General features: G+C 39.2%; 4 protein-coding genes across 11 annotated transcripts in view; 3 read left to right on the forward strand and 1 right to left on the reverse strand.

The window, feature by feature from the left end:
- Positions 1-12,748: 12,748 nt before the first annotated feature.
- On the reverse strand, positions 12,749-22,714 carry CCNA1 (cyclin A1). Its single transcript, XM_031465900.2, has 9 exons — positions 22,661-22,714; positions 21,986-22,171; positions 17,684-17,930; positions 17,367-17,491; positions 16,739-16,962; positions 15,432-15,636; positions 14,381-14,494; positions 13,335-13,468; positions 12,749-13,022 (listed from the first exon to the last, which is right to left on the reverse strand). Exons 2-9 carry the CDS (start codon positions 22,148-22,150, stop codon positions 12,971-12,973), a joined length of 1,266 nt encoding a protein of 421 aa, XP_031321760.1. The 5' UTR covers positions 22,151-22,171; positions 22,661-22,714; the 3' UTR covers positions 12,749-12,970.
- Positions 22,715-47,175: 24,461 nt separating this feature from the next.
- Positions 47,176-93,037, forward strand: SPART (spartin). Of its 3 annotated transcripts, XM_031465899.2 has the most exons (10): positions 61,417-61,566; positions 62,281-62,363; positions 70,080-70,891; positions 73,760-73,957; positions 76,051-76,206; positions 78,857-78,980; positions 83,155-83,349; positions 84,344-84,502; positions 84,579-84,669; positions 91,385-93,037. In XM_031465899.2, the coding sequence occupies exons 3-10, from the start codon at positions 70,082-70,084 to the stop codon at positions 91,653-91,655; spliced, it is 2,004 nt and encodes a 667-aa protein (XP_031321759.1). In that variant the 5' UTR covers positions 61,417-61,566; positions 62,281-62,363; positions 70,080-70,081; the 3' UTR covers positions 91,656-93,037. The 3 variants fall into 3 exon arrangements, with proteins under 3 accessions (XP_010992254.3, XP_031321758.1, XP_031321759.1); XM_010993952.3 differs by lacking the exons at positions 61,417-61,566; positions 62,281-62,363 and adding an exon at positions 47,176-47,269; XM_031465898.2 differs by lacking the exon at positions 62,281-62,363 and having other exon boundaries at positions 61,412-61,566.
- Positions 93,038-100,875: 7,838 nt separating this feature from the next.
- CCDC169 (coiled-coil domain containing 169) lies at positions 100,876-133,539 on the forward strand. Of its 5 annotated transcripts, XM_031465893.2 has the most exons (12): positions 100,876-101,093; positions 102,257-102,483; positions 102,597-102,676; positions 104,014-104,342; positions 109,760-109,861; positions 109,945-109,985; positions 118,309-118,407; positions 118,612-118,665; positions 124,905-124,981; positions 130,282-131,308; positions 132,151-132,319; positions 132,415-133,539. In XM_031465893.2, the coding sequence occupies exons 5-10, from the start codon at positions 109,834-109,836 to the stop codon at positions 130,379-130,381; spliced, it is 399 nt and encodes a 132-aa protein (XP_031321753.2). In that variant the 5' UTR covers positions 100,876-101,093; positions 102,257-102,483; positions 102,597-102,676; positions 104,014-104,342; positions 109,760-109,833; the 3' UTR covers positions 130,382-131,308; positions 132,151-132,319; positions 132,415-133,539. The 5 variants fall into 5 exon arrangements, with proteins under 5 accessions (XP_031321753.2, XP_031321752.2, XP_031321749.2 ...); XM_031465892.2 differs by lacking the exon at positions 104,014-104,342; XM_031465889.2 differs by lacking the exons at positions 102,257-102,483; positions 104,014-104,342.
- A 7,461-nt stretch (positions 133,540-141,000) lies between these two features.
- The window catches only part of SOHLH2 (spermatogenesis and oogenesis specific basic helix-loop-helix 2), a 34,699-nt gene continuing 31,520 nt past the window's right edge, over positions 141,001-144,179 (forward strand). Inside the window, exon 1 of one of the 2 annotated variants that reach the window (XM_031465887.2) lies at positions 141,001-141,204. In XM_031465887.2, coding sequence (XP_031321747.1) covers positions 141,157-141,204 — 48 coding nt within the window. In that variant the 5' untranslated portion in view covers positions 141,001-141,156. The remainder of the gene's footprint in view (positions 141,205-144,179) is intronic. The other variant, XM_031465888.2, reaches the window with a different exon arrangement.

Below are 144,179 nucleotides of genomic sequence, written 5' to 3' on the forward strand. Positions count from 1 at the left end.
ATCACCAGCCTCGATCCTTGCCTCTCCACCCCAGCCAAACAGACCAACTTTGGGTTCTCAAACCTAGCCAGGGAGGCTTGCTAACCACTTGTTCATGCCACCTGGATGTGCTTTCTCCAATCTCATGTCCCTTACCTGACTAACCCCTATTCATCCTCCACATCTCAACTCTTCCTGACTTCACAAGCCTGAGTTTGGGGATTCTGCTCTGTGTTCCTCTCAATCTCTGCATTTATCCCTGCTGATAGATGGATCATGTTGGCTTGTAATTAAACCTGCTCACTCTGCCGCATCCTTGATGTGTGTTCATCTCATCCTGCCTGCGTCTCCTAGCACCCAGCACAATATCAGCACGTAACAGGCCCTTGGTCAGTGTTTACTGAAGGAACAGCAGACTGTTTCACAAACACAAGAGCATGCCCATCAGTGGAACCTACAGTTTTAGGCAAGATGCCCTGCTCCTCATTTCCCGTTCTAAAGAGTCCAATCCTGCCATCAGATTGCTGATGTTGAATAAATGTTTTGCAGACCAACATTCCAAAGTTTACCAAAACTGAGATGATTTTCACCTGAAGCCATGAACCCTCCCTTCTCCCCTTCACTTCTCCAAACTCTCCCTGCTTTCAAGGACACATGAATCACCCACTCTGCTCTAGCAGCCACACCTGACTAATGATGCGCATTGCTTGCTCAGTTTCTCTTTCCAGTCTTCACAGGTCCTCATTCTTCATCTTACAACTTAGCTCTTTATAGTATAATACCCTCTCATTCTTTTCTTGTTTTATGTTTAGCCTATTCCCCAGTTAAACTGTGAGCTCCCTGGGCACAGTGATCAGTTCTTACACTTCTTGTTAAATGGATCATGGAATCTAGAATAATGCTCACTAACGTGGCTATCCCTATATCTCTTGCCATATACTTTCCATTGCAATTTACATCTTAGTATCTTTGTATCATACCTAGTTTCCGTCCTAGAGTTCAGATGTTTGATCATCTGTGGCCTAATCTATGTCTTATGGTTCTTTCGCCCCTAGTGTGGGTCATGTGTGTGTTACACATGCAAAATCAATGTTCTTTGTAGTTGATGACAATGAAGATGATGGTTTGTCTTCTATAAATTTATTGATTATTGGGTTAATATTCCATGGCAAATGCATTTCCAATATGAGAAGAGAAAGCCTGTCTTTGTGCCCAGTCATCTGATTAGTGGAACCCCAGGAGCCAGGAAATTTCAGGTCCTGTTTATCTTTTGCATTTGAGTTTGAGCATCTCCATTTGGATGCCCAGGGACCCCAGGCATGGTACCCTCCCTGATAAGTTGCTCCTTTTGGCAGAAGGAGCAACATTTTTAAAGTAGAACATTACCTGTAAAGAATTATTTTGTAATGAAGAGCACACATTGTCCTTAATTTCCGTCTGCCTGGCAGAAGGCAAGTAGCGTTTAATTACCCTAGCTGCTGATGCTTCCTTGTAATGATTGTATTTATTTTGAGATTTACAGCTGTAATGGAGACAGTAAGAAATGAAGTCCTAGAACTCTGCCAGAGTCCCAAGATACCAGGATTAAATTTATGATGAATAGTATTCATACAGCAACAGCCTAAGATAACAAACATCATCATCACTCTATTGTTGGGTTATCCTGGGATCTAAAATTACTTGTCCTATATTGAGTAATGAAGATTTACAGTCTTCCTTTTCCCATTCAGAAGACCTCACTTTCTCTAGATACATAAGCCCTTTTGGTGGAGGGTCAGGTAGACCTGGGATGTGCTTACCCCAAAGAACATGACAGCAGTGACAACGCTATGCTTTATTGATAAGAAGAGAACCTGGTTAGTAGTAATATCAGTATAGTGGCAATACCTGTTCTGAAAATAATGCTGGAATGTATGTATAGCACGATAATTCTTTTACTTCTTTGATAATAACCCTGCGATCTTTAAGGACCTGAAAACCCAGGTTCCTGGTCTTGCCTAAAATGGAAAACAAGGGGTAACATGATTCCTCCTGCTCCCTGCCCTCATACCAGTGAGAAGAGTAGCAAGCTGTTCAGTACTGCAGTGTGGCACAGCTCCAGGCAGGACCATTCATATTGTATCCTTGGTGTACAGTGTAGGATATTATACGGTGTGAATTGATCCCCTGAGGTTGTACAACATGGCAGATGTGAGCATCTCTTTTCTCCAGGGAGGTGAGCCTCAAGCTGCTTACATGTGATTTGGAACCAGACCCTGAAAATGTATGCGGGATAAGAATGCTGAATTCTCCCTTTTTTTCAGATTAGCAGTTGCATTGCTAATGTATTCTAGCTAATGTATTTAATGTTCATCAGACTTAAAGCAACAGTCATAGATAATAGAAATATAGAGCTGACCTCAGAAAATGACGAGTAGTGGTCAGTGCAGTGATGCACAGAGAAGCAGGGCTGCTTGCCTACGGTTCCAGATGCAGAGGGTAGAGTATCAACTTCCCTAAACACTAATTCATTTTCTCTCTGAGCGTGTGCTTAAGGAGATCAAGAATCTTTACTTTACGATTTACTTATTTATTTCTCCAATAAAAAGTTATTGGTAGAATTCAGTATGTCCCAAACTAAGCCATCATCTTCCCTCCCAAATGTCCTTTGTTTGCTGTTGTTAATGCACGAGTACCACATGGCCGCCTCGGCATCTCAGATTCTTTTCTCTCGATTCCATGTAATTGCCAATCATGTCAATTCAATTTCTAATAGTATCTATTGTGCCTTCCTCTCCTTTTTATTTTCATTCTCCTTCTTCTAGTTCATGACTTCAGTACCTCTCACCCAGTGATTACAGAAGTCCCTCACCATCTCTCAGTATTTCTTCCAAACTATGTACAGTATTGCTAGATTAAACTTCTGAAGATGGCATCTGTCCCTTGCTCATGAGCTGTATTGACTGCCCACTGTCCACCCTTCAGACCTTTCACCTTCCTCCTGTTCACTCATTTTAAGCCCCAAAGGTTCCTCTGCCTCAAGTGCCCTTCTCCATAACTCTGCAAGTCGAGTCTCTACCCATCTCTCTCTCTTTTCTTTTTTTTTCAGTTTAAATGACCCCAAATTTCTTGATCTTCCAGCTAGAAAGAGCCTCTCCCTCTGCTCAAGTCCCACGGTGTTTTCTCTACCTGTGCTTCTCTTGTGGCACTCTTAACTTTCCCCATCCTCATTATTTTTATCTGTTGATTGTCTGATTTCTCCTTCTTGACTCTGAATTCCCTGAAGGCATGGACTATGGATTAGTTTTCCTTCTATCTCCTGCAGTTGCTTGTGACCTAGGTGCTCAGCTGGTATCAGACAGATGAATGAATGAATGAAACAAGGCAAAGGCAACCTTTCATTGGGTTTCACCACTTATTATGTTGTTGTTTAATATTTCTTGAGTGCAACTGTCTGCATGTATTTTAGAGCCTCATTGGCCAATATGGCAACCACGAGCCACGTGTGGCTATTGAGCACTCAAAATGTGATGTAAGTCCATGCGAGGACTTGTACTTGACTAGCCATAGTTGCAGACCCCAGACTGCAGTTAACTGCTGATTCCAAATAAGCTCATGTTTGCCAGAGAAATATCTGGGAGTCTGTTTGTTTCAGGTCAATATGTCTGTGGCTGCCTTCATACTGCAATGGTGGAATTGTATAGATGGAGATAGTTAAGAGAGAGACCAGATGGCCTGCAAAGCTTAACATAGTTACTATCTGGCCCTTAGCAGAAAAAGTTGGCCAATCTCTGGTTTGCACTTAAGAAAATAATAGAGAAAATGTAAGTAATGCAGATTTTAAACTTATAAAATGTGTCATACGTTTGGTCATTACATTGTGAATAGTGTAAAAAAATTGAGGAAATATTCTTCCAGTATTCTTCCAACAAAGTCACTAACAAACAAGTGAGTTCCAACATCTTTCTTGCTTTGCTTAATCTTGTTCATTGACTTAAATGAAAGTATCTACTAACATTCGTGTACAAACTATATCCATTCCTCAGTTGCAACTATAGATTGGCCATAAAAAGTTGGGCAAAAATCAACGAAAGTATTCTGTAAGAATCATGTAGTTATATTGTATATACAATGAAGAGTATTATATATCTTATTATTATTCATAAATTGTGTGCTACACATTCTTAACACCTGTAGAATTTACAATAAATGTATGTATGTATATATAGGCATATTCCCCGGGAACCACTTGTTAAATATTTAGCACATCACTGGCTGAATTCCTTTCCTCACCTCATCGTATTGTTACCCCTCTGAGGAAATGAGAAAATCCTACTTGATTCTGCAAGATGTTGCCCATTTCTTCTGTGACAATATCAGCCTGGTTTTCTGCAATGACAGCAGCTCAGGGGTCTAGGGACAGGGTGAGTCTAAAATGTGGATTGGATCAGGGCTTCCCTGAGAGGTTTTTTTTTTTTTTTTTTTTTTTTTTTTGTAAGACTAGCATTCAAAACAACCTATTATTCATACGTTAAACAGAATTTCTGAACTGTGCCCTTGGCTTCCCATCGGAGTTTTTGGCTTAGATTATTTTCATTGGGAATTCTTTTTTTTTTTTTTTTCCTTTCCATGTTCTCCTGTCTCCAAATTAGCCAAGAATCCTGCCTTTCAGGACTCCTAAAACATACAACTCTTGGATAGTCCCTGTTAAAAAGAACCAACAAGCCCCAAATTGAGTCATTCCCGCCTCGCACCTCCCTGCCCAAGCCTGCCGCCCCAGCCAGCCCCAGACAGCACACCAAGACTTACCTGCAGTTTCAACCTTCTCCAAGAATTTGACCTTTGTAAACAATCAATCTGAAATTTCCAGTCAGCACGAGCAAAGTTGTCTGCAAGGTAAGACTCCTGCCATCCTCTTCCCTCCAAAGAAGATGTCCCTGCTTAAAACAATTCTCTTTTCTTTTGCAAACTTCCTTGCCTCCCCATTCTTCTGCCTATAAAAACCTTCCACTTTGTACAGCTCCAGGCAGGATCTCTCTGCTTGCTAGATGGGCAAAATCACGAATCATTGAATAAACCCAATTAGATCTTCAGATTTACTCTGTTAAATTTGTATTTTTTAACATCTCCCGGATGGCTTAAAGCTTAGACATCTCCTATACCTGCCTGGTGGAATGCGCCTTTCTTCTTTCCCTTGCCTCCATCAAAGTTACATAAACTGGGACCGGGCAAACGGTAGGTAAAAGACAACTAAAAGGATTACAAGCACTTCTCGCTCTCCGCCCAGTTTCTCTAACCAGGCAGGGGAAGAAGGGACTGTCCAAGGCCTGAGTGCGGAACTTCAGTGTTAATGTTTTCAGTGTTTCTTCTTTTGAGGCTGAGGTTGTTGGGGTCACTCACAGAAAATAAACTCCTTATCTTTTCCTCATGATGTGGCTGTCCCAGCATCAGAAATTAAGTGATAACTGTATGAAATGTAAAGACAACTGCATCGATGCTTTGGGTTGGTAGAGTTCATAAAAGAAAACTGTATTATCTCGTTATTTTCTAAAGTGAGAGAAGTGTATGCTGCTCATTTAAAAACTGCTGATTTCACCTGAGCCAATGTGTTTTAGACACCAATTCCATGCTCATCTGTAATCATTGTAAAATTGGAGAGCCAGTGTAAATCACAGACGTAATCAAAATTAAGTGTGACCTTTCTTGTAACATTAGGTGTCTGAGGAAATCATCTCTCGACTTTGCCATGGGACTGTGTTACCAACTGATTTTGAAACTACCCTGGCGATCTGCTGGTTTGCTCGAGCTGTCGTTGGCTAACATGTCACATCCCACCTTCATCAGCTACCTACGCTCGTGCCAAAACAACATGAAGTCAAATCTGCTTATATTTTCTCAAACCAAGAAATACAGAGGGTGTAATGTGTAAAATTGAGCAAGGCTTTTATTCTCATAGGGTTAGACGAGCTTGAAAATAGATGCACCCATCCAGAGAACCCTTGTTCGTATTTCATATATTAAAGTATCTCAATATATTGCATTACATCCTCTTGGAAGTTTAAAAATCAAGCAGTCACTGTGTTTTCCTTCTCCTGGATGACTTGCAAAAATAGCAAAAGCCATTTTTCCAACATAGGGTCCAAAGCAAAAAGATTTCTAATGTGGAAGGAAAGGATAGATTGCTTATATTTAATGAGTTGTTGCCTTGAAATGCTCCCCTAAGCTTATGAAATTCCTCCTTAAAACTGTTTAATTTGTTAGAATGGAGTTCCATTTACTGAATACCTAGCGGTCACGTCATTCAATGTGTTGTATACAGGAGCAGTAGCTAATGCTTGACAATGGGTTATGATTATGACTTTCATTATATCGTGATAAGAATTTTGAATGGTTTTATTTATATTAATAACACTGATTAAATAAGAAGATGGGCTTGTATATCAAGGCTTTGCTACATAGGATGGAGATTTCTAATTCCAGAAAACACAGACATAGGTACCTGTACATCCACATAGGCATGTGTAGCTCCGCATATCTGTAGACATGCATTCAGATATGTATAACCTGCAATGAATTTGTTTTGCTCAAGTATAATTCGCTTTCCTCGAATTAGGCAGAAACAGCAGCAACGGTAACAAAAGGCCATCATCTTGGCATCATCCAGTCGTTTAGGGTCTGAGTTTCATGCTTTCTTTCAAGCTCTTGACATTTCCGTCTCGTTCTGGCAACCCCATTTTTGGGTTCCTCCCCCTTCTTTGGTCAGAAATGAAGCCTTGACAACCTGCAACATTCTCCTGAAGTCTGATTCTAAATCACATCTGTGTGTTCTCTCAGCAGCAGGCAGGGGCTTCATATTAGGTTGCAGAAACCTGCACAGCTGGAGCTAAACTGTGATTTTATTCAAATGCTGCATGAGAATTGGAGAATTATAGGCACAGCTAATAAACAGATCTCTAGGAGATAAGATAAGAGACAAAAGGGGGTCAAACTGAACAAAGAGGCACAGGCAGAGGGTGACAGCGTGGTCAGATTGGACAGGAGACTGCTTCCTGTCAAAATTCCTATCAGGGAGCCATACTTGAGTTGAAGTTGACAAACATTTATTGTGCTTACCATGTGCTGGCAATGATCTAGCTCTGGAGACAACCAAAACCAATGAGGCACGGGTCCTGGTCCTAGTGGATTTATACACAGAGTGGTGAGCTAGTGATGGATGGAATACAACTAGGAAAGAAAGGTGGGCCACTTGCTAGGAATGGGATGGGATCAGAAAGTACTTCTTGAAGGAGATGAGGCCAAAATGGGTCTAAAGGCTCTCACATTAATGCATAATGGGGAGACCATTGGACTTAGAAGCAGAAGATGGTTTGAGTTCCAGGTTTAACGTGATCACACATTAGCTGTGTGATCTCTGGCTATAAGCGTCGTAGCTAACAGTTACCACCTCTGACTGTGTGCAAGCAGGCACTGTGCTATAGACTTCACGTCTATCACTGCCTTGTGGGTGAGAACCAATTATTTTCATTCCTATTTATATTTAAGAAAACTGCAATCCAGAGACATTCAGTTACTTGTGGTCAAGGGATGAGTGAAGTGAGTGGATTTGAGTCACTGCCATCAACTACCACTGCAGACTCGAAGGTTGCCAAGACTTGCGTTAGTTTTCTGTAAAATGGGCTAATAATAGCCCTGTCCTATTTAAGCTCACAAAGTCTTGTGAGGATTAAATGAGATGATGTAGTTGAAAGTGCTTTGAAAAGTGTATATCCAAGAAAAATGCAAGCTACTAATTTATTTTCCAGCAAGTATAGCGTGGAATTACCATGCACTGTCACCTCGTTAGCACATGCAGTGACTCTTCTCTCCAGCCTGGAGCTACGAAAGCTCTGCCTGGTGAGTTAGCATGTTCATCATTCAGAGAGCATCCCTCTTGTTCACTTCTCCAACCACAGGACACACATCTGCGGACAAGCCACTGTTGGCTAGATCCTCCGCTCTCAGTACTGCCCGTGTTGTGACACCGGGAGCTCATATTGGTCACAGGGAGCACTACGAGGTGTTGCTCAAGGAGAACGCCGGCTGGAGGATTCCGTCTGAGGCCCATCCACCCACCAACAACCTCAGACCGAAGCCCAGGGCTTCCCTGGGAGGAGGGGGTCTGAGAGCTCCCGGATCCTGAACTTGCACTTCCCGTGGTTTCTGGGGTTCTCTCTCATTAAGCATCCTAGGCTGAGGTAGGGAGGCAGTTGGGTATATAGGACGGTGATACGGCCAGATCTGGGATGCTCAGCTTCTTGAGATAATGAGAAAGAGGAAGGGGAGCAAGAGAGAAAAGCTGTGAGGGCATGCTGCCTGTAAGCAAAGGCCTTACGCATGGTCTTTTCCCCACTACATGGTTGTGGGAGGGGCATTTCAGAGCACAGGAATGGTATCTACAGACTAAATGCTGACCTTTCTGTACATTTCTCAGAGTTATACTGCCACACAGAGGTCATTAAGTGGTCAACATAAAGCAGGAGGGTGGCAAAGATGGCTCCATCTTCAAGTTCAGTGTTTCTTCCAAATGCAGGTTGGAGAATCAAAGAGAATGTTACTTTTTAAAAATCCCACTTTAAATGTGTGTAAATCTTGGCTCACTACTGGTTTCTAGCCTCTGTGTAATGGTGACGTCTTGTGTTGACAGCAACCCTTAGGGCAAAGAGTTTTAATGCATTTATCAAACCTTGAAGAGTCTAGTCTGCAAACAACAGCCAAACGTGATTAAACTCTTATATTTCTGAGTTAGGTGCTGTCGGGCAGTGCCTCTCAAACTTTAATGTGCGTGTGAATCAGCTGGGTGTCTTATTAAGATTCAGGTTCAGATTCAGTAAATCCGCTGTGGAGCCCGAGGTTGTATATTTCTAACAAGCTCCCAGGTGACGCTGGGGGTGCTGACCCATGGGCCACACTTTGAGCAGCAAAGCAAAAATCAGTAAAATAGTCTTTCTGCTCTTAAGGAGCTTGTATTTTGCCACTGGTTGGACTATTCGTATAGGAATGCTTAAAAATTGCAGTGTGAAACTTCTCAGATTGTTATTTGTTAAATTGTGGGAAGATATACATAATGTAAAATTTACCACCTTAACCATTTTTAAGTGTACAGTTCAGTAGTGTTAAGTAGATTCACAGTGTTGTGCAACCCATCTCTAGAACCTCTTCATCCTGCAAAACTGAAACTCTACACGTATTTCTAAGCCCCTGGCCACTTCCATTCTACTTTCTGTTTCTGTGAATCTGACTACTCTAGATACCTCACAGAAGTGGGATCATACAGTATTTGTCTTCATGTGACAGGCTTGTTTCACTTAGCGTAATGTCCTCAAGGGTAACCCATGTTGTATCATGTGTCAGAATTTGCTTTCTTTTTAAGGCTGAATAATATTCCATTGTCTGTCTGTACCATATTTTCTTTACCTTTCATTCGTCAATGGACAGATAATTCTAAGAATCTTTGCATAATTTTCAAAACACAACACCTGAAGGATTCTCCTGAAGACAATATTTATATTTACTTTGGGGGCTCAATTCCTTTCAAAAAACCAGCACAGGGAGTTACAAATTTTTAGCATTCTGTACTGTCAGACGTTAGTAATCAGAACTTTAGTTTCTCCAGAATGTGACCATATAATAAAATCACTAAATGCCTAATAACATGTCAGACATTTTTAAGTATTCCAGAAATCTCTCTTGTGTCAATATTTAATATAGAGTCGGTCACTATCTTGGTGATTTGCATTAACAGCATTCAACAGGTTCCCCCCAGGGGACACAGGAAGAAAGCTGTTACTTGCCTGGGTTGCCCCCTCGTCCCCCTGCCTGGGTACCAGGGCAATAGCTATAATGTCAGTTGCATCTAAGCAGTGAAGAATCTTCCTTGATATTACCCCAAGGGTTCTTTAAGTTCAGAATACTGAAATAATTGGATAAGACTCTGAAAGAATGACACAAAATATACTAACAGATAATTTAAACATATCTGTACAAATCAAATAATAAATAACGTAGAAATTAAAATGTCGGTCAGTTTAGGTAGTTATTAATTAATCCTTTTTCCATAGAGCATTCTGATCTGTGTTCCTTGAAACATGAGTGCCCTTTTAAATACTGACAGGTTTGTGTAAAGAATATTTAGTCAAGTACATTTGGGAAACGCTGTTTATCCCCACCTCTTAGGGTTTAAAAGGCTTCTGTGTGAGTTTGCGCCTCCCGCAAACAGACATCCAGACAGGCCTAGATGTGCAAGAGGTTTACTGGGGGAACTGCCTGTGAGATACAGTGGTGGGGGAGATGCTGGAGGGGCGTGTACTCCAGGAGGGGAGACCAACAGGTAGCAGCCGGTAGTGAGAGACCCTTTCCCTGAGGCTGATGGGGAGCTGAAGCCGAAGATTAGATCTGCAGAATCGCCTGCGCTGTAGGAAGGTGGGAAATGTCTTTAGAAAGAAAGCAGCACGTGGGGAGGGAATGAACCGAGGGAGAACAAGACCCAGCAGGATCTAGAAGTGACTCAGCAGGAAAGGCAGAAGCTGTTGGTTCGGGGTGGACAAGGGTCTGCCCATGCAGGGGGCTGCATGCCCCCTATTTGATCCCAGTGGTGATGTGGCATTGAAGAATTAGTTGCAAGAAAGAGACATCATCCACTTTGTTTCAGGAAACCCTGGAAACAGGGAAGAGAAAACTGAAGAGCCATTGGGAGGTTGCCATAGTGATTGATACAGATGAGAAACGACGGGGGCTAAGCCAAGGCCGTGGAAGCGGGAGCGTGAGGACAGGGATGGATCCAGGCATCAGGCAAATACCCCACCCTGTTTTGAGTCTATGAGACATGCTGGTTTGACGTCTCCTCTCAACATTATGCACCTTCCCCAGCCCTTCTCTTGCTCTAAATGTCACAACTGCCACATCAAATGGTCCATTCCCAACAGATACATCAGTCTTCCCCTTCCCTGGCTCTTTGCTTTTAGGGGTGGGGGCAGAAATAAGGCTGAAATGAGATACTATTCCATTATTTTAGAGGCCTAAATCCACACCACCCCTTTCCGTGGTCCTTCTTAATCCTAAAATTGTGCCCTTCTCAGTAGAGAATGCAGTTCATGGCTAACCTTCAAACTTCCTGCTCCTGCTTGAACAGCCTCAAGTTTAAGACTGTTGCAGTTTGAGACAGGCAGGTTTCACAGGAGGGAGGTTAACCAACTGGCAGAGGATGAGCGGAAGCTTCTGTGGCCAAGTCCTTCACATTCTTAAAGCTTGAGACAAACACAGCACTTCTACCCCCAAAGTCTTAGCCAGAATTACCCTCTCCCACTGGCCTCTGGAGGGGAGGGCAATTTTATGGTGACTACACAGCACGTTTGTTACATTGCCAAGTGCAAAAGGAGAAAGTGTGTGTGTGTGTGTGTGCGTGTGTATACACACATTCAGTGAATAGAAACACACCCAGTCATAAGTGAGGATGTGAGATTACAAATTGCTAATTGCGTAACAAAAACAGAAGATTCAGCATTGATATGGGTCCTGTGTCCCCTTTCCCCTTAGTGAAACTTATGCAATAAATCACAAAACACTTAAGGAAATGCTAACTTCTTTAATGGAACCAGAAATGGAGATACCTTGAGAATGCTTACCTGCAGGGAGGAAAAAAAAGGCAATGCCAAAATTCTTTAAGAGCTTTTGGGAACTTTCAAAAAAAATTCTTCACAAAATATGTAAAATAGGGCTGTATTTTTATATTGATAATTACATTAGAGCTTGAAACCAACCTAAAATTTGGAGTTAATTTCATCTAATCCTGTTTTACCAAAACCTACCTGGGTATAATCTATTCTATGTAAAGAAAACCTGTGGTTCTTGCCCCAACCCCGGGGCAGGCCCGGAGGCAGGACAAACCTGGCCACACCTGGCCACAAGGCTTGTGTCCCTCCAGGGCTCCTGGACCAGGGCTGCTAATCTTGAGATTAACAAAATTTCTGTTCAGTCCCAAATGAGCACCACTCTCCCTCAAGGTCAAGTCGGCTCTTGATTTTCCTTCCAATCTTTGAAAGAAAGTTACAGACAAGCATGTGTTTGTTTCAGTTTTCCTCCTCTTGTATACTCTGTAAGTGCTGCTGAAAGGGGCCATGTGGGAACGTGTAGTGAGTTGAACTGTAGGATCATGAATAATTTCAGTTTGGGCTGCGTTTAGCACAGATATCTCCCAAGGGACAAACATGAGGGGTTAGCTTAATTATTCTGAAGTTCCATCCTATGGTAAAATTTTCTTTTTCTACTTCTCTGAGCATTTTCTAAGGCCAAAATATATGCTTGGTGGGTAACTAGATCAAAACTGAACACTGACGTGATGGTGTCCCTTTACCAAATGAGCATCACATCCCTGATTTAGGATTAAATGTAGATTACCCCTCAGGGGCACTTGACCACAGTTAGTCCTCAACCCCACTGTCTTTACTCCCCAGGGCCCAACAGGGCAGCTAGAATAGACAGTACTTGCTTCCATCCCTTCTCTACTCTGTCTAGGCTTGGAGTTCTGCCCTTGCCAATCTACAGAGAGCTATATGAGTAGTAAGAGACAGGAAGGAAAAAGTCTCCAGGTAGCCGTTTACCAAGCATGAGAAATCTCTGGATTCCTCTATGTAATCCTAACAGTGTGCCAGATTTACAAAAACAACTTAGACGAATTCTTGAAATAGAGATGACATTTATAATTACTCTCAACTAAAATTCCAGACAAGTATGCCAGCCGTGGTAATCAGTAAATCACACATGGTCAGAAGACAAGCTGTTTATTCTTTAGACACTGTCAGACTATATTAAAAGCTACTAACGTCTAAGGGAACCTAAATACATTTACATTAAAAAAAAATACATGTCATCTATGTCATAGCAACACTAGTTGACCCAACCTGCGGAAACCTGTGAAAATTAAGACCAGTTGTGTTGATCCAGAGGTGAAGTTCCGAAAGTGCTTCAGTTCTAGAACTTACTGCAGAGGGAGGACTGCGGGTGGCTCCATGAGGGACACGTGCAGGTGCCTGAAATGAGACCCAAGGCAAGTTCAGCACCAGCCAAAGATTTTGGTGTCTTAAAATGTCACTTAGGCCGCAGAAATCTTTCTAGCAGTTTTACGAGAAAGGAAGGACCTGGCTGACTATATGCACTGCAAGCCGACAAACTGTAACTCTAGGCCCCTCCAGACTGATCTTGTTTTGACATACAACCCTACGTTTCCAGCTTAGCATCAGGTACAAATCAGGACAACCTGTTCTAGTTTTTAATTCTGAAATTACTATACCCTATTCAAGCTTTAAATAGTGAGCGTGGACAGGACAATTTCAGGAACTTACTTTGAAGTCTTATACTTCTCCCTGATTGCTTGCTGGGGCCGGTGGGGTATAACGAGGCACGCTTTATGTAGCTCACTCAGGCAGGGCACAATTTCACTTAATGAATAGCCTGTAAATGCAGCAAGGGTTTCTGGCTAATCAAGACAAAAGACAAAAGAAGAAAACTGCATCATATATCTTTACAAGGTAGCAAAAATCTGAAAACTGTGAAATAAAGGACACGAATCACTTAGTAAGTGTCCGTATTCATCCCAAAAAAAACCATAATGCTCCTTCAGAGACTTTAGAAGTAAGATATTAGGAAGAACAGTCAGAGTTCTAAATTTGCTCATATTGTACAATTATAATGCTCAGCTTGGGGACAGTTTATCTGTTCTCTCATGAGCAAGATTTTTACTGGCCCCTAAAGAGCCTCTACTTACCTGAACATTCTATTTACATAGACTATGAAAGATTCTTTGCCAAAAGCAGTATAAGAAATAAGAATCCTAGAAAACAAAAGTAGGTGATGCTCCACTCTTTTAGCATGAAAAGTGAGCCTCCAGAACCAAATCTTGGGGGTCCATTTTCCATCTTGCTAACCGTCGCAGGCCATAAAGCAATGCTAACTGCCCTGTTCCCTTGAAAGACTGATACAACCTTCTGACCATCCTACTTGGATCCAGATTTTTTTTTTACACTGAGAGGAAAAGTCCACATCTTTGCCTCGAAGCAGTCGATGCTTATGCTAGAGGCCCTCCTTGCGTGAGGGTGGGTGTTGAGGTTTCCAGGCCTGCTTCTGTTGAGTGAGGGACCACCATCTCTACCACCATCTCCTTGACTTCCTGCAACTTCTCCTCCCCATGGGGATAAGCCACTGGGTCAAAGCTATGAAGATGGCCCCGCAACACTCAGCAGCATGGTGTAGTCTGCTGGCAAGACACCCAGTTCCCTATTGAACTAAGCCTCGCTCGTAAGAGGCCAGCCCATTCAAAGCCTTGCACATTAATGAACAGACTTGAGATAGTCTTTGCAGTTCACCTAGAAGGAAGTCATTAGACTCTTACCCAGAAGTGCCTGTTCACAGTATAGTTTGCCAGGCAGTAAGCGGCTGCGGCTATCAGTGAAGGAAGATATTTCAAAAACGGGTCAGCTTCAAGGAGACTCAGTTCTGCTACGTACTAAGCACAAGAGAGAAAAATCTCATTGGAATTAGGAACTTGACTAAGGTTACAAGTAAATCTGGAAATGTCAAGGGAACAAACTGTGTCATCTTTGTTCAACCTGCATTTAGTGATGAGCACAGAAATAGATGCCCAAAATTATTCGCTGGGTTAATGATTGCCATGCCTGTCCATAACCAGAATAACATTTATGTTGTAATAAATTTCAATACACAAGTATTTGGCTGACCCAAACAGTATATGTGATGGGTGACTTATACTAGCAGTGCAGGTTTATGCTGGTCAAGTAGCATCGCCTTGGCCACCGAAGTGGACTAGAGCCTTCAGCCAAAGGCAAAAATATGTCCGTATTAAAGGTTTCGATTTATCAGGCAAATGCATGTAGTTCAGAGACTAGAACAGTACCAGTGGGAATTTATCAGAGTAAAAGATACGTATTGGGAGATCTATACAGACATCCTTATTACTCTTTGCATAGCATAGAAACACCAGATATATTAGATCATTATAAATGGAAACCTCGGTTTTCAAACCAATACTTATGGTACCTTAACTAAAGTTCTATAACCAAATAGTGCTTTATTATTTAACATGTTAGGATGAGATTAGAACTAGATCAAACCATATTTATTTTGTTCCCATTCTACAAACCCAAGGGTAGTGTGTGCTTGCATGTGGTCTGTATACAACAAAAGAACAGTTTCTAACCTGAAATTTCTTTAAGAGTTAGGTGATTAGACAACCCATGTCTGCTAAACACAATCAATAGTAATGTGTCATAACCAGAAGTCACGTTCTTAGTATTAGCTCTCTTTCAACTGCTAAAAAGCTTTTCTGGGCCCAAGGCAAAGGACTGAAAAGAAAGGCAGAAACTGAAGGAGGCTGTTTTTTTGCCCAACTTGGCACCAGAGTTCTTGGAAGTCCCGTGCCATACCTTGGCCAGGTTCTCAGTCCTGACGCACACCCCCTGCCTCCGTAAGTACTGAAGGAGAAACTGGTTGGTGGTTGGCACCGTCAGATCAAAAGCCAGGACCTTCAGGAGCAGGTGTTCCATTCTCAGCAGTTGTCGTTTTGTGTAAGTGTCATCGGTTATGTAGACAAACTCGTCTACTTCTGGTGGGTATATTTCTTCATATTTCCTATGAAAGGGAAAGGGTTGGGGGAAGTGAAGCTTGGACCCTGTGGCTCTCCTTCTTGGGTGCTCACTACCATGCCTGTCACCTGGCCCTTGCAGACTTAAATGTCACTTAACAAATGGCTAAATAGTACAGGGCTGTGAAAATATTAGGAGCTGGTTTCCAGAATGAGAGCATGCGTATTACAAGGATATGTCGTACTTACTGCTAGGACTAGTAAAGGAGCAATTTCAGACCGAGAATTTTAGGTTTGGGCCTCTGGTGTGCTGAAAGATTCCCAATGACAGACATACAGGTAAATTCCTCTTATGTCTATAGACTTCATCTTGTGGGAAAGAATGTTATGTTGAACACAGTGGTAGAAAAAAATGCCTTAGGTCTTAGATTTTTTTAAAAAAAAAGATCAAGCTCAGCTTTCTCTATTGAATTATCAAGAGATGCTCTATATCCAAGAGAAAGATACTGGGACAACTTCACTGTTATCAATTCTTTGCTTTTGCTTTTGTTTCTCCTTTCTGTAGAGAAATCTTTGCAAATTTTTTGGCATTAATACGTATAACGTCTCAGACCAGAACAGAAAAAATACCACTACTCACCAGCAGGTCACTTATTTAAAAGAAGCTTAGCCACAACCAGCCCTTTTCTACATAATTAGGTATCTTTATGAATGACTGATAGTAACAGGAACCAGCTAGACTAGTTTATTCACTGTGACCAAATAAACTGGGTTATTATGGGTCACTCACTAGATCAGGAAGCAGGCTTTTATATAACTGAAATCTCTTTAAACAGGAATTTATACTCACAATAGAATACAAGTAAAAGACTACACAAAACAGTTACATTAGATCCTGAACTGGAGCCAATGGCTGCCTTCCTTATGATATAGGACTTGTTGTTAAGAGGATCTTAAACATCTCAATTGAAGAGTGAACACATGGTAAGATTCAGCTTCTCAGTAAATATCGTAAAAATGATATTTTCTCAAAGGAGTCATGCACAAGCTTTCATTGTCAAGCACTGCATTTCTTCAATAAGTGGGAATGGAAATCAAGTGTGTAGACAGGCTGAAAGTCCCCCATTATTCAAGCTGCAGAACACTTACGAAGCCAGCAGAATAGCTGCCGTTCCTACGAGCTGCAGTTTCCCTCTCAGAACAGACATGCACGACAGGAACCTGTCCAGGAAGTTGACGGCCAGGTAGAGGGTCTCTGCCCGGAGTTTGTACTCCTCCCCCACCTCCACCAGCCAGTCCACCAGAATCGTGCGCATGCCTTCCGTGATGTCTGGCTGCTTCTTCATGTAGTGCGCCTTGGGCCTGTGTCTTACCTGTTAGGGGAAAGAGTTTCCACGTTTAAATAGTTGCTTTGTTAGAAAGATCGCTTCATAGTACAGCTGCTGTTTTGAAAAAGCTCATTGCCAAAGAAATCTTTACTGTAGCATGGAAGAAAGCGTGAAATCCTGACTCTGTGTAATGCAATTAGTTAATAAATAACTTAAAGGAGGTGGAAAGTGGCAATGATGGCCATTCCCGAGAGTGAAATTCTTAATATACAGACCCTCTGGGTCACAGAGATAGGATCTACTTGCTACTCACCTCACGACTTTCACAGCATTCTTAGGTTTGGATGTCACAAGAATGCCATTCACTAATGGTTGTGGCAAAGAGCTTATAACTGTCTTAACAGGAAGTGCTTGGGGTGCTGGAAATCGGGGAAGTTAGGAAAACTCACTTCAGCTTCTCTAAGGTACTGATGAATTTCTTCAGCATATTCAGTCACATTTATCACATCTGTACCAAAATCTGATGCATCTTCAGGCTGCGGGTGGAGAGATGAATCCACCAGCATAGGGGAAACTGCGGGAGGGTTAACATTATTGGGTTAAGACATTTAACTTGTAAACACAGGTTCCATCCACTAACCCTCCACACAGGCAGTTGTGAAAATCATTTATTACTTCATGCTTTTCTCTTGCTAGTTATATGCTAGTGAACACTGCAGGTGATTATGAATACAGGGGACCCTCAGCCTTACGTGAGTCAGATCACCTGTGTTAAAATCCAGCAGGAAGTGAAGGTCTGAGTTGAGTGTGCTGGTGTCTACTTCGTAGGGCTCCTCAAACACCATCCGCTCTTGCCCCACGCAGCTGTCTCTGTCCCCCTGCTCAGGTTCATCCATGTAGATGTCAAATCCTTGCTTGGCGGGCACGTGAACTCCGTGGTCGGAGAGCGCTGTCTTTCCAGCTGGAGGCCAGACATTTTCTGATCCAGAAAAACACCTGAGTGTTGTGAGCCCCTAGAAAAGGGTTATTTTTTTTTGTTAGATGCCACCCCGTAGACCACATACGTGCTAAGAAATCCCCTGTGATTCAAACCAGCAGGCTGGGAAGAGGAGTGGAATCTTACACTGAAATATCTATGTCTGTAGTTTAATTTTCAGAAAATGAAGCTTCCCCAAAATGATTTCTCCCTTATCTTTGTCTACATTTGACATTTGGGAAAAGAGCTACCTAAAATTTGTCATCTTCCTCACATATTTATCAAGGAAAACTCAAGATGATAGGAAAAAAAGAAAAAAGAAAAGCTACGAGCTGACCTCCAGAGTGAGATAGGTACCACACGTGGGGGGGACTGTGGAATCGGCTTTCGCGCTTGTAGCATTACACACTTTTATACCAACCCAGCGTGATTCCTAACACATCTTACAGAGTTCCTACAGTCCTCCTTAAATAGTAAACTTTTGGTCAACAAGCCCCTGTAAAGTTCCCTTTTATACCCAGTGATTTAGAAACGTGATGATTTTAGAAATGTGTACTACTAAATTCTCTTACAAGCCAGAGAATCTTATTACATGACATAATGTAATCACCCTTAGGGAAACCTAACCCTCAGTTGCTTCTCCCTGGTTCCTGTAGCATTAACAATGGGAACAATGGGAATGAATCGAACACCATTGCCCATTAAGGTGAGTCATGTTGGATGGCCTGAAGGTCAGCTGGGCCAGGACAGGTGGGCAGGCTTTATGAATCTGCGTTCTATTTATGCAAATACTGGGTGAAGCTACTGCATTAACCTTTTCTTGTTTGTAATTAACCTTGGTGTTTACTGTTGAGGCTACTTCCAGGTTAGTATGCGGCTCCACAACTTTCCCTTCCATCTAGCAAGTTAAACATGTAGCTAATGTCTAGTAAACAAAAAGTGCTTTATGTAGTACTGGGGGGAAAAAATCAAAGGGACTATAAAGGGCCCAAATCACAAGTTATTATAGCCAGATAACCATGACTCTAAATTACTACCAAGTTTGACTTTTGCTACATAGAGATATAAATGTACGTGGATTGAGACATACATTCATTAAACAAAGATTTGCCGAACATATTCTATGTGCCAGACACTATTCTAGGTCCCCATTTAGCAGTGAATAAAACGTTCAAAAAGGACTGCCCTCATGGAGTTTGGTGGGGGGGTGGGGAGGACAAACAAGAAAAGATACTGTCAGTCAGGTGGTGATAAGTGCTTTGAATAATAACATGAAGAGGACAGAGTTGGGCAAAGATATGAACAAGGTAAGGAGTAAGTCACACAGACAGAAGAGGGAAGAGCATTCTGGGCAGAGGGAACAGCATGGATGAACACTCTGACGTTGAAGTGTGTCTCAGAGACACAGCAAGGAGCAGACAGGGCAGAGTGAGAGAGGGAGTCAAAATCAGAAAGAAAAAAGAAGCCGTAGCACGTGGGCCTTACCACAGGCCATCTAAGGACTGTTCCTATTCAGAGATGGGCGGCCACTGCAGAGTTCTAGGCAAAGGTGTGGCATGATCTGACTTATGTTTTACAAGGACCGTCTCGGCCGTGTATGGGTATAGAGAGCAAGGAGGATGAGTAAGATGACCAGTCATACAACTTGCGGATTCTGGGTAAGACACAACAGAGGTTTGGACCAGGAAGGATGAGAAATGAGATTCTAGACTTTTTCATAAGTAGAGCCAATCGTATTTTTTCAGCAAATTAGATGTGGGGTTGGGAGAAAAAGAAGAGTCAAGGTTGACAAAGGTTTTGGGGGCTGAGTAACAGGAAGGATGGACATTCCATTTCCTGAGATGAGGAAGACTTTGGGGAGAGCAGGGTGAGGCCAGGGCTGGTGTTTGGTTTTGTGGCACTATGAGATGCCTACTGTACGATATGAGTGGAGACATCCAGAAGGCAGCTGACTCTGTGAGCCTGCAACATAGCTGAGAGGTCCAGAGGTAAAAGAATGAGTCGTCAACGGGTGGATGGCACTCGATGCCAGGAGACTTGAAGCGATTGCTGAGGGAGGGAGGGAGCGCAGATTCAGATTGGATACTAAGCCCTGGCACATGCTAACTTTTAGAGGTTGGATAAGGAAGAGCCAAGATATTGGGGAGACAAGTCTAGGGAGCTCAGTGGAAAACCAGCAGAGAGCCATGTTCTCCAAGCTGAGTGAGAGGAAACTATCAGGCAATAAAGAATGATCAACAACGTCAAATGCTGCTAATCAGTCAAGAAAGGAAGGAACTGATTAAGAGTTGAGTCAAAGAGAATAAGAGAAGAATTTGAGACAAGAGTATTCATTCAACAAATATTTGTATTTCTAAGTTTAGGCACTGTTCTAAACACTGGGAACACAGCAGACAACCTGACATCCCAAATCCTCATCCTGATGGGGTTTATAGTCTAGCAGGATAGACAAACGCTCAAGAAATATTGCTATAAATGGGACAGTTGCTGCAAGGAGCTTTGTAGTTGAAAGGTTTTTAAGGTTGAAAAAATTACCACAATATATTTGCATGCTTCTGAGTTTGACCTAGTAGAGAAGAGAAATCTACAAAGAGAAAGAAAAGTTGCTAGAATGATATCCTTGAAGAGGAAGGAGAGCATAAGGTGTGTTGCACACATGGGAGGTTCACCTCGCATAAGAGCAGGGACACATCAGCTGTGTAGCAGGAGGGGATGGCAGAGTCTATGGTACATGGGGGCATGTGGGCATTCTCTTCTGGTTGCATCTACGTTTTTAGGAAAATAGGATATAAAGTCATTAGCTGAGAGTAAGGATGGAGATAGAGGCTGTGGAGGATAGAGAGAGAAGGGAAAGTATAAAACAGATTTCTATAAGAAGTTCGTAGAGGAATATACAGGAGTGTAAAGGTAGCACCAGGCAACATAAGAGTGTTAACTAATGGTTATGAATTTAAAGTGAGCCCACTCAGCATAGGCATAACTGCCAATTTTTAAGAGGTTTTAGACTTGAAGTTTAAAGAAGTAAACATTGCTAAGCACATTAAGTCTCTTAAAACCATCTTTACTCAATTTTTTCCAAAGCTTGAAACAGATTACCTTGGGTATATTTCTCTCACTAATCAGATGCCACCAAAACACAGATGACTTGAACAGTCAGTAGATAAGGAGGAGCTTCTGATCTGGCCTCCATCATGGCTTTTTTTTTGGCGCGGGGGTGGGGTGGGGGGTGGCTTTCTTAAACCTCTCAAATTATCTCACCTATGAAATGGAAAGAACATCTACCTACCTACTTCACGGTACTATTGCCAACGTCACTCCACTACAGATGTACCATACAGGCTTAAGGCATGGCTATGAGAGGGTTGTCTAATAACAGACTTGAGGAAGCTTTTTTTTAATCTCAAAATCCATTCTTTTTTTTTTTTTCTTTCATAATGGATTTTTTTTTTCAAAATCCATTCTTAAGGATCCAAACCCCTCATTTGCATTTTAAGTGTCTGAATTTGTTGCCAATCTGGTAAGGGAGGTACCTATGATCAGTTAAGCTCAAGCAACTAAGATCAGATGGCCTGTGATCTGTTTGCCCAACTGTCCTTTGTCAGTCCTGGGGAGAAGTCTACTTTCAAAGCACGCATTTTGAAGTAATCTACTCTAGCTGGAGCCAATCCTGATTCTAACACCATCACCAACTAATGTAACAAAGGTTATCCATAATGCTTTAGGCCCAGCCCAGATCAGTCTGAATACCACTCCAACCTGGGGGAGCCCCACTTCCATAGTTCATTTGGGGGCATTCACATTTCCTTTTAGCCCACAACTTAAATGACTTTACACATACTTAAACAGTTCCTAGACCTATTTCCTTGATGCTGGGAAAATGACAGAGAAAATTATTCAGTATTTCTATCTGGAAAAGGAACCAGACAAAGTGATCTTTAAAAAAAAAAAAAATCAATGTCCCTGTAGTCTAGATTCCAGGGTTAGAATACTCAAGGGGAATTGGTAGGTAAAACCGTGAGAGAAATCCACCTCCCACCATGACAGCACAGCCCTTCTTCACAAGCAGCCTTCCCAGCACTTCTCAGTCATTACCTGGCCACAGGTCCTCCTGTACTGCCCATTCTCAGTCAGCACCCCTAGTACTGTTCTTTGTGGCGGATCCTGGCCGAGCTGGCCTCTGGTTATCATTTGATAGGCATCAGGACCTTGGGAAGCTGGACCCAGCACTGCTCCGCTCTTGGAGCTGCTGAGATGCATAGCCGCAGTCTCCACAGGCTGCTGCTCTCGGGGAAGGAGAAACAGACAAGCCGGTTAGTCAGAGTCTTCCACTGAAGGCTCCAAAGATGCAGCGAATCCCTAGAAGAGAGAGCAGAGACATATAGCTTTTCCTACAGTTATTAGGGCTGAAAGGGTATGAGCCACCGTACAAGCGATCAAAGCTGCTTTGAACCAAAACAGTGATTTGAATCTCTCCAGGCTTTCTTCCAAGACCTGGGTAACGAACGGCTGGAAGGAGAGAGGGACATCAGACAAACCTCTAAGCCCGGACACTAAGCCCTAGGTTAACGGGGAGACGAGACCTACAAACCTGTGTCTTTCCCGGCTATGATGCTTATCTGACACCCTACCATCCTCCTGCCTGCAAACATATGACCCAAGATACATCACTGTGGGAAAGTACGCCCCCTTCCGAAGTGACAAGCTGAGTTCTCTTCCACGGCCCTCCTCCCACAAGACAGAGGACCCCAAAACCTGCTTGGAACCCACAGCGGGCCTCGCTCTTCTCGGCCTTTTATCTTGATATTTGTCTGGAACAATTAGCAAGCGCACACGAGGATTGGGAGTGAGGGGCCGCCTGAGGGGGCGGGGCGGGGGCGGGGCGGAAGGGGACCGAGGTGTTAATAGATTCCAGCCGGGGCGCCGGGCTCCCAGCAGTGGCTGCCCGGCGCTCAGCGCCGATTACTTTCAACCCCTGCCCCGCCCGCGTCTATTGAATCGGCCAATCAGCGGCGCTCCTGGTCCCCGCTGGGGGCCGTTTCCATGCCGACCGCTGCAGGCGCGCGCGCTACGGGGCCGCATCGCTATGGCGACCCCCTCACCTGACACGCTCCAGGCCGATGCACCGCCAACCGGCGGCCCCCGGCCCCTCCTGCGCGGCCCTGCCCGGGCGTGCCCGGGCGGGCGGTCGCTGTGGGCACACGCGCCCCTTCTGGCAGGCGTCCCCGGCCTGGGAGGGAGGAAGGCGGCCCACCCCGCGATGGCCGGGGTTTGGAAGGGACTGTTTCCTTGAACCCGTTCTCCCAACAGCCGCTAACTCCTCCCGCTAACGTCTTTTCCGCGGCCCGCTCCTGAGAACCTTGGCTCGGGAGAGCGACGCGACGCCCTCGGGGCAGCGCAGGCCGCGGCACCTTGACGGCGCCCGCCGAAGGGCGCGGCTCGCAACCCTTTCCCGGCTCACACACCTGCACCTCCTCCCAGAAGGAGGACAAGTATCAGCGGGTTGGCCCCTAGTTTGAGCTGGAGCCTCCTAATCCGTGGTGGCGCCGTGTCCTCGCTCATTTTGGGTGGCCGGCCTGGGTTCTGGTGCATGTGGCCGGGTAGGGCGGGAGAGGAGATCTGGAGTTTTAGGGTCGCACGTGGTGCTCGCAGTCTCCACGAGAGGTCTTCCCCGACGGGTTCCGGCAGCCACGGTGTGGAGCAGGTCCAGGAACGCCAAGATAGTGGCCCAGGAAGAGGAAGGAACGCGGGTGGCAGCGATGGGGACTGGGACGTTGAGTGGGACAGTGGTGAGGCTTGGAACTGGGGGCTGGGCAGGTGCGCTGGCCACGTGAGGAGGGAAATCCTTGGATCCGGGGTGCATCAGGTAGGGAGCAAGCAGGGCGGGGTGCGGGGAGAAACCAGGAGCTTTAACATGGAGGTAGAGGTGAGGGTAGAGAAGGGGTAAGGGAAGAAAGGGCCCTTGGAGGGCGCTCTGGCGCCTGCAGAGGTAACTGGCAAGCCAAGTTTTTTTTTAAAGTATTAAATGTTATGTACCCACACACACTGCATATACATTTCTGCTTTTGTCTGTTTCTATTTTTGTAAACACCCATCCCTAAATTTCTGAAGCAGACCCCCGAAACCATTCAAAGGGCCATTTTAAGAAATGGTTAGTTATTGCTTTCTTCCTTATTTTGAATGGAAATGGTTGTTAATCTTACCTGCCAAAAATCTCTTAAGTGTTCTTTATTAACGTGTTCACCCATCGATCTGGGTATGCATTACTTTAATGGGTAAATTGAAGTATTTCAACAGAAAGTGCGGATGAAAGCGTTTGTTGGAGTCAGACGTTAAGAGGAATTTGGGAAGCATCTTGGAAATCCGTGCTGGGTGCAGGAGGAGCGCAGAAACGGATTTTGTTCAATATGAAACTAATTTGTATAAATTTATCAGCAACTTTAATTCACTGGAAAGCAGCAATCCCTTTGCACCCCGGAATTCCTGTGCCTTTGAATATGAAGGCAACACAGGAGCTCCGGTAACATCTTGATTGTGGCAACACCCAGGTCGGTTGCAGGCAGGCACCAGACGCCCCATTTTGCAAGATGCCTCTATCTGGTGGAGGAAAGGAGCTTTTCTGCCCTCCTCTAGCCTCAGCCTCGCGCCGCTTTTGGAAGCCTTTCCAGGAGCCCTCCCCAACCTGGCAACGCTGTTGTGATTTCTGGGGACACTGATGGCCTCAGTAGTGAACTCCGTTAGGGACTCGAAAAGTCTTGCCGAGAGCCAGGGCAGCCTCGGCGGGGACAGGACTGCCCAGCACTCACGTGACCTCACCCTCTGTACATCCCTTCTGATCTGGTTTCCTCGACAAAGTGACCGAAAATCTCGTACTCTTTGCCTTTCTTCCAAGACAAAGAGGCCAGTGCAGTGTTTGTTCCTTGAAGCTCAGGCAGGGAAAGGGTAGCGCTGGGCTTCCGGCAGGGGCAGCCCTTTGAAGTTGGGTGACCTGGCTTAAATCTTGTCTGGACCAGAAGAGGAGGCTACTAAGATGTCTGTGGCCTCTCAACTGCCTTTAGTCTGAAAAATGCCTTTAAAAAAGAAAATAACTCTTAACCAGACGGGACCCTCAAATTATTTCATACCTGTTTCCCCTACCCTCTCTCATATGAATTGCTGCAGCCTAATATGGCCTTAATGCATGTGAACTATTATCATTCTATGTTACCATCATTCTCTCTCCATCCACTTTGTTAACCTGTGGCCTGTGATTTTATTGTGCTGCCTTAGAATTCAGTATTCAATCGCAGTAGTCAGGTCTTAAATTGGAGAGTAATTCAGATAAACTGATATTTATGTATGTTTCATATGTGTGTCCATGTAAGTTCAGATATTCATATAACTTGTGCAACACTTACAGCTTTCCTGACTTTTAAAAAAAATCACTAAATATTTGAACAAGTAATGATTTATGGCACAAAAACAAACTCAACTAATAAATAGGTGCTCAATTTTTATAAAAAATTTAAATGGAAAACTTGGCCTTTGATTAGGAAAAACAGGAGCAGAGAGAATAGAAAGGACTTTCTCACAAATGCAGTTTTAGTGAGATTCATGATTATAATTTTACTATTAGTGTAACAAAATCACGGTTAGAATTCAAAGTTGAGATTTTCAATATCTGAGTTTGTTTTACATAAACTATTTGCTAATATATTGAGAAGGAAACAATGTATTTTATTAATAATGTATCTTTAATGTCTAAAATATTTGGTATAACTTGCATGCTAATATAACACTTTCTCAGGTTAGAAAATTACTTGGTCAGCACTTCCTGCCTGATACTCAGTCCTCAGCTAGTTTTGATGCTAGGATTAATTTCCATAATAAAGATGACAGCTGAAATCTTTCCTAGGGATTTTTAAAACCCCAAAGTCTTATTAAAACTGACTCTTCCCCCCTCCAAATTTCAATTCAAAGACAGTCTTTTCTGTTTGCCAGCAATTACCTGGCACTTCAGAAGCTGTTATTACTTCTATTCCAAGTGCTCACTGTAGCTAGTAATTAACCTCTTGTTCAAACATGTCAGTTTTCATTAATTTGTATGAAATCAAGTTGATTTTCAGTATAGAGCCGAGAAAGATGAAAAACTAGAAGAACCAATATTTTTGTTTTTAAGGACAGGGGTCGTTTTAGGGATGTATTTTGCTTGTTCATGGACATGTGTCTGCCATTCTTAGGTATACATTTAGATTCAGAACACAGCTCTGTGGTAAGATGAAGGACAGATGCTAGGGATGGTGGGCAATTTGTGACGTTTTAGCCCATAGCTCCAGGGAGGATGACCGAAGGATCAAGTGAGTCCAGTTTGAAAAGCAGTCAAAAGTTTACCTCCTCAAGAAGCATATATCCTTGGGTGGTCCAAAGAGGTGCCCTTAGTACATGACAGGTGAAGTAAGTTTTCATTAAGGTTTGTGAAGTCACTTTCTCTGAATGAAAATAGTTTGAATACATACATGAGGTAGCCAACATCTACTGTTCATTCACTCCTTTTATAAGTATTTTTTGAGCATCAATCTTGTATCAGACAGTAAATGGATATGGGACAACAATTAAAAAGGATCCCTGCTCTCAAGGAGCTTTTTGTGCAGGCAAACATAGTTACATAAGGTGCAGTGTAATGAGTGTTTATTTCACCCTGGGGGACACAGATATACAAACAGGGAGTGGCTAGAACTTAGAGAAAAGGAAGAATACCTGTTGCTGCAGAAGTTTGGAATCAGTATCCAGATCTGATAATAAAGGTGATTAGAGTTTAAAAGAAAATTGTTTTTGCAGGGTAGATTTATCCTAGAAAAGGGGAACCCAAAGAACAAGAATTTTGAGCAGTGTTTATCCCAAATCTCCCAAGGGAGAGCAATAAACTGTGATGTCCCAAAGGACCCCTCAAGACTGTCTCTCCTGGTTCTGGGGCAGACTCCACAGCACCTATTTCATGAAGAAGCCAATCTCCCAGGAACATGGGTGAGAGGAAGATGTTTCTGAAGACTTTGGTTACCATGAGTCAGTCCCCAATAATGTGCTCACCTTAGAGGTGCATTGTTAAAATTAGATTCCTGTCACTGAAGACTTAAGGACTCTGGCAGTAACCTCCCCAAGATTCTGCACCAAGGGAAAAATAAGTTTCAGTTGGACAGTGGAGCTCAATGGCTTAAATAATTTGAAAAGTTTTGAGTTGCCAGATCTTTACTGAAATCAGTCTATTATTAGAGGAAATCAAGAACATGGATTTTATATGATCTTTTCCTAGGTCTAAAATTCATCTGCTGATATAGGGAAGGGTAGGTTTTTTAAATTGAAGTATAGTCAGTTTACAATGTGTCAATTTCTGGTGTACAGCACAATGTTTCAGTCATACATATACGTACATATATTTGTTTTCATATTATTTTTCACTAGAAGTTACTACAAGATACTGAATATAGTTCCCTGCACTACATAGAAGAAACTTGTTTATCTGTTTTATATACAGTAGTCAGTATCTGCTGATGACTCATGTTGCTATGAGGTTATTGCCTCATTAAAGTCAGCTGTCATTTATTGGTTATGTCTTTTTAAATTTCTAGTTCTGTTTATACCAGTTTTTCTGTGAAGATCAATTATTGTACCATCAATTCTATGACACAGTTAATTCTATAAAACAATTTCCTGTGTTTTACATTTACCTCTAATGATCTCAGTCTCTAATTGAAAACATTATGGAATCATCACATTACTTGCTTGTGACTTTAGTTGAATACCATACCTGAGAACAGGCTCATGTCCTCTTAACTCCAGCAACCATTTATTAATATTTTCTGCATGTTAATTTTTTATTAATTAAATCCTACTGCCAGTAAATCACAGAATATTTGTAAAATGTGTTTTTCATTGCCTCAATCCTTTTATTTCTCATTTATAAATGTCCACAACAAATTATATTAGTTCCCATTCTAAACTTAGATTTTTAGAAAAAAAATTTTCATGCAAAAGACAAAAAAAAAAAATCCGAATCTTGTCTCAGACTTGTTATGCCTTTTCAATTATTATCAGAACTAAGGAATTTATATAGTCATCACTCATGAAAATTCTATCTGGACAAAAAATATCTCAAATACATATAACTTTTCCTTATAACAACGAGTCATAAAGTTGCCTGCATGTATATGTGTTCTTTTTTAGCACCTAATATATTTTATTATATATTAATGAGGCAGCTTAGTGTTTTTGTCCTTACAACCAGAATAATTTTTTTTTATCATTAATGAACCTTTTGCCTAGTCAACAGTCAAAACCACTGTGTCCATATGAAGTGCATTGTGTCCTGTTTATGAACAGTGCAACATATTTTAATTGTTTAATTAATAGTGTTACTCAAATTTCGGTCTTATAGAGAAAGAAAACAACAAATGATTACCCCACAAGGTAGAGTGAGGTTGTTGTCTAAGAGGTCCAGAGAAAGTGCTGGTTAAAGTCCAAGTAAATGTTCAGTTAATTAAGGAAACCAGGAAAGGTTTCTTAAGATGGCAGTTTTGTGTTTAGCCTTGAAATTTAAATCCGGGTTTGATAAGCAGGGTTTGGGTAGATTATTTTAGGAAAAGAATACTGCATGTAAAGACACCGAGAAGGAAACTGCAAAATGTTCAGGGCAATGCCGGTGTTCTGTGCCACCTGAGGTTGTGACATAGGATTGGTTGGTGACAGTAGACAATCAGGAACATTGGGGTACGTCACCTAGTTTCCTGAATACCAGAGTGAGGAGTTTCCTGTGAAACTTTTGAACAGAGAAATGACAACACTGGAATATTTATAGAAAAACAATCTGAGAGCAGTGAACAGCCCAGGATTTGGGAGTAGGAGGTGTGCTAGGAAACAGCTGTAGAAGAAATGAAGACCTGAACCAGGACCATGCTGTTGGCACAGAAAGGAAAAGAGGCTCCGTAAAGCCGCCTTGATCGTGGAACCTACATGACTTAGCCACTCACCATGTGTTGGGTTTGAAGGAGAAGACGGAGGCAAACATAATTTTGCAACTTCTGGGTCAGGTTGATGGGGAATAGTAGGGTTAACAGAAGTAAAAATGACAGATTAACTGGAGTCAGAGGAAAAAGGAAGTGAAGAACAAGTTTAACTTTGGACATCATAACGATAGAAGTCTTTTCTAATACCTGTCCAGGACCACCAACTTTTCCCTCTGTCTCCACCCCTGGGTATATATGAATTATTCCTATACTTTTAAAATTTCTTATAATAAATAATGTTAATTGCTTAACAAGAAAAAATCATTATTAAAGAAGTAAATTATTAAGTTACAGGATGAGACCAACAGCATTATCCAATAGAACTTTCTGTAATGATAGAAATGTTCTGTATCTTCATTGTCCAATACAGTAATGAGTGGCCAAGTGTAGCTGTTGAGCATTTGAAATATAGCCAGTTCAACTGAAGAATTAAAATTTTAATTTGATTTAATTTACATAGTCACATCTAGCTAGCAGCTACCATATTGGTCAATGCCGGATTAGAATATTTGGTTGAGAACAGTCACAGAGCATTGAGGCATCATGGACAGTCTAATTCTGCTGTGTTTGCAAATGAATGTTCATCTTGACTAGCTTCCTCCTAAATTATTCTTATACCATAATTTGAGATAAAGTGCACCAATAAATATTGACACAAAACAACCCATTCAGTGTAGGTTCTATGAGAAGTGTTGACTTCACCATGGGATTCATAAAGAAGACCCATTTATGAATGATCAGGAAAATTTATCCAGAAATTACATTTTTTCTTGTTAAAATTAAAAGCTCATCCCTTCCCCTGATCAGGCAATAACCCAGAGAGAGAATCAGAACAACTGAAAGATCAAGTTGGATTCTATTTACCTAGTGAATTAATCAAACTTTTGCCATTTAATGTTATAGATATAACTCTTTACTTGGGTTTGCTGAATGCTGGACTTATAGAATAGTTCTGATAGATTGCAGCTTAAGCTTTATTTTTGTCAGTAAAGTTATATATTGAATTTTGTGACCAAAATCATTCTCTCCTTCCCTAATTTGAGAACTCACCTCTCAGATTCATACTAGTGTTTGTGGAATTTTCATCTCTCCACCAATATTTATTTCATCAGCACCCGAGAGCCGTCCTTACTGGGGAGCTGTTGTTTAGTTTCTTGCTTCCTGACTGAGGGGACACTTTATTTGTAGGAAGGAACTTCTGCTTTCCAGAAGATAAGAAGAGTCAATTTATGCATGAGTGTGCTCACAATTCTGCTTCTTGATATTATTGGAAACAAATAATTTCTCTCACTAGTTTCCTTAATTGAGTAGGATTATTTTTTAATAGATTCCATAGCCCTTTCCTTCATATATTAATTTACTTGATAAAGCACAAACACCAATAAAAATTTTAGGGCTGTGCTGGGGATAACACTGGGAACATTATTAAGACCATAAGTTTCTTCAAGTAGAAATTTTCTGAGAGAAACCTTCGCCGTTAAACAATGAATATAGAAGATATACAGCTAGAGGTGTGGGTTATTTTGGCTTTCAAATCAAAAAGAATTCATTTAGAACAAATTACAAATTTTTACTGAAGATGGGAGAAATAGGTGCTAAAAAGAAGAGACGTGGAGAGTTTGTCACTCAGGCTGGAGGGAGAGAAAGGAAATTGGGGAGCTAAAGAGATCAGTCCAAGCATGTGTCGCTCTGCCCATCCTTCGGGAGAGTCATCAGGAAACTTAGTTACCTAATGAAAACAAGTTCAAGTAAATAGTGATGAAGTCATGTGTACTTTATAAATGGGATTTGGAAATAAGGGAATACTCTGAACAATATCCGAGGTGATGAAAATAATAGATATTTTCTTTGTCTCTGTTTGTTCACTTTGAATCCACAGTCAATATTTTATCCCACTAGAACTGAATCATTTTTAAGTTGTCTTGGTTTTGTAGGAAGCTGGCTTTGGATCCTTGTACTGAAGAAATACAGGAAAAAAATTATTTTTTGTTTTGTTGGTAAGCCAAGAGGAATAAGCAATATGAAAACTTCAGAAATCCAGATTGAAGATCTGTTGATTTCAAGCAAAGACCAAAGCAGTGGTGAGGAAAAAAACACTGCAAAAGAATTGAATCCCACTGGGAGAAATAAAGGAGGGGAGCTTCTGATGCTGGGAGGAACAGAGCTGGGAGTGTCCCCCAGATACGCTGGGGTGTGACAGGCCTCTCTCCCTCGAATAAACTGCAATCTGTTAATGATCAACCATCTGTCAGCTCAACAGTAGCAGTGATTTCTATGTGACCAATAAAAGGCAACTTCTAACCCAGTTGAGTAAAGTAATAATCTGCGGCTGCGTATTCTAAGGGAGTTTCAGGGCGGAACTGATTTAAACATATCCACTTAAATTTTGATTTAAATCAAAAAAACCCTTTTTTTAAATCATTTTTTTCCTATAAGCCATATATCACCCCTCTCTTCTTTTTCCACTTTGAAAGTGCACCTTTGGGGAGAGAGAGGGATCTGAGTTATATAAAAATACCGCACAACAACTTTTTCTTTTTCTCTGAACAGCATTATGTTCCTTTGCGGGGGAAAATGTGCACTGCATGTTATCTTTGGAAAAAGCTTACAACTTTAAAATTGAAATTCATTTTATTCTACATATATAAATAGGAGTTATTTTCCTATTATTAAACATTAACTGATTTTCAGAACCGAAACAGGCAAAGCCCCACAGATTCTGATTTCCTTAGTGGGTTTCTAGATACACCTCTAAGATACCCTCAATCTGGCCCCTACTAATATCTTTGATTTGTTTAACTTATCTGTAGAACTTTTTAAAAGTTTGAATGAACATATTCTTTCATATAATACCTTACCATGTTAAGTTTTAATGCTAATTTGTAAATTATTTATATTATTATATTAATATTGTTGCAGTTGTTAGGATGTTTCACAAAATAATAAATATGACTAAACATTTTAGTTTACATTTTTACATCTTTTAAATATTAACATGATACTTATTTATGCTGGGTGTCTGTATAAGTATTTCTTAGAACATATTTAGAATGAAAGTGAAGTGATGATTGCTATTGTCTCTCTAAGAAACTCTCTGGCTTCTACAGTTAAGCTGTAAGTAAGCAGAGTTTGGAATCATGGAAAGGCTCTTGGCTGAGAATCAGAACTATACATAAAACCATAGAGCTTTATTGTCCCTTCCTTTTTGTGTATTCACTTCATCACTTTTCAGCAAATATTTACTGGGCACCTACTGTGTGCCAGGAACTTCTTTTGGTATTGAGAATGCAAGTGTACACAAGGGATGGGGGAGGGTATAGCTCAGTGATAGAGTGCACGCCTAGCATGCATGAGGTCCTGGGTTCAATCCGTAGTACCTCCATTTAAAAAACAAAAAAGTGCGCAAGAGAGACATGGGTTCCTGTCTTCAGAATTCACAATCTATTCCATACTTCTCTAATAGTGACTATGAATCAATCCTACTAATTGTTGTAAATTCTGTGTTAAACCTCAGATTTCAGATAACCTTTGCTCTTGCTCAAGAGTCCAAGCTCCTCCCTCTGGAGCACACGTCACTCACCTGCTATGAATCTGGGTCTGATAGATTCAGTGCTGACAGTGCTATTCAATTCTGTGTTATTACTCAACCAGTATCTAAGGATTACAAGACCTTTATGAAAATTATGTATTTATCTTTCAAGCTCTAAGTGGTTGAATCTTTACCTTAGGGGAACATGTACTCCTCAACAATGAAAATATTGAAAAGGTGATTAAAGTTTAATAAAACTGCCAAGTCAATGAGATTGATATCTTTAGAGATAATTTCCCTTGCCAGATTTTAGGAACGATATGAAATTCATTTTCAAACATTTACCTGCAAAGCTTTTCAAGTTTACTTGCACTAAAGAGATATCATAGAAGTTCTAGGAAAAATAGTTTAGAGTATTTTAAGTCTTCAGAGATTTTTTGTTGTTGTTACTTGTTTTCCAAGGCAAAGAAAAGCACCACAGAAAAGGGAACAAGTTGCAAATGGCAATGCATTATCTAAATTTGCTTCGGAAAGTCAATTAAAAGGGCATGGGGAGCTGTTCTGATGTTATTTCTCTTAACTTACATTATTTTCTTGAAATTCCAATGTCATCCAATGAACAAAAAGGTCAGCTGATAAAACATATATTTGAGATAAGCTACTTGCTCAGAAATGAAGCTGATAGTATCTCACTATTGCTTTTAACAATGATTTGATGAACGTGCTTATTATTGCATTTCACAAAAACATTACAGTTACCTACTTAGAATCGAAAATAAGGAGTACAAATGGCTGAGATCTTCTCCTTCTGGCAATAGGGCAAGCAGGTTATCTTAAATCCTCCCGCAGAAGAACTTCTAGATGCCAGATGAATGTCACAAAAGTTATTTAAAATATATGCCTGAGATCATACAAAAGTAAGAGAATACCTAGGGACCTTACGTACAGAAGGAACTAACATCCGAAAGCTAATCTAGCTACAGGGCTCAGCTGACCTCAAGGTGTCTGAGCAGCAGGGAATTAGAGCCTTGTTTCTCTAAGCACCATCTTCATCATCATTATTACTCCATAGAATTCATGTATTAATACGCACTGTGAAAATCTACGTGTATTTCAGCTTTTGTGTTTACAGAGAAGGAGCTTTCCCCCGATGCTGTTTTAGGATTCCCCACTACTCCCTGGTGAGTTCTACAAATACCGAAATGGAGAAGCTGGCTCCTGGGACTATCTGTTCCCAGCTTCCCTTTGGCTCAACATGAATGAGTTACTGGTTCCCCAAAGTAAATCTAAACTAGATATTCTTAGGAGATGCTCTGGTTTCATCTGCTGCTGGACTCTATCCTTGAAACTGATGGAAAACTCCTAGAATATTTACATGCAAAGTGGCTGGTTTTCCTCCATTTAATAGCAATCTGCAAAAAACTACCATCTAAAATGTTGCAAACCCTTCTCCGATCTATTGATAAGAATGGAATTTGTATGCAACACCACAAATTCGATGTTAGGTGGAGCTTGTACTAAATGACCTTTAAGGGACACTCAGCTTCTTTTTAGTGGAATTCTTTTCAAGGAAGATATGTGTTGGCTTCACATGGTTTAAACCAAGTTCCACTGTGAACTCTCTCGCCGTATACATACATACTCATGGATCAAAGCCAGTTTCCTTTAATGACATATAAAAAGATAGATTTTGGGGTTGCTAAGTGAACACTTTAATCTGAGTAATGATATTCATTAGTAAGTATCAAACTGCACTATTAGCCTTGCAGCAGTCATGTTAGAATAAACACTATATCTATGTTATCCTAAAATATAACTCTTCTCAGAGTTTCAATACATACATCAACTTGCTTTTACTTTTGTTATTTATCAAAAAATGCTAAGAAAATTATTACCAGACTTTATATGATTTTTAAGTCATAATTCCTAACTTCCTTACATATTTAATATGAAATGGTCCAGGAGCTATGTCCACTGTCAGAGACTTTAGTTCCTTTCAATGACATAATGCAAAATTAACTATTCCTCCATAAAAACATCTCAAATATTTAGGAAGAACCTTGAGTTTTAATGACTTCTGGAATAAGAAGGAAGGCCTTAGACTTGAGCGAAGCAGAGTTAAAATCCAGGGCCCAGCAGACACTAGTGCACTCCAAGGCTACACCCTCATTAAAACAGTGAACTGGAAGGAAAAAATTACCCCTGGGGAAAAGGGAGAAAACCAGGAAACTCTGTATTCTGACTCTTGCTCTGGATAGAAAAGTAAAATAAAAACTGAGAACTCTCACCTGACAATTTTTAACTCTGGCCCTTTCACTTGGATTCATGGTTCAGATCATATTACCTACAGCAACCAGGAAATGCCAAATATTTAAAGGGGTGTCGGACTGGCAGCGTCTTGGAGCACCTGGCAAAAGCAAATACAAGTCTTCTATGGAGGAACACCCTCAACTCAGAACTCAGGATTCCCCCAAATCAGCCATGTCTGAGCTCCCAGTGCAATCCACCCACCCAAGCCAGTCCCCAGCAATGGCCCTCCTGCAAGTTTCTCCTTGACAATATTTCTATTGCAGTAATAGGTATGATTATCCGATGTCCTGAGAAACATTCATCCTCCTCTGAGATCCTCCAGGCTATCTCCAAATCTGCAGCATAAAGAAAAGCATGAAGAGATAGATCTCTGAATTTCTATTCCTAAATGACTATGCTCAAATCTTGATTGGTTGAACAGCTAGTAGCCTTTTGCCCAAGGAACTCATGGTGACGTTTTATTACACACTGAGAGATTTTTACAGATGCATATTTTGGATCTATGCACTTTGGATCTGAGGTCTTTAAAATAATAGAATGCTAAAATATATTAACGTTCCATAGATTTTAATAAAATGTTTATGAAGCAGTTTTAGAATTTCCACTTATACCTTCAAAAATATTTCAATCACTTTTAAATTTCCTCCAGTTTGTCATATTATAACAAAAGCAAGATTTTGAAATAATTGGAAGCATTTCAAACACCATCAGTCAGCCTCTCAAAAGAAGATGCAACATTTATGTGTAATTACATTTCTATAGCTAAATCCACATTTCCTTTTAGTTATGTTACAAGATATATATAGTATCAATTATCAGCTTCAGATTGTACCTGAATCTTGTCACTTTTTAAAGTTATTAATGAGCATGATATTCTGTAAAAGCTAATGTTTAAAACAAATAATTATACTAGTAAATGTTTCATCCTGAAATAATCACTAACTTGCTGTCACATTTTTTATTTCTTTTCTTATTTCACAGCTATACCAGCTGCGTAGTTTATCAGTATCTCAATGTCCTTTAATTCCTTCTCCAACTCACCTACCACTTTCAATACTCGCTCCCTTACCTACATGTCCCTTTGTGCAATTCTATTACATCCACCTTCGTATTTCCAAACCGGATCACTGATGCTGATTTTAGAACTGTTGGCATATTGCAACAATTGAGAACAAAAATTTTTTCTGGGATATCTGAACATGTGGTTTAAGTAGAAGTGAAAGGATATTTTTCCTGTTCCTAACATATCTTGTAATTCTAGTTATTTCTTACTCACACCTGATACCTTGACTCCCCCATAGGACCAGGCTTGGTTGCAAGAGAAGCAGGAGATGCTACAAGAGCAAGCAGTGTGCAATTCCACTCAACTGCAAGTGTGCAGCTCCATGCAACTGCTAATGTGCAGTTCCATTCACCTGCAAGTATGCATTTCCATTCAGCTGAAAGCATTTATTGAGCCCAACTTTCTGTGCTGCTTGTCCTGACATTATGGGCAGTGAGATGCTAGCTTCTCTTTTTAAGATTAAGCGCAGACTGACCCCCATCCCACTCACTTCCTTGGTTACAACTGTTAGGAATTTCAGGAGAATCTCCAGCTGAGAAGGAATCCCTGCCCAAACAATACTTGCCATTTGCAACAACATGAATGAATCTAGAGAACATTATGCTAAGTGAAATTAACCAGACAGAAAGACAAATACCGTATGATCTCTCTTATATGCGGAATCTAAAAAAAAAAAAAAAGTTGAACTCAGAAACAGGTAGAAAGATGGTGGTTACTAGGAGCTGGGGGGATGGGGAAATGGGGAGATCCTTGTCAAAGGTGCAAGCCTTCAATTACAAAATGAAGAATCTGCAGCATAGTGACTACAGATAATAATACTGTGCTGTGTACTTGAACTTTGCTAAGAGAGTAAATCCTAAGCATTCTCACCAAAAAAGACAGTGAGAGAGAGTAAGGAAGGAAGAAAGGAAAAAATGAAAAAAAGAAAGGAAAAAGAAAATTTTAAAATGTAGCTATGTGAAATAGATGCATTAACCTGATTGTGGTCATCATTTCACAAAGTACATGTATGTTGAATAATTATGTTGTACATTTTAAATATGTACAATTTAATTGTCGATTATACTTAAAGCTGAAAAAATTAACAGTAATGCAGCTTTTCTGATTGGCATGAGATTTTCATAGATCCACAGAGCTAGAAATGCCATTAAATTTTTTTGTTTGTTTTAATTTTTCCTTTTCTTTCTTTTTTTTTTGTTGAAGTATAGTCAGTTACATTGTGTCAATTTCTGGTGTACAGCATAATGTCCCAGTCATGCATATATATACATACATTTGTTTTCATATTCTTTGTCATTAAAGGTTATTACAAGATACTGAATATAGTTCTGTGTGCTATACCGAAGATAATTGTTTTTTATCTATTTATATATATAGTGGTTAGCATTTGCAAATCTTAAACTCCCAAATCCATTCCCACCTCCTTTCCCCCAGTAACTATAAGATTGTTTACTATGTCTGCGAGTCTGTTTCTTTTGTAGATGGGTTCATTAGTGTCCTCTTTTTTCTTTCTTTCTTCCTTTCTTTCTTTTTTTTTAGATTCCACATATGAGTGATATCATATGATATTTTTCTTTCTCTTTCTGGCTTACTTCACTTAGAATGACAATCTCCAGGCCCATCTATGTTGCTGCAAATGGCATTATTTTATTGTTTTTTAAGGCTGAGTAGTATAAATATACCACAGCTTCTTTATCCAGTCATCTGTCGATGGACATTTAGGTTACTTCCATGTCTTGGCTGCTGTATATAGTGCTGCTGTGAACATTGGGGTGCCATGTGTCTATTTGAATTAGAGATCCCTCCAGATAAATGCCCAGGAGTGGGATTGTTGGATCATACGGTTAAATCTGTTTTTAGTTTTTTGAGGAATCTTTTCTGTTGTCCATATGGCTGCACAAACTACATTCCCACTAGCAGTGTAGGAGGGTTCCCTTTTCTCCACACCTTCTCCAGCATTTGTTGTTTGTGGACTTTTTAATGATGGCCATTCTGACTAGTGTGAAGTGATACCTCATTGTAGTTTTGACTTGCATTTCTCTGATAATTAGCGATATTGAGCATTTTTTCATGTGTCTATTGGCCATTTGTATGTCTTCATTGGAGAGTTACTTGTTTAAGTCTTCTGCCCATTTTTGGATTGGGTTGTTTGTTTTTTGTATTAAGTTGTATGAGCTGTTTGTATAGTCTGAAAGTTAAACCCTTGCCAGTCGCATCATTTGCAAGTATCTTCTCCCATTCCGTAGGTTGTCGTTTTGTTTTGCTTATGGTCTCCTTTTCTGTGCAAAAGCTTGTAAGTTTAATTAGGTCCCATTTGTTTATTTTTGCTTTTATTTCTATTGCCTGAGTAGACTGGCCTAGGAGAACATTGCTAAGATTTATGTTAGAGAATGTTTTGCCTATGTTTTCTTCTAGGAGGTTTATACTGTCTTGTCTTATATTTAACTCTTTAAGCCATTTTAAGTTTATTTTTGTGTATGGTGTGAGGGAGTATTCTAATTTCACTGATTTACAGGCAGCTGTCCAGTTTTCCCAGCACCACTTGCTAAAGAGACTGTCTTTTCTCCATTGTATATTCTTGCCTCCTTTGCCAAAGATTAGTTGATCGTAGGTCTGTGGGTTTACTTCTGGGCTGTCTGTTTTGATCCATATGTCTGTTTTTGTGCCAATACCACACTGTTTTGATTCCTGTGGCTCTGTAGTAATTGTCTGAAGTCTGGGAGCGTTATTCCTCCAGCTTCGTTCTTTTTCCTCAGTATTGCTTTAGCAATTCTGGGTCTTTTGTGATTCCATATAAATTTTAGGATTTTTTCTTCTAGGTCCATGAAAAATGTCTTGGGTAATTTGATAGGGGTTGCGTTAAATCTGTAGATTGCCTCGGGCAGTAGAAATGCCGTTAAATATTAACATGGGTATTATCCTTCTGAAGTTTACAAAATATCTTCTTTATTTCATTTTTTTCTCCATTTGAGAGGATTGTGGAGGTTAAATAACTGACCTGAGGTTATAGTAGGCTGAATAATGATGCCCCAAAGATATCCACACCCTAATCCCTGGATCCTGTGAATGGTAAAATGGCCCTCATGTGGTAGAAGGGACTTCATGGATGTGATTACACGTAAAGATCTTGAGATGGAGAAATTATCCTGGATTATCTGAGTTAGCCCAATGAAATCATAAGGGTCCTCACAAGAGAGCAGAAGATGATGAGTGAAGTAAAAGGTTGGAGTGATTGGCAACAAATGGTTATGAGCCAGAGAACCTGGGAGCTTTAAAAGCTGGAAGAGGCAAGGAATGGATTGTCCTTTGGAGGAACCAGAAGAAACCAGTCCTGTGGAGACCTTGATTTGAGTCCTGGAAGCCTCATTTTGGGCTTTTGAGCTCCAGAACTGTGAGAGAATAAATGGGTGGTGTTTTAAGCCACTAAATTTGTGGTAATTTGTTATAGCAGCAACAAGGTACTAATATACCTAGGAAATGTTCCTGTTTGGTTTTTTCAGTGTCAGGGTAGGATTGATATGCCTGTTCCTCAATATCTATGGTGCTCGTATTATTATTGTCTTGCTGAAAAAAAATCTCGAAGTTTTTACCTCATCAGCTAGGTCTTACATCAAGTCCCAGTCTTTTCCTGAAGAAAAAGCAAAAAGTCTTTGCAAACTAAATGGTTTAGAAATTTTCTTTCTAGATCCACTGCTACAAAGGGAAATTTCTCCCTTTTCAGTTACCAATAGGCAATCTCTTCGGGCTTGGGCAAATCTTAAATTACTCGTTGATTAATTAGCATTCCCATATTAATGATAATTAGAATTTCATTAAAAAATATTTTTTTAAAAACTTCAAGTGGGATGGACTGAATACATCCTGAAATTATCCTGCTACTCTAAAATCTTATTTCCAGCAGGCTTTATCTTGTTTTACACAGTTTCACTGAAAATATAAACAGCCAAAATACTATGTTGTAGTTTCTAATGGTCCCATTTTTGCCTCTAATAAATCCTAATGTGATGATAGATTTGCCTTTTGCTAAAATCCCTTCAGCCAATTTCCAATTTATACGGCTGAAACCGAAAGAAAATTGATTTTTTTTTTCTGCAAGGAAGATTGTAAAGCTAATTTCCCTACTGCTTTATGAATCACATAAGCCAAAGTTAAACAATTATACATATTCAAATTTCAGAATTCTAGTGCTTACTTAGGTTTCCCAATAGAGTTTCAGAAAGAGAAAAGAGCAGCAAATTCTATTTTAGGGGCCAGACCCGTTGTATTACAGTTTAAAGAATGTGACTTTTTTTCACCAGACTTTTCCTGTGGACATTGTTTGGGGAGGATGTGGGAAATTGCATCAGGAGTCAGTGAAACCTTCCAAGAAAGAGAAATAGGACTGTTTGGACTGAGGATAGGAGCAGGGTTCCCACTGTGTCTGGCCTTGTTGGCCATCCTCAAACTACTTCTAGAAAATTAAAGTTTTTGGAGTGCCGGGATCAAAAATAACTCAAAATCAAATATAAACTCCAAGAATAAAAAGGAAAGAAAGAGAACCTTGGACTCACCTTCATATATTTGCCACTGTAACTGTAGCTCCTAGAATATGCTTGACCCATAGCAGTGTTTGTGGAATGCGTGAGTGCATGAGTGAATGAACAAGAAAGGGGTTGCTGCCCTGAATAGTTTTCCAATAACTAATGGCGTGTCCAAATGGCACTAGGCTTATTTACTCCTAGTGGGATCACCATTACTCTAGACAAGTATTTGAGATGTCAGGGTGTTTAGGGTACTTCATCAAGCCACAAACACTTTTATTATCAGAGATTTTCTATGAAGGCAATGCCTTCTCCAACTGAGCATATAACAATCTGTTGTTCCTGAGTAATTGAGAATCACTTTGTGGCTTGATACGTTTCATAACAACTAGTTGTTGGTGAGGCTGCATTGCAGACTCAGTGGTCTCAGAGGGGAGAGAGCAGAGCATTTGGATCCAACGGTTCTATCCCTGCAGTGGAGATGTGTCACCAGGATGGGGATGCAGGTATCTCCAACCAATACGTGTCGCATCGTGTTCTTCATCTAAACAGGTTGAGACTTTTCAGTAGCATTTGATGTAAGTGAAGAATACGGTCAATATATAACTTCCTCCTAAACTTTAAGTATCAGTGTTTCCATAAAGGTCTCAATCTCTTGAAAAAGAGAGAGTGCTATTTCAAGCAACACCCCGGCCTGACTCCCCAGATGTAACAAAGGTGTGCCGGGATCTGGGGATTGGAATAAGGCAGAGGAAGTGTATCACGCAAGTGTCTGTCTGTCAGCCCTCAGGGCTGACAATGAACAAACAGGCAGCAAAGCTGAGCCCCTATAGGAAGGAGATCTAAGCCAAAGGGAAACAGTGAAGCGTGTGATACACAAGCCCCTGGTCACAGGCAGAGGAAAAGTTAGGGACATAAAGAGACAAGTAAAAAAAGGCAAGTATTGGCAAGGTAATGTTTTAGGGACCTAGGTGAAGCCAGATGAAGTGGGAGGGAGCCTGATGGTCAGGCAGTTACAGGCTCAAGTGTGATTGTGGCACACACATGGTCGGAGTGGGTGTGCAGAGTTCAAGACAGAGGGAATGAACCTGACAAATAACAAATGTCAGAAAGGACATTTTAGGCATGGAAATGGCAAGCTGGTCTAGAAGAAGACACACGGTCAAGGTTGATCTTGGTTTTGAGCTTTTTTGTTTGTTTGTTTTTGTTTTTACTGTGGTAAAACAGGCATAACATAAAATTTACCATTTTAACTATTTTAAAGTGTATAATTCAGTGGCATTAAGAACATTCACAACAATTTGACACCAAAAGCATAGGCAACAGAAACAAAAACAAGTTGAACTACATTAAACTAAAAAGCTTCTGCACAGCAAAGGCACCATCAACAAAATCAAAGGGCAACCTAAAAAATGGGAGAAAATATTTACAGATCATATATCTGATAAAAGGTTACTACCCAAAATATATTTTTAAAAATACTCATACAACTCAATAGTAAAAACAAGCAAACAAACAAAAACTGATTAGAAAATGGGCAGAAGATCTGAATAGACATTTTTCCAAAGAAGACTAATAAATGGGCGACAGGTACGCAAAAGATGCCCAACGTCACTAGTCTTCAGAGGAATGCAAATTGACACTAAAAATTTTTGTGTCAAAGGCAACTGGAAATTACAGACACAATTTTTTTTGTACTTACCCTCTTCACATAGAAATTGTGGAAATCAATAGAATAATCTTTATAGCAGTTAAAATGCACTTAGAAAATACAAACATAAAGGATTTATTACTCTTAAGTATTAAATTATTTTAAGAGTAACATTTAAATAAAAGGAGTAAAGAAATGTGTTTTAATGCAAAAAAAAAAGAAAGAAATGATATGAGTCTTTTATTCTAGGATGACTATCAGAGTGGTCAGGCAAGCAGGGAAAGGAGGAGTCTGAAAGTCTCACTGTCTGACAGGGAACCGGCCTGCAGTCAGGTAGAGCGGCTGACTTGCTAACTTACCGCTTTGCCTGGGGCTGGAACCACCAGTCTTCCGTTTCAACAAGCCAGCAGTGCCCCCTGGAGGACAGGAGAGCAGGCATCTGGGTTGGTTTTGTTTTAGGTTGTGCCACTGTCAAATTCTGTTTTGGTAGAAATAGGAGAAGCAGATGAAGAATGTGAATTGTCTCAATCTATCAGAATAATGGGAATTTAGCTTTGCCAGCTTGAATTTGAGTTTGCAAAGCTTGTAGTCAGCAAAATCAGTACACCTGGGAATGACAATCCTTCTTTCAAAAGACGAGCAAAAGTCATGAAAAGTATAAATAATCTTAGAGAAAAATATAACCCCTTTCCCTTCCCCTTAATAGACATATTTTGCATCTTTATGACTTTAATGAATTTTAATTCTGTGTATGAGTAGTTTTAAATGGTTATAATTATATGTATACAAAACCTCATTTAATGGTTTTATCAATTATTATTTTGTAAGTTTCAATAGCTACATAAGTCTGTTAAGTTGGTGGGTAATAATTTACTTAATCATATTTTTTGTGCCTTGATGCTTTGACCATTATGTAATCTAAATGATGCATACAAATGATTTATTTGTTTCCCTTTGAATTAATTCTTTAGGATAACAGGCATAGTGACTGGTGGCAGATGCACACATTCTGGAAGAAGAAAAATTTGAATTCAGATCTTGGCTTACCCACTTTTAGGCAATGTGCCTGTGGGAATATTAATTATCCTCTCTGAAGCTCTGATGTCTTAAGGCTAGTAAGACTTAAATGATAAACACACACAGAGAGAGAATCTAACATGTGCTTGCAATGTGGGAATAGCATAACCAAGGGCAGCTATTGTGCTGCAGCAAAATTATTAAGTATCAAATTATTAAGTAGGAGGCCTTTCCTGATCCTCCACTTCCAAAACCCAGTCCATAATCCAGCAGAAACAGTGCTTGCCCAGTTGTCCCCTTCTTTCTTCTCCTTAGGACTTTTCTTTCTTTCTCTCTTTCTCCCTCCCTCCCTTTCTCCCTCCCTCCCTTTCTCCCTCCCTCCCTTTCTCCCTCCCTCCCTTTCTTTCTTTCTTTCTTTCTTTCTTTCTTTCTTTCTTTCTTTCTTTCTTTCTTTCTTTCTTTCTTTCTTTCTTTCTTTCTTTCTTTCTTTTTTATTACTGGCATAGAAGCCAAGGTATCTCCCATAATAAGAGCAGGAAAGAAGGGGGAAAGTTCAATGTAAGGCAGGGCTGGAGGGGCAGAAGGCAGAGCTGGAGGGACAGTTTTAGAGCATTGACAGAGAAGTGATCCTGGAGCACAGGAAACCTGGAGAGTGGAGGAAGGGGCTTTTAAAAGACGTACCCCAGGGTTATGAATCATATCCCTCTAATGTTCTTCAATAAGTAAAAGTAAAGAAGATAATCACTCTTTAAAATTTCCTTGCTGCTAAATTCTGCCTCTGGAATGTGACTTTGTTCTGAAAATAAGCAATCCCTAGATGTATAGGAATTAAGTTGTCATCATCATCATTTCATGACTAATAACGTTTTCCTGTTTAGAAAGACTGCCCTGGTGTACGCTGGTTTGGCTCCCTTTCAGGAGAACTGTACCAAGTTCTTCCCCTGGTCTCACATGCCGGGGCTACTGCTGGTTGAGATTCACTGGTCATCAGCATCACTGTCTAGAAACCTGCATATATTTCTGGGCTTGCTGGTGCCGGGACTCATGTAATCTTTGGGGAAGAAGGATGTAACTGGAGAAGGCTATTTTTTTCATGAGCAGCAAGGGCAAAACAAGGACTTGACAGCCCACTTCTTGGCCCCTCTGGCAGTCATATTGTAGGGGCTAATCCTCAGCATTTATTGTCTCAGCAGCTCCGCAGTACGCGTACATATCTACATCCCAAATTGCAAAAAGTCAAATCTATAATCTAGTTTACCCAACTGATGGGAACAGCAGTTTTACCCCTGAAAGGGTACAATTCTTAGAAATTTCCCAGAGGAGTTTGTTTTTCACACAGGGTTTGAACAGGAGCTCTGTTATCTTCTTGACCTGAATACCTAATGAAAAGGTAAACACAAACAGTATTAGATAAGCTCAAGTTTGCAATTAAATGGAAAGCAAAATTTAGAACAACAGCAAAACCCTGATACAGATCAGTTCACAAGAGTCCTATAACATTATCAGCTCTGTAAATAAATAATGCCCCTGGCCAGAGTAAAGAAATAGGAAGTAGCTACCTTTGCATTATAAATGGCAGTAGAAATGAGGATATTCACACAAAAGAATGGCCACGCTAGTCACCTCAGTCTAATTAAAGAATAAAATAAAAGAAATATAAAAAAATAAATGTTTAGGTCAAAACGTCATGGAGCAAGACTGTATGTACCTTCTGACCACAGTAATAATTCACAACACACCCATGAGAGTCAAGGCGATGTGTTGAATACGTTTTGTGTGACACTGGAATCTCTTTAGTAAGACATGATAAATGTTTCTGGAAATGTGAAGTGTCAAGGATGCCATGAAATGGGCAGCTTTAAAAAAAAGAAATTGTTTGACACATTTAAGTCATTTTAAAGGGAGGCTTGACGTTCTGTTGAATGGATCAAATCTGACAGAAAGTTTTAATTTCGTAGCATTAGACAGAAAGAATTTTGGACCCTGAGAGACAGGACAACATCTAGGATGATTAGTCCCGAAGCAGAATGACCCTTACCCAGACAGACACAACCCCACCCCCACCACGTGCTGCAAACCTACGTGAACATTTTTAACTATGTCATAGACAGCCGTGAATGGGAGAAAAGTACTTTAGCACCTGGAAGGGCGGTGGGTGGGCTAACCTTGGAAAGCCTGGGGTGAGTGGCTGGCTTCAGCAAGCTTGTTTGCAAATGAAGCTTGGATCTTTTTCCAACCAGAGTGAAATCACCCCACCCCATGCAGTCACCACCAGCAGCCCTCTGCTCTCTCTGCTCCCACGGGCCTCCTCTGGAGTCACTCCTCCTCCTGGCAAATGCCAGGACCCTCTTCGTGCGCGGGGAGGGAAGTGGGAAGAAGGGACACATAACAGAGAAGGGGGCCTTGCTTCGTCATCTTGAAAGAGGGCGGCTAAATAAGCCTCTAGAGTTCGCTTGCGCTTTGTTTAAATGCTGGCACTCTAACAAGACATCAGGCTTGTTTCCTTCCATTGGCAGATGAAGGGAGAACAGGACAGTACCTAAACCTCTAGGGTCCCGTGTCAGCCTTTTAAGAAATTAAGTCTTCTAAGTACTTTTTTAAAAATTATGGGTTTTATTTCATACAAATAAACACCCTTTCTTCCTCCTTATGTGCTCTGCCACAAACTTCCCAGACTAATTCATTCTCTAGATCGCTCTTTGAAGACAGAGACCTGAGAACACATTGACTATAAAGCATATAATTGAAGAGCATTTCCAGTAGCTATAAAACTGCTTCTATGTTACTGAGGACTATCTCCCCAAATACCACAAAATATATTTTTCTAAACAGAATCCTTCCTTCTTCAACCTTGGGCTCTTATCCTGCTTAAGTTAAAGCAAAGATGGAAACTTGGTACCACGGACACTGTACCTCCACGCGCACTAGCTAAATGCACTGCAGACACCCGCCTCACTACCCTGACACGAGAGTCCTTTCATCCTTCTGTTTATTTTGTGTTCTGGGCAGCGCAGAACTTCCTGCAAAGAGTTTTGGACTAAAAAAAGGATATGTGCTAGTGGTAGTTGTTAATCTGCTGCAAAAAGAAACCAAAACCGAGGGAACGTGTGGTGCTAGATACTAAAATGCAAGCTTTCCAGTGACTTGAAATCCTTTCAAGGAAAGAGTCAGTTGACAGATGGAGGGGGGGAAATGATGGCCTGAGGCACAGCAGGACTTTAAGGGATTTGAAGAGAGCAGACACTAGGGATGTGTCTCCAAGGGAATTACACTAAAAACAAAAAAAAAAACCCAATGGTTCTCAAAGTGCGGTCCTCATTCAGCAGCTTCGGTGTCACTTGGAATGTTTTGGAAACGTTAATTCTTTGGCTCTGCTTTACCTGCCTAGGTAGATGATTCCAGTACTTGCTAAAGTTTGAGAACCACTGGAGTTATGTTTTGGTGTGGTTTTCATTTCCATGTTGTGTCACCCATGGGGTGTGTGTGTGTGTGTATGTGTGTGGTGTGTTTGTGTAACATTTTAGAAGAGGATATTAACTTTAAATTTTTGCTTGTTTTCATGCAGGGATGTTACTGGAGGGAAGAATAAACACAAAAGTGGGACAATAAATAACAACAACTAATCCTAAAATGATCAAAAAAAGCCACAGGAAAACAGGCAGATTGTTTTTTATATTCTTTTTCTTAACAGTCAAGTGTGATTCCCTTGAAATTCTGTTGATTTAAGAATCATATTTATTTTCACTTGGAAAGAAACTTAGGAACATCTGTCACCTTCTCATTTTACAGATGAGGAACCCTATGGGGTAAGAAGTCACTGACACTCGTGTTAAACAGAAATTCACACTCCTGGGTCTGAGGAAGAGGGACCGTGGGTAAAAAGTTTAAATTGAGTAGATATTCTTGATTTGGAAGAAAAATAAAGTACTTACCCTTGTTTTACAAAATTAAGTGCCTCATTTAACTGTCTTCTCCATCTCCTGGCTGCTGCCAGAGGCTGGTGGCTAAAACTCAGATCAGTAGAGGAACACATGCTCTCTCCGGAGGCCCTGGGTCCGCAGAGCAGACCGTGGCCCCAGCTGCAAGGCTGCCTCTGCCAGGGGAATGAAAGAGCCTTTTCACCCCCTGCTTCTTCCCTCCCCCTGATGCCAGGCACGGCACCAGCAGAGCTCCCACCTTCCTTCTGTGAATGCCTTTTTCAATTCTGGAAGGAAACCCTATGCGACCTGCCCAGGGAAGAGGGCCCTTGAGTGAGTAAAGGAGTAAACTTCATTATAATTACTAACCACTCTTTTTTTATTTATGCATGATATCCTTCCTTCTTTCAGAAGGTATTTAAGTGGGGGAACTTCGTTTTTAAGGGCTTAGTATCTGTTCCATGCTCTCCCAAGACTCATCATCTTCAGAAAGCCAGGATGGAGAGTCAGTCTTAGACCCAAGTCTCAGCTCTTCCCACACTGCTGAGCTCACTGCCCTGCACACAACAAGGGCGCCATGAATACTTGGTGAATTACTGAGTGAATGTACAAGAGGAATGAGGGAAATTGATGATGGAAAGCAGAGGGGAATTTCCCATTTGTCAGATGAGAGGGATCATTCCCAAGAGTTGAATCCTTTGTTTTTGACTTGACTTTTAGGAGCAAAGACAGTAAGATTGCATAGACTCAGGTTAGGATCACCGTGAAGTAAAGCATGGCAAGCCAGATCCTTATGTGTCTCCACCTCTGGGCAAAAAGAGCTTCCATATTTTCTTGAAAGAAAGTGCCTTGGAAATGCTCAAAGCCAGAGTCCAGGCAATCTTCCCAGCTGGGCTGAGTTATGGTTCTGATTGAAAATGAAAACTCAGAGCTATCAAAAAAGCAATGGTGAAATCACAACAGGATTTGGAGACAAATTATGTTATATGACATCATATAACCAAGGTCTCTGCTAATACTCACAGCTCAATATCTATTATCCTGAGGAGTATAAAACTCAACTGTCAGATAAACTCTCCATTGCAGTATTCCTAATAATTCTGTTATTTTTTTCCACCATAGCTTCTGTGATAGCTTTCAAGTGACTAAAGTAAATTAATAGAAGTGGTTTTTTTTCCCCTTCTGCCTGGGCCTCTTGCTATTTAAAGTCTGAATAAACAGTGAGGTGGACAGGATGTTGACTCTTGGGATAAAAAGGATGAAGGCAAATGACTTTGGAAGCAAATCAGTAATTAATTTAATTTAGAAAAAATAGAAGCATTTAAAGAAAAAATTCTGCAATTTATTTTTTAATTGTTACATTTGTGCTCAAAAAACTTACATTGTAATACATTAAGATTTAAAATTTTATTTTTAGTAATAACTGATTGGAAAATGTAAAACAAATATCTATAACATATTGAGAGCTTGACTTCTCTAAATATTCAATTTGACACATAGTGAGCAACTGATTAACTTGACAAGATGTTTTAAAGTTGTAACATTTTGGTTTGCAAATCTGTTAGGAAAGGCATATAAATGACATATGAGAAATGACTTCCTATGGGCAAATCTTTAAGCTATAAAAATAGCTTTAATATTTATGTCTATTGTTATGTTTGGACTAAAAATTCTTTAGGATATATTTAATTGGTCTAGACCCAGGTACCTGATGACCTGATACCTAATGACTGTATCATCCCACTGGAGAGCGAGAAGATGTCACCAGGGAAGCAGAAGCATCTTCTTTGCCTGCTTAGCTAACCAGCTGGGAAAGCACGGGTGTCTGCCTCCCCCTTTGCTCTCAGATTCTGTGATCTAAGAGGAGCTCAAATTACACTATTTTAAAACACACACAAAAAAATTGCGTGTGGGTTTTCAGCCTTTTATAACTAATGTATTTTCAGAACTCAGCTGCATTCAAAGTTTCAGCTGGAAACTGAATTGAGTACCATAAAGGGACTCAGTACTTTGCACATAACAGATATTCAGATACTTGACGGATTCTTTAAAACTGCTGATCCAGAATTGCTATGCAGGCAGGAAGTTGGAATGGGGAGAGAAATATAAAATTATCTTTGAAATAATGAGGAAGTGTAGAGTTTTCGAGGGAGGTGTGCAAGGTAAGGATGTTAGTGGTGGCGGTGGTGACAGCAGTGTGATCATTGTGGTGGAAGGACAGGATGAGCTGCCATGGTGTTTGTGGCACTTGAAATGGATCGCAAAAGCAAAGAATTGTGGAAAGCAGAGTCTGTTTCAGAACAGCTGAAAGTATGGCGTGGCTGGAGCACAGATGATGTAAAGAGAGAGGAATGTAAAGGAAGACGGATGAGGCTGAGATGGAAAGCCAGACCAGATTTTATGAAAGGTCTTGGATGCCTTTCTAAAAAGTTTAGATTTATTCTGCAGGCAATATGAAATCAATAAAGGTCTTAAGCAGGAGAGTGAAGTGAACAAATTGTGTTTTAGAAAACTCTGGTCATAGATGGAGAAGGAATTAGGTTAGAGAGAGCAGAGAGAGGAGGCTATTGCAAAAATCCTGGTAAGAAGTGACTACAGTTTGAACTAGGGCAGCAGTTGTGGGAGGTTTAAAGACATTTCGAAGGGTGAATTCACAGGATTTGGCTGTTGATTCTGTGCAAGAAGGAATAAGGAAATCAGAGAATGAGACCTTGCCCCCAACACATGGGCACTCTACAGTGAGGGGATGTGTCTTTAGTCCACTCATTCATTCCACACATATTCATCCACCACTTGTTCTGTTGCAGCAATTGTACTAGATCCTGGTGCTGCAGAGACAGAGGGTAGACATCAACAGGCAATTCTCGAGAGAAGAAACACATGAAGAGATGCTTGGCTTTCTTAGTAATCAGTGAGATTGACATTAAAACAACAACAACAACAAAACATTTGGGGGAAGAGTCTGGCAGATTGATAAAAATGGGAAAGAACAGTAACACCATAGTAACATATATAGTAACATATCCAAGTTTTATAGACTAGTGCACGTGTGCGTGCAAACACACACACACACACTAACATGTAGGGAAAATGGCAAGTGTATACACTAAATTGTTCATAGTGGTTCTTCTTGGATAATGGGGTTATGATCTGTTGGCTTTTATTTAATTCTTTGTGTTTTTTTTGTATTGTATAATTTTTTAAAAATTTAACTATGTATTACTCCTATAATCTAAAAAATAATGAATAATGCTATTTTTATTGGGAAAAATGAAAAAATGATGATCATTGATAGATAGCTGAGGGGATGGGAAGGGAGCCGTCCTGGGAGCGGGATGGGCAAGTGGAAAGGAATTAGAAGTGTGGAGTGCAGACAGAGTGAGTTACTAGCAGTTCAGCCTCACACAGCGTCGAGTGCAAGAGACACCCCGGACATTGTGCAAGAGTTTAACCCTTATCCTAAAAGTAATAGGGAACTAGGACAGCTGCTGATCAGCAGACAGACATGGTCCCACGTGCAGATCCCTTTAAGGTCAGTGCGGAGAAAGCACTGGGAGGGGTTGGCAGAGGTTGAGAGGGAGATCACATAGGAGGCCAAGAGGTGATGGGAACTCCCATGGCAGGGGGGACGCTGGTCATGTTAAGTATGCAACCTTTCTGTGCCTCAGTTTTTGTCACTGTAGACTGGAAATAAGAAGAGCAACTTCCTCAAAGGCCGATGCACTATGAAACTAATGAAGGTCCATTTGCAGGACCCCTCACTTGTACTAGTCCAAGTATATACTTTGAAGCACTAATTTTGGTATTTATAATTTTCTTTTTTTAAATTTTATTTTCTTGTGGTAAGAGCACTTAACATGAGATCTGTCCTCTTCACAGCATTTTAAGTGTTCAATACAGTACTGTTAGCTGTAGGCACAGTGTTCTACAGCAGATCTCTGGAATGGACCTGTCTTGCATAATTGAAACTTTGTACCTGTTGATTAGCAACTCCCCTCCCCTCTTCTGCCAGCCCCTTGTAACCATCACTCTGCTCTCTGACTCTATGAGTTGGACTGTTTCAAATATCTCATCTAAGTGGAGTCACGCAGTGTTTGTCCTTCTGTGACTGGCTCATTCACTTAGCATAATAATGTCTTTCTTCAGGGTTCATCCATGTTGTGGCAAATTGCAGGATTTCCAGGTACTTGTACTTTTCTTTTTCTTTAAAAGGACCCCGAAAACCATACAAGTTTCAGACCTCAGGAAACTTAAGGCCATTTCTGACAAGGCTTAGGATTGCTGTCGGGATGACATAAGCTAATAGTATGTTGGGTGCGTGACACCCAGTACCTGCCTTGGAAGGTCAGCGGCTTTTATTATGTGGAGGTGGCTTAGGGATGATGGATACGGCCAGGATGGCCCCTGGGTATTCTGGCTTGGGTGCAGGGTGCTAGTCCCTCCTATAGAGACCATTTAATTTTAAAATGAAGGAATACTGGTTCAGTTTTGGATATATTGAAGTTTAAAGTGCTGATAAAATATTCAGTGAGTGTCCAGAAGTAGGCCACGGCATGGTTAGGTAGAGAGCTCAAGAGAGAGGTTTGGGTTATCAATTTTAAAATTACCCAAATACAAAAGGTAGTTGACGTCACAGTTACAGATGAGAAGGTCCAGGAAGCGTGTGAAGAATGAAAACTGAAAAGGGCTTGGAACAGAATCGTGGGGGACACCAATCATTAACAGTCAGTCAGATTGTGATGGTGGTTACACGCGTCTATGTCATGTCAGAGTGCTGTAGACTGCCCTCCTTGCCCAAATGAGTGCATGGAAAAGCTGGTGAAATGCACATAACGCCTGAAGTTGAGTTAATGGTACTGTACCCGTGTACATTTCCTGTGTTTGATAATGTTCTGTGGTTCTGTAGGCTATTACCTTTGGAGAGAGCTGGGAGAAGAGTCCATGAAACCACTATCTTTGCATCTTCTTCTTTGCCTTTATTTCAAATTTTTAAAGTTCTTAAAAAAAATACTAAGCATCAGCAGAATCACTGCAGACAGCCTTGGATGTGCCCGTTTAGATAGGGCTGGTCCACAGTTGCTGGGTAATGTGGAGTAAGATATTGTGTGCTGGTAGTATTTTATGGCTCTCTCGAGCAGCGATCTAATTTCAGGATACTTTCAAAAGAATGCGACCAACTGCACAAGCTATAACAACTGTGACATTCCTGTTGCAGTCTGTCTCTGTCAATAACAATCCTAAATCTTTTTAGGGAAAAAAAAAGGAAAAGACTCAGGAAGAGGCAGAGAAGACTAGACAGGAAATTCTTAGAAGGGGGAGAACTGGGAGGCAGCAGCTCCACATTCCTCTGTGGCTGGGCATCTAACAGAGAGAAAACCACCTGTTCAACACAGCCCCTGGTTAATTCCCAGTCGCTAGAGAATTTCCGGGTAGAATTGTTTGAAATTTTTAACTATGAAGTGTAACCCTTGGTGTATTTTTACAAAGTTTTATAAAATAGCAGACTTCTCTTTTTTCCCCATGAATAGCATCTTTGCTTTTGAACTCTCTTTGAACTGAGGCACTCAAGTCTGTGGCTGAGTTTAGTGTCATCTGCTGTAACATCAGTTTCGGGAGACAATCAGGCTGGCATGAGCCGCCCCAGACTGGGAGTGCTGAACACAGAATTCCTGGACCTAGATCTTCCCAGCCACGTTGCCTGAATATGGCCAGAAAAGCACTGACTGTTTAGGAAGGACAATCTTCCCAAGACAGTCAAGGTTGTCCAATAATGAATTCCTGGTGAACAGTGAACTTTACCAGCAATTCATCACATTTTTCATCACATCAGCCATTCTTCAGCTTTCCTATAGGTGATATACTCAAGAAGAATGGCTAACATCTAACTGGCCAACCAGCACTAATGATATCCTCTTCTCTTTATGCTTGTGATCCCTAATTACACAAAACTTGGAAAACTTTTACAAATATACATGGAATACTTAAATATATCCACCAATTTAATAATGTAGAAAATGAAACCACTTTGCTGTTTTATCAAGGGGTTCTTTCACAATCCAATTCCAGGTTTCTTCTCCAAAAGGACGAGCAATGTTTAAACAGAAGTTCAAAATTCAGGTGTATCCTTGCTGGTCTTTGACTAAAGAGCACTATTTCCTCTAAGCCTCCATCTCTACCTCTTGTAGAAAAGCTGATGCTCTCATCCAAATGCCCAAACATTCCTAAGGGGTTTGCGGTCCCAAGGACACCTCTGTTTCTGAGCCTTTGCTTTCCCTAATTTAGTTCAGCTCAGCATCATGCACATATTTGTCTTGTTCTGGATCACAGAAACAAGATGGATGTTGAGTCTCTTCCCTAAATTTCTAGCCAAAATTAAACAAAAACAAAACACACAGCATTTTTTGCCAAACTACGCTAAAGGATTCAGGAAATTCAGGCTTCTTACGTCCCAATAGCAAAAACAGCCTCGGGTGTAAAGTGAGGCAACTTTCTTCTTCTCAGTTATTTGTCAGTCTGCCAGGCTGCTTGCCTTCTCTCTTCTCAGTGTTCAAGGCTTCTTATTCCCCAATCCACTCGCTGCCAGTCTCTGCTCATTCTTCCTGTAGTGACAGTATTACAAAGTGCTCCAAGTATTCTTCCATTTACTTGTCTTTTATTTGCCTGTGTCCCGAGGGACCCACCTTGACTCTGAGTGGCTTAGGTTTCCTGAAGCAATACAAAACAAGAACTTCGTTATAAAAAGAATTTTGGTGTCTGATGTTAAACTCCATCCTGTTATGCATATAAATATATAGAAAATAAGGTACTTTACTGAGCATGTCATTAGCCTTTTTATAACATAATATAAATAGTATCAATTTGACTAGAGCAAAGCCAAATTAGGTTAGTAAGAAATGTTAAAGGAATTGTTTTCCATACTTTAATTAACAGATTATTTTTAAAGGATATAGATACATACATATGTATATATATATTTCCTAAGAACAGACTGACTACTTTATATGGAAATCTGGAATTTACAAAGCCTATATACATATCTCCAATTCGATGGGTAAGGAATTACTTTTATCTATTTATTATTCAACTTTTAAATGCTACGTTTGTCCATCATCCAGTATGTAGTCTGCAAGAGGAAAATTATACTGTACTAAGAACATCAAAATTATTGATCTTTTATCAAATGTATGCTTTTCATATAGGAACAGTTTAGGGAAGGAAACTACAATGAGATCATAGACCTAGCCTCATGTAGAACTTTTGGAATATTATCATCACATTAGTCCTCATCATAGTGCACTTCTCAGGAGCTTTATTTTACACTGAGTCATCCTATTGATTTCAGTCTGAGCTTGGACCAGTTAGGGTACATCACCAGTGATAACCTAGATCAGTTTACGAGATGGCTGTACCAACATCTAACTCAATTCATGTCCAAAGTAATTTGGACATTTTTCATTTTAACAATATTCATAATTCTGTGACACTCTCTCTGGGTTTTCTAACCCCCTTTGACAATATCATGTAATAGATGAAGAGAAAAAAATACAACATATTTTCAGCATGTGGATAAAACAAGCTGGACAACCTAGATGACACTGAATCTAGTATAACGTACAATGGAACTTTTAGTACGTTCATCTAATTAAAATGCTGGCTTCTAGTCAAGCCTTTAACATGATCATCCAGCTATTGTAATTATAGTGGATACTACATGCCTAAATAATTAAATAGGCATATATCGTGCCTGAAATTCACTAAGAAGGAGATTTTTCTTCTGAGAACTCTTGTGTTATCAAAATAATTCTATACAGTATTAATGTTTTTATTAGTGGCACTATGACAGAGTTAACATAGTATTCACATTTGCTTTTTTTTGGTTCTGTGAAGTCAATTCTTGATGAAAAGAAAGTAACTCCACCACTCTTAATGAAGACAAAATTACACTTTAAAAATTATTCAAATGTGCTTAGCACACAACCATTCTTTGCTAATCATTAAAGGATTTTAGCAGCTGTCATTACTAATGTTTATTGAGTGTCAACTTTAAATGAGTTATTTCAGTGACTTTAGATAACTACCCTATGTAGGTCTCATTTTCACACCCCCGTATTACAGATGAGAAAACAGGCTCAGAGTGGTTAAGTAATAGCAACTGTGAGATGAAGGTTGCTTCCAACCCAGGCGCTCAGATTCCAGAACTAGTGGTCTTAGGCACTCAGCTACAAATACGTGAAGTGTATTAATATCTTCAGAGAGGGGCACACATACCACTTTTGGTACGGGATAAAAGTTTCCAAATAACCAATTTCCAGATTTTAATTTCTTATGTGATATTTCCTAGCATTTCTTTTCCTACTTTCATATTAAACTTCCATGTTAAAACTTCTCAATGTAACACAACAAACTTCTCCCACTTTGCATAAAAAACACACAGCTCTCACTTCCCCAAATCTTACTCTGGTGAATTGCCCACAGTGTAAAAATCTCAAGAGTGCCAAATTAAAGGACAATTCAAAGTACAATTTGGGAGAAACAGCTTTTAAACCACCATAAAGCAAAGTTTAGACATCCATATTTCAGGTAAAGACCATAGAAAAGGAGAGGTATTTTGGAGGGATGTTAGTAAATCAAATATATTATAGAGTGTGGGGAGGGTGTGAAAAAAATGATAATTTCATTTAAAGACTTCACCTGTCTCTTCCAATTCTTCACTATTGTTAGAGAATGCACTGCCTTTGAGAAGAATCTGGTGGGAACAAAAGAGGGGAAATAAGTTGGAAGTTAAGTATTAGCAGCTGGTCTGTAACCAATTATTGCTAGCTTTCCATGCCCAGGTGGAAATGACCAAATCAAATCTCCCTGCAAACATGTTAATTGGGCAAAGGTATACAGAGGTGGACAGATAGTGGAGAGTCCCATCTATGAAATGGTCTGTGCAGATGGTTTAAGGTAAGTGAACATGGAATTTATGGCTGTACATGGAATGGCCCAGAGGCAATGTCAGTGTCAACCATGTAATTTTCTAAGTATAAACTGGAGATAGCTCATGACGGAAGTAGTTCCGTTTGTGCAATACCTGGCATACTTACCTGGTGACCTCAAATGCTAGGTCTGGGCTGGGGCATGTTCCTAGATGGTGTGGGAAAACCTGGGAAGCTGGGTTGGTGGTTTCAGACATCTTCATTATTTTCGAGTATCTCGTAGTCCCCTGTAACCTTGGAATTATTAGTTGAGTTTAATACTAGGTAAAAGCTCTGAATCTTGTTAGTCTATTTTGACTATCTGACCTTTTCTTTTTATTATCTCAGCAAGATACAATAAATGTTTAAAATGGCTTTTTACATATTTTTAAAGATAAGCAATTATTTCTTTTACTAATCTCAAGTACCACTTCAACCTAAGGAACAGGGGCAGATCCAGTTGTGTGGTGCTTGCTGCTTTTATAATTTGGGTGGACTTCTGTAAGAAAAAAACAAAATTAGGAACAAAAGAGACTATTTATTAAGAATGAAAAATCACCAAAATTACAAATTTTAACTGACAAATAGTACGGATATCACCAGAAAAACAACATAACTCTTTTATTAGTCAGGTAGTGAACATATCCCATGTTACTTTTTTTCTTACCTTTCTTGGCTCTATATTCTGATTATTTCTTCATATGAAAATGACTTTGTAATCTATGCCATAGAAAAAATAGAGAATTCAATTCTTCCTCTAGCATGGTTTATTAAGATTCGTTTTTAAACCATAGTATAGAAAAGTTTATTTCAGCTTCACAATTCAATATTGATACTGTCATATAAGTTTTTACAATTGTCATCAAACTTTTAAGAATTAGGAATAGGTTTTTGACTAGGCATTGATGAGAACCAAATTATTTGCTTATACTTTTACAAATCTGATGACTGGAATAATTTTAAATAGATTAGCTTCTGGCTCCATGTATTTCGAACGTTGTTTCTCCTCCACCAGCTTTTTGATGCTGTGCACCGTAGGACACATTCACAAAGCAGTATGACCCTTGACTGGCATATTTATGTTAGGGTACAGGGTCAGCCAGCAGAGTAGGGATATTCCTGGAAGTCAATGCCACAACACTACGGCTAGTGATAACTTAATGATAGACAGAAGCAACTATAAACATATGTTATAAAGCAAAAATTAAATGTACAACCAACTCAAATTGTCCTTAGCCAGATCTGCAAAGTGCTACAGCCATGTCAACACCAAGGACAGGAAGGAAAGTCAAGTGCAAAGAGTCAGTGGTCTTAACTGATTGTGGCTAAAAGCTTTTTCTTTCTGTGAATTTTATTCAAACATATATGTGAGCACATTTCAAGGGCTGCCTTGGAAGGACCTTGTGCAAATAAGGGGTCCTGATGATTAACCAAGTTACACACATTATGGTGATCATTTAACATACAGTGGTAATGTTTTCCAGGGCTACTAAATTAATCAAGTTATACAGGATAAAACACAGAGATGAAAACTTCAGCTTGATTCTAGATTTGTTGTGCATTTTCAGTAGGGCAATTAAAATGCAGCTTATTGATTTGGCATGAGGAGCTCTGTAGACCACTTCCCCAAAGATCTAAAACTCCGTAAGAACAGTGAAGGTCAGTGGAGCTACTCCCTCCCTCTACCCTTCCAGCTCAGTGAGGCAGAACCTCCTCTTCAGATTGCTATAGCAGAGAGCACAGGGCTCCCTCTCCCCATCACTAGCAGTGGGAGGGCTGTCTGCCTAGGAGGGCAGGGCACCTGCATTTCTCCTCCTGCCTCCAGCTACCTACAGCTGAGGCTGAGTTCTAAGTGAGTGTGGGGAGGCCAGTATCCAAAGCACAGAGCCCTTTAAGTTTTCTTCATCCCTTCTTCTGCCCAGCCGCCACTAGTGGGATGGAGCCACTACCTTGAGTGTGGGACTGCTAAGAATCCTGGGGCCTCAATGGTTCCAGATGGCCACTCTTAGTGAAGCCTTTCTGGTGTTCTTCCCAGAAATTGAGGAAGTGAATAACTATAGCCACTTGGTGACAAATATTTTTGCAGGAAAGTGATTTCCAATTTTCTAACTTAAAAAAAAAAACAGAAGAAGCATCAATTGGATTAAAAAACAAATTTGAACAATTTATCATAAAGTGATTTGGGGCATATGATTTGGAAGTAGTCCAAAGAATTGAGTGACAATGTTGTTATAAAATTCCTTCTGTTAACTTTGTTTTGTTTCTGTGGACAGAGTTTCTCAGGCTTTACATTTTTAAATATTAAAATTAGGACAGGATTGATGCTGAATTCTGTCCCATTCCAGAAATAAGTGATAATCACCCACAAATATATGAATTAATTGAAAAAATTCCCTTTCACTTCAAGATCTATTTCCAATAAATATATGCTCTTTGTTCAATAAATGTTTATACAAACTTAACATACATATAATGTAAATAATTATGATAATCAATCCAGGAGATATTTTTAACTGTTTAAATATAATTTGTATACCATAAAATTCACTCATTTTAAATGTGTAATTCAGTGGATTTTATTATAGTGACAGAGCTGTGCAACTATCAGCACAATCTAATTTTAGAACATTTTCGTTACCCTAAAAAGAAAGCCTTGTGCCCATTTATAGCCAATTTCATTACAAACCCCCGCACTAGACAACCAACAATCTACTTTCTGTCTTTGTATGTTTACCTTTCAAAAAAATTCTGGAAACAGAAATATATGTTCATCTCTGGCTTCTTCCATTGAGAATACATGTTTCGGAGGTTCATCTATGTTGTTGTATGTATCAGTATTTCATTCATTTTGGGGGACAGAACAATATTCCATGGTATGAATATACCACATTTTCAAAGATCCATTCATTGGTGGGTTGACATTTAGGTTGTTTTCACTTTTGGGCTGTTTAAATAATGTTGCTATGAACATTTGTCAAGTATACTTGTGCACTTTGTATGTGTGTACAGGTATTTGTATTATTGTTTATATTACATGTATTCCACTTCCAGAACAAGACAATTCAGCACCAATTCTAAAACTGAGAAACTCTATCCACCTAAACAAACTAAATAAGTACGAGTGGAAGGAGTTTTATAACAGCAGCATCACTCAATTTTTTTTGAACCAAGTGAAATGAAAACATGCCTACACAATTTCCACAATTCCACCTATGAGTGGAATTTCTAGGTCATGTAGTAAGTCTACGTATTAACTTTTTAAGAAACAAACTGTTTATCAAAAAATGGCTGCATCATTTTATATTGCTACCAGTAGTGCATGAGGGTTTGAATTTCTCCACATCCTTGTACAACACTTGTTAGTATCTGTCTTTTTTTATTACAACCATTCTAGTGCATAAGTAGTGACATCTCATTGTGTTTTTGATTTGCATTTCTCTAAAGACTAATGACATTGAGAATCTTTTCATTTGTTTGCTGGACTTTGGTAAATCTCTGGAGAAATGTCTATTGAAATCTTTGGCCCACTTAAAAGTTTATTACTTATCTTGTTAATTATTAGGTTTTAGCAGTTCTTTATATATTTGAAATACAAGTAAGGTACAATGATTTGAAATATTTTCTCAAAGTCTATGGGTTATATTTTCAATTTCTTGATGATGTCTTTTGAAGAGCAAAAGGTTTTAATTTTGATGAAGTACAGTTTACCATTTTCTTATATTTTGGAGTCATATCTAACCAGAATACGTAACTATTATGTTGGGATAAAATTTCATCAATTGATATGGAAATATGAATTCAAGAGCAAAAAGGAATGATGTAAAATTTCCTCCTATTAAAAAAAAGCTTGTTAATGTAGTTTTAAAAACTGATGATGTATATAAAATTGTCTGGTACTTAGTTTTCCCACTGGCTACGTCTGAAAAAGTTATGTAACTTTTTCTGTAGAATGTCAATTTAACAGTTTGCATCCTTTGCAACTATTTAAGTGAGATGACAAATTTTGATGCTCAATCTAAAAATGAGAGAGAAGGTACACAGTCATAGTTTTTCAGAATTCTTTTAAAGTGTATAAGAGCAAAATCTTTAAAAACATTGTATTACTGTATATCTTTCAAATAGGTTTTTCTCTTTGGGATAGCTGGCTGTTATTTTTCTGAGATTTCTCAGAAAGGTAAGTACCAAATTTTAAATTTAAAAGACTCCCCCAGTAGTCACCCAACATTCCCCATCATTAATTTTGTTTGAGGGGAGTAACAATTCATCTAGAATTAAGTCACTGCCATCCTTAAACAAGTCACTTTGCTCATCTTAAAAGCTCAGGGCACTTCATATATATGCATATGTATGTGTGTTTTAGTATATTACTTTTTAAAGGCAGGTCTATTCTAAAGCATAAAATCTGTCATCTGTTGACTGAAGAAAAACACACAACCTAAAAGATGCAAGATAGGTTTTATTTGGTGATCTTACTGAGGACTGTTGCCCAGGAGATCAGCTCTTTGACAACTCTGAGGCACTGTTCTGAAGAGAGAAAGGAGCAGCCAGGATATACAGGACTTTTTTTTTTTTAAAAGTAGTTGAACATCAAAAGATTGCTGCTAATTGCAAAGAACAACCATCTAAAGTTAATTATCTTAGTGCTTTCCTATGTATGGGAAGATGCAAGAGTCTGGGCTCATTAATCCTCAGATATGCATCTTAACTATCTAGGGCCAGTATCCAAAGCATAGAGCCCTTTTAAGTTTTTCTTCATCCTGAACTCCCCTCAGGGCTCACTTGGAATTGGGGGGAGGAGGGCGGGGGCCGCTGCATTGGCTTGATCCTTGTAGAACTGGAAAGGCAGGCAACATTCCCTGTCCACACATCTATAATATTTCACCAACTTCAAAGAAAGTTGAAGAAAAATAAAGTATGTTCACTTTGATTTCCCCCTTTCAGCTTTCCATAATCTTAAATGGCATTAGCACACTTGCTATGTATCCTTAAGCGTCAGGAATTTAACATTTTTTACCAAAGTGCTACAGACCTCTAGCACACAGGACTCCCCTACCCATTAGGGCTCCCACCGCCCGCCGCTCTAGCCCAGTCCCCCCAGCCGCCCAGGGGCCGCGGACAGTGAGAGATTGCGCAAGCGCGGAGGCTGTCCACGTGGCCGGGAGACCCTGGTCGGGGGTTCACGCCGAGGAGGTTCTCTTGGGGCCTTCCGCCCTCGATCCTTTTCTACCCCCGAGTTTTATGGGGACTGAGGGGTTCGCAGTGGACGGACGTCTCCCCAGAGGCCATCTGGAAGGTCAGCGTGGACAGAACCTAGGCCGGGCAGGCGGTCACAAGCCCGCGGGCAGGCCGCCCGAGTGGGCGTCACGTGGAGGCCGGCCGGCGGGGGCTGCGCGCCGGCGCTCGGGTCACGCGGGAGCCGGGCTGGTGGGCGGGGCGGCGCGGCCGCGTGACGTGGCGCGCTGCGGAGCGCGCGGCTCGGCTCGGCTCGGCTCGGCTCGCTTTGTCAGTCGCGGCGTGCGGTCGCGCGGGTGCGGGGCGCCGAGAGCCGCGGGCGGGTCCCGGCCGAGCGCCTGGCCGCGGCGTCCGTCTGAGGGAGCCGGCCCTGAGCTGCGGCCGCCGAGCGGGGAGCTCTTCTCGAGGCGCCGAAGCGCCGGAGCCTGGAAGGCACAGGTGGGGCGGCGGCCGGCGGGACGGAGTCGCCCCTGCGTGGGCCCCCACGGCGGGCGGGTGGCGTGGGCGCCCGGGCCCGCGAGCTGCCGGGCTGGGCGGGAAGGGCCGGGAAGGCCTCGGGCCCCCACCCTAGTCTCAGAGATGAAACTTTCGATGAAGGGAGAGGTTTCGGGAGAGAATAGTTAGAGAAGTTGTTCTTAGTTAACCCCCATCTCATGTATTTACGGAATCTTCGAGCTCCGTAGGCCCCCTCCCCTATTGACTGTCGGGATGGAGAGCGCTGCCTTTCTCCCCCTACAGTCGTCATAGGGGCGTCTCTATTGACCATTGTTACGCCCCCCACCCCCTGCTGTTTACCTTGGCTTTGAAAATCGCAGCGATTCTTCACCCTAACCCAGCGCATACAGCTTCGTGAAAATTCGATGACCGTTCTTTACAGCAACATTGGGGATGGGTAACGCGTGATAGTCCTCTTTCGAGTCCAGGTATTCGTCTGTTTGTTAGGGATTAAGCGCTGCAGAGGAGCCTCCGACTTAATTTCTGTGTCTGGAAAAAGTTTCTCTGGAAATGCGCAGTTTCGTGACACGGCTTTATTGCGTTACTGTGGGGTTGGCCCAGTGTTCCACTCCGCAGTTGTAGTGAATTGCTTCACTCTGTCTCTTGGATGCTCCAGATTTGCTTTGTTGTATTGTAATTTAATGAATTCTCCTTCAGGATTGTTGTTGCCTGTGAAATAGGGCTTTGAATATCTAAGAATTCAACAATTTTCTTTGAAATTTCCAAAAGCTGAACAAAAGGTAACGTAAGAATCCCCGCCCCCCGTTGTAAATGGAGCTATTGTTTGTTTGTTTGTTTATTAACTCATTCTCTTGTTCCATTAACAGGCTTCATTTGGTGACTTATATATGAAACCTGTTTTAAACAGTTTTTCTCTTATGTGTGTTGTTTCTTACCTTTGGGGCTTTCAGGAAAGTCAATGTTTATAGTTTCCCTAGCAAGCTAGAATAGGGTGGGATGCTACAGGAGGCAGTTACAGGTTTCGGGAAAAATTACCTCTCCTTTTTTTTTCGGTTAAGGGCCACCAGATAGGCGGGCATTAAAGCAACTTATGCTCCTTGTCGGGAGATAAATGACTATTGTTAAACACTGCTTGTGATTTGATCGTTAGCGTAATTGTTACTACTTTCAGTGTTTACGAGATTGAAATAAGTGTTTGGTTCAGAGTTTTACCTTTGCTCTTCAATAGTTTTTAAAGCGCGCGCATGGTTATGTTTGAAACAAGTAACATTTTACTTCTTTTATTAGAAAGTTAAAAAAAGTTTAAAAAATAAATGCGCCATTGGTAGCTGGAGCCACGTTTTGATTTGTGATTTAAGATGGTTATAGTGGTGTAGGCACTGTTTTAATACTTTAGATTGACGTTTCAAAAACTTTTACTATTCTCAACTGTAAAAGATAAAGCGTGAAACCATGTAATAATTTTTTATCTTTCCAAGACACTTGATAAGTACTTAACGAGGTTAGGGATATGATAGGCTTTTTTTTTTTAAGTCACCATTCTCTAGTCCCTATCCCTGTGAAATGAATTTTCTCAGAGGCTACTGAGAATAAAGCAAATCCTAGAGCAATCACAAAATAAAAACATAATATTTTAATACTGACTTTTTCTACGCTGAGATTCCCAACTACATTTCACCTGATAAATATCCAGGCTCTTCTCCCTGCTAATTTTTTTTCTGTCTTCAAAGTGGAGGTGCCTAGCAAGGAAGGCTGTTCAGCTGCTGCTGACCCATGGAATCACGCTCCCCACCCCCCTCTTACGCGCGCGCGCGCGCGCGCCTGCCTTCGCTTTAAATAGCCATGGCCCCCTTTCCTCTAGTGACACAGTATTTAGGAAATCTTTCAAAACACTATGTGAAGTAAGCGCTGAAATAAAGACATATGCAAGGTAATACTGCTTCTACGTAGGATTCCTTTATCATTCCTTCTTTCTGCCTTTAAATGCTGTCTATACTTTAGGGCTTGAGTGAAAAGTCTTTCTACCATGAAACACCAAATTCCCCTCCCACAGTCTGCTAACTTGTGAGCATTGCAGGAGGTTTAGCTTTGGCATCAGACATTTCATTTAATTTTCTTGACAAATATCTACTGTGCCTGGCTCTTTGAATCTCACTTCCGTTTACTAGCTCATTTACTAGTCTTTAAGCAAGCTGCTCAATATATGAAAAATATTTTCTAAATCAGATTTTACTCTCCAAAGATAAGAGGATTAAATGGAGCATAGAACAGTGCCAAGTACATCCAAAGAGCTTAATAAAAGGTAGTAAATTATGGTGCTTCTAAATGCCACATACCATGTGAGTTTTGTTTGTGGTATAGTATACTTGTGAGTGGTTTTAGAGTAGGGCTTTTAATTTGCTTATGAACCCCCAAAATAATTTTTGTAAAGCTATCCCCCTTGCACACGTTTAGGTTAATTTATAACATTTTGCATCATACTATTATGTACTTGGAAAGGATACAGTTTCCCACTTTGTATAGATCCTGGCATTTTAATATAAAATTGGTACTTTTAACTATATCCCAAAGAGTATAATATTGCACTTTTGTATCCATCACCATCAGTTTTAAAAATATGTAATATCATACACAGTTCCTTTTTCTTGAAATTGTACTTTCATTTTTACCCACCTCCACAGAATGTGACCTTAATATAATGTACTTACGCTTGAAAGCTTTTGATTCTCTATTATACTTGTCTTTAATAAAAATACTTGTATAAATTGAAACTAAAAAATTAAAATTTTTCCTATGATTGTAACTCTAGGAGTTATTTTTCTTCTGGATTGAATATTTACAAGTAGTAATCAATGGTCAGAACAGCATAATACTGGATGGATTTTGATAAAAGAATAATTAAATATGAAAAATAGAATTTTAATGGAAATTTATATCTTAACATGATGGGTAGTTGAAGTTCTGCCTAAGTAGAAATCGACAACGCTGACTTTTTTGGGCTGTTCCATCCTACCATGCTTTTCCATTCTGGGGAATACACCATAGTAAAAATAGGAATGGGTAAGAGGTATTTTTTGTAAAGTGAGAAGATTGTGAAAGGAGTTTGGAAGAGGAAAAACAACAGTGTGATAGCTGGACTACAGGCATATTCCCAGGCAGACCAGTGTTAGTGAGGAGAACTAAGTGGAAGTAGAGGGATCTGTGGAATCCTTTTTCTTAAAATTACATATGTTTTTGGAACATGTTCCTTGACAAGTCTTCATGTACCCTAGGGGTACACATTCCCTAATTTGAAGACTATTTGAGCAGTGGTTATCAGTGAAGATGATTTTGCTGCCGGGGTGCATTTGGCAATGTCTGGAGACATTTTTGATGTCACATGGCAGGTGGAGGCGGGTGTTGGCATCTAGTAGATACAGATCAGAGTGCGGCTGAATATCCTACAGTGCTCAGGACAGCCTTCTATAACAAAGAACTATTCAGCCCAAAATGTCAATCAGACAGAGATTGAGAAACTCTGATTTAGAGGATTAGTTTTGAAATTGAACTGTAACATTGTGATCGAGGGCAGTGGGTTAGTACACTTTTTTTTATTGTAAATTACCAGGTAATAGATTGTAAAATATTTTAGGTTTGTGGGTCACATACGATCTCTGTTGCATATCCTTGTTTTTATAACCCTTTAAAAATGGGAAAATAATTCTTAGCTCCAGAGTCTTTCAAAAACATGTGATCTAAGGCAGTTACTGGCTTTCAACCTGCTTTTTCTCTGCCAAGTACCTAATGGTAGTAACAGTAGTTTGTAAGGATTAAATGAAATAAACATCTGGCATAGTCTCCTGCACACTTTAAACACTCTGTAAATGGTGCCTTGGTAATAGTGGTGTCTTGTGGCACGTATCAAAAAAGTAGGTGCCCTGCTGTGCCCCACTGTTGTTCAAGACCCTATTCAAGTCAATTGGACAAACTTAATGCTGGTTAAATTCCCAAATCAGCTCACAAAAGGCTATTTGACTTCTGCTCTCTTGCTTCCTGAACTCTCATCCTCCTTGTACCCTAAGGAAGGAAGAGTGCGGAATTCCTATCCACTGATTTCTGAAGGAAGAAAGGGAAGGATCTGTGGAAAGGGGAAGCAGTCTACTGACGTTCTAAAGTAGACTTCCAGGGAATTTGACAGTGGATTTGCAGTAGGGCAAGTAAGGGCTGATTATGGTCAGTTGTATATGATGTTTTCTGAATTGGGGACTAAATATATTCTCTCCACTACCATGAAGGTGCTACATGATAAGGTTGAAAAATCTGTTTGTTTTTCAGGTAAGAAAGCATGGTTAGGCTGCTTTCAGTGATGCCTTTATAATGTGGATTGTTGCTAAAACAGCCTTAAATCCTTTAAATTATCCTGTCATAAATTTTAACGAGATCACAGGAAAAGACTAAAGCTGCAGTGTCCAATAACAGTAGGCATTTGTGGGTATTGAACGCTCTGGATGAAGGTGGCTGGAATTGAGATATGCTTTGAGCGTAAAACACACTAGGTTCTATGACAATGTGAAAAAATAAGGTAAACTATCTCATTAATAATTTATATATTGGCTACATGATGAAACAATATTTTGGATGTATTTGGATAAATGAAATATCACTGAAGTTTCTTTTTACTTTTTAAATGTGTCTGTTAGAAAATTTTAAATTACATATGCAGTTAATTAACATAGTAATTCTATTAGACAGTTGCTAGGCTTCAGCTTGCTTTTTAAAAATTAGTAATTTTTTTATCGTGCACATATTACTAAGAATTAAATATTTGTATAAGGCTTGCATTAAAGAGTTCCCACTACCCCAGCTTCACTTGTTACTCCCAAAGATAGCTTGTATCAATCTTCTTACCAATTCTTTTGGCCTTTCTAGACAGAGTCATCTCTAAACAGGTTGCTTATATTGCCACTATTTTTCGGTGTTAGGCGTTACCCATTAACTTCCTATTGGGAAAGATGAGATTTTTAGGTCTTCCATTCTATACCACATGTACATAAACATTCTATCTATCCATCTTCCCATCTTCTGAATATGGTTGTATCATAACTTTGCTTGTATCAATGTATCAAGGTTCATTATTAAATTATTATGACATTAATCAAAACTGAAATATGTGGTACATACAGTTATTTTTCTTTCTAGCTCAGCATCTTGCTTTCCCTGGAGTTAATAATTGTCTTGATATTTATTTCCTTAGTTTACTGTGTATTTATCACTAATTAAACCTGAATCCTCCCATAGTTGTGTAGATCTCTTCTCAAATGCATTAGGGATTCTGTCAATTTTAGCTGCTTGAAGACATCTTCTCTAGAGTTTGTCCTCTGCTCTGGTATGAATTGGTTGCATATTTGTCATCTTGTGAACTCCTTTCTTCAGCCTTGGGATTCCTTTCATCAAACATGGAATCTAAGAAACAGGTATAATATCCGAGCAATTACTTCGCTGGGTTTGGAAGTTACTTTCACTCAGGAGTGTAAATTAATGATACTGTTTCTGTTTTTTCTTTTCTTTTTTGGATAAACCCTTTTAAGATGGTCCCTTTGAGCCTAGTTTTCTGAAACTTCGTTGTGGATCTTTTTTCATCCTTTGTCCACTGGTCTTTTCAATCTGGGATTTCATGCTTTCCAGTTCTGGGAAATTTTTTGAATTATTTCTTTAACTCTTCTACCCATAATTTTTTAAATCAATTCTCTATTTCTGGAAGTCTAATTATTTCAGATATTCAACCTAAACTGAGTTCTCTCTGATGTTTTTATATGTCCTTTCCAATTTTTATCTCTTTTTCTTTTTGCTCTGCTTTGTAGACATTTTCTATAATTTTATAACCTTTTCTTCTCATCCCTCTATTAAGTTTTCCTTCCAGATATTTTGTGTGTAATTTCCAAAAGCTCCTTTAGTTCTTTTTGGGGTTTTTTTTTTTTGTATGTGTATGTCCTGTTTTTATTTTATAGATGCAATATTATATTTTTCTTTATGTTGGTATAAAGGTTTTTTGAAATGTTCTTCTTCCAGCATATTGTCCATTTCAACCAAATTGCATTGTTATTTTTCTTTTCTTTCATACTAGATGTTTTCCTCATCTGTTTTCTGATTCTTAGTAGTCTTCTTATATATAAGATTGAGGCACTGAAGAGTTAATTGGAGACTCTGAGGTAGAACTTACCAACCTTCACTTCTTTCAAGAGTTAATTGCTTGGACAGTTCTCCTTGGAAAACTCTCAGTGTCACTGTCTTTAGATCTCTCCTCCTGGTCGTGGTCAGATTTCTCAGAGAACGCACATACCTTTTCTCTGGAGCAGTACCCAGCTGCTAGAACTCTAAGAACCAAGTTGCGGAGAGAAGGCTGAAGGTCCAGTATTCAGGATGTAATTTTTCACTTAATCCTCCTGCTTTTGTATTTACCCTTAATCATGCCTGGAAGTCCCATGCAGAGACATTTTATTTTATGCTTTTTTGAATTACAACATCCAATCTTCTTTCAGGGCTAGAGAGAAATAGTGTCCCGGGTGCTTGGTGTAGGAGAGGTCTGAGAGTCTTACTTTGTAAATAGCTTTTAATCAGTCCTTTCTCCCAGCTCTCCCTCTACTCCCTCTTTCAGAGGAAGGCTGGATCCCATCAGCTCCCGTGCCTTTTGGAGGTTCTAGGAGGTGCTGTAAATGGGGCTGCTTCTCTGATTTCCTGACTGACAGTGTAGGCTTCAGCTTTCTCAGGTCTGTTTTGTTAGTTACCACTTGTCTGCCTCCTTTTTCAGAACTGAAGTACTGTTGACTCTTCATCCTCTGTCAGTTACAGCTTTGGTATTTATTTTAGTAAGGGATACGTTAAAGTGCCATATGGTGCACTAATTTTAAATTTATCGCTCAATGATTTTTTACACATATATACACCCAAGTAATTACTCGGATCAGGGTAGAGAACATTTCTATGTGCTCCAAGGTACCCTTGTGTCATTTCCAAGTGTGTACCACCACCTGTAAGCACTGTGTTGTTTCTGTCATCATAGACTAATTTTGCTTGTTCTTCACTTTTACCTGTAAAATCATAGTATAGTAGTCTCAGTATGAAGGCTTTTGTGTGTGGCTTCTTTTGCTCAAAGAATTGGTGAGATTCATCAGTGTTACAGGCATCAGTTTTTTTAAATTCCTGTGTGTTACTGCACTGTGTAAAAATGCCACTATTTATCCCTTCTGTGGGTGGGCATTTGGGTGGTTTCAAGTTGTTGGCTTTTGTGAATAAAGCTGTTATGAATATTATTGTACCTGTTTTGGTGTATATATTCATTCATTTTTCTTGGTTATATACCTTTAAATGGAATTGCTGGGTCATAGAGTGGGTTAACGTAGCTTTGGTAGAAATGCCAAATTTTCACAGTGGCTGTACCATTTTTCACTTCCACCAGCAAAGTATATGAGTGTTCCAGTTGCCGTCTTCTCTAACACTTCTTAGTCTTCAGTTTTAACCACTTGATAAGTATATATAGTTGATCCTTGAACAATGAGGAATTAGGGGCACCAGCCCCGCCACAGTCAAAAATCCCTGTGCAGCTATCTCTGCCGCAGATGCAGTGGAACTGATGAAAGACTCATCCAAGGACAGGAAGCAGAAGCAGTTTGGATAGAATCAGGGCACAGACCCTAGGTCTTCTGATTCCATGTGATCTCTAATCAAACAGATTTTCCCCACACTTAAAAATCTGTAAAATGAAAATACAGGTACTGTATTTATTGAAAAAAATCCACGTGTAAGTGGTCCTTGTACTGTTCAAGGAGTTAACTGTAGTCATGTTGTGGATTTTAGTTTCATTTCCCCGAGGGAATCATATGTTGAACACCTTTTCACATGCCATTTAAATATCTTCTTTTGTGAAATATCTGTTCATGCCTTTATCTCATTAAGAAAAATGGTTATGCCATTTTAACAATCTTGTGGGTCATTTTAATGGAGCTTTGGGAGGGAACGGGGCTAACTGTATGTGAGTAACCTGCCACCTTTAAATGGAAGTCAGGTAACTTTAAAGCTTCATTCAGATTTTTTTTTCTCATTTCTATTCTCCAATGTGTGATTCAACCTCATTTTTAATTAGCTGCTATAACCTGGAATTATAATGAATTTTAGAATGAGACACTTTTGTTCCAACCTTAAAGATACAGGAAATTTATTTCTTAGAAACTGGAACAAGAAAATTACTCAATAGATGTATTCTGGCTTAATCTCTTAATGTTTTTAGTTTAAAAAGATACTTAGGACCATGAGCATTATTTATTTATTCATTTAACAAATGCATATTGAGTGCTTTCTCTATGTCAGATCTGATGGTAGACTTTGGGAATACATCAGTGAACAAAATGGACAAGCAAGGCTCCTAGCCTCTGAAATATATTCAGGTGGGAGAAATTGATAACAAATAAGTAAACAAATAATTAAATAAGTTAATTAAAAATATTTTCCCTGTTCTGCAGAAATGGAGCAAGAGCCACGAGATGGAGAACCTGCTGAAGTTAAGATCATCAAAGAAGCATACAAGAAGGCCTTTTCATTTGTTAATAAGGGACTGAATACAGATGAGTTAGGTCAGAAGGAAGAAGCAAAGAACTACTATAAGCAAGGAATAGGATACTTGCTCAGAGGAATCAGCGTTTCATCATCAGATCCTGAACAGATAGGTCCTGGGTGGGAATCTGCTAGACAGATGCAGCAGAAAATGAAAGAAACACTACAGAATGTACGTACCAGGTTGGAAATTCTAGAAAAGGGTCTTGGCACTTCTCTGCGGAATGATCTTCAGGAGGTGCCCAAGTTATATCCAGAATTTCCACCAAAAGACATGTCTGAAAAGTCACTGGAGCCTCAGTCCTTTAGTTCACCTCCTCAGCACAGTGAAGTAAATGGAAATACTTCAGTTACAAGTACAGAGTCAGTTTCCGCACCTAGTGCTTTATCCTTCCCATCTCACGGTCACCCATCAGAAGCGCCTCCTGCCTATACTCCTCAGGCTGCTGAGGGCCACTACACTGTCTCCTATGGAACAGAATCTGGAGAGTTTTCATCAGTTGGGGAAAACTTTTACAGGAATCATTCTCAGCCACCTCCTCTTGAGACCTTAGGGCTAGATGCAGATGAGTTGATTTTGATACCAAATGGAGTACAGATTTTTTTTGTAAATCCTGCAGGGGAGGTTAGTGCACCTTCATATCCTGGGTACCTTCGAATCGTGAGGTTCTTGGATAATTCTCTTGATACAGTTCTAAACCGTCCTCCTGGGTTTCTTCAGGTAAGCCAAAGAAAAATGTAAAAATGTGTAAAATACATTATTTTTATTAATATTTATAATGTGTCTAAGTTACAAAAAGATCATTATAAGTTTTAGTTCCTTTTAAAATATATTTATGAAATTTATGAGCTTTGAACATTTATGTTTGTGTTTGGTAGCCTTTTCTTTTTCTTTTTTTCTTAGATGTAAAGTCTTGTTTTAGTATTAAATTTGTAATGACAGGACCCGAGAGGGACTGGAATATTCCTCCTTAGCTTCTAATTTTTTTATCTGAGGAAAAAAACTAAGAACTTTAATTTTAAAAGAGATTTATGTAATTCACGTGTGAATTCACTGTAGATTTCCATAAATGTTGTCAGGCCCCAGCTGAGGGGCTGAACTGGGCTAGATCTGAGCAAGGTAGGTGCTTTAGTCCAGAGTCCAGATGATGTGGTTTGGTTGCAGTACTGGTTATCTAGGTTGATTTTCTCTTTTGGTATCCTCAGAATTCTTATGCAGCTTTTACATGGATTCAACTGGAAAGTTGTTTAAAGGTAGATGGAGACCTTCTAGGGATGTATGAAGGAGATATTTTGGGGCATTGTTGAAAGGAAGACTTCATCATTGGACAGGAAGAATAGTGTGATCCCATAAGTTATTTTAAAAAAGAAGGCTTGAGGTTAAAAAGAGTAGGCTTATTAATTGGGATTGTGAGGGAGCTGCTAAAAGATACAATACTTTCTGCTGTTGTGGTAATAGAGGTGCACTGTAACAATGGAATTTAAAAAAACCTTCGGGGCCTGAGCTGTTGGAGGTGTGAGGAATTAACATCAGAAACACTCAAGTGGTTACGTGAGCCATTAAAATGACTTGTTCTCTAGTGAAAATTTGTCCTGTCCTAGTGCTTTTAATGTTATTTTTCATCTTTCCAATATCTCTTTATTTTGGGTCCTAAATAAAAAGTAAAGTCGTACCCAAAATTTGAGTCTTTTTAAGGGGCTCTCATTTACATGTATTCAGATGCTTGTAGCAGTGTCTTGAAAGGGAGTTACCATGTGTTCACTGAATACTTTTGTTGTGAAAAACAAACACTGAAACAACTAAGTATTAGATGTTAGATACAACTTCTTATGCTGCAAAAAAACACTATTGTTTTATTTAGAAAATTAGAAATTAATTTGGTTTTACGTAGGCACACTTAGAATTCTATGGCTTCTAAAACTATTTTTCTCTTGGCTTTAGTTTTAATATACTTTTTAAACCTGTTAAATTTGTAGTCAGTTTATACGGAACTTGGACATGAGATTGCCCTCTGAAAGTGAAACTGGGAGAAGTCAGCTTATGGTAAATGAGTTCACCAGTCTGTAAAATCTATCCTGAGAAAGGTCTATGAAGTTTTATTTGAGAAGATTTGAGAATACTCCATTTCAATGTAGTTAGTCTTAGAGAAATCACAGCCTAGTGAAAAAAACCTTTCCCAAACTTCAGTCATTTAAGTATAACCATGGTTTTTTTTTTGTCAAATTCATCACTTCTGTCACTTAATATTTTTATTTAAATGTCTCATATGTTAATTTTATCCTAAACAATAACAACTGTGAAATGGAGGGAAAGATGTTATTTTTTCCCTAATGCATATTAAAATACATAACTACTCAAATTTAAATAGTTTACGTATTACTTGAAGTCATTCCCTATACCACAGGTTATATATCATACTTTGGAAAATATAGCAATCAGTTTTATTGTAACTTGTCTGAAGCTTGACTTTTAGAAAAGTTGGAGAGTGGCTTTTGAGATGACAAAAAAGAATCCATAAAAATTTGGGAAATGTTTTCTAGGAAAGAATCAAATATGAGTACTCTGCTCCCTGCATGTTTGTAATGCTGTTGGTCAGAGATGACGGATATATACCAGAATTTTCCATTGTTTATGTGAAATCTTTCATCTCTTTGACTCATGTTCACCACACAGTATTTTGATAATAGATTGTTCTGCCAAGTTTCTTAATGTGAGGAAGACAGTGTCCAGGGAGAGAGGCATAGTTATATTCTGGTCACTCAAAGAACATATCTCAATGGAAATGAATATATTTGGATATTCTAATTTAAACTTAGTTTCTTCTGAATTTAGATCTCCAGGAGGTGAGCTTAATTAAGCTTTAGTGTGACAGCCTGACCTCCCTAGATGACGCTGCAAGGCAGTTTTGTGTCATTTTGATTTAACTTCACAATAGATAGTGAATCCATAAATGTAACTTAATGTTCTAGCTCTATCAGATCAGGTTGGGTTTAGTTTAAAAAAATTTATTCAACATTGTAAATGCTGGGTTTCTAATTATAATAATTGTTTAGCTCTCTGGTGGCAGATAACATGTGTTTTAACCCTGGCTCAGCTTTTTGGTTGCTGACTCAGAGCAACTTAACCTCTCCGTGCCTCCGTTTTCTTGTACATAAAATGACAATATTAACCAACTTCATGGAATAGTGAGGATTAAGTCAGTAAATACATGTGGAGTGCTTGGAAACAGTTGATTTTATTTATACAAACGGATAAATAATTTGAATTTAATTTACTTTGACCATTACTTATTTAAAGCTAACCTCGTTATTGATAACAGTGGACTATTTAAGGGCACCAGTTTTAAGACTGAATAATTAGTGCAGCAGCAACATTTTTAGCACAGTTCTGGTGAGTGGCTTGCAGGGAGATGAGACTAGCAAATGGCTGATTTTTATTGGAGGCTTATAGTGCTGGTGGTTCTAGAAGGCCTTATAAAATGCATTTCAAACTTTAAAATGTCTATTGCTGCTATAACAATATTTAAAACCTCACTGAAAACCTAAGTCTGTTCTTCGATTTTTTTTTCTTTTTAATTTATCTTCTCAGGTTTGTGACTGGTTGTATCCTCTAGTTCCTGATAGATCTCCAGTTCTTAAATGTACTATAGGAGCCTACATGTTTCCTGATACAATGTTACAAGCATCAGGATGCTTTGTGGGGGTCGTCTTGTCTTCTGAGTTACCGGAAGATGACAGAGAACTCTTCGAGGATCTATTAAGACAAATGTCTGACCTTCGGCTCCAGGTATTTTGTGTGATCACCTTTAGGATGAAAATCTGCTTTAACATAAACACTTGTGTTTTTAAGGAAAGTGTAATAAGCTCCAATGTGATCGGAGTTGGGAGATTGAGACTGTATAATTTGCTTGTGTGTTCACAAATACAAGTTGGGAATTGGCTGTAAACAGCTATGATTAAGATTGTGGGCTCTGGAGTCAAGATTGCCTGGATTTGAATTCAAACTCTTCCAGAAGAGCTGTTTAACTCAAGTCTTTGATCTTCTCTATACTTCTTGTCATAAAACGGGGATAACATCTTTGGGCTTCATTGGGCTGTGTTGAAGATTAAAAGTGAATACGTTAAGGCACTTATATCAGTGCTTACAAGTGGTAATGTTTTGTGAGTGTTGGCTCTTGTTATCACCACTGTCTTAAGGCTCAGTTGGAAAAGTAGGCTTATGGGACTGAAAGGTGAAGTGGAGGTAATTTCAGCATTAGCAAATGGGTTATGTTGGACATTTTAGGGGTATGATTGGCATTTTGAGGAAAAGATTTTGTTTGAAGGAATTATCCTTGTTCTCTTGGAAAATGAAGGCAACATAAAATGTTTTTTACAATATGGTTGGTCATCCTGTGAACTTGCCTTTTTTAGCCTGTTTCCTCTGCCCACGTGCTGATCTGTTACAGGGAGTAGAAATAGAGTATAATGGAGATACTTTCTTTAGGTGGTCTTGCCCATACTAATGTAAGACAAGAGGGGAAAAATATCTCCCATTGTGAATATGGACAGTTATCTAGGCTGAAGGAGATTGACAGCATGGTAGTATAATCTTTTATTTTCTTCTTCAGTCAGCAGATATTTAGAATTCATTATTTAACCAGGTACTGTGTTAAATGATGGGGTAAGAAGAAAGAGCAGGCGGCTATAAAGGTGCGTATAGAACAGCTCCTGTTCTAACCACAGTGCAGTATGATAGGTGGTGAAGAAAAGTGAAAGGAGGTCAGGGAAGAGTTCACAAAGCAGTTTCCTTTGAGTTCAGTCATGAAAGATTTGTTCCTGTTTTTTTTCAGAAAGTAGGATACACTTTCGAACCATACCTGTATTAAAAGGATCAGAGGTGATTGGAGCAGATCACCAGCTAAGTGGATGTGTATAGAGTCATCTCAGCATTAGGTTGTAAGAACTATGTAAGAGAATGACCTGGTGGTCGACGTGTTCTTGAGCATAGCCAATGCTAGACATTTAAGCTATGTTAACAGAGGCCATGATCCTCAAACAGAAGTGTGCATAGTCTCGGTGTACTCAGGAGAGGAGTTTACAAAGGCAGGAACGTGGTCAAATGGATGGGGGTTCAAGTCTAAGTTTTGCTGTCTGCTAGCTAAATGAAGTGACATTGTTAAGTATTCCAGGCCTTTTTTTTTTTTGGAGCTGTTTCTCCTTTCACCTCTACATTCATTTGACTTGTATTACTGGGCTCTAGGAAAGAAATTAAACTGACCTTTAGGTTATGTGTTTTCTTTCTCTGTTCAGTTTTATTTTTTGGTTGCATGTTACTTTTAGTTTGCTGTCTTGACCTGGAACCCCAAGAGTAAACAAAAGTTAGTTATTAGCTAAAAAAAAAAAAAAAAGTTAGTTGCTAGCTATAATTTTGACTTGTTTTTACTCTTAAGCATTCATTCAGCAAAGTATATGCAAGCAGAATACCTTTAGTATTATGTGCAAAAATGAAAAAACAAAATCAGTCTTCCAACAATGTGGAGTAGTTAAACTGGACATGCGTTTTGTTAATTGCCTTTAAACTCATTTAGTCTTGTATGTGTTTCCTAAAACTTATAATTTAATTAAACTCATGTAGCTGCATCTGATTTAATGATCACTTATACCGTCATCTGCTATAAGTTTATCTTTTGTACTTTGTCTTTTGAAATTTTCTTTAGGCCATATCCTGTGAACCAAAGACCTCAAAGGTTTGAGGTTTGGTGATGAGATAAAAATATAGAGAAGGAGTAACAAAATAGTTGTAAAACACTTGTTATTTGAATAGGCGTATTAGAGCATGGTGTACTGAAGCTTGGAGGAAATCTAAATTTGAGCTAAGCTTAGTCCTTTACTCCCTAGGCTAATTGGGACCGGGCAGAAGGAGAAAATGAATTCCAAATTCCTGGGAGATCAAGGTGCCCCTCTGACCAATTGAAAGAAGCCAGTGGCACTGATGTGAGACAGTTGGACCAAGGCAATAAGGATGTGCGTCATAAAGGAAAACGGGGGAAAAAGGTAAGTAAGTGAAAGATCAACAAGGTAGGAGTGTATTCTGTTCTAAGGGTACCTTTCACCAGTTTAAATTATTTGTAAGATCTTATCTCCATTTACTGCAAGCAGCTTGCAGATTCACAAAGTGTTCACTGGTAAAAATAATTAGAATCAGCTTTAATATTTTCCTAAATTTAAGAAATTTAAATTAAGTATTTGTTACTTAAACTATTTTAAAAGATATTCTGTGTTTTGGGGGATAGATTTTTTATTGAACTATTTGAAGGATTTTTATATTTACATAATGATGCATATACTTTTTTGTGTTACTGTCTGCCTTCCTGTGTACACCAGGATCTTTGGGGCTAGGTATGCTTTTCCCTACACTGCCATTTTTATTCAGTTCCTTATTTCTTCATGAGTAGTCAACAGGACAGAGAAAACGGGTTTTCAGAAATATATTTAGTAGTTTTTTCTTTCATCTCTTAGATTCTGAGTATATGATATGCTCGAAATGGTGAATTTAGATTAGAGTTCAGTAAATACTTATTGAGTGCTAGAAAGCTGAGCGTAGTGGGAAAAAGCTTAAATTTCTCATCTCAAAGTATTTACCATGTAGTGAGGAGGACAGATTAGCCAAGGGGTAATTTCTACCCAGTGTGACCATTAGATAAAAGTACATAGGCTGTACACTAGGTTGTACTTGCTGCATAATGTACAGGCTGACGTCATAGATGAGAGGTGTGGGAGGCAGTGAGAGAGGCCCCTCCTAGAAGGCATTATGGCTAAGATGAGTCCTGAAGATAGTATAAACACATGTATGAAGAAAGAAAATAACATTGTGTGAGTACTGGATTATAAACAGTTTGCTGGTGTTCATTGTTGTATTTTGTATTGTAAGTGCTTAGTAATTATCTTTGGAATTAATGACTGTCACACAAATACTCTGCTTTCACTTGCCATTTGTCACTGTGGGTTACGTTGAGCATCTTAGACTAGCTTGATGAGGACATTGGGGATCCAAAATGGAATTTAAAACTTCATTTTTTAAATTTAATTTCTTAGTTAAAAAAATCAAATTATATAAAAAGGTAGATACATTGAAAAACTTTATTCCCATCGTGTCCCTGCTTCTACATCTTGCCTCCTGCCCCTGTAAGTAATTGCTTTTATTAGGATCTTGTGTTTCTTTCCTGGGTTTTTTAGGCAGATAAAAACAGAGAAAATCTGTTATTATTTGTCTCCCTTTCTTATACAAAGGTAACATCATATAGAGTGTTCAATGTATATATTTTTTGATAGTAATCTGGGGTAAATAGAGAACTTCCTCAGTCTTTATTACAGCTACTTTGTATTTCATTGTATAAATATATCATAGTTCCTTCAATCAATCTCTTATTGAGGGGTATTTGGTGTGACTGCTGTTACAAACAGTGCTTTAGTGAATAACTTTGTAGAGCCATCGATTCATGCATCTATAGGTAATTTCATCAAATAAATTCTTAAAAGTGGGATTACTGTGTCAACAGATAAATACATTTGTGATTTTGATAGATTTTGCTTAATTGCCCTCCCTGGTGATTATACTGTTCAGCACTCCACGGTACTGTGTGAGAGTACCTGTCTCCCCACAACCTAGTCAGCAGAGTGGGTGGTCACTCTGTATTTTGGTGATCTGATGATGAGAAATTGTATATTGGAATTTATTAATTTGCATTTTTGATTTTATTATTAGTGAGGTTGAGCATCTGCCTAGAGGTTTCTTGAATTATGTTTTCTTTGTGATGTCTAATCATGTCCTTTATCCATTTTCTTACTGGGTTGCTAGTTCTTTTCTTCTCAGTTTCTGAGAGCTCTTCACATATTAGGGACATCAGCCCATTGTCAAGGATAGAAGTTGCAAGTATTTTGTTCAGTTCGTATTTAGGTTTTATTTATGAGTAGCTTTTCTGCCCCATGTAGAAGTTTTTGTTTTGCTTTTAATGTTGTTTTATATTTTAAGTGAAGTTGTGTTTGTATTTCTGTTAGGGAGTTTGAGTTTCAAGTTATTTTATAATATGAGGTCTGAATTAGCCTACTCATAAGTTTTTAGAATGAAAATAAATTTAACTTTGAGATTTTAGAGTGTTGGCCCTAGCTATAAAATTAGCAAAGTATAGGTATTTCTGTGTTTTCCATTTCCATTCAGATCGAATGGCAGATTTTGTGTTTATATATTTTTACTTGTTTTTACTTGATTTCTATCAAAACCAGTTCATTTGGATACATTTTCCTTTACTGATTCAGTGATTTAACAAAAATCTTTTAACTTTACTGAGTACTGGGTGTATACTAATATCTAGGGGATGATAGCTCTATGAAGGAACTTAGTCTAATCAAGAAAAGAAAAAAGTTAGTCAATTTTTAAATATGATTTAATGAGTGCTGTATTGGCAATATGTTGGTATTTAAATCTTACTTACCAGGGGGACCTTACATAAGACCAGCACAGTTTTCAGCTCAATGGCAGTTATGGTATTGAGCTTTATGTAGTAAAATGTACTGATAACTAAGTTGGCTGGAAATATTTTCATTAATTACTATTTGTTGGCTTAATATTTTATTACAAAATGCTTATGATTTTCTCCCTGTTAGTATTCATTGTTTCACATTTTGAAATATTTTTATTATTTAGGCCAAAGGTACTTCAAATGAAGACGTTAATCTGAGTCACACTGTACCCTGCGAGCCTGTTTCAGAAGAAAAAACGAAGGAATTACCTGAATGGAGTGAGAAAGTGGCTCAAAACATCTTGTCAGGTAGTACAGTCATTTTTTCCCGTATAATGTGAAACCTTTGGATCACATTACAGAATATTTAGATAATATTTTATATTTTGGTTCTAAATGATCAATTTATAAATACTTAAAAATAGAAGGAACAAGTGTCTTTGAATATCACATCATCATACTGTGGAAGTTCTTCTCAGTGTATTATCTCTGTTTCACAGTCTTGGGAAAATTAGTAGTGAAAAGCTTTAAGAATCTCCAAACTTTCAGAATAGTTATGAACATAAAATTAGTTATTTTCCTTTGAAATTGTCTCTTAGTCTTTTTCTTTCCTCCCCTTTTCCCCTTCTTCCTCCATCAAAAAATGATATTCATCCATCTTTGGAAGCAAAGCAGCCCTCCTTAACCACACAGCAGTACAAGCATGAAAAGATCTGAGAACTACAGCAAAACTCCTTGGGAAGTAGGCCCTACTATTTAATTATGGTTAGAAAGGGCTTCCGATCATTTATTTTAAAACCAGAATGATCATTACTGACACATATATTTATACTTCAATTGGTTAACATTTTAACTTTTCAACTGTAGTAGCTCTCAGATTGAGACCTATTTGGTTTTCTAAAAAACATTGCCAGTCGTTATACCGTAAGTCAAATTCATGACCCAGTAGGGGATTTTGACTATTATTTGAAAGACTGTCAATACAGGTTTCCATCTCTGTACGAAAAACCCATTAAAATAATACAGGTGTCTGTAACAGAGGAAATCTTCAGCATGAAAAATCAATAAACTAAGTGAAATATAATTAAGTAGATAGGAACAAAATATTTTACCCAGTGTCAAAGAGCTGCTTGAGACAAGTAGAAAAGATAAAGCCAGATTTTCGAATATAAGTGTAACAGTTAAAATTGACCTTTGAAAGAAACTTTTAAAGAAGTTGTAAAGAAAAAACCTTCACTATTACTACCTTACCCCTGACTTTACAGGCTGCTAAGCTTTTATTGGGTCAGTATTCAGAAAACTTGCCCTTATCCACACATATGTGGAAAACTAAATTCAGAGGTAATTAAGTTTTTTGAGTTTATACTGTTACAAGATTGTATACTATCCATGTGTAACAAACCATCCCATACTTACTGCCTGAAACAACGAACGTCTGTTCATGCTTACGAATTCCGTGGGCCGAGTATCCTGAAAGGCGTAGCAGGGACAGGTGGTATCTGCTTCATGATGTCAGAGCCTTAGGCCTTCGCTAGGAAGATTCAAAGGCTGACTGGTGACTCAGTAGCTGGGGGCTGGAGTCTCATGCAGGCTCCTTCAGTCACACATCTGGCATCTGGATTGGGAGAGGTCAGAATCTAGGACTGCCTGCACACGGCCTCTCCACGCCCCTTGACTTCCTCACAGCATGGCGGCTGTAAGCTTATCTGGCTTCTGCGCAGTAGCTCATGGTTCAGGTGTGAACGGTCCACCAGATGGGCAGAAGCTGCATTACCCTTTCTGACATACTTTTGGAAATTTCCAGTATTATTCCTTATAAGCAAGTAACAAGCCTGCCCAGATTCAAAGGGATGTTACATAGACCGCAGTTCTCAGTGGGAAGAATGTCAAGGTCATGTTGAAAGAATATGTGGAATAGGAGTTACTATTTTTGGCCATCTTTGGAATGTATCACATGCCGCAGAATCTCAGGCCTCTAGGTACTGCACAGATTCCACGTACTGGTTCTTCTCAAAGAGGTAGAGTGCCCTGAGAGCCAGCTAATCCCGAGGAGAGCTCTTCTCAGAGATTTCAAAAGAACTCTGGCAGTGCATCATTTGAAAAGAAGCAGAAACTACGTTCTGGTGACATTTATAGACCTTCTTTACTACTTGGGACCTCCAGTGTCTTCAGGCTTGTAGCTTTTTTGCTTTTCATCCTGTACCTCAGGGCAGGGTTCTAGCAATAGCGCTAATAGTCAGTAATGTTAAAACCTCTTAACTGCCAGTCAGAATAGTGTCTGCTTATGTGCTTTTTAATAGGTAGAATGAAAAACGAGCTCACCAAACACTTAAGGTACAAGTAACAAAGAAAGATGCAAGAAATAGCTAAGATTTACTCCAAGGAAAACTATCTTATCTGTCAAGAGACTATTTCTGCCTGACTCATGCAGGCTTTGTACAAAGATGAGTAACCAGGGATCTGTATTGAGCTCATTCACCTTCGCCTGAGGACGAGTAAAGATCAGTAAAAGCTACAGTCTTAACCTTTTATGAATGTAAAAGGTGAAAAAAGTAAAATAACTTTAAAATTTATACATGTAGGATACTGACTTAAGAAGCCTAGGCTTAACACTTTAAGAAGGCAGCTGCCAAACATTTTAGATGGAGTAGTCTGGTAAGCTAATTTGGGAGGAGCCCGAGGATTGGTGACAGTAGACTGAGTAGAGTCCCCACTGGGTTAGGTTTGAGTTAGGTCATTTTCAGTCATCTGCCAACCTCTCATTTATTCAGCCTTCATTCTCTGCCTGCTGTATCTCAGCATTAATTGAGTGTGTGGATAGAATAGATCTATGCCTGGCATTACACAGCCCATGTAAAAGATCTTAATGGCTATCAATGAAATACTACATTTTCTTACCTTCTATTGCCACCTCTACAGATTTAATGCATGAGCTGTATTATGTTCTCCCGTGGTGACGGCTTGTTTATTATTTGCATTTAGTTTTTCTCTTTATTAGTCCTGTGATACTTCATTTATCTCATTTCCATTTATTTTTCTGAAAGTCTCCACCCCTCTTGTGTGATGTAGTTTCATTGTAGGAGTATAGTCTGCTTGAGCTCTCCTTTGTTCATTGTCATTTATTTTATGATTTACTAGTCTTCCTTGAACTTCAAGTTCAGCTGTTTTTTACTTAACACTTTTCAAGCTATCAGTTAACTCCAAAAGCACATATATATTTTTTCTTGTTAGACATTTTCAATCCCTTTATTGTTAGAGAAACTCCTGGCTGAAATCTGTTTGCCTGGGTTTCAGACCTGATCCTCTCCCAAGGGTTGGACAGTAGGGACAGGGTTGGAGCTGGAGGTGGACATGTTGTCTGAAACAGGAAGAGAAGAAACACATCAGTTCTTCTAATCAGTTACCACTTGGCACTTTTCATTAGCATTTTTAAATAAATGGGTATGATCTTCCCTCCATCAATGAATGCCTTCTTACTCACAGCTGAAGTAATTACGTAAAAACCATAACACAGACCTTGGGAGAACATACTTAAGTATTTTTAAAAGCCCGTTGTTTCAGGGTATAACCCAAAAGGAGATAGTTAAAATTGTTAGCTCTCCCCAGGGGAGGGTTCCTTTTAGGGGAAACTGTTCTCCTATTTATTTTCTTGATTCTCCTGTCTCCTCCCTCCTTTCCCCACATGCCCTCTGGCTCAAGGCCTTTCTCTTCTAGAGAAGTCTGTCATCCTGCTTTCTTTCTGACAGTCTCTTTCATTCTTGCTGCAAGAAGCATGAGCGAAAAAGCAAAGGGCTAGGGCCTCCTCTCATGAGAAATACCAAATCATCTAGGCCTCTCAATTTTCTTCTCTCATATTTTTTATCTCCTGAATTGTTTGGGAGTTCTTGTGTCTGTCTGTGTTCAGGTTTAAGTTGTGAATTAAAAAGGAGATCAAGGGATTTGGGATCAAGGAAGCAGCAGGGACACCTGCCCTTATGCCTGTGGCCCAAAGCAAACAGCAGGGGTTCTGCCTTGGTGTTTGAGATAAAGGTGGTTGTTTCTGGTTTGCATGGTTTGTGTCTATCTCTCTCAAGACTTATGGGGGAAAACTGGTGCCTGGATAAGGCATAAAGAACAAAGATACCTGGGTCCTCTAGCCAAATACCATATTAATGGCACCAAACCCCAAAATTAACCCCTAACAGTAGTGTAGTGTGCCAAGTGAAGTATAGAGATACCTACCAGTTGTAGTGACAGCATGGATTAATACAGAGCTGTTACTGAGTGATATGTGAAGTACTGAAAGATGAGTTTACTTAGAAAAGGCATATATTCCAGGCAGAACACTGTAAGTACAAAGTTGGCTTGAAAATTTATGGCATGTTTGGGATCTGAACATTGAAATCTTTGGGGTTTTTTTTTCCTATTGATCAATTATTTGTTAAAGTGTTTAAAGGTAAAATCAAGCCTAATTTTGTGCAATTTAAAATGTTCCTTTAAAAAGGTGCTTCCTGGGTGAGTTGGGGTTTAGTCAAAGGTGCTGAATTTACTGGCAAAGCCATCCAGAAAGGTGCTTCTAAACTCCGAGAACGGATTCAACCAGAAGAAAAACCAGTGGAAGTTAGTCCAGCTGTGACCAAGGGACTTTATATAGCAAAGCAGGCTACCGGAGGAGCAGCAAAAGTCAGCCAGTTCCTGGGTAAAGTAACTTTAAATGACTTTATTTCTTTTAGTTAAAAATAATCTGTTAGTCCAGGTTAATCTAAATCTGATTTAACTTTAAAAGTAAAGAATTAAGACAGAGCAGTTTTGCCTTGCTTACTCATGATGGGATCTGTAGACCAGCAACATCAACCTGAGAGCCTTAGAAATATTTTAGGTACTTGGCACACTGATGGATTCAGAATCTCCATTTTTACAAGATCGCTAGGTGATTCTTACTGCCTATTAAGTTTGGTAAACACTGATTAAGGATTGTTTTGATGTGTTGGAGAGGCGAGTGTCTGTGCCTTTGAAAAGGAATGTATTTGCTGTTCTTGACTATGACAGTTCTTTTAAGGACAGCTCGCTTCATAGCAGTTGAGAGTCAAGCATGAGGGATGTATCGTTCTGAATAAAGCTGACTTAGTGACTCTGGTGTCAGCCTTCCCTGGGAATAGGCTTCTCACCCCTTTCCTTTGAGAATCACAGCTCTTAAGTTTGGTGTTTTAAGATAGTCTGATAACTCCTTAATGGATTGTCATTAAATTTAGTAAAATTATCTTTTGGTATTCTTTTGAATTAGATTTTTTGGTTTGTTTACTTTTATATAGACTTAAATACTTGAACTATTTCAGTGAATATTTGCTGATTGTGAGAAAAAATACAAATAAACACTTAGCTAAAAAACATGAAAAGTGGACGTACTAGTCTTGCATGGCAGCAGTCAGATGGAAAAGGTGGATGATTTTATTTTCTTCTAAGCAAATTGCCAAAAACATATTTAAGAGGCAGTAAGCTCTGCAAACACATCCTTTTACCAAACAATAGCATTTGGTTGAAAAATAACCAGCCTTGTTTTCAACCTTAAATAGGAATGGTAACATTATACAGTAAAACAGTTTTAGATGCTCATGGGAGAATTCTGCTAAATAAGAATGATAAAATCATGGGGAGAATACTTTTTTTCTAATTTTTTTTTTATGGTTATATAGTTGATGGAGTTTGTACTGTAGCAAATTGTGTTGGAAAGGAGTTAGCTCCACATGTCAAGAAGCATGGAAGCAAACTTGTTCCAGAATCTCTTAAAAAAGACAGAAATGGGAAGTCTACACTGGATGGTGCTATGGTTGTAGCAGCAAGTAGTGTTCAAGGTAAATAAAGGTTCAGAAATTTAGGAAGGTCTGTTTGCTTAGGGCTAGTTTTACTTACTTTTGAATGTATTTGCAGGATTTTCAACTGTCTGGCAGGGATTGGAATGTGCAGCTAAATGCATTGTTAACAATGTTTCAGCAGAAACTGTACAAACTGTCAGATACAAGTAAGTTGCATTTTATCATTTTAATAACTAAATACCTTGTAGCATTTGTAAAACTCTAGGACAGTTAAAATGTGTAGTTAATCTTACTAAGTATCTGATAAAATGATTTTTAATTGATATTTTTAAACAGGGAGAAGAATAAGTTTTTTAGCAAATTAATAGAATTACTGTGACTTTGCCTTATATTGTTAATTGTTATAAATATTTGTTCATCATTAATGCAAAGAATATATTTAATTTTTTAAAAAATACCCAGAGTTTCTGTATAGCTTATTATTTAATTTTTTTTCTGATGTACAGCATATTTCAGTCATCCATATACATGCATATATTCATTTTCATTCTTCCATTCTTTTTCATTATAGGCTATATAAGATATTGAATGTATTTCCTTGTGCTAAACATATAAACTTGTTTATTTTTTATATAGTAGTTAGTATCTGCAAATCTTGAACTCCCAATTTATCCCTTCCCATCCCCTTAACCCCCCGCTAACCATAAGTTTGTTCTCTATGTCTGTGAGTCTGTTTCTATTTTGTAAATAAGTTCATTTGTCTTTTTTTATATTCTGCATACAAGTGATATCATATGGTATTTTTCTTTCTCTTTCTGGCTTACTTCACTTAGAATGATGACCTTCAGGTCCATCCATGTTGCTGCAAATTGCATTATTTTACGTTTTTACTGCATGTTCTTGATGAGTGATGTTTGCCTATAGTTTTGATGGGAAAAACTTGAATTATAACTAAGCTGTTGTACTTTGTTAATACTGGTCTCTTATATATACAAAGAACTTCAAATTTTGTCATACCTTATTTGAATCTACCGCTGTGCCTTTGTATTGGGATGGACAGATGGTATGAGAAGACATACCACTAAGAAATGCAGAGGCGTAGAGATGAATGATTTGCCCAGGCACCTCTGATAAGTGGTATGAAAGACGAGACTGAAGAACAGGATCTCTGATTTTAGCCCTTTATCCTGTCTTAGAGGTTCTAGAAGGCTACAAATTAAATTCACTGTGAAGGACTTGAGTTTCTTTCTTAGCCTTTAATTAGTTTAGATCTTAATAGTTAATGTTTGTTTAGAAAGAAAAAAGTAATATTGATGGCATTCTGAACTCTTGGTTGTGTTAATTATTTACTCACTGGCAATATTTGAGTTCATACTTATGTGTCAGACATTGTGTTCAGTGCTTTCCATATTTAATCTTTGACACTATTATCTCCATTTTGTAGATGAAAAATCAGAAGCATAGGATGTTGAATATCTTGTTAAGGATTGTACCCTTAGTAAGTGATAGTGTAAGCTAAGTCTCTCTGTCATGCGGTGTCATGGAACAGTGCTGGGCCACCACTGTCCTTGGTGGGATGTCTGTGCAAGTTTAGTGTCTAGAGTTGTTTCCCACCACTATCTAGCATGTGTTTAGACTTCCACAGTAAACTACCTTTGGTTTAGAAAATACACACTGAATTTCCAGCCTAAGTTGATTTATCTGCTCAGTCTGAGGCATGCATACCTTTAAATCAGAGCAGCATGGCACATCATCTTGAAGTGTCAATTTTACCAAAAGATTTGGAAAAGAAAATACAGAGTAGATCTGAAATTTTGATGGGAATGTAAAACCCAGTACTCCCAGCTCACTTCTTGCTACTCGTAGCATTGCCCTCTAATACTCACTCTTTGTTACTGCCTTTCAGGTGACTTTGATGGGTCAGTAGTAATTAGAAAAATAGTTTCTTTTGCTGCAAGAGCAGGAGAAAGTCAGAAGTGTCTTTTAGACCAAAAGTGGATTATTTAATGAAAAAAATGCATATCTAAGTACAATTAAGTAGAACCTTATTAAAGGTTTGAGATTCACATAACTAGAAAGTACAGGATTTTGGTGTAGATTTTGTATTTCTGGTCCTTAGTGAGGAGAACTTAATATGATAAATAGGGTATTTTAACAGTGGTTCTGAGCTCATTTATTTCTATTATGGTGTATATTGCTATTTTTATCCTTTCCTCCAAAGATTCGTGGAGTTGAAAAAAAGCATGTGAGAAGTTATTTAAGTAGGTTTGTATTTCTAACTATAAGAATACTTTAGTCATAGCAGTAACTTAATTAGAAACTTGGAAAAATGGGAGGGGCAGTAGGGAATAACAAGTTTTGTCCAAGAAATACTGTTTTCTCACTTATGCATAATCTGACTCAGAAGTAGAAATTGCATTTTAGGAGAAGAAACTGCAAGTATTAAACCAGTAATAACTCAGTGAAATTTATCACTGAAGAATTGGAAGAGCTGAATTTAATTTAGTTCTCAATAATTTACATAAATTTATATTTATTTACATTTATAAATGTACATTTATTTACACAATGAAAAGCATTTAATGAGAATGAGCATTTGTGTTTTTCTACTCTAATCCAATTGATGATCATATAATAAAGGTTTATTATTTTTTAAAAATTTGTATTCTTACTTCCTATAAGAAGTTATTCCCCCAGTTAGTGTTTCAAATCTGCCTTAATTACATGCATTATGCTTAGGAAAAAAACACGTATAAACTTCTTTATCTGATCTCTGGTGGCATATAAGGCAATACGGAGGACTTTTTTTCATTCAGGTACATTTAAAAGCAGATTGTGTTAGAGAAGTGTATTTTCCATGCCTCTTAATGGTTTTGATTATGATTCAGGACTATGTTCATTGATTATGAATGATTTATCTAAGGATCTATATAATTAATTACACTCCTAAAGTTTTTAGATAAATTTATAGGAAATATTAAGACTTCATTTTTGTCAGTTACATTAATACTTCTGTCCTATTTTAGATTTAGGAACATGAAGGCCTACAGGAATAATGAAAAGCAATAAGTAACTTTAAACCTGCTATAATTAACTGCAGTATAGTATCTATTAAATAATTTGTCACTCTTCTACATAGCTTCTGAATTTCACCTTTAAGCTCCATTTTTTTCCACTTTAAATTGTTTAGAGGAAAATAATGTAATTTTAGTAAGTTAGGTGCATTTTTGTTTTCCCCTCAGTAATATTTTATCTTAGAATACATATTTGTGAAGAATAAGCTTAGCAAAAATATTTTTCTATAAGGAATTTGCTCTTTTAAGGTATAGTATTTTACTGAATTCTAATTAAAGGGGATTCCCTTTAGGGATTAAAATTCCCCTTAAATTTGCACTGGGTGAAGGGACAAATTCAAATCCATTTGAGAGTATCTCCTTTGGCAGATGTCATATTACCCAAAACCAATGCTATTTCACATCTACTCAGAAGTTTAACAGTTCTGTGTATATTATGGTTTCCAGATCCTTCATTCATCAGTGTTCTCAAAATATGAAACCCAGAATTGAATGTAATTCTCCAGAGGTGTTGAGACCAGATTAAATACAATGGGATTTGCCTCCCTTGTTTTGGTCATATTTAGCGTGTGATAACTATGGCACACAAGACAAAGATTATGTATCTTTTTAGTTGCTCTTACTTTATTGACCCATATCAAACTTGGATTTGTTTTATTTTTTTAATGAAACTTTTATTTTAAGTCGGGACCTTTGTCTTATTTTGAACAATTGATACTTGTACCTAAATAAGAACTTTACATTTGAACTTGTTTAATTGTACTTTGTTGATTTTGATCCATCATTAAGTCTGTCCCTTTGGCTTCAGATTTTGATGTGTGTCATATTAATTAGCCTTCCATTTTGTGTTATCTGTAGATTTAAAAGACATACCTTTTTTACATCTACATTTTTTCCCCACAGTTTTTCGCAAAGTCTAATCACATGCTTAACTGTTAAAGCCTTTCCTCCCGGCTTATATTGCTCCAAGATTTAATGCTTATTAAGATTGGTGGGTCAGCTGTCTACAGCTCTTACCGTATTGTCATTTTTCACCTTTCAGTTTTGTCTTACCGGATCCTTCTCAGGGTGGTTGTTTTCCACACCTAGTTGTTAAATGTTGGTTCTAAGGTTTTTACTCCATACTCCCTTTTCTACTTTTTGTGGATGTCATCTATATCTGTGGCTACAATTACCACCTGTATCTCAGGAACTCTCAAATCCATGTTTCCTCTTACCTTTTAATCTTCAGGCTCATACGTTCCACTACAGCCATTCAGTCACCAAGTCTATGTTGTTTTTTTATTTCCATCCCTTTCACTCTAGCCTCATTACCACCAGAATAGATTTTCATTTTTCATCCAGCTCACAACTTGTTTCCTAACCAGTTCCTCTGTCTCTGGTCACTTAAACCCTTACAGCTCACGATGCAGTCTGCATTAGATCTTTCTAAAACAAAGATTTGGTTGTGCCATTCTCCTATTTGATTTCAAAATAAAGTTTAAATTCTTCAGCTTTACCTACAAGATTCTTCATAAATTAGCCACCACCCGTCTGCCCTTGATAGACTAATAATATTTCTATGTAAAATATTTAAGGTTAATATTTCTGAGAACAGTCCTGAAGGCTGCATGTAAATTGAATTTTAGGCAGATTTATTAGAAAGTTGTGACTGAAATTTTGCTATAATTAGTGAAATCTAGCATCAGTGCCAGTGTGCTGTTTTGGTTTATAGTACTGAATGCACTGGAGAATTTACTGAAAAGTCTCATTCAAATTGAAAATTGAATCCCACTGACTGACTTAGAGTGTTCTTTATATTCATTTTTTTTTTTTACTATTATTCAATTGGTAGTGTTACTCAGTATGTAAAATCAGGGTACCAAGGCAGACTCCTTTTTCAGTACATTATTAAAAACAATGTGGTCTTTAGAATTGCAATGCATGTAGAAATACCATGAGTGCAGTTAGAGGAATTGGAATTAGGAAACATTCCAGATACTCAGAAGTGGAAGTTTATGAATCTGGAGGATTTCCCGTACTTGAAAACACAGATATGGTCACATTCTTAAGTTACTATGTCACTTCCTTGCAGCTAACACAGTCCTGGAGAGAGAAGGCCTGAGAGAAGCCTGCTTGCGTTGTGGGCACACTTCCAGTGCTGAAACTGCCACTGCCCCTTTTTCTCTCTGAGTCTTAGCCATTTCCACCTGGTGATCGCGTTTGTGCCTGGGGCGTGGTTGACTGTGAAGAAGGCCCCATGTCTTCTGCAACATCAGCAAATCCTGTGGAACGCTGAGGGGTTGCAAAGCAACAGGGACTGGCAGAAAATAGAATTTTTTCTGTCGGGTAAAATCAAGAGTGGCACAGATGTCAGCTTTGATAGGTGTAGGCTGTGCTGTGCTCTGGCTGGTTAAACATGAGGCGAAGGGCAGAATGAAATGTCATTCAGGAGCACAACAAGACTGTTGCATGTATTTCTAGCAGTGCAGCTGGGAAAAAACCAAGCATAAACAAGCCAGTAGGATCACAAACCACTGTTCTAGGCCAGGCTAATAATAATAGAGGACTTGTTAATTCAGAGGACAGGTCCAGTGTTAGTGAAAAGTGTCCAGATACCAGTCACAAAGCACATAGGAAATTTCAGTGTGTCCTGTAGAAAACTGTAAAATTTTGCCTTTTTGTTCTTGTTTGTTGTTTAAGTGATCCTCTATTTGGGGAAACTTATGAACAAGAAAAGCTTTAAAAGCCTAGTACTTAAAGAAGGTAAAGAGACAAGAAGTAGGGTAGGTTTTAGTGTCCTTATATAAGATCTCAAATTGTATGTTCTATGGAAATGGTATTATAAACACCATCAGCAGTATTGACTGTGGTCAGTAATGACTACTTTTGTATGGACTTCATAATTTCCCAAGCCCTTTTTTATTCAAGTGATGCTCAAGAAACTCTGAGGTGGGATAGAATAGGACTTACCATTTCACTCATTCAGCAAATACTAGATGTCAGGTACTGTTCTAAGTACTTAAGATGCATTAATGAATAAAGCAAAGAGTTGCTTCTCTAATGGGGTTTATATTCTGGTGAGACAAACAATAAGCAAAGCAAAAACAGTGGGTGTTAAAAAGTTACACAGTTTGTAGCAGGCATTAAGTTATAGAAGAAAGCAGTTTAAGGGAGGATTGATTGCCAGCCAGGTGGGGCATGTGGGATAAGGCTATGAAAATAGGATAGACACAGAGGATAAGAGCTGACTTGAAAAAAGTGAGGCAGTTAACCATGTGGATACCTGGAGTGAGAGTAGTCTAGGCAGATACCAGCCAGTGCAAAGGTCACAGGGCGGCACACGTGTGCTTGGTGGGTTCAGAGAACAGCAAGGCGGCCAGGGAGTCTGCAGGAAGTGGAGTGGAGTGAGGAGGAGTGTTGTAGAATCTCTGCTTAAAGGCAAACTCAGATTCCAGTAGTTCAAAAAACTATACCAAAGTCTAGTTAAGGTAGAACTCAAAACCATGTATAGTGACTCTCAATTCTTTGTGTCCTACAGTTGTTTCAATGAAAATGCTCTTAATATTTCAGGAAGATAAAAAAGGAAATAATGACTAACAACCTTGATTACAATTTACATTTATTCTTCAACATAAACAGTCTTCATTACATTAATCTCAGCCTCAGTTTATTGTCACAGTGTTTTTGCTAACAGAGAATACAGCCTTGGCACAGTGTGATTTTATTCTTTACTGTGTTTTAAATTATTAATTAAATTGAACTTGACCTTTGATTTTGCTTTTCAAGGATAACGTGACTTATTTAATACTAATTCAGAAGACTTTAATTTATGTTTGTAATCTCATCGTACTTTCTTTCTTTAAAGATATGGGCATACTGCAGGAGAAGCTACACACAATGCAGTAGATTCTGCCATCAATGTTGGTGTAACTGCCTACAATATTGACAACATTGGCATCAAAGCAATGGTGAAGAAAACTGCAAAACAAACGGGACACACACTCCTTGAGGACTATAAAATAGTTGATAATTCTAAGGGGGAAAATCAAAGAGGAGCAAGTGTAAGCATGAAAGGGGAGAAAGATGAGCAGACAGAGGACCTAGAGAAGAATGGGGCAAAGAAGACAGACAAATGACGGAAGTGCTGTGAATTGCCTATACCAAAGCCTTACAGATGGATGCAGTTTTGTTAGGCACGTGTGGAATTCTGCACAGATTAACCAGGATTTTTAAAATGTATTCATTCCTACAAAGTGACTATTTCCAAAGCTCTTTATAGCATGTATCCTACTTACAAGGCAAAGAATCAGTATTCTTGGATCTCACCTTTAGAAATAGTTACACTCTGATTTTTTCCCTAAATGTGGCTAAAATATTTTTGCAGTTAAAATAAGAATAATAGATGTGCTATATAAACCTTATTAAACCTAATGTTAAACTATTTTTGTATTTGCTGTCTTTTAGAAAGCAAAGTAGGAAATTATATATTTACATAAAATTTGGCGTTCCGTAATCTTAGTTCTATTTGTATTGGGAAGAGTAACTTAAAATTGTGTCCTCTTTTTGCACTAACTGTGGATTTTTTTTTAGGTGCTTGTTGGAATTTTCAGTGTATAAGCTAAGCAAAAACTGTAATCATAAACTAAAAGAATTATAACATTTAAAAGACTTTCAAAACAAAGAATAGACTAATCATGAAAAATAAAATGTTCTATAAAATTATGTTAGCTTATCTCTTTGTTAGGAAATATGATGGTCTTTTTGATTTAAAATGAATACAAATAGATTTTTAAGTCTGGATTTAGACTGTAATAGATTGATCTATTAGGAGCCTAGGAAATTTGGGGGTATGGTTGGTACTGTATCTAAATTCAAAGCAGCGTAATCGGACAAAAAAGTAATCACTTTTACCGTGTCTACTTCTGTTAAGTTTTTCAAAAGGCTAAAATTTAATACGAGCTCAAATATAAACAGTTGCATTTATGGATGGTAAATAATTTTTATTTTGGGATTTTAGTTATTGGAATTTTATATATTAAAAAGCCGATAAATTAAATTATTAGAAAGATTTTATTCAGTTAGGCTAAAAAAATGTGAAGATTTTAGGCTTAAACAATGGTGGGTGGGCAGAACAGTGTCCACTTTGGCAGAAGACAGGATATTCACAGACCTATAAGCTACAAATATGTAAGTAAATAGCTAATGGCATTCTGTTTTTATTTAGTGATTTTAAAAGGCTGGTATTGGTTTTCATAGTATAGTCTAATACTTCTGAACCTCCAGTTGCTGTTCTAATCTTTCTGAACTTCCAGTTGCTATTCCGTTTATTAGACTTTATTTGAAACTAAAGAATGCACTTTGTGAATAAACTGTCTTTGAATTACTTGGCCTCAGATACATTCACAGGTTTGTGTTTGAGAACTGAACAGGTTTGAACACAGAATTGGTGGAGCTTTTCCCTAGGGCCAAGGATAATGTACTAGTTGTTAAAATGGAAATAAAACTGGATTGGTAAATAGCTTCCAGTCAGTCTCTGCCTTATTTAGGTTTAGGTAGAATTGAGACAGGAAGGAAAGGGGCAGGGCACAGCCATATGACACATCAGTTAGCACCAAGATGGTGATAGATCTGACTTACAGTGGACCTTGAACGTCATTATATGCTCACTGTAAAATAATAGCATGGTAAATGGCACTCCCACAGGTGCCATGACAATTCAAAGCTAACCATGAAAGGTCAAAAAGAAGGCAGTGGCTCAATTCCTGGGAATCCCCCCCTCTTCCCCAGAGTGGCTGGAATAATCCTTCACTTGTTAGCAAATGAAATAACCGAACCCATTAAAAACTAGCAAAATAGCACTGCATGGCCTCTCCACCTTCCTAGATGGCCTGCACTCTTCTATGGAGTGTGTTTCTACTTTGACTTCAAACACTCCCCCACCTGCCCACCTCATGGCCTCTCGGGCCTTCTGAGATGGCTGACACTCGGTCTACGGAGTGTGCATCTCAGAATAAATTTACTTTCACTCAACTATGGCTCGCTCTTGAATTCTTTCCTGTGGGAAGCCAAGGACCCTCACTTGATGGGGCACATCCCAGGAACTTGCCTGGGACCTAGAACATGGCCATCCTCTCATGCCCCATTTTTTTCTGTATCAGAATGACAAATAGTGGAGCCAAAATATTTAAAAATTACCTTAGAGCAGAAGTCAGCAAAATTGGATTTGTCAGCAGGAATCTAGTTGTCCATTTCAGTTCATTCCACTCTGTGCATGTGGTCGTGGGTTGCCTTTTCAGATCAATAGCTAGACAAAATTTTGGTAAGTATAGCTTCTATATTATTAGAGTTCTCCAGAGAAATAGAACCAATGTTTATTATAAGGAATTGGTTCATGCAACTGTGGAGGCTGAGAAGGCCCCAGAGCTGCAGTCAGTGAGCTGGAGATGCAGGAGAGCTGCTCCATTCAAGTCTGAAGGCCTGAGAACCCCAGAGTGCTCATGGTTCAGTCTGAGTTTGAAGACCAGAAAAGACCAATATACCAACTAAAGCAGTCAGGCAGGAAGAGTTCCCTCTTAGCCCTTTGTTCCATTCGGGCCTTCAATTGATTGGATGAGTCCCACCCATTTTAGGGAGGGCAGTGTGCTTTACTCAGTCTACTCACTGAAATGTTAATCTCACCCAGATTAACATTTGGCCAAATGTCCGGACACCCTGTTGCCCAGTCAAGCTGACAAAATTAACCATCACAGCTTCTTAGCCCAGTTTTCATTTGTTACAGGCCCGTCATCTAGCTCTCCGTGGCTTTTTGAGATGCAACAAGTTTATTATCTGGAAAAACAACAGTTCTCAGTATCTACTGCTACCAGAGTGTTTCCTTCCTTTGCCCCCGCAGACTGTCACTGCCCCACGCTGTACTGGGTAGTTTTCTGGCAGTTCCTCTAGGACCCTACTAGCTAGAGAAGTGATGATTGCTGGTACTTCTGTAATGCTTACTGTGAACCAGCTGTGTTCTGAGTGCTGTCACACAGATCACTCATTTTAACCTCACAACATTCTTATGTATACCATTCCAGTCTTCACTTTACAGAATAGGAGACTGAGGTATAGAGAGGTTAAGTAACTTTCCCAGGGTAGAAGGGAACAGTATGAAAGAAGAGGTCACACATGCCTCAGAAAGGAGGGACCAACAGACGCCTAGCTCACCCTCTCCTGTGAATACGGCAAAATCTACACTTACATACGGAACAAATCATACAGAATACCTACTGAACTTTGTCAGTATATCTCATATTGGAAATTCAAGAAAATCCTCACAAAAACCAGTAGAAGAAAAAAAAAAAAGGAAATTGGTGCAGGACCTGCCTCCCAGGGAGGGAGCAGCAAAGGAGGAGAAGCGCCCTCACTCTGGGACGCCACCTCTACAGCAGGGAGGTCAGAGGGGACAGGAAGCTCCGGAGGCTGGTAGGAGAAAGCAGCAGCCACTCGGCAGACAGAACTGAGAAACCAGAAAGGTTCCCTGTAATCCCTAACCTGATAAGCGAGCCAGCGGGGCTGGGCCGGGGCTGGCTGCTTGAGCCTGGCGCATCCCCAGAGTAGCCCAGCTAGAGGACTGGGGCTGACCGCGCAGAGGCAGCCTCAGGCCACTGGAGTGTGGTGCAGTCTGAGGCTGGAGTGTGGTGCAGTCTGAGGCTGCAGTGTGCAGAACAGAACAGCCTGGGACCCCCACGGAAAGCACCACTAATGGTGCGTGTGGTGGGGAGGGGCGCAACTCAACTAGGTCATAGCCGCCTACACCGACAGCCCAGAGGGCGTTACTTGGCACCATTGCAGGCACGTGCTCTCACAAGAAGAGAGGCAGGGTTCAGACACAGCCATCTTCTCGGTTTGCTCTGGAGGGGCACAATCACCAGCGCACGGCTCCTGGCCAGCGGAAGGGCTGAAACCTGAATCCAAAGCCAGAGGTCCCACTACGTTGGAGCCATGCCTCTGAGACAAAGGAGTGGAGTTCTGGCCCACAGTGGTGGTGGGTTTGGCTTTAAGAGCAGGCCTGCCTACCATATGTGGGCCCAGGAATGGGGTCTGGGTGACCCCATGGCACACGGTGGAACCAGGTGTGTGACTGCACATGCACAACAGCAAATCTTACTTCCTGGCGTTTGTGGGTCTGCACTGGGGGGTCTGCAGGCACAGAAGCTGGGGGACACCAGACCGGGTTGTCAACGTTACCGCAGCTGAGGTGGCGACAAGAGCAGCATCAACAAAATGTACTTTGTAAGCCCACATAACAAGTGACAGACACCACCACAGAGGGCACTTCCTGGGAAACATCTGTGGAGAAATGCTCAGTGGGTCCTCTTCTAGTGGGAGTGCGCCAATCCCGCCTACCACACCACAGCTCAGAAACGTGTAGCAGCCTCTATTCCACCAACAGGGGAGCAAACGTGGTACTTGGCAGGGCTGTGACAACCACAGCAAAGAGGAGGCCCTGCTCAACAACTAGGGCAGGCTTTGGTCACCACAACACAAACCACACTCTCAATCAAGGGGATAACAGCCAGCACACATGGAGGAAAGATGTGGCAACCATCCATTCTAAAAAACAGCCTTCACAACAAAATTATTAGACAGGAACATGACACAGGGATGTTCCCACTCTAAACAACAACAACAACAACAACAACAACTGTTTAAGACCACAGTAGATAACTGTTACTCCTAAATTCATAGTTAAAGAAATACAAGTAAAATGAAGACACAAAGGAACCACTCCCAATTAAAAAAACAAAGTCCCCTGAAAGAATGAACAATGAAATAGGCCTCAACAGTCTACTATAATCTGAATTCAAAAAGGAGGTGATAAGAGCACTGAAGGAAATAAGAGAGACTATCAATAGAAATGCTGAATGCTATAAAAAGGAAATAGAAACTACAGAGAGGAGCCAATTAAAATAAGAAAACTCAACTGCTGAGATAAAAGCTGAGATAAATGCTGTCAAAAGCAGACTAGATTTTTTTCAGTCAGGATGGCGAAGTAATAGGACCATAAGCTCGCCTCTCCTTGTGACTATAACAAGAAAGAAAGAAAGAAAATTACAGGCCTATATCACTGATGAACACAGTGCAAAAACCCTCTACAAAATATTAGCAAACAGAATCCAACAACAAATAAAAAAGAGCATACATCATGATCAAGTTGGATTCATCCCAGGAGCACAAGGATGGTTCAACATATGCAAATCAATCAAGGTGATATACCACATCAACAAAAGAAAGGACAAAAATCATATGATCATCTCAATAGATGCAGAAAAAGATCTGATAAAATTCAAAAACTCTTACCAAAGTGGGTATAGAGGGAACATATCTCAACACAATAAAAGCTTTTATGACAAACCCACAGCCAGCATAATAACTCAACAGTGACAAAGTGAAATCTTCCCACTAAAATCTGGAACAAGACAAGGATGCCCATCCTCACTACTTCTATTCCACATAGTATCAAAAGTCATAGCCACAGCAATTAGACAAGAAAAAGAAATAAAAAGGATCCAAATTGGAAGAGAAGTAAAACTGTCACTTTATGCAGATGACATGATACTATATATAGAAAACCCTAAAAGCTCCACACAAAATCTACTAGAGTTGATAAAAGAATTCAGCAAGGTTGAAGGATATAAGATTAACATACACAAATCAGTAGCATTTCTTTACACTAACAGTGAAATACCAAAAAAAAAAAAAAAAAAAGAAAGTAAAGAAATAATCCCCTTTAAAACTGCATCCAACAAAATACTTAGGAATAAATCTGACCAAGGAGATGAAAGACTTACATATGGAGAACTACAAAACACTGATTAAGGAAATTAAAGATGACTTAAAGAAATGGAAAGATATTCCATGCTCTTAGATTGGAAGAATTAATATTGTTAAGATGGCCATATCACCCAGAGCAATCTAGGGTTTAATGTGATCCCTAGAAAATTACCCAGGACAGTTTTCACAGAACTAGAACAAATAATCCTAAAATTTATATGGAATACACAAAAGACCCAGAATTGCTAAAGCAATACTGAAGAAAAAGAATGAAGCAGGAGGAATAACCCTCCCAGATTTCAGACAATACTACAGAGCTACAGTAATCAAAAATGTGGTATTGGCATAAAAACAGACATATGGATCAATGGAGTAGAATAGAGAGCCCAGAAACAAACCCACAGACCTTATGATATCATTCATATGTGGAATCTTAAAAAAAAAAAAAGACACAAATTAACTTATTTATAAAACAGAAACAGACTTATAGACATCTAAAATAAACTTCTGGTTACCAAGGGAGAAAGGGGTGGGAAGGGATAAATTGGGAGTTCAAGATTTGAAGATACTAACTACATAAAATAGATAAACAAGTTTATACTGTATAGCACAGGGAACTATATTCAATATCTTGTAGTAACCTATAATGAAAAAGAATATGAAAACAAATGTATGCATATATATGTTTGACTGAAACATCATGCTGTACACCAGAAATTAACACAATATTGTAAACTGACTATACTTCAATTTCAAAGAAAGTAAGAAAGACAGAAAGACAGACACACAGACAGACAGACAGAAAGACCTACATTGTAAAATGATTGTTAGGCCAGGCATCTTGTGTTTCTTAAACAAGAGGTAGATGGAGAAAACAAATGGTCTTTATAGATTTCCTTTTATTCCAGCTGCTTATCAATTTTTTTTTTTTTACTACAATTCCATGGCTTGATAGTTGGTAGAAAATTTCTTTGAGATGTTAACAAAATAAGTCATCAGTCCTAGATTTTGGTGATAGTGTGAGCTGTTTCCTTTTCCTTTGTCTTCATTGGCATTTTAGGGTAAGCTAAGAAAAGCCAAGCTTCTCAAGTAAGTCTTACAAATAATGCTGTGCTCAAACAGAAATTCATTCTTTGGTGTACTTGCCAAAATCAAGACTAAATGTTTTTAAAAGACTTCCCAATGGATTTTGCTATTTTGTGTTTATTTTAGTAACAGAAATGTTCAAAAGGGAACATTTTGTTTTCTGAATAGCCTGTTTTTCTTCAAAAAATTTTTTATATTTGCAATATATTTTAAAGATCCAGAAATATGAATAAAAACAATTTTTAAGAATACAGATCAGATGAAAAATAGAAACCCCAAATAATGCCTTTAAATGTATTCTATGCTAAAAGTTATCATATGTGGAGAAACAACTTGGCCAACCTGGAGGCTATTCATTGGAGGAAAAAGTGATTAGCGGGAAAAAGTGTTCTCTCCCCACCTCCTCTGACACCCTCCCGCCATGTATTCTGTCCACATTTAGAAGACAAATTTGTTAGCCAGCTGAAGAGCAAATTGCTAAAGTGCTCTCAAGAAGCAAGATTATTGAGATAAAGGATAAGGTCCCAGCATTTGCATGTTTAAAATGTCTCTGGTTAATAAAATACACACTTGTTAGTAAAACAAAAACCAGTTAATAAAGAGAGTACAGGATTTGCCATGCCACAGGACTACTGACATATTGACAAGAATTCTTTCTTTTGCACTTTTCAATTAAACTGTAGGCTCTTTGAAAGCAGTGAATGTCTTTAGCATCTCTTACATCATTTTGTATAAAATAAACTCTCAATTGCTATTAATTGAACTGATTCCTCAAAATGCTTAAAATTCTCTTTTGCCCACAAATCTGGGTAGTTCTTTTGGATATTAAACTATCAGTCTAATGTGCTACTATGCTAACATTCTATTTAAAACAATTCCAAACTTCCCATGCTTAAAACTTCCCAATACAGAGATCCGCCAAATTGCCAGTCTCTCTTCTCTCCTTAAAACCCACTTTCTAACTGATGACTTTCCTTCATTCCAGCATCTATCTTGCAAATAACTTTATTATGGTTTATTTTATACAAACTGTTAAGTATAGCAACAAGTTAGTTTTGTCAACTTTAATAACATAATAGTTACTTTACCAGCAAAAGTGAGTTTATTCGGGAATAGCCAGAGGAACTGCAATTGGGATATATGAATGATAGTGGACCACAGGCAAATCCAGAGAACAGGGAAGGGAAACTTGGTTTTATAAGGAAAAGAGGGGAGTTGGGAAGGGCTGTGATAACCAGAGAGCTGGGAGTACAAAGTATGAAGGTTTCTCATTGGTTGGGCTTTTACAGTCTCTGTCTGGGAGGCCAGTCTAAGGAGAAAATTTTTCTTCTTGCAGAATAGTAGAGACACCTTCCTGTCCCAAATACAGATTAGGTCTCCTGTTGAGGATGCATTGAGGCTGCATGGCAGAGTGTGTGAGCTCCTCCTACAGGCCTATCTTGACTCCAGTGTTAACCATGGTTTCTAGTATTTTCCCCATAAATTATCAATTTTCCAGAAATTTCCAGTAAGCAGCAACCAAATGAAGTAAGTACTAACCAAATGTTTTTATGCTCCCCCCCCAATCTATTTCCTTCTATACCTATGTAACCAATACATATTTATTAAACTCTACTACTAAGGGTCACTCTTCTCAGCACTAAAGCAGTAAATAGAACACAGGAATTCTTTACCAGACCCTTGTGCTGATTTCTGTCAGAAAACATGCTCCCGTGCTCACACTTCTCAAGTTGACTCGGTACGGAAAACGTACCAGAGAACTCTGAGGTAGTCAGTTGCTTCTACCCTAAGATGGATGGGAGCCAGGAATGAAACTAAAACACAACAGATGTATCAGAAACAGAATGCAAAACTTGCAGTTACAACCACTAAACTTCCGTTGTGGTGGGGCTGGGTCCGTGGATTTGCCTGAATTCAAAGACAATCTGGACTGGTGGCTGAGAGTCAAAGTTCAGGCAGTGCCTTGTTAGGGCCTGTTCCTCCTCAGACTCTCCTAACCAAAGCCTCTGCTGCTAGGTTAACTTAGGTAAGAAAGACACACCTGTTCTGGGATCCAGCATTTCCCTATCAAGGGTGGAGAGTAACGTGAGAATCGGGGGTGGGTCAGTGTTCAAGAAAGCAACCAAGGCCAACAGCTCTCGACCCCTCCACACTCAGCCACGCGGCCGGCCCGCACTCCCCCCACCCCCCACCCCCTCACCCTGCCACCACCCCCCACTACTCCCCACGCCCCCTACACAGCCACACACCCCCGCCCCCCGCTTCCCCCGCCATCCCTGAGCAAGTCTTGCCCCCTCCAACTGTTTGGGGAAATAGCCCTTGTGAGACGCTTTTCTCCAGGACGCGTTCCCAGGACAGAGAACCCTCCGCGCTTGAGCTGCACCGGGCGGCCCAGCAGGTGCCCCGCCCCCGCCCCGCGCCTGCGCGACGCGCTGTGACGTCACCGGGAGGCGCCGGGCGGCGACTGCGAGTGGTTCTCCCTGACGGCGGCTGAAACAATGCTTTCATTCTCCCGGTGCCTGGGTGTTCCCTGAGGTCTGGTGTTCTAGGCTGGGTGAAGGGACGGGCGTGGGTGGCCTCTGATCTGACTCTATGGAGGAAGGAAGAGGCGACAAGTTCGAAGGCGTGAGCATCGACCTCCTCAAACTGGAGTTACTGGAAGAAATCCACCTGAAGTGAGTTTGGAGGGCGGCGCGCGCCCCCGCGCCCGGTGTAGGGTCACATCCGCGCCACCTCCCCGAGGCCGGAGGGCCTGACCCTCGGTTCAGGGCCGCGGCCACCGAGGCCGATGTGACACCTGCGGTGTGATGAAAACCTGGGCAGAACTGGGGACACCAGAAAACTGTTTCACGGGAAAGACTCATCTCGCTCTTGTTATTTGGTATTATAAATAGGCAGGCTCTGAGATAGGATGTTCTACCTTCAGGATCAAGTCAAATTGAGTGTATTGTGTGCATATATCGCTGAAATTGTGTTTGCTTTTGAGGCTCCACTGAATTCAGGTTTTCTGTTTCAAATTCCAAAGGTTTCGTTTAGTTATGCTTCCCTTTCATCCCTTTAGAAGAACTTAAGAATTAGTGACATTTTGTAAAAATGATGCCCCAACTATATATATACTTCTTAAATACTTAATGTGAGTACTTCTTAATAATTATTTGAAACATTTTAAGTATTTTTTAAAGATAACCCCATCCCCACTCGCAGACCCCAGGAGAGCTAGACTCTGCTATGCGTCCTTAAAGCTCCCTGTGCCTTCCTCTGTTACAGCTCCAACCACAATTTTAATCGGCTGGTTATTTCTTGGTCTGGTATCAGACCTAGCATTCTGAGGACAGGTTCCTTATTCTCTGAAGCCGTAGAGTGTAGGAGCAAGTACTTTAGAGGAATCCTACATAAATTCAAATCCCAGCTCTTATCACTCAGTAACTACGTGATCTTGGGCAAGTTAATGAACCTCTCAAGCCTCAGTTTTCTCAAGCCTAAGACTGATGTAGTCTCACACATCTCACACATCTTATGGTTGTAGCCAGAATTGAGTGAAATGTATGTAAACCACTTAGCATTGGCTTGTATAAACATTCAGTGGAAGTTAACGTATTGCTTTTGTTCTGTTCACTTACTGTGGTATCTTCAGCACTTAGCACAACGCCTTTAACATAATAGGCATTCAAAAATATGTATTGAATAAATGATTCTGTCATCATATTTGGATAACTAATATGTGCTTACTGACGTCCTAAATAGATAATCTCTGGAATGCTATTGTGTGTCTGGGGATGGGGGTGGGGAGGTGTGTTTTCTTTTTTAATTAGTGTTTCTTTTTTCCTCTTTGTTTCAGGTTGTCAGTTGTTACCTGTTGCCCTAGCTATTCCTTTCTATAATAATTTGCAGCTCATTTGCCGGGCTTTGAGAAAACAGATGACCAACTTCTGGGGTTAAAGTTAAGCGTAAAGGGTTTTTAGTGGTTACGTGGGGGGCTTTGAGCTTTAGTGCATAGTAGTGTCCTGGACCCAGGTAATCAGAAGCTGGCATTTGCCTGATTCCTGATTCTCAGTCATGCCTTCAGTAAGTGATATTTCATAATAAGTTGTTTCTGAAGTAGTGGTGGGTTACTATGTAGTATTCTTTTCAGGTTATTTTTAATTGAATTATAATTAACAAAATGTGTTTAATAATAGGGATATAGTGCAACTCTTGGTGCTTGAAATAAGACACAAGAAAGCAGAACTGGAAGCCAAGCTCAATACTGACGATGAAGGTATACAAGTAAATATTTTTATTTATGACTCCTGTCTAGTTATTGTTCATTTTAGCAAGATACCTGTAGTACATTAAATTACATACTTGGAATAATAGTGCCAAGATATCATTGCTTTTGGCAGCATTAATAATAATTTAATACAGAGGCTTTAAAAACTGATATTTCAGAGTGTCAAACCTGTTACTTTATAATTATGCATCTATGTATGAGTTCAAAACGTTCATTCTTCAATTAGCAAAACCTTTGATGCATGAGATCATTACATTATTTCTGTAGTAAATAATAAACTATCACAAGTTTTCTGTTTAACTCAAGTAATACCCTTCATATCGTAACTGCTAGATTTGGGGTATAACCTTAAAATCCTTATCTAGGTTTTGGCTATTTGTTTGTGTTAGAAAAATGGGGAAGGGGCAGGTGGGTGTTACACACCAGCACACATCATGCACACCACACACAGGCACATACCCATGTATCTTTAAAGTTTATAATGTATGCAAGACGTTAATTCATTACACAAACATTGAGATCCTGCTGTATGTCAGTACTTTGAATGGAAGACCTTTATTTTCCCTTTTTTAAAGTGTTTCCCTATTGGGAGGAAGTGTCAAAGTAAAATATGAATAAGAGAAGTGACACTGCTTTGTCCCAAGGCTGAAGTAGCTTCCTGTATCTGCATATCTGTATCTTAGATAAAGCTGGTTCTGTGAGGGCAGACTATGAATACACTCGAGCAGTTGCACTGGCATGGCTGGCTGGAGTTTCCTCATCGATCTAATTACAGACAAAACAGGTCATGCTCACAGATACACACAATGCAATAACTATGCCCACTAGTGAAGTGTAAGCTCATCAAATCCTATTATCAACAACTCTTCTCACAGTAAGGAGCTGGTATGTAGGTATAAAGGGAAAAGGGAAAATGGTAGGCGAGACATTTCTTTCCTCAGTGGGCCAAGCTAAAGCCCAAGGTGAAGGCAGAAACTTTATCCCTTCTTCAGCATCAGCTAAGGCCAGGAACTGTGTCAAGTGAGGTGGTTATTATCATCCCCACTTACGGGGAAATGAAATTCAGGAATTCAAGTAACTTGCTAAGGTCACATAGCCAGGGAGTGGCAGAGCCATTTCACCCTAAATCATCTGTCTACCGCGACCGCCGTTACCATGACGACTGCTGTCGCCCACAGCAGCCCTCAGTACTTCTGGTTCTCTACTGCTGCATAGCCATCCACCCTATCATTTAGGGGCTTAAGGAACACATTATCTCTCACAAGCCTGTGGATTGACTGAGTTCATCTGGGAGGTTCTTAATTAGGGTCTCTCATGTGTTGCAGGCAGATGTAGTCTGGCGCTCAGTCATCTGAAGTTTCAGCTGGGCTGGACATTGCAAGATGACTCACTCACGGCTGGCAGCTCATTCTGGGTGTTGGCTGGGATCCCAGCTGGGACTGCCCATCAGAAACGGCTGCATATGGCTCTTGTAGCTTTTGCTTCTCACCACATGGTACCTGGGTTCCAAGAGGCTGTGTCCCAGGAGCAAGCATTCCAAAAGGCACAGTGACAGAAACTGCCAGGCCAGCTAAGAGCTACTCCCAGAACTGGCAGTGCCATTTGCCCTATATTCAGTTGGTCAAAACAGACACAGATTCAAGGGGATGGAGAGGTAAATTTTACTTGTCAAGGTCGCATTACAGAAGAACATGTGGGATGGGTCATATTATGCAGTCACCTTTGGAAAATACAGTTGGCCCCAGGAGGCATAATGCCTTTTGAGGAGAATTCTTGATTAACTGATAAAGATGGAACATAGAGTGTAAGGAGAATGTGACAGGAGATGAGATTAAGGTTTATAAAGAAGAAGTGAAGTCTTTAATTTGATGCCAATGAATTTGTATTTCTCCTGAAGGCAATGGGATAATACTAAAGGAGTTTTTAAATAAATTTGTTATTGTTTAACATTATAAAAGTAGTACATGGACAGGAGACAACTATGGATACATCTGTTTAGGTAAATCTTTCCTACTTTCCACTCTTGCCTCAAATCTCACCACCTCTCTCCCCTTTCTCTCAGCTAATGAGCTTACCTACCTCTTTCAAAGAGAAACGAGAAGCACTCAGAAGAGGGTTCACACGTTCCTACCGAGAAAGCCACTCACCTGCCTGTGTCTTCGCGCATCCTCTTCCCTCCCTCCGGTCCCCCTGCATGTTCTGTCCTTGCTCTTATCTGAGGTTAATCCCTCCAGTTGTGCAATAGAGGCCATCTACTCTCACCTCAAGGATATCACCTCAGCACCTGTCCTCTCTCTTTCCTGAGCATCTGTTTTCCCTGCTCTGCTGGATCATCCCCAACAGCATACAGTCATGCTCAATTTATTTTATCTAAAAAACAAATGGCAAAACTTTTGGCCCCACATTTCCCCTTCTACTGTTATCCCTTTTCACCTTTCACTGCTTCATGTACAGCAAAACTCTTCAGTAGAATAGCTTTTTAAAAAAATTTTCCACTCTTATCTGTTTAATTCTTGTTTAATCTACTTAGCTTGTAACTGGATTAATTTTTAGGCAGAACAGCAAACACAACCAACTTCACAGGGCTTCACAATTCCCATAGTGGCCCTTTCACGCCCTTTTAGGACTCATAGGAAACTATATACAAAAAAGTGTGGTTTCTGTTTTAATTAAATCTGAATTTCATCATTTTAAAGCTCAGTGACAAGACAAAGAACAGGAAGGAGAATATCCAGGTGACTTAAAAAGTGAGAAGAGTCAGTATTGGTGTAGAGCTTTAAGCGCATTTGTAAAAATCAAAACCTCTTAACTACCCTTTGAAAAAGTATTACCTCATTTTATAGATGAAAAATTGAGACTCAAACGATTCTAAATGTCTTTTTCAAGGCTACAGAGGCAGGGAGGAATAGATCTGGAATTTGAATCCAGGCTTTCTGACATCAAATCTCACACTCTTAGCCACTACTTCTTTCCAGTTAAGTTTCTTAAGTTTGCCTCTCAACTTTCTTCATGGAAGAGAGGACCTTAATTTGCTGAGGCTCTGGGACACTGTTCATCTAGGGATAGAATTGGGCTGGATTTGCTCAGCACAAGCACGACCGTCTCATTCTCTCTTGGACTCACTTCAGTCAGAAGTGTCACCTCTAATCAACTGAAACTGTTCTTGTCAAGGTCACCAGTGACTTTCTATTTGCTAAATCCAGAGTCACCTCTCAGTCCTCATCTTGACTTCCCAGTGGCATTGCCACAATTCATCACCCTCATCTCATCCTTGAAATCCTTTGCTGACCTGATTCCTGGGACACCATGCACTCTTGGTTTTCTTCGTACCTACTGGCTACTCCTCATTCCTCTTCATCTTGATGAGTTCTAAGAACTTGGAGTATTTTCTTTGATGCGCACACCCACTACTCAGGTGATCTCGTCTGGTCATATGGTGTCGAATGCCACCTCTATGCCAGCAGCACACAAATTTACATCTCCATCCCGGGCTTCTCCTTTGAGCTCCTTTTCAGTCTTCATTTTACAGGCTGGTTTCTAGTTCAAAATCCTTTGGCTATGCAGTTACATGTTAGTAGGTCAAATAGTTTTTTTTTTAAAAACTCATCAGTGAATGCTAAAAAACGTTTTGATAAGAATTCAGTTTGTCCTTTTTTAAGGAAAAATATTTCTGTTTATCCTGAATTTGCATAATACTTAATGATACAACATTAGAGGCATTCCCGTTCTTGGAAAAAAGCAAAGATAGCTCCTGCCACCATTAAAACTTAATATTGTTTTGAAGGTTCCAGTCAAGCAATAAAATATGAAACAGAAATAAGAATTATATTTGTTAGATAGGAAGAGAGAAAATTATAATTTTGAACTTTTATTATCTGGTATCCAGAACTTTCCAGAAGATCAATTGAAAACCTAGTATACTAGTGAAAAATTAGAAAATGGTTTGATACAGTAGTAGAAAAAAGTTTTATTAAAAAAAAAAGCAATAACCAGTTAGAAAATAGGGATTTTAAAAAAATGATTGCACCAACAATTCTAACCTAAATCATAGAATATCTGACAATATCCTTGATAAGAAATATCAGGAAGTATTCAGGACCTATATGAAGACAGCAGAAGGCTGAGACTACAAGGGAGTAATAACCATTCAGCTGGAATTCTTACCTTATTCAGCATAAGGGATTTCATACTGGAGAGAAACCCTAAAGTAAAATGAAACTGGGAAATTTGTTATTAAGGTTTTATAAGAGGGACATAGACTTTTCCTATATGGGAGAATTGGATGTTATAAATATGCTCATTCTCATCAAATTAATTTATTGATATATAATTCTCATTAAAACAAGTATTTTTTTCTTACCTTCAATAACTGACTCTAAAGTTAACTGAATGAATAGACAGGGATAACTGGTAAGAAATTGGGGGTGAGAGGACTCCTACAAGATATAATAAAGCTATAATCATTAAAACTGGAAACAAATGAATAGAATAAAGTAGATAGTGTGTTAGTTTGTTAGAGCTTCCATAACAAAGTACAATGGGCAGGCTGGGTTAAACCACGGAAACTTCTTTTCTCACGGTTATGGAGACTGTAAATCCGAGGTCATGGTGTTAGCAAGGTTGATTTCTTCTGAGACCTCTCATCTTGGCTTGTAGATGGCTGTCGTCTTCCTGTGTCTTCACCTGGTCTCGCCTCTGTACCTATCAGTGTCCTAATTTCTTCTTCTTATTAGGAGACTAGTCATATTGGATTAGGGGAACCATATGACCTCATTTGACCTTAATGACCTTTTTAAAGGTCCTGTCTGTACCTATAGTCACAAATGTTCGGGCTGTATGTCTCCCTGCTCCCTGCCCTTCCCTCCTGGCCTTGCTGCTGACTGACAGCAGGGACTGTGTCTATTTTAGTTTTTATCCCTGTTGCCTAGTGCAGTGCCACATAGTAGGCTCTTTCCTTTCCTTGTTAACATTTTCTGATTTTACAAAGTCTTCTCAAATGAACATAATTCCATCACTGTAATCACGATAAATGTAATGAACAACACAAATATGACTGAAATATTAAAGTCCATGTAGGGTCAAGTTTCAGTCCATTCAACTGTGTTCTTTTTTAACACTTTAAAACTTATTATTTGGCATTATTGTTTAGTTGAGCTTTGTTTTTTTATTTTTGTTAATATGCTACCTATGTTTGGGAAAAAAATCCATATTTGAAAGATAGGCCTCTACCTAATTATCTTTTGCTTTATGAACTTCTCCTTTCAAGGTCAATTCATAAAATTGACCATGAGTCAAACTTCTACATTTTTTAAGTTTTGGGTTTGCTTTTGCTTTTTGTTGTACTGATTCTAGCCAAGATCCTTCTCTGATATTGCAAAGCAACTTGATATTTTCCCTTTGAAAGTACAGTACTAGTTTTTTTTGTTTGTTTTTAGAGTTACTACAAAAGCAGTGGTTTCATGGAGTTACTACTCGGGTATTTTTTCCCCCCAAGAGACACAAATGTTTCTGTTAAATTTTTATACTCATAAATAGTCTCTATTATAATAATGGCTTATTATATCTTAGGCCTGGATAGGTTGGCTGTCGTGCTCAAGGTCAGGGATCATCTTTTCTGGCACCATGTTTATTGTGGTCATCTAATCACAGCACACAACTCTTACTTGGACTGGTTTCAGATGGCTTTGAACGTCCCTTAGTATCAAGATTATTCCAAAAACTTGCTGTTTTGAACTGCTAATCTTATTCTCAGTTGAAAGCATAATTTAAACCTTACTGCATTTTAAAGACAGATGAAAAATGATTTTTCAAAAATTTTGCAAAAATTGCAAACCTTAGTGTTTTCGTTACTTCTGGTTTATCACAGAACAAGTGTGGCAGGGAAAGTAAAACTCAGTGTGGTCCTTTTTTAGGAAAAGAAAACAGTTGATAAGTAGAAAGCTGACCAGATTTGTGGGAGCCAATGCTGTTATGTGAAAAGAAAACAAAAATGTTATTAATCTCCAGTTTTTTGGGCCTCCATCCAGTTGTTAAGCATTTGGATTAATGACTTTGGACTTCAGCTGGGGAGGGCATTCCTGCCCCTCTCCTTGTAGACTACATTTGCTTAGAGATGAGGGCAAAGGCAGGTTGAGGCAGAGTTGAGGAGTCTGGCAGTGGTGTGAGCTAATAAGTCTTTCTGTTAGACTCCCCAAAAGACTATTATGTAGCAGAAATTGTCCCATGTATGTAAAGAGCATCTAAAGTTTAGAAACATGCCATCTTTTTTCTCTCTGCAAAATACGATTTTCAAGACTCAAAAAAAAAAAAAAATTAGCTTTGGACCTTGTAGCTGAAAAAGGAGGTTTTAATTCTAGGCTGTATCCTCCCAGAGCAATAAGACAAATGTTTTGGCTTCAGTAGCTAAAGGAATTTATTGGGGAGGGGGGCTGCTTAAGGATAAGAGAAGATGCCTATATAGGTAGCCAAATATAAACAGTGTTACCGTAGCACACTTTCAAGTCAGAACAAACTGGGTTGAAACCCCAGTTCCCCCTTGATTAGCATGTCATCATAATAATGTTATTTGACATCTCTGAACCTTGGTTTCCTCATCTGTAAAATGGGTAACTGAGTTTTTGTCACTGAGGATTAAATTAGTTAACATATGTAAGGCATTGTGTGCTTTTAACATAGCAAACAGAATTGGTAGTTGTTAAACAGGCCAGAATTCTTTTGCAGAGGAAAAAAATGAATAGGACTTTGGATGGGAAGCTAGTACTATTTAGGCTGTAATATATGAACATTCTGAGTTCCAAGGAAAGAAACGTGTTCCTGATATTTTGTCTAATAGAATCCCTCATAAGGATACATGGGGAACTAAAGGACAGTTGTGGCAATGAGGTCTGGCTGGGTGGTAACGTGTGAGGGTAGCATCCATAAAGATCCTAACAGAGAATGCGCACTTAGACACTAGTTCACTCTAGTTTATCTGTATTGCTGGTAAAGTCCAGTCTAGCAACAGAGTAATGTTGGCTTAATGAATAAATGAGAGGAGGTGAAGTGATCTTGTGTCTTCCCCTTTTCACTCAGGTGGTGAATGGAATGAGACACAACTTGAACTAAATGATCAACTAGAAAAGCAAATTGTTTCTCTCAAAGAAAAAATGGAAAAATTCCGAGGAATTCCTTCAGGTACAAGAAGCAACTATATATATGTTTTAGAAGTTGAATTAAAACTGATAAACCATCAGTTGCTCATATTTGCTTTATTGTAGACAGACTGTCTTCTATTCGTGTCTATGAACAGATGCCAGTGGTGAGTAAAAGATGGTTAAACAAAAGGAAGAATTGAAGGAAATTATACTTTTCCCCGACGGATTCTAAACAGTAGTTTAAAGACTGTAGCAAGGTCCAAATGTTTTGTTCATCGGGGCTGTTCCTAGGATTTTAGGAATAAAAGAGGCCTTCAGCTTAATCTCTCCCATGCAAATCTGGGTAGGGATTCTGTCACAGGTACAAACAAAATGGAAGTGAAAGGAGCTCAGAGGTCAGGCTGGGGGAAACCTGAGTGTGTGTCTATTCCTTGCAACCTAAAAGAGCTTATTTAACTCAGAAATACCTCTCTCACACCCATCTAAAACAGTTCCATTCTAATTCCTCTGGAATATACACACACACACATGCAGGTATACACTCACACATACGTCCACATTCATACACACACACACACACACACACACACACACACACACAGAGTATAAAATCTAACAACAGAGAATCCATAAATTACCCTATAACCCCACTGGGCTGCTCCACCTACTTTTTCTTTTGGTTACCCTAGTGACATCTTTCTTTGAAAGTTCATTTTAATCTCTGATAAATAAATTTATGTTTTATACTTTACAAAGCACATTCGTTTGTTTTTCCTTCAATCAGATATTTGTCCTTTAAAATGTAGAGGAGGACCAAAGCATGAGTGTTATGTTGGACACTTGCTGAATTTTTATTTCAAAAATACTCAGAAAAACATGGAAGTCTTGTAAATAAATCAAGGGTACTTTGTATGAAAATGAAAGTAAAATACTCAGCTAAATTGGCAGGTCTTCACATTACACTAGTAATGATAATAACTTGGCCTTAATTAAACATATATAATCTACAAATTATTTTCAGTCTTGCAACAACCCCATGACATAAAATGTAATGTTGTTGCCTTCCATACATGTGATTCTAAGCTTAAAGAGTTTGATTGCTTTAGTCAGTTTCAGACAGTTTGGAAATGAGGAGTCAGATTCTCTTCCCCTAAAAGAAACGATGCCATTTAACTATGTTATAGCAACACCCCTTCCATATGCTGATCAGAAGTAACAGGCTTTGTAACAGCTGTAAGTGGAGCACGGATCTATAGAACTAAATTCACAGAGTCCTGAGCATTTCTGGGAGGGTACTCTTTGAATAACTGCTAAGCTTTAGTGAAAGATATAGAAAAATCTTGTATTTTTGTTAATGAATCAAAGGAGAAATAAACTTTTTTGCACTCCTCTCTGTTATTTGCAACTCAGAAATCCCCATACAGCTGTCTTGAAAAATCAGGAAAATAACATTTTTTAATTGGGAAAAAGAGGTTTTTTTTCTCTGCCGTGGAGTCATATCGCCATCTTGTGGTATTTGGAAATTACTGCAAGGGCTGTTTTACGCTTAGCGTTTCTCAACTGTAGGTCGAATTTCCATACTCCCTATAGAGTATAAAATGTCAAGTACTACCTTCAGAATGTAAAATATTCCAGTTGCCTGCGTCTTGACAACCCACCCCCAGTCCTAGCTCAAGAAACGGGATATGTAGCCTTGCGGAGGGTACGAACAGGTGCGGGTGTAACATGGGAAGATTTCCCTTGACGAGTTGGTGTTATTCTTGACGAAAATGTGTCTAAGAGGTTTCGATCTGGAGGCAGAGAATTCTATTTCTCTTCAGCAAAGGACTAAAGAAATGTTAGAAGAACCAAGAGTGGCGCCACATATTAAGCAGAAAGGAAAGATAACGAAAGTTCAGGCTCTTGTCCTCTCCATTCCCTAGGCAGATGCCCTGTGTGAGTATTTGGGTTTTCTGACACGGTAGAATCCAGGAGGGGTTTGTCTGAAGAGCAGGGATTAGGGATCTAGCCAGGGAGTTGGTGACAGAGGTAGCGAACTGCTGAGCAAGAAGTTCCAAGAATCCTATATCCAGTCGGGAAATCTCCCTTATCCGAGAGTCCAAGAGATACTGTCTTACTCTTTATATAAAAACAGTATTTGTGAGATTCAGATGTGTACTGTTTGTGTAATGCACACGCTTTTGGTTTTCTACTAAGTTGATAATTGAAGGGCTAAATTAGTTGTTTTTATTGGATAGAGTATGAATTCAAACACTGTTTGTAAATTGACTGATTTTTTTATCCTTATTGTGGATTGCTCAGTCTTTAGAAGTAACCTGTACATGCATACTTCAGAAACTGATGTCAGTTAGTTAGAATACTGATTTTGAGTAACTTCTAATTGCAGGTTTGCTTACGGGCAACAAAAGGATGAACACTAGTTTTTGACCTGTGTATGTCTAATTTCTTTAAATGTTATCATTAGGAAAAGAAATATGAAATGTTCAGTAAGTTATTTTCAAACTGGATCACTAAAATGGACTTGATTTTAATATTTTAGAAAAAAGTATTCACTTAAGTGAGAATGAGGTTCTAATCCTTTTCTGATACAGATTAACTTTAAGCCCTCAACTGTTTGCAGATTACTTTTCTCATCTGAAGGTAGTATCGTTATCAACAAGTTCCGCCACATCCCTGTGGTCAACTCTACTGCACACTGGAATGCACATCAGACATTAATTTCAATATGTGAATTAGGGAGTGAGAAGACACACATTCAGACCATAGCAGCCCTATTTCTCTCTGCCTAATTTTCCCACGAGCGCACTCTCCTTTGTTTTCCACTGCACCCAGACAATGAGGACCTGTCAAGGAAACCTCTCACCAGCACACACGCTCTGTCTGTCAGTCAGATGGTTGTAGCACCGGAGATCCTGCTCCTAGAGCCAGCAAAACCGACTGGTGATGGGAAGCATGAGAGAGGGGGGTGGATACAGAGATATTCTTTGGGGAGATGTTTGGTCTCACCCCAGATGTTCTCTGCAGGACTCTTGGTCAACTTGTAGAAAATTAATTCATAGAAAGCCAATTTGCCAAAATCCAAATCCTTTAATATGTTCTTATATCTTAAGGCATTTTAAGGAAGGTTCAATTTGTTAAAAACTAAGTCTGTAGAATCAATATGAAGTATTATGTCACAGGCATCAACAGATTTGTATTCTTCCCAAAGATCAGAATAGTTAATTTGGAGACAGGTGTAGCCTCAAATCAGAGAAAAGTTAGGCAGATTTTACACATAAATCTAATAACAGTATTATCCACAAGGGGGCGCTTGGCATTTAAGCGCAGAACGCTGTGCTCATTGTTAAAACTGCCTTCATTGAGAAGGACTGCCTATCTAGGTGTGTTTAATTGTAGTCTCAGGTTTTTCGCTTGTAAGCATTCAATAGAATGATTTTTTTTAAACTTGTAGTTTTTATGTGTTCTTTAGTACAGCAATTACCGTTGTTTAAAAAAATAGGTGGCTAATAGTACTTCCTTTCTACTTGGGATAGAGAAAAGGGACTTTAAAATATCTAAGTATATTTGATGTCCGATATGTAAATGATATCCTGAAATTTCTTATTCGTACCCTGTTGTTTCAGCCTCCTTTTAGAAAGTGACTTTTTACAAGCAAAAAAAGACATGAACATAGGTGAGGTTATAATACTGCTTGGAATGTGAAGAACTGATTAGTTTCGAAAGCAAAACAAATCAGCTCTTCCATGATAGTAGAAGAATTAATATTATTTTTGTGTGTGATCTTTGGGGGGTCAGTTTCTGGTGGAGTCTTCAGTTTAGCTGTAGCTTTAGCATGTCTTTCCAGGCTGCAATTTTCTAGTATGTGCCCACTGGTTATATAATCAGGTAAAACTAGCTCCTTGGGAAGACCAAGAACTTTCAGTTGTGGGTCTCCCAATGAGTTGGAAGTGACAGGATGAGAGACTATGTGCATATGATAAAATCATTTTTAAAATACTAGTTCATTGTGAAGTCAGTAAAAAAAAGAATCAAAATCTAGAATGAACCTTAAAAAGTTGTCATAGTATGATTTTATAATTTTTAAAGGATTTCTGAATGTGTATGATAATTTTATAAATGGAATCACAAATATCTTGCTTTTAACGGTCCAAAGTAATTAATGACTTAATGTAATTTTCACAAAATCCAAAATGTGTTCTCATTTTTCCCCCAGGCAATTTAAAAAATTAATACATTAATTAATTCTTTGCTTTTTTAGAGCAGTGTTAGGTTCACAACAAAATTGGGAGGAAGATACAGAGACTCCCCACATACTCATATCCCCTACCACATGCATAGCCTCTCCCCTTATCAACATCCCTCGTCAGAATAAACCTATAATAATCACCCAAGTCCATAGTTTACCCTAGGGCTTATTCTTGGTGTTGTACATTCTATGGGTTTGGACAAGAGTATAAACAAATTTTCGGAAACCCTCGGTTGGAGGAATAGTCATTGATTTAGAGTTGAGGAAGCAACAGCCAAGTGCCTGCTGAGAAGACTGTCAGTGAAAACAAAGCAGTCACTCTTCAGACCGGCTTAGTGCCTTAGGACTTGGCAGCCCCAGGCACTGGAGAAGGTGGAGGTGAGGAAGGAGCTGGAAGCTGGCAGATCAGTTGAACATACACGTGGAGCTGTTGGCTACTGGGCCCTTCTGCCACCCCATGTGGTCAGAATATTCTCTTTTGGTCAGCCGTCTATTTTCTGGAAAAATTTCGCTGCAGTAACTCTGGACATCGGGCCTTCAGGCACAGAGGAGGGTTGAGAGTGAGATACAGGTCTAAACATGATGGAATTAAGTGAAAATATGCAACCTGAATAATGGCGCTCTCAGCTTGCTCCCTTTGCCCTACTCCCAGAAAACCAGCAGCTGGGATTAAACTTCACAGAGTAGGAGATTGGAGGGTTCTTTGGTTGAAAACCTGAAATGCCCTTAGGAAAAGCAGTTATTGTGGCCACCCAGGGAATGCACCTCTCAGACCTCCCAGGACAGGGAGGTTAACTGATGGAGGACCTTGCTATTGGGCTTCGAAATCCATCACTGCTTTTGCTTCAAGACCACACCTCCCACAGGCTGTTCCCTGCCAGGATCTGGTGCAGTGGGGATGCTAAAGCAGACCTGTTCCTGGGAAACATGGGACTCCATTGTCGGTGACTTTGGCTTAAGGAGTCCCTGATGGCTTTGCCAAACTTCCCTTAGGCTGCAGGCCAGCCTGGGATGCTTCCACTTCCACCTAACCTTCTCTCCCTCTGCCCTTCGCTTGGGCTCAGACTTGCATTACAGTTGAACTACCTTCCCAGCCTTCTCCTGCTCCTTCCCTAGTTCCTTTCATGCAGGCTTTTCTAACAGAATCTTTTCACATTTAAGCCCATCTTGATACCTGCTTCTCAGAAGACCAAGTCTATGAGAGGTACTGAGAGGGATATGAGAAAACAGGAGGTCAGATGGGGTTTGGGATTGGCTCACTTACTGTGTGGCAGGCCGAAGATGCTGTCCCGATTGGCAGATGTGGCACCAGTAGATCCTGGCTCAGGTGCGGTTCAGTTGCTAAAAATTTTCACTGACGGTAACCTTGGAAAATGTTCTTATGGAGAGGACTACTGTGAAAGAAGCCATGATGCAGGCATTTAGAAAGTATGGGGTTATTGCTAAGTTGTATTGTCGTCCTGCGTAAGGATGATGAGATGCTGAGAAGAGTTAACAAGCACTTAAAACCTAAGAGTGGAAACCAGAGAGCCTTGGTGGTAGCCTCTAAGGAGGCTGTCTCTACCAGTGGTGGAAAGACAGCCACAATAGGACAGCAAGGCTGAAGACCCGATTGTGAGGGTTGCCAAGGCACTTGAATGCCCAGTCCAAGCAAGACTGTTATGTAGAGGACAGGGCCCTGATGGCAGTAACCAGGGATCCCAAAACTGTAACAGGACATCTGGATGAATGCCCATGAGGACATTGACTCTGCCGCTCTACCTGGACCCTGGCTATTCAAATCACACTGGGCCCAGTGTGCCCACAGACTCCCTTACCCCCGCAGTGATAATTTTCCCCATTCCTGAGTACATAATTGAAATAGATGTACTTGGCCGTTGAAGTCAACTCCCACGTTGGCCAAAATCTCTGAAGTAAAAGCTATCATGATGCGGAAAATTGAATGGAAACGTTGGAAACTATGCCTTCCCCACCCAGGGCTAAAATTATAACCAAAACCAATAGGCAAATCCATTATTAAAACTGAAGACTTAACACTCCCTATCAGTCATTGATAGATGAAAAAGGCAGAAAAGTCAATGAAGATACAGCTGATCTGAACAGCACTATCAATCAACTCAATCTATTGACATTTATAGAGTATTCCATCCAACAACTACAGAACACAGATCCTTCTTAAGATTATGTGTAACGTTCATCAACATACACTGAATTCTAGGCACCCTGTTAGGCTCCGAGCATCAGGAGGACAGGGTCTGGGCTTGTAATTCTCACCGTGGTATCCCTGGCACAATGCCTGGCACATAGGAGGTGCTTGATGAATATTTTTTGGATAAATGAATTGTAAAATCAAGAGACAAGACAAGGAATCCATCATGGCAATAGCAGCAAGAAAGCAAGCATATTAAAAATATTTAAGCCTCAAAGGTTAAAACTGCAAATCCTTACCAACAAATAACAGAAATCATCCTTCTGTCATAGAAACTGCCCCTGAATATTCCTAAACCCCTGCTTTCATGTCACTTCTTTAATAACTTCCTATATCTCCCAGTGTTTAACCTCCTGAAACTAGTGTTCTAAGCCTTCTAGGGCCTTCACTGGTTCTCTTACCTTGCTTCTTATTCATTGCTCAAATATTTTGCTCCAGCTCTTGAATTTACCTACATTTATTGGTATGAGCTTCTAGAATTTTGGACCATATCTCACTCAGGTCATCTTTAATATAAAGCTAATTTGTATTTCAATTGTTTATTTATAAATTAATTTCTTTTAGAATTTGAAGTGCATTTTCCTATTGACAAAATATTAAGAAGGATTAGATTCTCTTTTACATCTATAAAAATGTATTTAACAAATGACGTAAGTGAAGGAAGGCTAAGTTGGACTCCTTGGAGTAAGGGTCTGTGCAGCAAAACTTTGAAATACAGTCATCGCTCCCTGATTGTCCCTTTAAAAAGGGACAATGATATGTCCCTCTTATGCTAGAGCAGCGGTTTGTTTCAGAAGGGTTAACTTTTCTCTGGAGAACTCAGTTTATCCTTTGCTATTTATAGGGCTTTCATTGATTTTCTTCTGCAGCAAGTTTGTATTTGGGGAAGGGGGACTGAAAACCATTTAGGCACCAGTGCATTATTTTTTAAAGATGAACATTGCCTGCCTGAGAAGCATCACTGGTCATGTTTTAACAGGGGTGTTAATCCAATGTGCATAGTGGAGAATTGTGACTTCCAGAGGGTTTGTTTTATCACAGCTGTTATTTTTAGAGACTAGAACTTGCCGGGTTTCAGCTGACCTAATTATTCCTATTAATACCATTTTTACACCTTTAATAATTATTAACAAGTATCTAAGAGGGAATAAGTAAAGTTTTTAGAGAATGAGCTGTGTTTCAGGAGGTGGGTATGAGCGCTAAAATGTCTTGCAGTTTTGCTTTGTGGAGATTTAAATCAGCTGCTTCCATTTTTATTTGAATGTTCTTTTAATAGGTTTCGGTGACCTAGATCATGACCAGCAAGAGTTGTGTGGAATTCAACTTGGAGATTTTTAAGTTTAATGTGTAAGAATATGGGAAATAATTGGAGTTACTTAAAAAGATCAGTTATTAGTTTAGGAATTAACATATCAATCCACGCTGGTATAATGCATTATTGCTCTGGCACTGGGCTCACCCTCTTCTCTACTTGGCTTCAGCTATTGTGATGAGGGGTGTCTGCATTGAGGTCTTAGTTTCCACAACTGTCCAACTCTGCAGTGTCTTGCATTTCCCCTGGGCATCAATCTTACTGCCAGTTCTAACTGCTTTTGTTACCCTGGTAGCAATCGTATGAAGACACATACAATAATTATTTTGTGTTTGTCTTTTTTGAAGTCAGATTATCTGGGTTCTAATTCCAGCTCTACCTTTATTAGCTCTGTGCCTGTGGGCAAGTTGTTTAACCTCTATCAGATACAACTTTTCTCAACGGTAAAATGGAAATAAACATATTAGCCATCTCCATGGCTGTGATGAGGATTAAATGAAATAGCCTGTGGAATCACTTAGTACAGTACATGGCATGTTGGTAGGGCTCAATAAACATTGTAATTATTTATTACTATTACTTAAAAGGTATATGTTGTAGAACTTTGAAATCACAGACTGTTATGGTGTAGAAAAAATTTGCCATTGAAGAAATTGATGGTCATATTTATTGTTGTTTAGAATGTGAGCACACATAAAGATTTACTGCTTATACTTTCAGGAATCCTTAAATACATTACTTAAACAGCTAGAGAAAGAAAAAAGGAGTCTTGAAAATCAAGTGAAAGATTGTGCACTGAGACTCGAGGATGAGTCAAAGGTTTGTTTTTATTCTATATTGAGAGATTCCTTTGGAACTGCTGTGATGTTTAGTATGTTATCTTCAAACTTGCTATATAGTTATCACAAAATATTTATAAAACTGTTTTGTACACTATTTAAAAAAAAGCATAGAGACATAAACTTAGCAGTAGTCTTGCAAATCTCTGATGTTGGATTCTTTACCTCTGTATCCTTCATGTAGGCTTACCACAAGATCAATAGTGAGCGCCGGACATACATAGCTGAAACGTCTCATGTAGCTGTTGTTTTTTCCTTCTGAGTTCTAAGAGTTTCCTCTTACTATAAATTATGTTTTCCACGTTTCTAAGTCTTTGATTGGTTTGGTTTGGTAGAGAAATGGGTGTTGGAATTATGGGGAGAACAGGTACCAAGTTACTGTATATGGAGGGTGAAAAGGAAAATATATAACTTTTATAAAAAGGTAAAAAAGGAGATAAAAGTGGCCCCAATTAAGAGAACATTTTGCATATTTGCTCCTTAGTTGTCTTTTTAGCTTGATTTGTAGTTGCTAGAATTCAAACAAATAAGCTATTATCCCCCTGCTATCGTGAAAGTCAAGGGATTTTACCTTGTAGTTATGCATGGTGAGGTCTGAGGTAGACCTGGCTTTGCTACTAGAAAGTGTGTTCTTACAAACGGCAGGACAGGAATGTGATTGTGAATTATGAATGACGTTGCACATATTCTCCAGTTTTCCACTTGCCTTTCCATATTATTTATGATGTTGTTGGTATTATAGTTTTTTTTTTCGTAATGTTGTCAGAGCTGTCTTTTACTTATGGCTTATGTCATACTTAAAAGACTGTCTTCATCTCAATGTTTTATAACATCACATCTTTGTTAAGTACTTAAATGGCTTAATAGTTGACATTTAAATATTTAATCCTTATTAATTTTATTTTGGTGTATATTTTAAGGTTAGGATATGAATTCAGTCTTCAATGTGCATTATCCAAATGAAAGTGTCTGTTGGTGTCACAATATCATGTACACATACACACCGTATGCGGAGAGAGCTGATGGCTACTCTAAAGCTTTATTAAGTTACATAGTCTTATATAGCAAAGAAGAATGATAAGGGAAATGGTTAACAGGCAGCATCTGGCTCAAGGTCAGAAGACCCTTTATGTTTCGGTAAATCATGTTCGTGTTGGCACCAGCGAGCCTTACAGCTTATCAGGGTGGAACGTATGAGAAACAGCTGCTTAACAACATTCTTCTTGGACTCAGGTGGCTGTGCCTGGCTTAGGTTGCCCCCCTCTGGGGATCTTACCCATCATTGGCTAACCAGCCTTCTCACCTCTGAGTCTGCAGCTTTTAACAACTTGTTTACCATTCCAGCCCAAGGCTCGTTCCTTTGTTCCCACAGTTGGGGGGCTATAGTGTCCAAAGAGCAGTTGGATTTGTGACTCTCAGAAAAAAAAAAGATCAAGATTGAGGATACGGGTTTATAGCTTATTAGCACACAGACAGGAAATGGCACCATGTGAATGAATGGAACACATCAGGGAGAAGACACAGGGTGAAAAGAAGAGATAGTTTAAGATACAGCTCTGAAGAGTTTCACCAGTGACGGTCAAGGGAAGGAGAGCCAAAAAGAGTGTTGGAGCACTCAGGGCATAGCTAGGTGAGGCAAGGAGGTAGCGGACCTTGGGGACTGGGTTAGACATAAAGGTAATCGGCTTATCACTGATCTGGAGTCTCCAGAGGATCAATGAAAGGATTGAGAGGAAGGGAATTAGCATTGGGGATTTGAGCCGAGAAGAGGGTGCATAGAACAGCTTGAGAATAAAAGTCAGGGCAATAGTGGGTAAAAGAAGGCTTGGAATTCTAGTGCCAACTAAGGGAATTAGGACATTGAGACAGAAGAGCATCACTCCTTGTAGTCTCTTACCCACAAAATGGACAGTCAGTTCAAACTTTATGGCCCTGAATGCTTGGTTGGAAGCACCGCTTCCTCCTGCAGCGCTGGCACCCACATTCTCTTAATCCAACAGTGTGTTCTCCACGGTAGAACGTGCTACTCCTCATGCATGCCCGTTCTGCTTCCTTCAAGGTGGAGCAAAATGCTGCCTCCTTTATGAGGCCCTGATACGATGAAAGACCACAGACTTTGGAGTCATTGCAAATCTGGATTTGAATCCCAGATTTGAACCTACTGTGGTGTGATCTTTCTGGGCCTTAATTTCTTTTCTCCTGTCTAGGAGGGAAATAGCAGCAGTGTCTTGCAGGGGATTTGTGAGGGTTTAAAGGTAAAATGTATGTAAAGTGCTGAGTAAAACGCCAAGCATATAATTGGTTCTAAATTCCAGTAAATGGTGAATATTGCTTTCCTGTTTTTCTTTCTTGGTCTTCCTCGCCCCTCTCTCTGTGACAGGGACATCAGAATCGCTACTCGCCTTAGCCATCACCCTTTACCTTTGTTTACTTGAAAAAATCGCTTGGGTGGAATAGTTCCTACTCTGATTATACAGGATCACTGGACATATAATCAAAGCCTATTTTACGAGCTTCCAGGAAGATGTTAATCCTGTTTCCCACTATAAATGTTAATAAGGATTTTCAGTCTAGAGTGAATTGTTAATCTTTACGGTCAAAGATGGTTGTGACCGTGTGAATACTATGCTGACTGGAAAGGGCAATGAATGATTTGCAGTCCTTTCCATGCTGAATACATAAATAATTGATTCTTTAGTGATAACTAGAGCTATTTGCTGTGCCTCCTGTTTATATTTTTGCTGGCTTCACTGTTTTGACTGAAACTGAGTTTCCACAGCTCAGAATTCTTCTAATTTTTACGGTGAAAGGACAATAGACTTTGGTTTTTAAGAATATACAGGTGAACCTTAGAGGTATTGTAGGCTTGGTTCCAGACCACCTTGATAAAATGATTATCACAATAAAGCTAGTCACAGGAATTTTTTGGTTTCCAGTGCATTTTGAACTTATGTTTACACTATATTGTAGTCGATTGAGTGTGCAATAACTTTGTATAAAAAACAATGTGCATACCTTAATTTTAAAATACTTTATTGCTAAAAAATTTGCTAACCATCATCTGAGCCATAATCTTTTTGCTGGTGGAGGGTTGATGGCTGCTGGCCAATCACGGTCGTGGTTGCTGAAGGTAGGGGTGGCTGTGGCAATTTCTTAAAATAAGACAACAGTGACATTTGCCACTTGATTGACTCTTCCTTTCACAAGTGATTTCTCTGTGGAATGCAATGTTATTTGATAGCATTTTAACCATAGCAGAACTTCTCTCAAAATTGGAGTCAATCCTCTCAACTCTGCTGCTGCCTTATCAACTAAGTTTATGTAATAGTCTAAATCCTTGTTGTCATTTCAACAATCTTCACAGCATCTTCACCAGGAGTAGATTCCATCTCAAGAAACCACTTTCTTTGCTTATGCATGAGAAGCAATTCTTCATCTGTGAGTCTTATAATGAGATTATAGCAATTCAGTCATATTTTTAGGCTCTACTTCTAATTCTGGTTCTCTCAATACTTCCATCACATCTGCAGTTACTTCCTCCACTGAAGTCTGGAACCCTGAAGTCATCCGTGACAATTAGAATCAGCTTCTTCCTAACTCCTGTTAATGTAGATATCTTGACCTCTTCCCATGAATCACAAGTGTTCTTACTGGCATCTAGAATAGTGAATCCTTTCCAGAAGGTTTTCCATTTACTTGGCCCAGACCCATCAGAGGAATCACTATCTATGGCAGCTATAGCCTTATGAAATGCATTTCTTAAGTAATAAGCCTTGAAAGTTGGAGTGTCTCCTCGATCCATGGACTGCAGAATAGGTGTTGTGTTAACAGGCGTCAAAACAGTATTAATCTCCTTGTCCATCTTCATCAGAGCTCTGGGGGGACCAGGTGCATTGTCAATGAGCAGTGATATTGTGAAAGGGATCTTTTCTCAGATTATATAATAATAATGGAAAAGTTAGAAACATTGCAAGAATTACCTAAATATGACACAGACACGAAGTGAGGAAATGCTGTTGGAAAAATGGGGCAGACTGACTTTCCTGATGCTGGGTTGCTACAAACCTTGAATTTGTAAAAAATTTTTACAAATTTATTTGAGACTTGCAATAAAGCAAAGTGCAGTAAAGCGAGGTCTGCCTGTACAGACCCCATACTTAAAAGTCAGGCAGAAAGACTGACTGGAACTTGCTGAGACACATGACAAATGTAACTTCTATTCCCACAAACGTAGAATTCTAGCAACAGATCTGAAAGTTGTTGAATATAATGCTTTGGTTTACAGATAAGGAATCTGAGGCCGTTCTGTTTGATTGTAAGGCAGTTCTAATTTTTCAGGCTTGTTAAAGATCAATTCCTTATTTTTGTCCCTTGAAACTTCTGCTCCTCCTTCCTATTTCTTGAAACTTCCTTAAAACCCACTGGTTTTAGTTCAGTCTTCCAAAGAAGAAGTCTCCACTCCTCCTATAGGACAGCTTTTCAAAGATTTGAAAACAGCTCTTGGTCTTCTCTTAATTTTTCCCCCTAAGCTAAAATATTAAGTACATTAGCCAGTCCTCATGACATAGGTTCCAGACTATCCAGCTATCTCTGTTGCCTTTTTTGACAACTCGATTTTGATATTGTTCACTTGAAAATTAGAGCTCCCCAGGTCTCAGTGTAGCTATTAAAGTCTTGCCCCCACCATACTCATTTTTCTTCTCTGCTGTCTGAATAATCATTCTGAAATACAGATAAGGTGTTGTTCCTGGTGTAAAACCCTCAATGACTCAGCATTGTCCAGAGGATCTCAGCAAAGCCACTCAGTGTGTTCTACGAGGTCCTGTCCAACACATGGTTCCTGCCTCTCCAGCCATGCTCCTACTCCCACCTGGTCCTGCAACCAGACCAAGGACGGATGCGATTCCTCCATCTGTCATCTGCTTTATACCTTTAGGCCTGTGCTGCTCCCTCTGCCTGGAATGTCCTTTCCCTAGTTCTCAACTGGCTACTATTCCAGATGGATCCCCCTGTGGCCTGAATTAGTTGCATCTGTTCTTTGCTTACAGGGCACCTCTGCACACCTCTACCCAGGGAGCAAGTCCTGCAACCTGTTTATTTTGCTCTTTCCCCAACAGTTTGTAAAAACCATGACTTGTCTTCATACCCTAGTGCCTGATCTAGTGATGGCACATAGAACATGCTCAGTAGCATTTGCTGAGTGAGTAAGTGAGTGAATTCCATCTCCTGGTCCAGCGTGCCCAAAGTTGTCACTCTTAGAAAATGATCTAACATCTTACTTCACAAAGGAAAGAGTTCATCAGGTGTGAAATCCAGCCATCTTTCCTTTTACCTTCAAATGTATTCACATCTTTATCCACCTTCCCTGTTCCTTTTCCTGTCTTAAAGAAAAAGGGTCCCATATTTCTTCCCAAGTCTATCTGCTGCCTCTCGGACTTCTAATTTATTTCCTCATATTTTCAATCTCTCCTCCACTGGCTGTGGCATGTCCTTTGTCTGCAACGTACTCATCTCTTCCACCAAAACACAACAAAAACAAACTTTCATTTTGCCCTATCCTTATAAAACTACTACCTTAGCTTTCTTTTTCTCAGCCAAACTTCTTGGAAGAGTGGATATACTCACTGCCTTTGCCGTTCACTCCTCACCCTCTATCAGCTGTGTTCTGCTCCCACCACGGGGCTGTGACACAGTTTCTCTCTCAGTAGCCAAGTACAATAACTCCTTTTCAAGCCTCCTGGTAGCAGACGTGTCTGAGGCACTTCATACTGCTCACTATGCTCACTTTTTAGAACTGTTCCCACCCCACCCCTTGACTTCCATGTATATTTTCCTGGATTTTCCTATTGCTTAAATGATGGCCCTATCTTTAGTGCTTCTCCTATCCCTTAGAAGTTGCTTTTCCAAGTTTATATCACTAATCCTCTTAACTTTTCTGGGTGCTATTAACAAGCCATCTCATTTAGTCATGGCTTCAATTGCCATCCCTAAAGTCATCAGCCTCAATTGTCCCTGAGTTGCAGATTATATTTACACCACCCACAAGAAGTGTCCACTTTGGTATGCTGGAGGAATTTAAAAATAGACAGAAATGAAAATGTGATCTTATTTTTCCATTTTAATATACTTACAGCTTCTATTGTATTATCTACTTAATGGCAGAGTGCATATATTATTTATATTTATTGTCTGTAGAAACTTAATGATCTGTACCACATGGATGATACGATTTTCACAATTTCCTCTATATTTACCTTAAAAATTGCACGGACTATTGGGTTGGGATAGAGAAGTTTCCAGAATATTTAGAAGCCTGATAGTACTGGAGAAGGCCAGAATCTCCCATTTTTCTTCGGCTTCTCTTATGCATGCTACAAAAAGACCTGGTTAGGCAAGAGTTAATTGGGAATTGATTGTTCTTATCTCTGAAATCAATCATGAAATAAGAAGATAAACGCTCAGCTTTTTGTATTTCAGGGCTCTGGCTCATACCAAGTTTCTAAAAGGCAACAGACGGATCAGCTGCCTAAAATGAAGGCGAATCTAGTGAAAACGTAAGCCTAACTGTGTCTTTCCTTTCTAGTTAATTATATTCGTCTGTGAATGGTACTGACAAAACAGGTGTCCATTATATTTTGGAAGTTGAACTTCTAGATTTCATAGCAACAATATAAAATAGCAGATAGTAAGAGAACTTAAAGAAGCTTGTACTCTCCATTCACTATTTATATACATATCTGTGTTAACTTTTACTGCACAGTCACCTTAAATACTTCTTTTTAATTTTTATATTTATCTTATAGTTCAAATTTCTCTTAAAAAGATATCACCTGCCTTATTAAAATTTGTTTAAATAGTGAAGAGAGAAATATTTTGAAAATAAAAATAAAACTCCTTCATTCTAATTATATATTAACATACATACACATAAATATTACTAGACTGTAGGTCTCTGAGGGCAGCTTGGTTTTCTCTTGAATACCGTTGTAAGTTGGATATCTCAGAGAGGAGACTCTAAAATGTGCAGAGTTTCCCTAATGTTCAGAGTAAGTCAGAACATTAGAAAAATGCCTAATTTAACTGTGAAATTTTATTTTAAGTATCTATCATAGAGGGATGGTGCCTGACTGAGCCATTACATTCCTACTACATGGAAACATGGCCACAAATGAAGAAGAGGGCTATCCTGCTATTGAAAGATATATTCTAGCAAATTATGTTTATATATATATTAATTTGAAAAAAAAAAGGCTCTTTAAGATAAATAGGAGAAATAGTTTCTTTTGGATGAGGATTGGAAGTTGCCAGTAGCTTCTAGACAAGTCAATAGGTAACGTTGTTCACTATAACCTATGGCATATCTTGACCCTGGGAAATCATATTCCTGCAAGCAAAGGGCTCAAAAGCTGATACCCCAGGCAATGGTTCCTAGAAGTAGAAAACTGTAAAATTTATTTTTTTCTTTAGTGTGCAGCCTCATTTTTTCTCTGCCTATGAAGAGTTTTGGAATAATTAAAGGCCATACAGGAAGAAAATAACAAGGCAGTTCTTAGCACCCTGGAATTAAAGGACCTGAGGGAAATTGACTCAAGGGTTTATTAAAAGATGGATTGTTAGGGGAAAATCCTTTTGATATGAAAAGCAGCTAGAGGAGAGAAAACACAACCAAAATATCCAACACTAAGGGAATAATTCAATAAACTGTGATAATATCATGAAATTACAAAAGATTATATTGTAGAAAAATATGTAACTAAAATAGGAAAATGTTTCCCTAACATAGTAAATAAAAATTGTAAAGCAAAATAATATCATGGGATTATGGATGATTTATATTTATACTTTTTAGTATTTTCAATGAGACTATGTATACTTTATAATCATTTTAATAACTTTATATTAAAAGAGAAAAGTCAAAATAAAATACATCTATAAAGACTAAGGAAGCCCTCAAGTCAAAATAACACTAAATGTTTGTGTAACTAATACAGTATAGTATTTTTATAGATAGTAAGAATAAAGGTGGTGAAAGAATCTACACTGGCTTTTGAGCAAATAAACTTGAATCAGTTTTTGCCTCTACCACTTATTACTTATTGTGACTTTATATAAGTACCTTTTTTCAGACTCACCTATAAAATGGGGGTAGTGAAATCCATATTGAATGGTTAGTAACAGAATTAGAGATTACTGAAAAAAAATCCCCTGTTGAATAAACATTAGCTGTTCTTCTTCAATGTACAGTACTTTTTTGAAAATAAAAAATCAGAAAAATAATGAAGAATTGATTTGTGGGAAGAGAATAAGACATATGACAGTGATCTGAAATGGCAAGTGGCAAGTCTACAGCACTGCTGTGCTAACATAATCTTGGCAACGGTCTTACCCACTATTGTTTATTTAAAAACACAATACTCAGGAGTTTAAAATGGTTTTCAAACTTTGTTGACCATGACTGATAGCCTGTTGTGCCCAGTATACCCACATACATATTAAAATATAACTGAAACAATTATGAAATAGTACTTACCCTTACTCTGTGGGATGCATGCTGATGTTTTTTATTCTATTCTATGTTTTTAATTCGATGTTATTAACTCACTGAATCCATCCACTAATGAGTTGCATTCTGCAGCTTGAAAAACACTGCTCTAAAAGGTGTCCAGGAGATTAAACATATTTTTAGGGTGATATAATTTATTTTGATGTTTGGTGTCATCATGTTAGTTGGACCTTCTAGAAATAATTCACATTTAGGAAACTACTTAAAACATCCCTAAAGTAATTTAAAAGCATTTAGTAGAGTAAACAATAAATATCTATAATGGTCTATTAAATGTGATATAATTGAATTCTTATGGTTAGTTCCATATTATACCAGAAGGCGAAATTATGCTAAAATGTTGTTATTTAAGTTTAAAAAAACACAGGAAATAGTTTATTCTCAAAATACAACATTTAAAAATATTTTAATGAGATATAATTCACATGTAAAAAATTCAGCCTTTTGAAGTATGCAATTCATTGATTTTTAGTATATTTACAAGTTTGTGCAACCATTACTACTACATAATTCCAAAACATTTTCATCACACCAGAAAGAAATCTCGTACCCATTAGCAGTCAGCCCCTACACTTCTCTCCCCCCAGCCTCTGGCAATCACTAATCTACTTTCTGTCTCTATGGATTTATCTACTCTTGTTATTTCATATAAATAGAGGCAAACAGTATGTGGCCTTGTGTGTCTGACTTTGTCACTTAGCGTAATATTTTCAAGGTTCATCTATGTAGGAACATGTGTTAGTACTTTATTCTTTTTTTGTGGCTGAATAATATTTCACTTTTGGATGTAACACATTTCATTTGTCCATTAATCAGTTGATGGACATTTGGGTTGTTTGCACCTTTTGACTGTTATGAGTAATGCTGCTATGAACATTCCTGCACAAGTTTTTATGCATGTATGTTTTCAGTTCTGTTGGGTACATGGTTGGGAATGGAATTGCTGGGTCAACTGGTAACTCTGTTTATCTTTTTAAGAACCTACCAAACTTTTTACCTAAGTGGCTATAACATTTTATATTCCCACTAGCAATGTATGAAGGTTCCAATTTCTCTACATCCTTGTCAATATGTGTTATTGTCCTTTTTAAAAAAATCCATTCTAGTGGATGTGAAATGGTATCTCATTGTAGTTTTGATTTACATTTCCCTAGGGACTAATGACGTTGAGAATTTTTCATGTATTTGCTGTCCATTTGTGTGTCATGTTTGGAGAAGTGTCTATTCAAGTCCTTTGCCCACTTTTTAATTAGGTTATTTGTCTGATTTCTTTGTGTTGTAAGAGTTCTTTTTGTATTCTGGTTACTAGACCTTATCAGATGTATGATTTGCAAACATTTTCTTCCATTTCTTCTTTCTTGATGATGTTCTTTGAAGATCAAAATTTTTGATTGTCATGAGGTCCAACTGATCTTGGCTTCCTAGGATTTTTTTTCTTGGTTGCTTGTGCTTTAGGTATCATATCTAAGAAATCATTGCCTAATCCAAGAACATGAAGATTTATATATGTTTCTTTTTAAGAGTCTTAGAATTTTAAATCCTTTTTGATCCATTTTGAGTTAATTTTTGTGTATAGTGTGAGATAACGGTCCAGTTTCAGTCTTCTGCATGTACCTGTTCAGTTGTCCTAGCACCATTTGCTGAAAAGACTATTCTTCCTCAATTGAATTGCCTTGGCACCCTTTGAAAAATCAACCATAAACATATGAGTCTATTTCTAGACTCTCAGTTTAATTCAATTGATCCGTAAGTCTATCCTTATGCTAGTACCACACTGTCTTGATGACTATAGCTTTTCAGACAATTTTGAAATGAGGAAGTATGAGTCCTTCAACTTGATTCTTCTTTTTCAAGATTATTTTGGTTGTCTGGTGTCCTTTTATTTTCCATATGAATTTTAGGATTCATTTGTCAGTTTCTTCAAAGGAATACCACAGAGCTGAGGAAAGCAGGGTAGGGCAAATTAAAATGCCACAAAGCTGTGTTCTTGTTGAGTTTCAGGGGTGTGTGTGTGTGTGTGTGTGTGTGTGTTAAATTCTCCAGGTTCAGGGGTGTGTGTGTGTGTGTGTGTTAAATTCTCCAGGTTCAGGGGTGTGTGTGTGTGTGTGTGTGTGTGTGTGTGTGTGTGTAATTCTCCAGGATTGCTGCAAGCCTTTGGTTAATTTCTAGAGTTCTGAAAAAGTTACTTCTGACCATTTTTGCCAATCTTCTCCTTGCTTCTACTGAGGGAATAATTTTTGGAGGTCCCTATTCTATCATTTTTGCTGACATCACTCCCTGAGTAAAATATTTTTTAAAGCACCTTTCAGGGAATTGGAGCTGGCTCTTACCATATCAAGTGAGCACATGGGGAAGTTGGCTTTGTAAAGATACATAAGTCACTAAGAGAAAGGTGATCCCATGGAAATCCAAGAACAGGAATTTCAATGTAAATGGGCCCACAGATACTAGAATTAGGATTCAGGGAAGCTTGACGACTTCCGCAGATGTTCACGGACCATCACTTTAGTGGTTTGCCATATTGAATAATAATTAAAAGCACAGACTTTGAACTCAGACTTCCTGGATTCAAATCCCAGATTCACTTGCTAACTGTATAACCTTGTTTCTTTCTTCTGTCTAACAGGGCTAATAATAGAGATTTTGTGAAGTTGATATGAGTAAATACATAAATAAATAAAATTTAGAATAGTCCCTGACACAGATTATGACCTATAAAAATGTTTCTATTATTATTTGTAGTATAATAGACCACTAGTTTATTCTCTACTTCATTTTTCTTCTCATTGCCAACTGCCATCTTCATTTTCTATATATCTTTTATATCAAAGACCTTGGTATATCATAGTTTCAATTTTATCGTAATATAGGTAACATAGACTTACTCGTCAATCCTTATTTCCATCTTGTCCCTGCTCTACTTCATGGCCTCTCTCTATGTATTTTCTTAGCTATAATCCACATTTCTAGAGGCGAGTATCAGAATGGTCCATCTTATTCCTGTTTGGACAAAGCTTTCCACATTAGGCCACCTCATGGGCTTCTTCCAGGCCTTTAAATTTTCTGCCCTTGCGCTGGTTGCCTCTCGAGCTTGACGAGATGATATGGTGTAACATGTGGCTGTTTAGGATTATATGGGAGGAAGAAAATCTGCACAGGGAGATTTCCTTGTGAAGGACTGTGCTCTGGGGAAACTAGGTGAAATGCACAGCCCTCCCCACTTAACATATTATGTTTTTCTTGTACCCAGTGGTGACCGAAAAATCATGATTAACGCTTATTCTATTTCAGGAGAAGGTGTAATTCAGTTACCCAGAAGACAGCAAATGCCATGAGAGGACCAGTAAAAAAGACTGCAAGATCAAACCATCTTCCAAAACTCAATCTGTGATTCCACACTGAGTGGTTTACTATCTCCCCATTTTTCATATGTAATATTCGACTTGTGAAGTTACTTATTCCCCACACTTTTCAGGGAATGAAATAGATAAGAAAGAGCTATCACACTTCTCTTTAGCTCTTCTTCCAGAAGTTTGTTCCTTTGTCTGTATAAAAGTAATTTTCTCAAGTGACCTAAACTAATAGCTTATGATTTTAAAAATATCCTAGAAAGCCTTAAGGTTGGCATCATTCCACTTGCCTTTACTAATATACCCATGATCTAATCTGATAGTAAGATTGCTACTTTATTTGGATTCTAGTCGACTATTAGTTAAAAATGTGAGTTCATCAAAACTTTTTGCTATTTTAGGCTATGTCATGTTCAGCTTTTTAAAACTCAAATTTTAAACAAAGGTGCAGATTAGATGAATCTTAAACTTTAATTTGAACTATCATGGTGTTGTGGAAACAGCTTTCAATCAGGAATAAGCTCGGTTACAGCTTCCACCCTGCTGTGAACTTAGGAGATTTGGGGCAAGTTCCTTCACCTCATCTTCATTTCCCACATCTGCAAAATGACTGAGGTAAACTAAACAATTTCTAAGGTTTCTTGCCATTCTAGAAGACCAATACTTGTTCAGCTACAAGGTCCTGCCACTTAGCACATGGTAATGTAAGTCGTTTTATGATGTTTATTAATTTATAGTGATGGCATAGTTCTTTGGACCAAACTGCCAGGTGTTCACATCACTCAAGTCTAGAGTGGAGATAGATGAGGGTAGGAGAAGTTTTAAGAAATTAAACATTTTTTTAAATTCTCCTATTTATATTTAGATTGTTTTGTAACTGTCGCCTAGGTCTGGAACATACATCTGTTTATCTCCCTGACTTAATAAGTGAAATTATTGGACTTCAACTTTCCGGAAATCACTCAGAGGTAAGTAGTTTCCAGCTGATTGTGTTTTCCCCTTCTATCTGGCACTAAAACCTAAATTCTATTCAGTATAAACAGTAATGAATGCCAAATGCATTTCTACAACTACTTATAGATATTTACTTTCTTTCTTTAAGAAAGAATGCATATTCTTTTACATAAAAGACAATTCTTTTATGTAACTTTAAAAGTAATGCAGAGAACAAGGACCTACTGTATAGCACAGGGAACTATATTAAATATCTTATACTTATAATGGAAAAGAATCTGAAAAGGAATATATGTATTTGTATATGTGTGTGTGTGTGTGTGTGTGTATGTGTGTGTATATATAAAACTGAATCACTTTGCTGTATACCTGAAACTCATGCAACATTGTAAATTAAGTATACTTCAGTAACACAAAACAAAACAAAAATAACAAAAAAAGTGATGCACAGAAATATAAAGTAACTTCCTGTAAATTATTCCAAATGGAAACGAATTATTTTCCTGTTTTTAAGCTAACTACAGATAATCAGGTAACATGACCCATATTATTAAATCTTAGATTTCTTATGTCTTATACAATCTTTCTTAGCATTAGCAGCAAATTGATCATTTAAATATTAGTGATATTTATAATAATCACAGAATCACCACTAAAAAATAGACACATTTGTTTCTATCACACAGGGCTAAGCCATTGTGGGGATTGGATTGAGAACATTTAAATTGATCTCAGTCACTAGAATGGTGTATTAGTTGAACATCTTATTATGAGGACTCTGTCACATTGAAATGTTAGTTCTGCAGGAGCTACTTTGGGATACTTTCCAATGTCAGAAAATGTCTGTCTTAAACAGAGTGATGGAGGCTGGTGAGGGAATATAAAGAACTGAAATGGAGGACTCTCTAAGATCTGTGCTCTAATACCAATTTTGCCACTTCTAAGCTTCTGACTCTGAGTAAATCACTTTCCACTGCATCGCTTTCATTTATAGAGCTGGGAATAAACTGCAGTGCAGATCAAAGGTATTTACTACATGTTTACTTGTTTACTTCTTTATAGCCTCTTTCCCTCTAAAAAAGATTGTGTCATTTTTTACTATAGTTTTTTTGTTTTATAGATATAAAAACAACACCCATAAGATGAAAGATAAAAGTAAAAGTTAAAGTTTTGCAAGATTCCCAACTGAAAAAAAACTGTCTTTAAGCTTTATAGTAATCAGCACAAGAAAGAATGAGTTATTCAGCTCTCATTTTTTTTGTAGAAGGAATATATAAGTAGACAGAAATTTTACCTAATTCTAAGCTCTGAAGGATAATTTATCATGTAAAGTTTTATAAGAAAATTTAATTATTTACTGAAATAACCAGTGCAAAATTGATAATTTGGGGTCTTTGTTTAATACTGAAATGTGTATTAATATTAGTATTTATTTTTTGAAGAGTTCAGAATTCATAAAGCAAAACATTAGTAAACAATATTTAATATATTTCAAACATGTTAATGTCTAAATGTATTACAAAATGTCAAAAATACCATTTATAAAAACGAATGTTGCTATAATAAAAAAGACAGATAATAATGAGTAATAATGAGGATGTGGAGAAATCAGAACACTCATATGCTGCTGGTGGGGATGTAAAACAGCACCTTCACTTTGAAATAAGTCTGCCTGTTCCTCAGAAGGTTAAATATAGACTTACCATATGACCCAGCAATTCTACCCCTCTGTAAGCACCCCAGAGAAATGAAAACCTATGTCCACATAAAAATGTGTACACAAATGTTTATAGCACCATTATTTATAATAGTTAAAAAGTGGAAACAACCCATATGTCCATCAGCTGATGAAGGGATAAACAAAATGTGGTATATCCACACAATGGAACATTATTCAGCAATAAAGAGGAGTAAGTACTGACATATGCTACAACACGGATGGACTTTGAAAACATTATCCTGAGTGAAAGAAGTCAGTCACAGGAGATCACATTTTGTATGATTCCATTTATATGAAATGTCCAGAATAGTCAAATCCTTTTAGACAGAAAGTAGATTAGTAGTAGTTGCTAAAATCTGGCAGGGCCAAGGGAAGGGTAGGTGATGGAGAATGGCTCCTAATGTGTGCAAGGGTTTCTTTTTGGGGTGCTGAAATGTTCTAAAGGTAATCATGGTGTTGGCTATACAACACCATGAATAAACTAAAAAGCATTGGATTGTACACTTTACATGAGTTAATTGCACATTATATGATTTATATCTCAATAAATCTGTTATTAAAAACAAATGTTAAACATATGTTAACCTCTTAATGTAAATTAGCAGATAAATTTTAATGAAATCTTATTTGATCTTTCTCAGAAAATGTGATCTTACATCAAAATGCATTGTCATTAGTGCCATTGTTGAGTCAAGAGCATTTTGTAAACATAATTTTCCAAATAAGAATCTCTTTCAGATACTACACTAATCAGAAGAACAATGCGGGCTATATGCCACTTACCAGTGATTCTTTGACTTCTTTTGAATAATCACATCTCTTGCGTGATAACCTTGCAGAGATATTTATAAAGCACCTTTTGATTTTTGTCTAGGACTAGATTTTAATTTATAGACAGCTATATAGTTTTTGTTTCAAGGTTCTTTTCTAGATTTCATCATTTTCTTTATTTTTTTCATGTATATCTGGAGATTCCAAAGCAGAGTTATTTATATCAATTTTACTATGTGATAATCACATTCTACTGGACAAGAAATTTTTTATTTTAGACTAAGAATTATTTCTTGCAACAGAAGCTTATCCATAACACTATTTGGTTTCTTTTTGCAATGTGCACAAGTGAGGGCCTGTCTAGATCACATATTATATGTATTTTTTAAAATAAATTGAGAAATTAAGTTATGGATATTTATTTCAAGATGTAAATAATTTAAATTTTTGATTTTTTTACTACCAGAATAACAATTATGACAACAATGATACTAGGATTTGGGCATTTAAAGAGAAGCGAGCATACCAGAATACTAAACGTAGTAAGTTATCTAGAAAAAAATATGACTTACCAGCATGTAAATAGTTAAGTCTTAAAAGCAGATCACAGCTCTAGAGTGATCTGTCTAGACAGTGCTAAAGGAATTGGAAAAAAAAATAAGAGGTCAATGAAATAAACACACTAGGATTTATGAGTTTTCAAGGAAAATATTTTTCCTTTACCTCCATCATCTCCTTTTTCTTGTCATTGCTATAACTTTCTTAAGGCCTTTATCATAACCAGAAAGCTAGACAAAGGAGAAAAAGGTGGTAAAAATGTCACACTGGGATGTTGAGAATCAGTTAATAATACTGGTAATGGGTAAGGATAGCCCTTTAATCTCTCTGACTAAAATTGACCTCTTGATCAACTGAACTATGATTAACTTCCTTGCTTATGCTACTTTTGTGGTTTTAATCACCTAAGTGATAGGCTTGTTTTATATTTTGCATGCCTTTCTTTGTTATAAAGCATTAGCTTCTCGGGAGTGGGTAGGGCCACATCTTATTCATCTTTGTGTCTCCAGGACTTAGCCCAGGGATGTGCATATTTTGTACACTCACTCAGTCAATATTTGGAATGAAAAGGTGGACCTAAACTCAAGATAAGAGTTCTCCAAGGTCACTTGAGGATCTTGAGAATTAGAGACTTGCAGTGTAAGAAATGTAAGAATAGAGTGGCAAAGTATGAACTAACAACCCAAGGATCAAGGCCTTAAGAACAGGAACAATCCTGGGAGTGACATTTAGAATGATAACCTGCCAAGAGCACAAGTGAAATGAGAAATATGGGGACATTGCACTAAAATAATTTTTAAATTAAACATAGCCCTAGTTTGTATGATGTGATAGAAAGAGTAGTAAAGAAGTGAAAAGAAAACTATGAATGCAGGGATACCTATTTTTGAAGAGAAATCTTCCCTTTTCCCTTGAGGGGCGGCAACAAAAAATTAACCAGATGAGAATCTTCCATTTGGTAACTATGCTGGACCTATTGTGATGCTCTTAAGCACATTAATGCTTAAAAGATGTATAAATGTTGGATATTATCATTTTTCATTTACCCCATTATGAGGGTCTAGTCACCTGAGAAGTTAAGAGGGGACAGTAGTCCACAGAAGACTGCCCTCATTTCAGACACCAACTGCAAGTTCAGGGGATTACAATAACCGCCCAGGGGTTCAGTTGTTTCCTACAAGTGCTCAGAACTCCGTGAAAGCTGGTACACTCATGGTTACAGTTTATTGTAGAGAAAGGATGTAGAGACTAAAATCAGCCGAGAGAAGACACACACTGGGCAGAGTCCAGGAGGGGTCCAAATATAGATCTTCCAGTTGTCCCCTTCTCATCGAGTCTTAGCCAGCGATAGCCCTTCCCAGCCCTGATGTGGGACAACACACATGGAGTATTGTCAACTAGGAAAACACACCTAATCCTAGGTGTTCAGAGTTTTTATTGGAGCTCAATCACATACTTCCTCCAAGGCTGATGCCTAGTCTCCAGCACTTTCAGAGGTAGAGTTAAAACCCCATGGCCCAAAATCCCCATCATAAATCACATTGTTAGACTATCTGGTCTAAAACCAGCCAAAACCACTAGGAAACAAAAGATACTCCTATCGGGCAAAATGGTCTAAGGACCTGGAAATCATCTCCCAGCAACTTCCTTTAGTCCTTTGTGTAGATCCAAGTTTTCACCTGGCATTATTTTCTTCCCACTTGAAGAATTTCCTTTAAAATTGAAGTTCAGGTCTCTTGGCAACATATTTCCTCTACCTTTGTTTATCTGAAAAAGTATTTGTCTCACCATTTTTGAAAGATATTTTCACTGGTGTGTATGTATACAGTTTAATGGTCAACTCTACAAAGGAAGAAGAGTGGGCCCCAAATGATGATTCCAGGGCCTGGAGGAGAGGAAAAGGAGCAGTCCTTCTGGAATAGAAGGCAACATGCTAGGTTGACAGCTTTGGTTTTTTAGCACATTAGAGATTCCATTCCATTGTCTCATGGCATCCACAGTTTCTGATGAGAAGTGTGTGATTTTCTTTGTTTCTTTGTACATAATGTGGCTTTTGTAACTGGCTGATCTTAAGATTTCCTATCACTGGTTTTCAGGAATTGTTTTTGAGCCTTAGTGTGATTTTGTGTTTATCCTGCAGAAGATTCATTGAGCTTCTTGGATGTATGGATTTTGAGTTTTCATCAAGTTTGGAAAATTTTTGGTCATTTTTTCAAGTTCTTTTTCTACCCTTTCTTCTTCGAAGACTTAGTTACAACCTGAGCCAGACCACTTGATATTATCCCATTTGGTTCTTTATTTTTTACATCTGTTTCTCTCACTGCATTTGTATTTTCCTTTAAATAATTGAATATAGTTATAATAGCTGTTTTAACATGCTTATTTGCTAATTCCTTCATCTTTATCTCTGTCATTTCTAGGTCTGTTTCTAGTGATTGATCTTTCTCTTGGCTTGGGGTCTCATTTTCTGCTTCTTGTCCTATCTATTAATTTGTTATTGGATGCTAGACATTGGTGATTTTATGTTGTTGGTTATAGATTTTCACTAGGCTTTGTTCTTATAAAGGCAGTTAAATTACTTGCAGGTCAATCTTCTCAGGCCTTTGTTAGGGTGGGTGTAGAATAATCTTTACCCTTGAGAGAGTTTAGCCCCATTAATAAGGCATAGCTATCGTGATCTCTATTAAATGTGGTGAGTGATCAGTTTGTTGACACTCAACCCTGGCTGATTGGAGCTCAGATGCCTCTTGGCCCTGTGTGAGCATTCTGCACACTGTGTAGGTGTTCACTCTAAGCTTATGCGTCTTCATGTTAGCAAGGACTCCGGAGGCCCTGTATCGATTTCTGGAGTTCTCTTTTTGCTTAACTCTTTTCTCTTCTGTAATCTGCTCTATAACTTCAGTTACTTTAATCTCCATGAACTCCAGTCTCTATCTTCTCAACTATGTAAAAGTACCATCCCCCTCTCCACTCTGAGGTCTGGAAGGTACCTCAAGGCAGAAATGTAGAGTGATAGTAGGGCTCAATTTATTTCTCCTAGGGATCACAGTCTTATGGTGCATGTTTCTCAACGTCTGCAGACAAATGTTTCATATATTTTTGTCCAGTTTTCTATTTCAAGCAAGAGGGTAAATCTTGCTTCTGATACTCCATGAAGGCCAGAAACAAAGGGTCCACCCATTTAAATTTAAAGCATCAAAACAGCAAATAAAATGTTTAAAAATCCAACATAAAAATTCATTTTACTTTGAGCCTATAATATTTTCTTTATGTTAGGACCTAAATACATTTTTCTCAACTTAATCACTAAAATTTGCACTAGACAAAATGAATGAATAGGCTTTTTCTGTCTTCTTTGTGGGGAGATAAGTGTATTTTAGAAAGAAAGGAGCAAAGGATATTTGGTGAGCAAATTAATGGACTGTGACAAAGACTGCTATGTGCCTATCAAACTCCTTTTCTATGAAGTGCAAAACTAGGCTACATTTTCCATGTGTGAAACACTTTGTTTAACCGTGAATGGTGCACATACTACCTTGTTTAGTGGTATGTATGTGGGACACCCCGTTTAGTAGTGTGTGGTGTGTATGCTACTGTGTTTAGTGATACAGTTGTGAAACACTGTGTGCAGCTGGGTGTGGTCCTGTGCCTGACTTCAGGCCAGTATAATATAGGCATACATGATGTATGTCATTTCCGTGACTGGCCCTTGAAAATCTCCCAGGTGATCCTTCTTGGTTGTCCTCTTTTTCAGTCTTGGTTGATGGGGGATGCCAAGGTCCCAGGGGAGGGTAGGAGCCACAAGATAAAAGAAACTTAGGTATATGAATCATTGCATATAGCACTGCTATTTCTCTTACCTTACAAACCTTCATTTGATTGTGGTGTGTGTGAAAAATAAATCCTTTTTGTGAGTGTGTCTTTTACTGAGATTTGGGTTTTACTTGTTGAAGCAGCCTATGCTCACTAATATATCAAACAGTATTTTTAGTAAGGCTTACAAGTCTTTGGATATTGTTTTCAGTAGATAATGATATCTTTATCTGAAACTACATAGACATGAATTCAGCTGTTCATTGATAGTGGTGGCCCCTGGCTTTCCTGCATCAGTGAGTCAGATTCTAGAATTTCAATTGATATTTTTAAAGTGATTCTAACTCAGTGTATTTTCCAGTCTGCTGAACATAGACAGAATAATTCTTTTTTTTTTTAAACTAAACAGAATCTCTTGCTTTTTCATCAGTGTGTTTCTAGGATACTGCTCTTTTAAGCCTTGTACAAAAGCTGTACAGTCTGAGCCAAATACAGGCTGGGGCCAAACAACCGTGAAATGTACCAAGTCATGTCTGAGAGGGGAGGATACCCATAATCCCTTTCACTCAGAAAAGGAAGAACGCACAGCATCATTGGCCCTTAGCATTTATGGAATCCCATTGGGCAGACATGGTGAAATCCTCTTCCTTGGGAATGGGTTCGGTTCCTTGATCAGGCTCTGATTCTGCTTCCTGGTGGGAATGTTCTTGTCCATTTTTTGAGTGGGAGTTTCTTTCATTTCAACCTCTTGCTCATATTTAAAGTGGGCATTGGAGGTTGGGCCCTGCTTTGGGGATGCACAGCTTTTAGAGCTTGGTTTCTGTTTGAACAAACTTGGGTTCCCATGGGTGGTGGCTTCATTCAAATAGCCAAAAGCTTTATAGTCCAAGTTTATGGTTTCTTGGATAATATAACTCCATGTATAATAATCATTTTAGAGCGTGATCTGTTTCTTTGGCCCGTATCTCTCTCTACCTACAGGCAGCTGTGTTGCAGCTATTTACAATAAAGTTAACACTCATAATCTGAGTTTTGCCACTAGGCTGCCTTAGTGGCCTCTTGTTGCTCAGAACCCTTCTTGGTCTTATCTCCTGCTTTGGGGGTCTAGAAGCAGTTGGCCTTTCCAACACTTTCATGCCCCTTGATGCCCCAGATTTCTAGATTCTCTCTATTCCCTTTTCCTTGCAGACTGGCTGATTATATCCCAAGCTCATTTTTTTTTTCTGCTGCTTTGTCAAAGGCAGCCATTAACATCAAGCACACATTATTATTATTATTATTATTTTTCCCCCAACATCTTTTCCTTGACTCCCAGCTTTGGTAAGCACTTGGTCTGCTGTGGCATAAATAAGGATCTCCTGGCTTCCACCTTCATGTCACTATTAGCATCAGAGTTGCTAGTCTAGACATTTAGAGCAATGCAAACCTCATTTACCATACAGGGGGAAGAGCTCAAAGCTGCCCCAGTTCACACCCACCCCAATGCCTGGGCAGGACTTCACCTCTGCTCATATTGTTGAGCAAACTGCTTCACAGACATTTAGCTAGACACTCTCAGTTCCTGATTAATTGGAAAAGCAATAAAGAGCCAAAATTCCTATTTACTAAAATGTGTACATTTATTTCCAAAGATAATGCAGAATGATCCCATCAGAAATTTATCTGCACTTTTCCTCCCATGAAAATCATAGACAATCAATATACTATTTTTGCATGCTATCATGATCTAAATCAGAACACACCACCACCTGCTCAGGAAAAAGGAGGCTTGCCCAGAGATCAGAGATGGTGGTTCAAGTGGAGCGTTTGTATTATGTTCAAGTAAGATCAAGAGTCTAGGCACATTCAAAGTGACAGACACTGTAAGATACTATCACCCCTCACCTCCACTAACTTTTAGCAATGGAAAAATTCAGGAACAATAGTAAAGACCCACAAGAGGAAGGATATCCTGCAGGTCTTGGCCTTCAGTTCTCAGTAAAACGTCTAGCAAGGCTGAATAAATCGGGTCACATAGCACCAGCCACCTAGAGGCTTTCTTACTTGAGAAAATGAGGACAATATTTGTTGACTCAAGGGCAAAATTCTTCTAAAATTTTTTTATTCTCCTTTTTCAGTTTTATTAGGTAGAATTATTATAGTTTGACTGCACATACACATTATATTGCATGCAAATACAGTATACTGCCCATTTTTTGTTTACATATATGTACGAATTATTGTTTCTAAGAACAGATTAGATCTTTAGCTTTTTAAACTTACATAATTATTAAAGGAATAAAGCCAACTACAAAATAAGAATCAACAGAATGTGGTAATCCAATCATAAAGGACAGTCAGATGTGCTTACACATATTCAAGAAGTCAAAATAATAATTAGTCATTTGAATCATTTTTTTTAGATTCTTCATATAAATGTCATATGGCATTTTTCTTTCTTTCCAGCCCACTTCACTTAGAAATGCTTCTAAAATTTTAAATTTCTTCGTAGTTTGAAAAGAAAACACCATAATAGTCCTCGTCTTCCCTATCATATGTTTGTCTTGGGAAAAGAAAAAAAAATCCAGTTTGTTTATTCCTAATATTTAAACCTGAAAGCTTTCCCTTGAGACAGTGAAGTCTTTTGGAGGAGCCCTTGCTCCCAGGGGGAGTGGCGGTTCCGCCGAAGTCCTGAGCTGTGTGATGTCCCCGAGGTACGGGAAATGGGAACTCTGGGTGGGCAGTGTGCCAATGACGGGGCCTCCCAAGGAGCTGCAGGGCACCTTGTGCAGCCTATCCCCATCCCCCGGGTCCCCCCTCCCGGAAGTCCTCCCCCTGCCCCGGGTCCTGCAGAGACCCCTCGGGAGCAGCAGCGGGCGGCAGGGTCACTTTAAGGCGGGCCGGGGGCGGGCGCCCCGCAGCTGCGGGCCCGGAGCCATTTGCGCGGCGGACGCGGCGCGCGGGCTGGCGAGCTCCTCCCGCGGGGAGCCTGTCCCACGTCCCACACGTGGGCATCGGGCCATGGCGGCCTCAATTATCGGCGCGGAGCTCGGCCAAATCCCTGGGCAGGTAAGCGGCGGCGGCGACTGCGGCGGAGGGAGCGGAGGCTGCTGCGTTTATAACCGCGCGCGGGCGGGCGCGGGGACCCCGTCGGGCGGCGCAGCCCAGTCAGCCGGGCGCGGACCTGCTCGTCGCCGGGACGGCCCTGAGCGCGGCGGCCTGGGGGGCCCTGCGGGGCGCGAGCCTGCCCTGGAGGCCCGCCCTTCTCCTGGAGCCGCACGCCCGGCGCCTGACCACCTCGAGGTCGGGGACGCACTCAGTGCCCCTAAGAGCTGAGGCCTGAGGCGGAAAGGGGACCGAACTGTGTCACCGAGTCACCCTCTCGAGCCCTTGACCCTCCCCAGCCCAAAACTTCCAGCACAAGACCGTGGGTGGGGCTATCTGGGAGCAGGACGTAGTAGGTTAGATGTTCGGGCTGGTGGCAGTATTAACGTGAACAACAATCTTGGTTTTAGTCTGAATGTGGGAGAGTTGATTTAACACGTTTCAGTGTGAATATAGGAAAGTTTATTCAACATGGCATATGGGAAAGTTGTCTTAAGCTTTCTTGTCTGCACAGCTTGGCGTGCCTTTTTTCATTTTGCTCGCTGGCAAGATGTCCCCAGGTGTCCGTGCCCGGCCCTCCGCGCGCTGACACCCAAATGGCAGACGGGTGTAGACACCACACCATGGCGCCATGGACGGGAAAACGCATCTGCCCTCTTCATGCATCCTCTCCCCCTCCTTAGAAATCAGAAAGCCCCCTGGCCTCTTTTGAAAGCACCTTGTTTATCATCTTGTCAGCAGAAGCACGGGACCCTTTTTTTGTGACTGAGATAAAAATGAAAGGTGATTAGCAGTCTACTAGGAAAAAAGCATGAACAAACCGCCTTACCCCACCCCAGGAAGCGAGGCAAACTCGTCTTGGCTTTCTTCGTACTGAGTACTCCATGTATATTGATAAATATGAGAGGGAAACCGTTTGGGCCGCGTGAAGTTTTGTTACCCCTTAGAATGTTCTGCATAGTTAAATCTCCTTGCTTGGTAAGGAGCAGCTTTCTGCACGCAATTACTACCACTTTGAAGTGGACCCGTTTTAAGAGATTTTAATTATTTCAGAATAGAGGCACCTATTTAAACTCAAAAGGAAAAATAGTATTTTATCGTGCAGGATTAGGCCACGCTGCACAAAATGGAGCTCTGAATAAAATATCAGATTATCGAGTAGTACATAAATAATTGTAGCTTCCCGTCCTTCAAAGAGTCTGAAGCCCCAAAGAACCTTTTATTTGCTTTGGAAGCGGAGCTCGCTCAGTTTCTCCAGATAGAGCTGCTTAAATCCCTTGACTCTTGGGGAACCTGGGGGCCACGCACCGCCCGGTGAGGGCCTCAGCCCACGCAGCTGCTGCTGATTGTCAGCGCTGCTCCCCGTGATAAGAGCCACGTAAATAACGACTCGCTAAAACGTAGGGGTGATTTGCGTTAAGCACTTCAGCATCTGCTGTTACTAATGAAGGGTTTCGCCTACCACAGACTGCAAATGGAAATCCAGCGTTTAAAAACCTACAGAGTGGAGGGCCCTGTGTGCTCCTGTGATCTCAGAAACGGAGGGGATAAAGATGACTATGCCGTCGCATTGTAAAAACTGTCCACACTAAAGCGGTCTGCACCCAGATGGTGGTGGTGTATGTCCCTGAGTGATGAAATTACAGATGCTTTGAATTTTCTCTCCAGACTTTTTTGAATTTTTCAATCTTTCGTAATGAATATGTATTGCTTTTGTTTAAAAAAAAGTGTAGTAAGCAATTCAAATAGGAAAAAAATTTCGCCAAATGAAGTCTAGTATCGGTTCAAGTTGTGGCCTTCACAGGTGAAGCTCTTAGAGGTACTAAAGTCAGTGTTCCAGAGCCGAATGTACTAGAAAGTTTTATTTATTTTTATTCATTTTCCTTTTATTCTTACCAGTGGGTCCTTCTCATCACCTGTTCTCATATTACACTATCAGCAAGTTTTTTTTAACTCTATAAATACTCAAATTTGATTAGAAGCTGTTTAGTTAATTTGAGTGACTTGGGGCCAGTGGACTAGGGCAGCATTCTGATTTGTCTGATTGTAAACATTACTCGTGTGCTATGGCACTGATTTTGTCTGGCAGAGAAGGAAGCCTTTGTCACGAGAGCAAATCAGTTCTTTCTAGAGCAGCGTTATTTCCTGCCCTGTGTCCTGTGCCAGGCTCTGCGCAGAAGGGCTGGTTAGTGATGCTGCGCTGCTGCTTTCTTCCTGGATCTCTTTCCGCCTCCTCTCAGGCTCTCCTCACTCCCCGGTACCTGGGTTCTGTCCCTCAAAACTCACTCTTGACTTTTCTCCACAAGACTAGCTGAGAGATTCTGGAGAAATTGGGAACTGGCCTCTGAGGGGAATGTTGCAGCCAGAAGCACGAGGTGCTAGCTAGGGAAGGGTTCAAGTCAGCAGCTGATGCTTCTTATTCAAAATTTACCTTTGCTTCTCAGCAGGCCCTGTTTCCCAAGCTCTGGGGCTCAAGTCATGCAGAGAGCAGTTTGATTGAGGGCTTTTTTTTTTTTTTTACTGCCAGATGTGGACACATTTTCCCTCCAATTCTGCCTCTCCTGTCCCCACCGCCCCATCAGGTTGATTTGATAGGTTCTGTGATCAGGTTCGGTACTACCTGAGAACACTGGGCAGTAGCTACCACCTACAGGGCATTGTACAAACATTCCTCCTAACGGCAGTCTTGTGATGTAAGTATTATCATCCCCCAGATGAGGATCACATAAGCATCTTACTCAGAGTCTCTAGCAAGTGGCTGGATGGGGACTGGGGGCAGATGCTGTCGAACTGTTAAAAAGGAATCAGTAACAGCTTTGGTAGAACTGAGACTCATCCACGATTCTCCCTGTGGGTTCCAAGGATTGAAAGCCATACTTTGTCAGCAGAAAAAAAAAAAAAAAAAAAAAAAAAAAAGACTACTGGAATGTCAGCCCCAT

The sequence above is a fragment of the Camelus dromedarius genome, chromosome 13, assembly GCF_036321535.1.
Source record: "Camelus dromedarius isolate mCamDro1 chromosome 13, mCamDro1.pat, whole genome shotgun sequence".
Lineage (NCBI taxonomy): Eukaryota > Metazoa > Chordata > Mammalia > Artiodactyla > Camelidae > Camelus > Camelus dromedarius.

What these genes read in the sequence shown, in the direction of transcription:
- SPART (XM_010993952.3), top strand. Translation starts at nt 47,209, where the DNA reads ATGCCTTTTTCAATTCTGGAAGGAAACCCTATGCGACCTGCCCAGGGA. An exon ending in GTCCTCCTGGGTTTCTTCAG is followed by an intron (nt 70,892 to 73,759) that starts GTAAGCCAAAGA and finishes TTATCTTCTCAG; the next exon opens with GTTTGTGACTGGTTGTATCC. An exon ending in AAGGAAAACGGGGGAAAAAG is followed by an intron (nt 76,207 to 78,856) that starts GTAAGTAAGTGA and finishes TTTATTATTTAG; the next exon opens with GCCAAAGGTACTTCAAATGA.
- CCNA1 (XM_031465900.2), bottom strand. Translation starts at nt 22,150, where the DNA reads ATGCATCTCAGCAGCTCCAAGAGCGGAGCAGTGCTGGGTCCAGCTTCC. An exon ending in CCTGCTGGATTTTAACACAG is followed by an intron (nt 17,492 to 17,683) that starts GTGATCTGACTC and finishes ACCCTCCCGCAG; the next exon opens with TTTCCCCTATGCTGGTGGAT. An exon ending in CTGTGAACAGGCACTTCTGG is followed by an intron (nt 13,469 to 14,380) that starts GTAAGAGTCTAA and finishes TGTCTTGATTAG; the next exon opens with CCAGAAACCCTTGCTGCATT.
- CCDC169 (XM_031465889.2), top strand. Translation starts at nt 101,011, where the DNA reads ATGGAGGAAGGAAGAGGCGACAAGTTCGAAGGCGTGAGCATCGACCTC. An exon ending in CTGGAAGAAATCCACCTGAA is followed by an intron (nt 101,094 to 102,596) that starts GTGAGTTTGGAG and finishes GTTTAATAATAG; the next exon opens with GGATATAGTGCAACTCTTGG. An exon ending in GACTCGAGGATGAGTCAAAG is followed by an intron (nt 118,408 to 118,611) that starts GTTTGTTTTTAT and finishes TCCTTCATGTAG; the next exon opens with GCTTACCACAAGATCAATAG.